Here is a 144,179-nt window from a genome sequence, read left to right as displayed (position 1 = left end):
TTCTCCGATTTTCCAAATAGACTGCTATATCCCCCAGCTGGACATTACTAAAAATTCTCTAGGTAAATCTGATCTATTCCCACTATTGAGAACATCTGTACTGTGCTGTCAAGATGGTTTAGCAGTTAAGAATGCATGATGTTCTTGCAGAGAATCCGAGTGGCTTCCAGAACTCACATCCAACAGCTCCCAAATACCTGTAATTCCAGCTCAAGGGTCACGCGCCAGCAGGGCAAGGCAGAATATGGGTGCTTAAGGAATTGGGGAGGCTGGAATATTTTGTCTGTGGTGTGAAGGAAATCTTTAAAGGCAGAGAGGATATGATTGAAGGGCGTGATATGCAATCGTAAATTATTTAAATATTTTGCTTAACACTCCGAGGGAACGTGAATGGTTTCTGAATGAGAGAACTGTATAAGATCTCACAACAATCCTGGGGTGGGGCATTATGGATGCAGAGAAAGAGCCTCACTGGGAGGTTATTCAAAGGGCTTAGAAGAATGATTAAACTCAGGCAATGGCATAGAAGATGAAAAGGGAGGGGTCAGAGACTTGGAAGTACAGATCACGCTGGCTGAAGAGGGGAGGAGGGGTGGGTATTGAAGGTGTTTCCTAGGAATCTGGCTTCATGGGCCAGGAAGAATGAGACGGATGCTCATAGAGTGAGGATCCCAGGAAAGGACTTGTCTAGACTTCAGCTCATGTGCACCCTTCCCTGAAGACTTACCAGGGAGCTGGCGGACAACCTGGCGAATGGGAGCGTCCTGTGTGGGTCCACACCCGGGCCCATCGGATTTCTTTCCTCTCCTCTGTCACTCCTTCTACTTTGGATTTCCCCACGACACCAACCCTGCTGATGAATGAAGGGCTTGTCCTTGGGCAATGGGAAGTATTTCAAACCTTGAGACAGCTGTAGGATAGCCCTCCCCAAATCTGGAAAGTTCATTTCAGTCACCCAGGGACTGTGTAAAAACTACAGCACCTGCTTCACACTGTCTATTTAAGATCGTAGAAATAGTGTAGTAGCTAGCAGGCTTCCTGTCTCTCTTTCTTGTGTGTGTGTGTGTGTGTGTGTGTGTGTGTGTGTGTGTGTGTGCGCGCGCGCGCGCATGCTCAATATGCTACATTAAAAGAGTAAAGCTACTGTATTACCCTTTTTTTATTTCAATGGGATTGCTTCATATTTTCCTCTATTTAGGGTGGTATTGCTGTAAGTCCTTTTCATATGTAACCTTTACTATGTTGAGTTATATTCTCTTGAGTCCTACTTTCTCTAAGACTTTCATCATGAAGGCATGTTGAATTATTATTATTTTTTTTTTTTTGGCTTTTTTCTGTAGCTATTGAGATGATCATGTGATTTTTGTCTTTGAGTCCTTTTATGTGATTTATCATATTTGTTGACTTACATATGGTGAAGCATTCATGCATCTCTGAGATAAATTCAACTTGGTCATGGTAGGTAATCTTTTTGATATATTTCTGTATTGTATTTGCAAGTCTTTTACTGAGTATTTTTTATATCTGTGTTCATAAGGGATGTTGGCGTGCAGTTTCCTTTCTTCTTTTGATCTTGTTGTGCTTTTCCCTGGTTTTGGCATTACAGGAACACTGACTTTGTAGAAGGAGTTTTGGAGAGCTCTTTCTGTTCCTTTACATTTGAATAATTTAAGAAGGATTTGTTGTATATAGACTTTGAAATTCTTATAGAATTCTACTGTGAATTCATCTTGGCTTGAACATTTTCTAAGCTTTTATCATGGTTTTTACTTTATTAAGGTTTCAGTCTTGTCTTAGTTAGGGTTTTTGTTGCTGTGAAGAGACACCATAACCATGGCAATGCTTATAAAGCAAAACATTTCATTGGGGCTGGCTTACAGTTCCAAGGTTTAGTCCATTCTTACAATGGTGGGAAGCATGGCAGGGTGAAGGCAGACTTGGTGCTGGAGAAGGAGCTGAGAGCTCTACATCTGGATCCACGGGCAGCAGGAAGAGACTGAGACACACTAGGCCTGTCTTGAGCTTCTAAGACATCAAAGGCCCCAAATGACACACTTCCTCCAACAAAGCCACACTTCCTTCAGCCAAGACACTCCTCCTAGAAGTGCCACTCCCAATGGGGGCCATTTCTTTCAAACCACCACAGTTGGTATTCTGGATATGAATTATTTTAGCTTGCTTGGATCATTGACAAGTTTTTCTTTCCCCTATCAGCATGGCAGATAGATTTGCTGAATAAATAATCTAGGTCTTTTAGAACTTGGAGTACTCTGCTCTAGGCTCTTCTGGCTTTCTCGGTTTTCCTTTGTATTTGACGTGTGAGTTTTCTTTTTCAGCTCTCAATACTTTCTTTTTGTTTTGTAGACTTAGTGTTTTAATATAATATAATGTGGGGGAATTTCTTTTCCGGCCTTGTCTATTTGATTTCTTTATGAATCTTATGTCTGTTTGGGTGTGTCTTTCCTTAGGTTGGGGGAAGTCTTCTATGATCATGTTGAAGATCTGGTCTGTGCCATTGACTTAGAATTCTTATCCCTCATCTATGGCTAAAATTCAAAGATTTGGTCTTTCATTTGATCATTTTCCCACAGTTCCTTCATGATCTTTCCTGTGCTTTTAGCTTTCTTTCCACATTCTTTGCTTGTGTGCTCTAATTCTCCTACTTTATCTTTGAGACCTGATAGTTAATCTTCTGTTTGATTCATTCACTTTGTAAGGTTTTTCCCTTGAGTTACTGGGCTTTTCAATTAACCCCCTTTTCTTGCTTGGGTCTTCTTCAGCGTTTCTATGTCTTTGTTGAATTCAATTTTCAAATCTAGACTGTCCTCATCATTTCTATCAACTTTATGCTTGTGTTTTCTTGGGAACCACTGGGGTGTTTGTTGTCTTCAAGTTAATTAAACTGTTTTTGTATCTTTTTAAAACTCCTTCAATACTTTGATTGTTCTTTTAAAGTCTGTGTCCTGGGGTTCATACGGACACAGGGGTTGGACTGGCATGCAAGGCATGCAATCTTTTCAAGACTGGGATTGGGTGTGGTGTGTTCAAGGTTGATAGACTAGGCTGGGGCCCTGGAAGCGGGATCCAGGATCTAAGGATTAGGGAGGATCTGCAGAAGGGAAGGTGATCTTACAGGCTCACCACACTGAGTCTCAGCACAATCTGTGAAGGTCCTGATGTACCTTGAAAGTTGCATGTGGCATGGGGACAGCGCTGTGAGCTGGCAGGCATGGGGTAAGTGCTTGTGCACAGGAGCATTTCCTAGACGGACTTGGAGGTAGTGTGGGCAGGGCTGGCCAAAATTAACTGTGACACTGGATCATGGGCCTTGGGCTAAATCTGGGACTTGAGGATGGTCCATGGAAGGAAGGATCAGGGGACTCACCTGACAGGGCCTGGGTGCAAGATGTCTAGGACCAAGTTAGATGGAATGGTTACTATTGTATTTCAGGCTAGCCTTTAACTCTCTGTAGAGCTGATGCTTTCCCTCCCGAATGTTGGGATTGCTGGTATTTACCAACATGTCTGACTATTTCTTTTTAAATGATTGATATTAGTAGCTGTAAGACTTCATTCTTCCCTGTGAAGGTAGTGGTGGCTTAGAAAAGCTGTGTGATCAAGGAAGACGCTCTGTCATTCCTTTCCTGCCCCTGACTCTTCCTGGTGTTCTCTAGTTACTCATAGTGAAGTGATGACCAATGGGAAGAAGAGAGTTGGGAAACATCCCCCTCCCACTGTGAAGACTTTTTCTCTGGGCAGCATAACATACCAGTGGCTATATCACCGAGGAATATTCTTTTCCCCCACTCCCAGTAACCATCTGCTGTTTTCTATAATGGGAATTTCCTGAGCTAACAGACATCACAATATAAACAACGCCATTCAAGAAGCTTCTAATGCCTTACGTAATTTCATTCTCAATCAATTGTTCTATTAGAATATTACTTTATGGGCAACTTTGGGGGAATTCATGGCAGTTTCCATTTTTTATGTTTGCCAATTCACAAAGCAAGAAGAGATAGTTCGCATCTTTATTGCTTTTATAGAGATGTCTAGAGGTTTGCACGACAAGAGCTTTTTCATGAAAAGACTTGGAGCTAAGCTCATTTGGGATACAGAACACAAATTCACAAGGAATCTTAATGAAATCAGGCTTACGGAGATTTTCAGGCAAGGCAAGGATGCTTGTTAGACATTACTTCAGAGTTAGAGCTAAGAAAGAAGAAATTAGAGAGATTATGTTGAACAAGTGACAGAAGGGGAAGAGGGGACTATAGGGCTTGGTGACTCTATGGGAATAGTGGGTAAGGGTAACAAGATCTAGGTGGTGACTAATTCCATTGAGAAGGAGCAGGGAAAGCACTTGGTCTGTGGCTGGGAAGAAAATCATAACTCAGTCCCACAGATATTGTTAACAGAGAGCTTCTGCGTGTGTGTTCTGTGGTGAAGCGTGTTCAGTGAGTGCCAATACAGCGGCTCATAACAGAATTGTTTGGGGGAAAGCTCATGGGTGAATAAATTGAGACACTTGTGGTTTTCTAGCACCACAGTGGGCAGAGAACTGATTGACGGATGAAAAAGTCTTTATCTAGGCTAAGAAGTAGGAGTATTGCTTAAAAAAAATGGAACCATGATAAAGGATGCTCCAGGCATGTACAGATCGAGATGAGTAGAGAGACCCAGAGGTGTTGCCAGAACTTCTGAAGCTGTGTCTGGTGTGTCTTAGAAGTGTGTGATGGAAGAGGGGGAGTGGCGGTGATAGTGATCGATCCTGCAAAGAAATAAAATGGTTTTTCCACCACTGGCAAATCACTGTAAGTATCTCAAGGACCCTTTGTGGGCGTTCTCACTTGTTAGTTAGTTTGTTTTTGGAAGGGATAGTGCTTATTTCTAAGGTAGGGTCTCATAATCCAGGCTGCCTTGGAACTTGCTATGCAGCTCAGGCTGGCCTTAAATTCACAATCCCCTTTCCACAGTCTCCTTAGTCTGGTATTGCTGGCATGTGCGGCAGGCCAGGCTCATGGCTTGTTTTTTAAACATTTATGCTTTACCTTTATGCTTAGATCAGTGGCTCTTCAAGCTGGCCGGACCTTGGTAGCACTGCCCTTCATTTAACTGTCAGTGAGGGAAATCACAGCAATCGTGGAAGACAGCGAGGGCCCAGAGAATCCTTGCAGGCCAGTTGCTCTGAAGAAATAGTGAAAACAGAGCATTGCAACAACCTTCCCTGCCTTATGGTAATTTAATGAGATCCTGTGGGATTTGGGAAATATGCAAAAGAAGCCATGGTATTTAGAAATGGTCTGATGGTGGTGGCTCGAATGCCTTCAATCCCAATACCTGGGAGGCAGAGGGAGGTGGATTTCTCTGAGTTCAAGGTCAGCCTGGTCTGCAATGTGAGTTACTGAGCAGCCAAGGCTGTTACACAGAGAAACCCTGTCTCAGAAGACGAAAATAAATAAATAAATGAGTGAATAAATGAGCTGATAAGTTTTGTTGGACAGAAGGCCTGAGAAGAGCAGCTTGTGGTGGGAGCCATGGGTTTCAGCAGTGACTGAATAGCGAGGAGACTGATGTACGAAGGAGCAACTCGAGCCTCTGCATGCGAGAGTTTCCTGAACACACCGTCCATTGGCTTCTCCCACTGATCTGGGTCTGCTGTGTGATGCAAATCATAGCACCATATATGTGTCCTTGTGTGAGTCTGTTCTCCAGAAACCACAGCCACTGTCCCACAGAAGGGCACCCATGCACCCTTCTGGTCCCCCATGAGGGATCGCAATAGTGGAGAAGGCTCTTCCTTGGATGGTACTGAGGAGGTGTACCGGGACTAGGAATACTTAACTAGCCAGTGTGTGGAGTCCATATATATTTCAGCTCCCTCCAGCTCATCCAAAGGTCAATGCTGTGACTTTTAAACTCACAGAAAAACAATTTTCATTCAGCAGATCAGCAGTCTTTTGATTACAACAAGAATTTCCGAAGTATTTAATGTTGAAGGAAAGCAGAACTGGGTGTGACTATGCATGCGTGTAATGACAAGTTTCGGGAGGTGGGGACAGAAGGATCAGGAGTTCAAGGACATTTTTGACTACATACTGAATTTGAAGCTAACCTGAGCTACATAAGACCATATTTCAAAATGAAACCACAAACCAACCAAAAAACCCCAAGCAAGCAAGCGAGCAAGCGAGCAAGCGAGCAAGCAAGCAAGCAAGCAAGATGAAGGATTTCTGTTAGTGTGAGGCCAAGTTCAGGCTATATTGTAAATTCCAGAATAGCCTGGATTGAGAGTGAGATGCTATCTCAAAAACAAAACCCCAAACCAACCAACCAAACACAACAAAACAGAGAGAAAGGTTGCATATGATGTGTTACATTCTCAAACTATGTTACTAATGGGATCCAACATTTCCATGTGTGGGATCAAATTTATTATCCTTCTAAGTAGATGCGATTGTTAATCAAAATCCCAGGTAGCACAAGGGAGGTTGTACTTGATTTCTGTTTCTTTTACTAATTTGATTTCTGGCATATCACTTCTTTTTATTTCCATATGTGAAGAAATGGCAAGGGCAACAACTCAATGTCAGAGTTGTAAAAGATATTGCCAAGTAGACCTAGCTGTTGTGACTGGTGTACCTCCTCCTTTCCTGCTACGGTTGAAGAGGAGAGGAGGAGCTACAGATGTTGCTGTGTAGTGAGGGGCTCTCCATTACTGTGGAGGCTTTGTGTTCGAGGGCTTGTTTATTCCTAGCATGCAGACCCTTTGTGGCCATATTTGATATAGTTCTAATGCTTGTAAAGGTTTTTGGTTCCTGAAAGGACAAAGCTACGTTTCTATCAATTTTTCCTGGTACGACACTACAAAGACACACAGAACAGAGACCCTAAGGTGGCTGAAGTAAGTGTTAACTGTTCCTCTGGCTGTGGGAGGGCATGCAAAGGTTGTAGGAAGAAAGCTGGAGGAGCTATGAGTGAAAAGTGGCGTCAGTTTCAGGAAAATGATGGAAGACGTTTGTGGAATTGGGATGGAGACAGAGGTAATGCGTGGTGGTCCTTTGTGTCCTGAAGGATGGCGGTCTGACATATCCGAACAATATGAGCTCAGCAGTGTAGGATTACAGAAGTGTCAACTGCTTTACTGCACATTTAGTGTTGTTACACTAACTCAAATTAGGATGCCTGGGTTGGAGACTAACTCGTAAGGGGCAAGTCTTTGTAGATTCTGATTTATTGGCTAACTTTAAACTTCCTGTGGTGATATCACCATTCAGTTTTGAACAGTCCAAGGCTTTGAAAGCACTGGAGCTGTGCTCAGCCTTGGCTAGGCTGTTCCTCCCTTTTGCCTTTGCATGTAAGGGATACCACAGAATGGAATCAAATTATTAAAATGTTTGTAATGCAAACTGGCAGCTGCTATGGTGAAACCAACATGGTGAGCTGATTTACAGCTGTCCCGAAGAATCAAAGGCGTGGTCAGGTTGACAGTGTTAGCAAATGCAACGCCGAGCTCAGAGCTCCCGAGAAGGCGCATTTCCTATGGCTACATGTGGCCCACAGTTTTACAGCTCTTGAGCAATAGGCAACTCTGAATCTTCTTTTTTGCTGTCAGGGAGGCCATGAAAGTGAAGTTGAAAGCTCCTATTTGTGGATGCACTTGAATTTCCAAAGGACGGAACCTCTTTGTCTTCTGGCACGGTAGAACCATTGAGGAAGTATGATCCTGCAGAATTTGCACTTGGCCTTTCCCATTAGCCTCGAATCAGTCCCCTGTGAGACTCCAGCGCCAATGCATGCTTTCCCATGCATTTCTCAAGTAGATGTGAGAAATGGGCAGGGTTATTGTAAGGATGTACAACACATGCATATGTTGTGTGTATGTATATTGCACACAGGCATAAACATATACATATGTATTTGCCATTGATAGCTCCGAGCACTGGTCCAATGGGACAGTTTTTGTGTTTATCAATTAGTAAGGTGAATTCGTTTAACTTCTTTCAAAACTGACATAACTTAGATAACATAATCCAGGTTGTTTAATTCCGTGAAAAACCAAGCTTTAATAACTTGAGATTGCGAGAGACATCCTGCTATGATTACACAAGAAAAAAAATGAACATTTATCTCTGGCAAAAGTTGAACGAGGCTGTGCATCATCAGTTACGTTTATAAAATGCCTCATATTGAGGAATTGAGAGATGCACCTCATCACTAACCATTTGCCCGCTCATCCATCAGGAATCACCTTCCTGCCCACTTTGTACCAGCGGAATTGAAATGACAGGCTTGGCTGATTGCTTTTTGTGGTATTCCCCATGTCATTTTTCTTTCTCTTTATTATTGTTTTTTAGACTGTCAATGACATCTATTTCTTTTTTTTCCCCCCCCATGGAAAAACATCAAGCTGTATTTATGTGTTCTCATCTCTGTTACAGTTAATAACCAAAGGCCTGTGGCAAACAAGAACTTATTTAGCTGGAATACGCGGCAACCTTTCATAATTACTGTAGTATAGAACATGCACATGCTGGTGACTGATGGAAAGCTACGTGCATAAATCACTTACATTCATAGATCAAATTTCCAGGAAGTTGTGTATTTTTGTTTTTCTGAAAAATTCCACCACTGTTTTGAATTTTAAAAAGCAGGTGGGATTTTTAACTTACTTCCCAAGGAGGTAAACAGGGATAGTTGCCTCCCTTCCCCTTAACTTCACTCTGACCCAGATCAATCTATGCCCACACAGTCTTATTAGCTGGCCAGGATTGCCTCTGTGTACAAAGAGCTCTCCAGTTGTGAAAGAATCAATAAACATGTAATATTGATCTCTTTTATAGTATCCAGCTCGTGAATTGTGTAGCTAGGGATATGAAAGAAGCTGAAGCATGCCTCATCTAAATGCAGCTTAAAATGAATCATGCTGAGGGACGAGATCATGAAATTGCCACTCCAGTGGAACTTTCACACGAGTCAAAAGAGTGATTATGAATGATCCCAAATTGTGGTAGAAAAACTACCACAGTACACGGGGTGTATGCATGTGTAGCGTACAAAGAGGGCCTGAATTCACCAGACAGCACTGCATGGAGGGTTGTGTTAGGAGAGAAGATGTCTGGGACAGGCATTGCGGGCAGGAGAAAGCTGAAAGGGTAGGATGGAAAGGGTGATAGAGATCTCAGAATGCCCTGACTGCTTTTTTAACAGAGTTAGGGTGAGGGCGAGCTGAGTCCGGGGTGGGAGAGAACTAAAGATGGAAAACACTAAAAGGCGTACATTCGCTGGCTGCCGGAATTGAATGAGATCCATGTCTTATGAGTCCCATCTTTTCTGTCCTTTGTACATTTATTTTAATTCAAAGATATGTGTGTCTCTGATATGTCACCTACTGTGGCAGGTGTTGTATAAACAGGACATGGCTCCTGAACTCCGATTTAGCGTTGTTGGTTAACTTGATTTCAGAAATATATGACCTAAGTTTTACTATAACAAGGATCATGATTTTTTTTTGTGATCATTATTTCAAAAATCGTTGGCTAGAGAGCTGCAATTGACATTAAAATAATTTTTTTTTTGCTTAAAGGGATTCAAACAGTTATAGTAAAATATGGTAATTTTTACCACCAAGTTGCATTGAGATTAATTAATAAAAATTTCTGATGTACTAAAGACTTCAAAAGAGAAAGTTGTTTTGAGCTGAAGCTTACGGGATAGACGTGTCTAGGAGCATATGAGTGAAGTGTGTGAAGCTCAGGGGGCCGGAGCAACAGTAGAAGACAGAGGAGACAAAGGGCATGTCTGAACAAGGATTTGGGACAGGAGGCTCTTGTAGACCACATGTGACAGACAGGCCAGGAGCAACGAAGATGGAGAGAAGGGACGCGAGGCACTGGGGATAAAATGGACAGATCTCAGCATTTGAAAGAACAAGGTAGGGGCGTGGAGGTAAGGAGAGGAGAGTGGTCTGTTATCTTGTTCACAATTCTGCTGATCTGGGACCCGCTGGATATTTGTCAGAATGATCAGGAGGGAGAACGCACTTGGCCTTTGGGTACCTGGCTGAAGCACAATGATGACGTGCCAATCAGCGGCAGAAGGGACGCAGGAGTGGGGAATGGTGAACTCACCTGTAGAGCACATACGGTAGTTTCTCCAAGTGCCAAATTATTAGGCATAGAACTCAAGGGACTAGGTAGGGGAGACCGAGATAACGAAGCAAAGGGATGCCAAGGACTTTAGAGACACAGGGAGAGCTCCAGGCCAGGTTAACGCAGCACTTGAGAGACATTGTCCAGTTGCATCCTCGACAGAATGGCTTCCTAGAGCCAGCGAGAAGGAAGCTGGACAAAATCAGCGTCTGGAGAACCCTGGAAAGGGTATCACCGCCGTTGGGGAATAAAGATGAGTACTTTTATTTTGAAATCAGAAAGTGGCAGCTGTTTGTGGTTCATCCAGCTGTGGCTTCGTGCATCTCTGCACATGGAAAAGGTGAATGCAGACTGTGGAATGGTGTTGGTTTTTTTTTTTTTTTTTTTAAAACCAGGAAAGAGTATGCAGGTGAGTGAGCAATAGTCGCCCTGCCCTGCAGGGGGCCCATTGGCATGGACCTCCACATCGCTGTAAGATGTAGGCCCCTACCAGACTCTGATTTGGAATCAGCAGCTGCAAATCGCACTATGAATGTTAATCTCAGTATACATTAAAGAATGCGATTTTCTAATTAGTAGCTTTATGTTGCATAAGCTGAGGAGCTGGTCTCTGCATCAGAGACAATGTGCAGAAATTAAACCCTTCAGTCGGTGAACACGAGAGGTCCCTGGAGGTGTTCAAACGTTCGCTGCATTAAAAAGTACCGGAGGTGCTTGATGCGATTCGATTTTTGATTTAGGAGCCTTCGAGTATTTTATCAAGCTCTGTCACGAAATTCTGAGATAGGTATGTAGCCTGGAGAAAAGGTTACAAAGCTTTTCTGTGCAGGTTTCTCTCTTAGCTGGTGCTCTTGCGCCCTCAGGTGGCACAAAGAGGAACTGTGTGACTCGGAGGTCTCATTTTCTCGGATTTCATAGTGTCTGCCTGTGGTCTAGCCTTTGTCCAACCACATTATAAACCCACAGATACGAGTGCACATCTTGTTTGTTTTGAGATGCTTGGAGTCCTAAACAGTCACTCTGGTGGGAGCCTTTCCAAGGCCAAGCAATTATCTTTTGCCCAGGGTACCCTTCTACAAATCTTCACAAATCTGTATGACCTCTTTTAAAACTAATCAGACCCCAGAGGACGGAATGATATTTGAGTTTTTTATTCGCTGGTTCTTTGGGATATCGAGAAGGAGATAATAGATGAGCACACGAGGAGAGGCGTGCAGAGGAACAGTCAGTGGCGGAGACGCCCCCTTCTTTCCGTCGCTGTCTCTGGTGCCATCTAGGATCCTAAACCGAGACAGCGTTAGCACTGGAGGCTCCACGAATGACCACTCCCCTAAGGCTGGCTCACACACCAAACAAGTATTTGTTCTTTTACTCATCCCTTCAGTATTCATTATGCTGCAGGCACCGTGTAAAAGCGGGTCACCACACTAAGACTGTTGAGAGTTCCGTCTGTATGGGGCTTCCATTCCAGTGGCGAAGACAGAGAGCAGGCAGCAGTATACATTGAGTGAGCAGGAGTATAAATTGAGGTAAGGGCAACGAAGGGAAGAAGCAAGAAGTTGAGATACAGGCTTAAGCTTGAAGGGGTAGGATGAGTAGTGAGGGTGGCTGGTGCAAACATCTCAGAGAAGGGTCAAGCTACCGTGTTTTATGGAGCCCAGAGGTATTTTAAGTCCTCTCCATGCATTAATTCTGTCGACACTCTCAATCCTACTATGCTCATGGGACCCATTCGGTGGGTTAAGCGCGACACCGAGGCACCCGACATGGAGTTTCAATTCCACAGCACTGGCTGCAGCCGCCTTTCTTGAAAATGCTGAAAGTTATTTCCGGTCAAGCCAGAGGAAAGAGAAGAGCACACCAGAAGGGCCTAAGAAAGCACCGAGTCTAGCATGGGTAAAGAGGGTCAACCGCCCACAGTCACAGCTAGAGTTGGTCCAATCCCAACTGTCTTTGGGAATATGGTCAGGAGACTTGGATTTCATTGTAAGAGCAGCGAGACCACAGGTGTATTCCTGACAGGGTCCACGCTTGATCTCAAACTTTTAAAAGAAGGTACCGTGGAGGTCAGCGGGGCTGCGGGGGGTGGGGTGGGGTAGGGAGGAGGGGAGGGATACAGGTTTTGATGGCAAGATGGAGGAGAGATTTGAATACATTTTAGAGGCAGAATGAACAGCACTCAATTGTACACGACAATGTATTTGCCATCCTCACGGAGGTGATGGCAAATCACGCTGGCATGCAGGATTTTCTTTGATGTGTGTTAACTCCAAAAAGAATAGTTCTTCTTAGCAAGTAGTTGCTGTGCGAATTAGAAACAAAAGTGTAGAAACGAAAACCTCAGCGTGAGGTTTCTTCAGCACAACAAAGCGGCTGGTGGGTGGTTGAAAGTTCTTTCTGGCAATATCCATCACCTCACAGGAGAGCACAGAGTTCAGGGAAGGCGAGGGATTAGCTATGATGTAGACGTAGATGCACTTTTCCTTGGCCTGACACACGCAAACCTGATGACTTCTTAGCAAAGACAAAATTTCCCACTGAGCCTGTGGCTCTAGAGTCCTTTGTTATAGGCTGAGTATTTTTAAAATTCCGTGTTCCTTTAATTAGAAATATTTTTTTTCTAAAGATGTTTAAAAAAATTCTTATTTCAAAATATACTTGAAGATGATGTTCTCCTTGAGAATGTCCTTGTAGTTGTCGTTTTCTTTGCACTTCCAACCAGCTCCTAAATAAAGACATGGCGAGTTGTTATTAGTTCTGAATGCTTCATTTTGTTCTCTTTATATGTATCATATGTATATATGAGTGGTATGAGCAGTGTCCCCAGATCTGGGATAATGAGCACATAAAAACAGAAAATGATGCAGCTCATTGTGGATGGGGCCACCTCTGGCCTGATGGTCTTGGGCTCTATGAGAAAGCAGGTTGAGCAAGCCATGGAGAGCAAGCCAGTACGCAGCACCCTCCACGACCTCTGCATCAGCTCCTGCCTCCAGGCTTCTGTCCTGTTTGAGTCCCTGCCCTGACTGCCTTCAGTGATGGACTTGAAGGGCAAGTACAATAAACCGTCTCCTCCTCAGCTCACTTTGGTCATCATGCTGTGTTTCATCAAAGCAACAATGACCCTAACTAGGACACCAGCATAATCCCTAACTACATACTAAATATTTGTCCTTAAACCCCTAGGTGAGTTCTTATACCTCATCAAGGAAAATTCTTTCTGCAACAGATGGAAACCATTACAGAAATTCACAGTCATGGGGCCCAATCCCAACTCATACATCTGCAGTACAATTTTTGCATCAAAGTCACAGGTATTATTGAAAAAGAGGGAGCAGAAAGATTCTGTGAGCCATATAAACAGGGTGTTTGCTGTGAGACGGGTCCTCTAGAAATGCCAGAAGTCTCGCTAATGAGGTTGCTTAAACATGACCCGAACAAGGACAACAACCATAGGCACACTAACACGAAAGAGGGAAAGACCTCAGAGAACTGGACAGAACTGTACAGAGAACAGCAGTCAACTGCAATGCTAAGAGCCAGAGAAACAGTCTTTCCCAGGGATGCTCACACCAACTGGTTATCCAATGCCAAACGTGCAGCCTTAGAAACATACAAGCAACATTATGTGGATGGAACAGGTGTATTTATATATTTAGGGACATATATACACATATATATAATACACATATACTTCATAAAACATGTCATATATTATACATATACATATATACATATACATATATATATTATACATATATATATGGGATACATATTTCTAAATATACAAATATACCTCTACATGTATAATGTATATAACACACATAATATATATTACACACATGTAATGTACCATTATATATAACATATGTATTAATATGTATATAATACTAATATATGTAACAATTTGTATCCTATAATAACAAGAAAAAAGGTATGAACTTGAGAGTAAGTGGGCATGCATGAGAGGGATTTGGAGGGAGGAAAAGGAAGGAGAAATGATGTAATTATACATATTATAACTGCAAAAGTAAGAGTACTATTAAAAAAGACACAGGCCAACTCATAAGCAACTAGATATTTGCTCTATAACCTTTCTTTTTTAGAAGACCATTTGGTTGACGAGGCATAATGCTTATTGACATTAGAGGGAGTGGGGTGGAGAGTCAACCTTTGGTCAAGAATAAAAATAAAGGATTTACTTCTATCAAGAGCTAACAGTGAATTAAGCTTAAAAGAACTATGATGCCAGGAAAATTGTGGGCAACTCATTGAAAGGAAGAAGTGTGCTATTCTCAGTTAACAAGTAGGAATATAGTGACTGTCATCAAGTACAGTTGGAATTAAATCCAGATGTAAGTTTATATCATCAAAAATAAATACACCTTTCCTGGATGTGGCAGCACATGCCTTTAATCCCAGCACTCAGAGGCAGGGGTAAGCGGATTTCTGTGAATTTGAGGCCAGCCTGGTCTCCATAGTGAGTTGCAGGACAGCCAGGTGTGATGATATATTATTTATGATTTATTAAACTTGCCGGAGAATTGGTAAAGCGAAGCCAGCCTCAAGCTATAGAGATCAGGTGGTGGTAGCACACACTAATCCCAGGTCTCAGATCTCTGTTAGTTCAAGGCCACACTGACTACATGAAATTGATCCAGTCCTAAAATAAGCAGCTCACACAAAGATGATCTCCACACTTTGGATCACATGCCTTTAATCCCAGCATTAGGGAGGTATATTAGATAGGAGCAGGGTCTCAGAGCTGGCATTCAGTCTGAGAGTTAGTCTTTGGCCACGTTGAGGAGAGCATAACAGTGTGAGTGAATCTGAGGAGCAGTGAAGTCAGGAGCACTTTGAGGATCACCCCTTTGGTCTGAGCTGAGGTAGAGGTAAGAGCTGGTGTCTGGGTGCTTTGCTTTTCTGATCTTCAGCTTGAAGCTTGAATCCCAACATCTGTCTCTGGGTCTTTTACTTGTCATGCTACAGCCAGAGCTAAGAGAGACCCTCTCTTAAGAAAATCCATCTAAAGTTGGAGAGCTAACTCTTTTTATTTTTTTTATGCATATAGAGTATTTTTTATTTAATTTTATATAACAAAGTCCAATTAAATGAAAACAAACATTTATACACAATATTTGGGAATTTGGGCGTCGTTCTTTCCAAACTACTTCCTGCTGGTAAGGGGCGCTGTCTTGGGGGATTCGAAGAAGATTCAGATATCCTAGCTGTAGTCTGTAGGGCTGTTTTGTCCAGCTGTTTGGAATGTAGGATCAGCTTGTACTCTGTTTCAGGCGGTCTGGTGTGATCAAACCACATTAGTCTGGAAGGAATCCACATCTTTTCATTTTCTGTGGAAACAAAAATAGAAATACTTTTTCCCAGTAACTTGTTCTTCAACTTAAATTTTGGAGTCAAAGCGTTTTTTTTTTTTTTTTTTTTGTTTATTATTTTACATGTCGATCCCAGTTCCCTCTCCCTCCCTCCCTCCCTCCCCCCAAGCCCTCCCTCCCTCCTTCCCTCCCCTTTCGCCCTCTCTACCCTCTCCCATGCACTCTAAACACCCTCCCCTCCCAACCCCCCACCACAATACAATATGTAGGGGAATGCCATCCAGTTGGGGTCATGTAGATCTGACAGGTCCTGTGAAGTAGGGACTAGGGCTTCGGAGAGCTAACTCTTAGCCCACAATGTAACAGGACCTCTGGGGGAACACCAAGAGTCAGTAGGACGGACCAAAGATGCTGAGGCTATCTATCACCAGGAGGTCTGTGTATTGCCCACAGCAATATGGTAATTCAGCCAGGAGTGCACACAGAACCCAGATTAGGAGGAAGGAGCCCTTAGACATCCCAGACCTCCCCATTCCTTAAACCATTTAACGACCCTATTTTTGGTGCACTTAGTTAATCAGGAGAGCAAATATTGTAGGGGCTGTTAAATATACTTTTCTAGTTGCTATATATATGTATGTATGTATGTATGTATGTATGTATGTATGTATGTTTTTTCTTTACTTCATTTAAAGTTATAGCAATGAATTAGGGACAAGAGGAGGAAAGGCGGATCCCATGATCCATGATTTGAAGTGACAATTAATTGGTATGGGGAACAAAGCAGCAAAATCACTGACAATGTTCTGGAAGAAGACCAAATGAAAAGCACCTTGACATCAGCTGAGGCTGTTAAAAAATTGAAAAACGTTGGGTGAGAGAAAATGTCACACTTCATATCTATTACAGGGCTGCATTCCAGCTTCAGTGTATAATCCTTTTGTTTTATGCTTATAGCACACATGTTAGCAAAAGTATCCTAAACAACAACAACAAAACATCTTGTAAAGTTCTGCTTTCTGGTTTTGGTAAGGTGAGTTTTTCTGATTCCTGATAAGTGCAGAGAAATGACGCGCTGTTTTAAAAGTGGAATTTCATTTTTTTTTTCCTCTCTTAAAGTCGAATTAGCAGTCAAGGTGAGTGGGATGTGCGAAGCAGGAGGCAGACAGCTGGGTCCTCAAGACAACTCCCAGCTCTGCAGTTGGGATTCTCCAGAAGCCTGCTGCTTGGAGCAACACAGGATTCCTCACCGCCATGGAAAGGAATGAGCCAGCTCAGGGTTCCTCCTGATTTCTCCACTCCTTATGGAAACCTGACGTATTATTTAGCACACCTGTATCATGAGAAAGAAAGAACCCCCAGATTAGGCTGAGGAGTGAGAAAGGCATTACACATCTCACCTAGCACAGGCCTCGAGTGGGTGAATGTCCCCACCCAGGCTGCAACGTCGACTCAATTTCCCTGTCACATCGCTGAGAGGAATCTCAGACAGCGATTTCATATTCCCCCTTTCATTTCGAAGTCAAATGTTCCTGCTCTCCCTATTAACGATCTGACTTTAAATTTCACCAGGGAAAATGAAACCCTACCAGCAAAGGCCCACCACCACATTCTACCACCCAAGTCTACCACCCTCACGTTCCTTTTGACACACATGTTTTGTCTTCTCTTTGGTTCAAACATGACATTACTTCTTCATTTGCTCAAGGACATCACTTCAGAAATTCTGGCTCACCTTCCAGGGGACAGCAAATCGTTCTCTGTTGGGGCATCCCTCCCCAAACTGAATATCCTGGAATGGAATACTTGCCTCTTAAAGAAATTCTTCCCTAACACAGTACTTCCCCATGAAGTACTGTCACAGGCAATTTTTCTAAAGTACCTGTGTGTGCCACTCAGAATCTTCCTATCCATTTGTCCATTTTATTTAGATGGTCTTTCCTATTGTGCCATTGGATTTGTGTTAAGATTACTAGTGACGACCATTTTCTAAATCCAATGTTAAGTTTGCTTTTATTAAAAGTCTCAGAAGACAACCATGTTAAACAACCAATCCCTTTTACCTCCACAGGTCTCTGGGTGCTGAATAGGCTTTATTTATAATAATTCTTTTTTTTTAATTTTAAGTTTTCTTTTCCTATTAGATTGCCAACCTTACAATGCTTGAAAGTCTGGCTGGCCTTCAGGAAATATAAGATAGGGACTAATGTTTGGGACAGTAGGTGTAGGATACAGTATTTATCAAGTAGTTGGATGAATATATGCAAAGGGTTTAACATAACATTCAGGACACAGTGATTACTGTTTATGCTGTATTTATAACTTTGGAATATCTTCACTCTTCTGTTCTTGTGCGACTTAGTGACACACTTCTTTATCTATGGGTGCTTTTTTGCTGTGTGATTAATAAGGGATAGAGTCTAAATGAGATTTCCGTATCAACACCAGAGCTTCTGTGATTTTTCCAAAAACTATTGTTCTAGTTGTTTGTTTCTAAAGAGCAAGAATATTACTATATTTTTGCTATATCACAACCATCATTTTTCTAATGTAGGAAAGCATCCAAGCATTTGTATAATTTATTACATACCAATGCCAAGCCAAGCACAAGACCATGACCTCAACAAACCAGATACTTTTCAATAATTAAGTCATCCAAATATAACTACGATTTCCTAAAGTTTATTTTATAAGCAATAGTATTTTAGTATTTAACAATATTGTCTCTACATCCGTAACTCTCAGATATTAATTACACCTGTTTGATAGTTTGTGACAGAGATCTTGGCTTTTCCATGACAAACTGTTGTCACGATATTCTCCAATCTTAGGATTTCACAGCGGATTTGAAAAACACTCCTTTGGTTGATAGAAAAATATTAAAAAAGAAACACAAAGTGTTTTCAAGGTGATTTGTTCTACTTAAATGTATTTTTTGGAACAAAGTTTATTGCTGCGTTTGTATATAGATGTAAGAGGGGAAATACAATGGTTGCTGTTTCTTTGGGATTTGTTTTCTATATAGGCTGCTGTATACAATAACCGAAATGGAGTGGACACTGGGGAGTGCTGAGCTGGTGAAAATCCAATTCTGTTCTCCCCCCTTATTATGTATTTTAACGAAGCAAGCAGATGGTAGATAGATTTTCTCCCCCTGGAAGCGACTGGTTTTGAAAGATTTCAGAATGCTACTTTCTCAAGCATGGTTGTTGAGTAGCATATCACGTCTTAAAATATACATTAAACTTTGCCAGGAAAATTAATGTACCCTGTAGCAGATGGGTACATTTGTAAAAATGCATGGCCACTGCTGGTGTCTCCAGCTTTTGTTTTTAGATTCGAGCGTAAACATGTAGAATTTCTCTTTGTTCTTAGCTTCTTCTTAGTAATATAGAAGTAATTTCTTCTCACTATACTCCTGCTCAATTGCAATTAAATGAGAGATCCACACACATAATCATTTTCATTGTTTGTCTTTCAATTGTTGAACATGCTCCTTGGAGTATGACTCCATGCTGTTCAACTTTATCATTTAGAAATAAAAAAAAAAAAACAAAGTAGTAATTTAAAAGTGCAGTTTTCCTTTAAAGCGGATAGCATAAGCATTTCCTGAGAGCTAGCTAACAATTGCAGGTACCGGTGGCTTGCAAAGAAAAAAAAAATATGTGTGTCTTTCCCATCTGAACCAGGATAAAGGCACCTCACGCATGAATAAACCAAACTCTGTCCAAATGGCTATGCGACCTTCAGTTTATAGACCAGTAAAATATGAAAATATATCTGTTGCCAATTCTTGCTCGTATTAAATCATTCAAGCATTCTGCATAGATATTTAATTCTCACTGGGTTTATTTCTCTAACTTGCAGGGGAAAGTTAAGAACAAACAGAATTTTACATTAAGCTAGGAAAATTGATGGCACTGTGGAACCTCATCATTTATGCCAGCAAAGGAGGCAAGACACAGCCAAGCAGCACGGGCTATTTCGGTTGTACAATCCTTAGAAACTACTGCCATCTTCTGGCTTTTCCAGGTAAATGTTTTGACTCTAAATCATGTCAACAAAGACAAAGAACATCCTTGTGGCATTCAGATTCACAAGGAGATATCTGCATTATGTTGAGCTGTGTGACTCAAGCTGTGAGGTTGATAAACCTTGACACTTGTAAATTCATGTTACATGACCTGTGTTGATCTACACAAAACCAAATGTCTGTGGTTTATAGTTTCCTATGGTAAAATCCCTATCTATCTATCTATCTATCTATCTATCTATCTATCTATCTATCTATCTATCTATGTGGAGCTGGTATATTTTGAAGTCTTTTTTCAAAATTACTATTTATTTTTCTTATTTTATATATCGACCTCAGTTCCTTCTCCCTCCTTCCCTTCCTCCCTCTCTCTCTCCCTCTCATGCCCCCCGAACCCCCTCCCATCCCATCGTCCCCCCACTCCACAGGGAGGGTGATGCCTTCCAGGAGGAGTCAACAAAATATGTCAAGTCATATGGAGTAGGGACTAAGCCCTCCCTCCTGCTTCTAGGCCTCCTCCATGGGTAATGTGCTCCCAAAGCTCTTTCGTGCACTAGGGATACATCCTGGTTCCACTGTCAGAGGTCCCTTAGACTGCCCAGGCCTTCTAGCTGAGACCCATGTTCAGAGGATCTGAGTTGGTCCAATGCTGGTTTCCCAGCTATCAGTCTGGGGGGTTCATGAGCTTCCCCATGTTGAAAAGTCCTTTCATCCAGGAGTTTTGCATGACAATGAGTTTTTTACTCATTAAAACTTGGAGGTTAGGGAAATGCTTCTTGTAATGTTTTAAACTATGATTTAAAAGACACTAATTTCGAAATGCAAGTTCACTTCAAAGAAATGAAAATCACAGTTATAATTCTGACTATTGTAGCTGTTCGGTGTTCCATCTAAATTATCTTGTTTCTCACGGAACTCTGCTGAGATGTTCTTATACATGCATTCCCATGGTTTTGAGAAAAGAAAGCGCTCATTGGATTCTTGGTTTCAGAGGGTTGCAGTTACATCATGGTAGAGCTTATGACAGCACAGGTGTGTGGTTCTTGGTATTCCGTGGATCAGGAAGCAGAACAACATATTCCTGTTTTTGATGCTACTTTGGAGCTAGAGAGATGACTCAGTGCATAAAACACCTGCCACCAGCCTGACAGCCTGAGTTCAATCCTTGGGACCTACATGGTGGAAGGATACTAATTTTAGTTGTTATCTGACTTCTACAGGTATTTGATGGTATGTTGGTATGCCTGAACAGGTAAACATGTAAACACACACACACACACACACAATAAAAGCATGCAGAAAATACATGCACACAACACAACACTGTCTTAGAGAGATTAAGACACACATATAGGAAATACCAGGGCTCCTTTTCATATGCTGCCCTGTCTACTGGCTATGCTTTGGACAGGAAGGGCCCCCCACCATCTGTTAAAAGTTTGATCTCTAACAGATAGCACTTTTATGAGGTAATTGGACCAATAAGGTGCTAACTTCATCAATGGAGAGACTAGGGAATGGGACCTGGCCTCTGAAGGATTGCTCTTGTCTCTGACCCTCCCTTTCATGCTCTCTTTTCTCTGATCTCTGCTTCTGGCTGCCATAGACGAGAAGCCTCTACTACATTGTCTGGACTATGACGTTCCACATGAGCCAAGTGACCATGGGTTGATCCTTTTGAGACTGTAAGATACAGAAAGCTTTGCTTTGTAAATGATTTGTGTCAGGCATTTTGTTACAGTAATGACACATTGATAAACAAACTATGTCATTCTAATGGGATATCTATGACAATGGTAAAGTAAATGCCTTTGATAAATGTCCATTATTAATAGATGCACTCTTTACAAAGAATGCCATATAAATATATTCTATTTCCACTCACACCCCCAATTCCCGGCACAATTTCTTTCTTGCTGAGCAGGCTTTAAGTCTAACTACAGAGCTATTGGTAACTGCCAAGATATGTGTGCTACTTCTACACCCTTAGAGTTATTGTGCCATGCTTCTGGTGGTTGTAGTTCATAGGCGTCATAGTTGGGTGGCACTGTTAGTTTCTTCTGTACTTTGGAAACTTGTATGGAATTTTCTGGTACCATGAAAACTAGGGAGAAAGCTTTTAGGTCAATTCTCGCTCAGGTTCTCTGCGTCCTATGTCTGAAATGTTTGGTATCTTCAGCAACAGGAACTTGACTTCCACCCCTGGAAGGAAATAAAGGGCAAGAGCAATAGCTTACAATATTTTGTCGGTCTTTTGGACTCCTCTGACTAACAACTCAAAAGGGGGTAAAATAGTGTATGGCTCTACTTGGAAGGCTAATATATTTAAAACTTCACAAGTATTTGACTTTTAGTGACACATGCACATGTGTTCATCTACATGTGTTCATGTGTATTTCCCACAGTTGACTGTAAGTTTCACTTTTGGCTTGGTATTGTATAAAGGAGTTTAATACATGAAGAAATGTAACAAAGACTTAAGATAACATGACTAATTTAATGAAGAACAGTGTGCACTTTTTCTGTAAGAGAGAAAAGGAAAAACAACCCTAACTAGAAATTCTAGAGTGGGAACTATAATTCTTAGACATTTGTGGTTTTTGTTGAGCTTCTGGGAGAAAGCAATGTTTATTGAAAAGAATTTATATTGAAAAAAATTCTAAGTCATTTCTACATAATAAATATGGCATGAAAGGTCATTCTAGGAAAACTTGCCAATAAAACAAGAAAAATCATTAGCGGTGATTTACAAGTTAGCATATTGGAACTTTTAATAAAACTATTCCTAAAAATTAATCATGGAGTTTTGTATCTGTTGGATAATCATTGCACTACTGCAGACAGGCTGGAGTGTTTTGATGGGAAGAATGCTGTTATATATAATGGCCTCAAGTGTATGTACTAGCCATGGGAAGACATGTTTGCTGGTATCTACCTATATTGGCATATAACAAAACTATGAAACAATCATAAAACATAATGAAAGAACACATTTTATTTGCCGTAGCATGAAAACAAGAATGAAATTGTACTAAGTTTGTTGGGTACATGCTGTGGAACCATCCCATGGCTATCTATCACAGAAATAGAATTCAGAGCTAGGAGGTAGATTGTCTCATGTAATCACTAGGGAGTCTGGGGAACTGGTGGAGAAAATTAACTAAAACATATGGGCAGCTCAAACAGCCAATTTCACCTTAGGTGAGCAGTGTTAGTTATCGGGATTCAGCCTTGTTAACCCCTCTATATCTCCAATTGAAGCCAGCTATGGAATCACTTCCACTACCAAAACAAAACAAACAAACAAACCCAATCCCCCCACAAACCCCACCAAAACAGCATCTTTGCCTAAGGGCCACTAACACCCCATCTATGTTATGATTCTGTTCTAATATGGGACCTCCAGCGAGGATGTGCCTACTCCCTGAGACTGTTCATCTGGATAGGTACCGGGATGCTGGACCTAGCAATAGATGCTGCTGCTGGTGGAAAGGAGGGGAAATCAGGGCCCTTGCCTGTCTCTTTTCTCCCCACTTTCATGTCTCCTGATACCTTTCCTGGGCAAGAAAAGTCCAGTCTGCACAGGCTGAGGAATGGATTTCAGACCAAGCAGGAGAAATCTTGGTACTCTCTCTGATGTATTATCTGAGTTCAGGTTTCTATTGCTGTGAAGAGACACCATGACCACAGCAACTCTCCTACAGTTCAGAGGTTTAGTCCATTATCATCACGGTGGGAAGCAAGGCAGGATGCAGGCAGACATGGAGTGAGAGAAGGAGCTAAGAGTTCTTGTATCTTGACTCACAGGCAACAGGAAGTGTTGTGAGAACTGGGTGTGGCTTTAACATGTATGAGACCTCAAAGCCCACCTCCACAGTGACGTACTTCCTCCAACAAGGTCACACCTGCTCCAACAAAGCCACACCTCCCAATAGTGACTCTATTGGGGGGGGGTGCGTTTTCTTTCAAAACCACCTCATGAGGGAGGTCACGCTGCTGTGGCTCTCATACCCACAGTGTTGAAAAGGTCACTCTGGTATTAGCAACATTCTGCTTTGAAGCCAGCTCCTTTCCTGTAGGAGAAACAAATGTAAATTCTTCCCTTTATGTTCTTTGCTACCTCCACATCTGGGAATCCCACAGCTGTTGTGATGAGGGAAGCCCTTTACTCCTGCGAGACTCATCTATGGTGGGTCTTCCATTTGAGACACATGATTCTGCATCAGCTCTCCCATGCATAAGGTCATTCTCCACGGCAGGCTTCTCATCTCCAGGGCGTGTGTGTGAGTGTGCCTGTGCGTGTGTTCACAGATGTGTATTCCTGTGTATCTGTATGCTGGCCCTTTTCAGCAGCCTCGTGAAAGCACTGGAAAAATATTTTTAAATTCTGAAGTTAAATATGTAAGATTATAAGACGAACCTACTTATTTGAAGCATAATTAAGTATAACACAAAATTTTTGTCATAAAAGAAAATGTATGCTTCTTTAATAATGCATTTAAATACAGTCTAGCAGCAGGTGTGATAATTACAGCAATTTCAAACTGTGAGGAGCCACAAAATATTTTAATGCAGTTTATAGCAATCATAATGAGATCTTACTTTTCTTGCTAACAAATCAGAGCTACTGATAATAATGCTGTGGTATTTTTTTTTCCTTTTCTTTTTTTTGCCGTCATTTGCGATGGAGGTTTAAAGTCTCTGCTGTAGGCTATCGGCAGTCACAGGGCTTTGACCCAGAGGCTCACCTGGCTTGTATCAGACCATTTTCCTCACTTGCCAGCTAATTCTTTTACCTTTAGTGCTTCCCTAGAGCTCTTCCCTGAGACTTGCCCACCCTACCCAGCCCAACCCATCCACTTTGCCCCGCCCACCCTGCTTTGCTCACCCACCCATCCTGCCCCGCCCACTCTGCCCACTTGCAACCTTCCGCACAAGTGCTGTTTCATCAGTTCAGAAGCCCCGCTGAAAGAGCAGCTTCTCTTCTTGTTAGTCAATTACATCCACGTGCCGAACCTGTGCCTTTTAGAATACTCAGATTCTGGTCTACCACACACAGGGGCCAATTGCCTTAAGGTAGGTATAGGCAACCAGGAACATACCCAATGCCCAAGAGCCTTCTAAACTATTCAGACTAATCAACTCACAGAAGGCTTCGACACTGAGAGTACTCCACATGTCTTGCCATAGATAAAAATGTTCTACCTTCATCTTTTTGCGTGGTCCCAAGTGCTGGTCTTCTCTCATCTGAAATTGTGACAGAAATTCTGGTGTGTTTAGCTGAGCACCCTGGTTTCCCACCAAAACAAACAAACAAACAGGTGAACCACAACAACAACAACAAAAGAACAAAACTCCAAACAGCCGTAAGTCATAAACATCTCAGTCCCTCCCTGGCATTTCTTCTCCCTCCCCCCCTCCCTCTTCCCTCTTTCTCCCTTGACAATTCGTGTTTGCTTTTGTTTTCTGGTAGCACCTTCTGTCTTCTCTGTGTTCACTCGTCTGCCTCCTCGCACTCTGAAGTGTAGGATCTGAGAGAATGGACTTTGTCATTTTTGGTCTCTGCATCTCCTTGTCTCTGGCACAGGCTCCTGGCCCCATCTTGCTTTCCCTGTTATGTCTCCCACTGTTTGTCACTCTGGCCAATATTTTACCTCCTTTGTGTCTGCCTGTGTGATGCTATAAAAACATGACACAGGCGTCTGTAGATTACAACCCAGTGGGGCTGTTGCTAGGACTCTGGAGAGATTTTATTATTTATTTATTTATTTATTTATTTGGTGCCAAAAGACTCTAAACTAGTAGAGCTCAGGGGCCTGGAGAGAGAGAAAATGAAGACATCTTTAGGAATTGTCATGACGATGTCTGTCTTTGGTTCCTAAGAGGGCAGTATGGCTGGTGTAGTTTTAGAGTTTGTATGGTATCTTGAAAGACAGCAACACGGCCCTAAAAGGTGGTTCAGACAGTCCTGTCAGAGTAGGTAAGACATTTTTTCTTTGTTATAAACTTCACATTTTCAAAAAGATCTAATTTTATGTGCTAGAATATTTTACTGGCCTGTATGTTTGTTCACTGTGTGATGGGCCGGGATCCACAGAGGTCATAGAGGGCGCCAGATCCTGTGGAATTGGATCTGGGACCTGATGTTGGTACCTGACCCTGGGTTCTTTGGAAGAGCAGTGAGTGCTGCTAACTGCTGAGCCGTCTCTCCAGCCCCTCAACATTCTCTTGATAGCACCAGGGAACAAAACAGCAACTGTTGAGTGATGAATTTCACAGGACAACTATCTGTCCTTGCTGATTTATTGTGCTATGAAGTCGGTCTGTTGGTTAGAAGTAACACCATGCAGGATACAATAACAGTGTACATACATTCTGTCAACTGTGTCCATCACCAAAATTGGCAGGAGAACCACTTTATTAGTAAACACTTATGATTAGCACAAATTTTAGTCACTCCTGCATTGCCATCATCCTGACACTACTGTCTGATTGCTGTCCTTTATCCTAGGGACCACGTCAGAAATTTAGGTTGCTTTTTATTGGGAAATCTGCATTAAAAACAGCACCAGCACCTCTGAGATCACACATATGGAGGAACAGTCTACAAGGAGACCTTGTCTGCCCTGAGGCTCTTCTATCCAAGCCACTTGGACATGCTCCAGACTTAAACCTGTCAAATAGTCTATATTCCTGTCATCAAAAAAATATGCACAGTCGTTTTCTTGGATTCTTTCCAACAACAGGTGTTACTGTTTGTTCTAACTTCCTGGCAGCCCAGTGGAGGTGATTTGTCTGTGTTATTTCAGTTTAATGTCTCTGAGTCTCAGTGATTTTGAGCCTTTCCCTTTCCCATGCTGGCCAACTGTGACCTATCTGTTCATCTTCTTTACTCATATTTCCTTCAAGTTTATCTTATTCTGTCAGTTCTCAAGATCTCTTTGCCTGTTATAGGAATCATTTACCTGTTGTATCACAAGTAGTTTCTTCAAATCCATAGCTTTTCTATTTAGATGCGATACCTTTTCATATGAAATTAGGAAAAATTTTATCCAAACATTTTCTTTTATAGCTCTATAATTTTTCTATAGATTAAATACCTTTTTTTTTCTCACATTTAGATTGCACAGTAGGCTTTGGAGATTTGGTTCTGAAGAATTCATTATATGTGATACTTGCATTTAATAATTCTGGATTTCATTTTAATATGTAAGAGCAGGGTAACCTCATTTTATCAGTTGGGGGATTGACCAACTGCTATTTATTATGTGAAATAGTAATACCAAAATAAAGCACCAAATTTAATATGGATTGGATTCTCAGAGAGAGTGGATCTTTGTTGTGTTCTCTCTTATGTGTTAGAGACCAGTCCCATGCTGATTGTGTGGTAGTGACTTATGCTCTCTGACTTCTGGCAGGCCTGGTTCCCCTTTACATTCCTTCTATTTTTTGAGCCTTTACAAGATATCGTGTACTGCCAGGATGCCTGTTGTTATATATCAGGTTTAAAATAATTGAAGTTTTGTTAGATCAAGTTTTCTGTTTTATATTTGGTAAAATGATACTTTATAGCATTTTTTTTTCATTTAAGAATATAGCATATTTTAAGCCCCCTTTTTTTTTATCACCAAGGTTTTTATAGTTTTCTACATAGATGTCTTGGACTTCTTAATGAAATTTATTCTATATGCTTTTATGATCCCAATTTTAAGTAGAAACATTGCTAATTTTTACTTTGAAGTGAGTTTTGCAAGTGTTGCAAGATGTTAAAGTAGAAGTTGCAGTTAAGGAACAAAGGGAGTATCAAAAGATTCATTGCAGCGAGGTCACTGTGGCTATGATTCACAGAGCAGGAGGGTGGGATTCAGCTGGTGGTTCCTGAATTCCTCTCCCCTCTGAGGTTACAAAGGCTTTGAAGCTCTCACCTTCCCATCTTAGGTGAAGGCAGAGGGATATTTAGGAACACAGATCGGTGATCTTAGTATGTATCTGTGAAATTACCCAAAAGGGGAACCCCTTCCCTAGGAAACAGTAGGGTGAGATGGGTCGACTTCCTTCCCCTATGGGAGTAAACATATAAACCTGTCATCTAGGATTTGTGAGTATTACATCTGCTACTTGGAAATGATGTGAACACATTTGCCTCGGGTCTGGGGTGGGCAATGCAAAGGATAGAGACATTGCACTGCCTTCCTATAAAATAATGACCTTAAGAGGTGAAGAACCCCCATCAATAAGGCCGAAGGTACGCCAAGGTTGCCCGAGGTAGAGGACTTGGCTAACAGTTAGCAGGAGTAGAGATGCCTTTTCTAGCAAAGAGAGTTGCGGGTGAGAGATTGTCAAGCATGGGGTATGAAGAGAACCAATGACAGTGTCTTCGAACATCTGCTGAATCCAGATGGCAGCAGTAGGAGAGACGTCTCTGCTGGCTTTCTTTATTTACGCACAGGCTGAAAGGCCAGAAACAGGAGTCTGCACCCAGCAAAGTGAGAGGGGGGAAGAAGTTCAGTTTTCCCTTTTCATGACTGGAAATTGTCTGACTTGACCCCAAATGAGGACATTAAATGTATAAAGTGTAATGTAGGTAGATTTGCTAATCATAAAAAAAACAGAAAGTCTAATTACTAAGCGGAACGGAGATTGTCTAAATTTTCACTTGAGAAAAATCAGGAACCAACAGCATTGAGCCAATAAGTCCTTATCTGGGGAGGGACTATTTTTATGCGGGCACCTATGTGGCATCTCTCTCTCTGTGGTCCCTGAGAAGTGCAGAGTCTGTCTTTATGTCCCTGGTTTTCCTTCTTGGGCTGGTATTTCCTTCCTGGATTGGTATCTTCTGATGGGATTTTGATGATGCTGATCTCTGAGTTGTTTGTCCTGCTACCAGAGGTTCGCTTTGCAGGCTGGGATTTATATCTCCAAGTCCTAGGTAGGTTTATTGTCAAGGTCTCCACCATTAAGCTTTAGACCTCAGCTCAATGAAGCCCTTGCCATGCTTGTCCCTCTCCCAGGGAGCCGGCAAATTTCCCCCAACTCTACAGGCCAGATTTGATTTTACCACGTGGAGAAGTGTGTGGTTCTGACTCACAGTTTTCCTTTTCTACTTAGAAGTACTCTGGAAGGCGGTACTCAAGAGAATTGTCTGCTGACACCTGTTCGGGGTTCACAGTATAGTCTATGCAGGGAGAGACCGTTGCCACCAGAACATCAGGGATCTCTTTGAAGTGGTTCCTTGTCACTTCCTCAGTTGAATGCCCTGAGGAAAGGATTTTCCTGATATCTCTGGTATGTGGGCTTCATGACTCCTGTTGGCTGGACTGCAAATCTGTCAGGGGTGTCCACTGGAGATTGCCTTTTAGTAACCCCCTGCCTTTGGTTTTACTTTTGGCCTCTACTTCTCCTTCACTCAATGGAGCTGCCTTGTTTCCCCTTTCCTTCCATGCCTCTCCTTCCCTCTCTCCCTCCATCATGGTCACTGAAAATACAGTAAAACATGCCTAAGATTCTTTTTTTCTTAAACCATGATGCCCACCCCTTTGTATTTGGGTCCTTGAAGTAGTAGAGCCCTATACAGCAGTGGTTCCAGGCAGAAGAAAGAGGACTAGGGACTTGGGACACTGCACAACTTTCAAAGACCCAGTCCTTAATTCTTCCAGGAAGGAGCCAGTTTTCCACAGTCTCTGAAAATGCCACAATCAGCTGGGATTCAAGTGTTCAGACCATGAACCTTATTGGGGATGTTTCACATTCAAGCCATTACAGGAGTTTTTAACGTCACTGACAAAAGAATTATTCAATAATTGTTACTGTTAATCACGAGAATGGGAGAGATTGTTAATTGGTTTCATATCCCCAAAGTAAGCTCTAGCTGCATCAAGAAATTAATCTTTTAAGAGAAAAACTGTATTGATTTTAGTTAATAAGAACTCTAGGGGTGAGCATGTAGGCCCAGAGATTAAGAGCGCTTATTGCTCTTATACAGGATTTGTGTTGTTTCCACAGTAGCTCAAATTATCTGTAATTCTAGTTTCAGAGTTTTTGATACCGTCTTCTGACCGCTACAGGAACCACGTATGCACATGGTATATATGCAAAATATATACACGCTAGCAAAATACACATAAAAAGCATAAACAAATAAACCCCAAGAAATCTAATATGTATTCATAGCCTAGAAGTAATAAGTTCAGTACCAAGCAAAAACACTGACTAGAAAGCCCTAATAACAGAACAGATAAAGTGGAAGACAGAAATCAAGTATGAAGGACAAGATGGATGAATTAGAACATTTAAACACTGACAACTTAAGAAAGTATGACAATAATGCATGAGACCTATGGACACCACTGAAAGATGAAAACTAAGAGCTGTGTGGATAGAAGGAAGAGAAATTAAGATTCCCCAGATGTAGGGAAAAATATGACCAACCAGATTTAAGAGGCATTTGGAACACCAAACAGACAAGACCAGAAAAGAAAATATCCAAATCTATATCAATGAGATTAAAGATTGATACAAAAATCTCCCAAATAAAAAAATTCCAGGTCCAGATGGATCCACTACAGAGTTCTATAGATTTAAAAGGAAGAACCAACACTAATCTTTGTCATATATTTTCATAAAATAGAAAATGGAAGGAATGCATCCAAACTCTTATTTTTGTGAAACCAGCATTACTCTGCTATCAAAATAGAAAAACAGAATAAAAAAGAAAATTATAGGCAAATATTTCTGATAAACATAAACATAAAATTTCTCAATAAGATACCTGCAAGTTGAATTCAACAACACATAGAAAACATCATTACTACAATCAAGCTGGCTTTATTTGAGAGATGCAGGGATGCTTGAACATATGCAAATAAAGATATAAAACATCTAATAAATGGGCTGAAGAAGAGAAATCACATGCTCATTTTAGTAGATCAGAAAGGTGTTTTATAGTAATTTGGACTGTCCTCATTTTTGGCTATTATGAATAATGTTTCTAAGGCTATTCCTGTACACATTCTTATATATACAAATATTTTCTTTTCTAATGTTTATATACGTTAGAGTGGAATTAATGGCTCATGTTGTGTATCCTCTCATTTTAAGGACTTGCCAAAGTGCTTTTGCATTGTTTATACCAGTTTATAATTCTACAAGAAATGTATGAAATACTAACAGATGCTAGAAGATGAGCAAATTTCAATAGTGTTGTGTTATGTTTGTGTCATTTAGTAAAAGTCAGTTAACAAATATAACTAGGCTTCTACTAACTGGCCAAAGTAAGGCAAATCCATAGAAAGAGAAAGGTTTAGCTATTGCTTAGAACTAAAATGATAGGATGGTGGGGAGGGAAAGCTAATAGGGACAGATTTGTTTTTAGGGTGATGAGAATATGCTGAAATGAAGCAGGAGCTGGTGACTAAGCTGAACTGCACATTTGAAAAGGATTTGTTTTTGTAGTAAAGGACAAATCAATAAGGCTACAAAATACAAAGGGGAGCAGGAAAAATCCTTTTTGTCACAACATGTGTGAGACCAAACACATTCTTTCCAATTACAAAGAGTTTATGTAGAAATACCAGGCACAGAAAAATCTTGCACGCAGTACCACAGCTTGCATGTTTTAACAAACAGCTGATTGGATGTGGTGAGCTTTGTCAGGGAAACCTCTATTTAAAGCTATGGTTGATTTTCATGTTGCAACTTAGGAGGATGGGCTAATTTGTTAGTAAAAGAAGTTTCAAGCCAGGATAGTGTTGATGTGGCATGTCTTTTACTGTTTCCATCAAGGTTTATAACAAGGGAATAAATCAATGAAAGAACTTTTCTTATAATTAAGATGAAACTTCATTATCTTATAATTTGATAATTTCTAGTACTAAGAAAATCAAATTGGTGTCAAATTTCATAAATTCCTGCACTAATGGCCAAGTGAGAGTTAATAATTAATAGTTCTCTCCCAAAGCACATTTTTATTGATAACATCTCAGACTCGTGATGATAAGAATTGATTGAGAATTCATAATTTTATGTTGTCATTATTTAGGAATTTGTTTCTGTTGAAACTAACTGGCAAGCCTCTCATGACTATATTTTGCTTTGTATGCACTATTACTAACTAGGTCTGTGACTTTGAGACATAGTTAGGGAGTTCATAATGAAAACAAGAGCACATATTCAAGAGTTAGGTTTAAAATTTAATTTTGAAATTGAAAAAATTCATATTTACAGGGTACAGTATATTAATTCAATGTACCCATACAACCTATAATGATCAAATAGTGTCAATTAGTATTTACATCTCTATTATAAAAAGCTTCTCTTTCTTTTTCTTTCCTTTAGTTCTTTGAGATAGGGTTTCTCTGTAGCTTTGGAGTCTGTCCTGGAACTCACTCTATAGACCAGGCTGGCTTCAAACTCACTGAGATTTGCCTCTTGAGTGCTGGGATTAAAGGCATGCACAACCATTGCCTGGCTCAGCTTCTCTTTTAATTCTTCATAAAATATGTAATAGGTTATTACAAATAATAGCCACTCTACTGAGTTTTAGAACTCTTGAGTTTATTCCTTTTGTTTAACTGCATTTTGGTACCAATTATCCAACCTCTCTCTACCCTCTGAGTATCCTTCCCAGCCTCTGCTAACAGTGGCTTGGTTTTAATCTCATCTTTGATATTAATTTACTTAGCTGCCACAATTGAGTGAAGATGTGTAGATTTCATATTTCTTTGCTTGGTTTATTCTACTCATCACACTTTCCTTCAATTATACCAATTCTTCTGAAACAAATAGTTTTCATTTTTCTTTCCGGCACAGTTACAATTGAAGGATTTTCGTTACAGCTCTGCTATTGATTGGCCAAGGCTTGTCCCAATTTCTTCTCTTCTATAATTATTAGTGTTTCCATCTGTAAAATGAGATAATAAGAGCTGCTCTGTATGTTACTTGTGGGATTAAATAAGATCACCTATGTCAAACACTTCTCATGGTGTCTACTTTATAAGATTGGAAATCTGCCAAATGTTGATTGTCATTTCATAGTAGATTACAATTCTTTATTAAGAAGTGAACACAAACCAAGCTGCATTTTTATCAGTAAATACAAGTCATAATTTATTTCTCTACAGTCAACATACATGTCCTGATTATAGAAGAAAACACTGATGAATGAAATCATCTCATCTAGTCCCCCCCCCCCATTTGATGAAGACAACATGAATAGTATAGTTGACACCATTAGCTTCCAGTTTATCAGCTATAAAGTGATGCAAGGTATAGTTAAATAAGACTATATGAGCTTGCAGAAGCAGTGAGGACCATTCATCAAAAGCAGACAGATGTTCAGGGAGTAGAGCTGGCCAAGCTGTAGCATCACATTTCTGTCTGCTCCAGGGAACTGAGAGCAAAAAATGTGAGGTGTTTAGGTGTCACTCTTTTCCTTCCTGTATCCAAGAATACTTTTAGTAACACTTCAGTTTGACCAAGTTGCACTTTGGGGGATATAGTCACTTCTAACTTTGTTCTTACAGAAGCTGCTTCTCTGGGAACAGGCTTTTGCTTGAACTTTTCAAGATCAAGTTATAATTAGACTTTGGTTAACACATCTATGAATTTGCGGGCCTTACTGTGTTACATAGCCATCTTCATATTCACCTGTTCCAAAGGAGCAGCAAGTGTTGAGCAACACAAAGAACCTTTAGATAGCTGCATCGAGACACCTTGGGTCCTTAATTCACAGGATGGGATACGGTGCAGTTATTTTGCTGTCATTACATGGGCGAAGAGACTGCTAAAGATTTCCATTCTGCTTTGCTTCCTGTATGTAAACAAAATCCAGAAGCTTGGAATCCAAAATTCATCACAATAAGACAAAGGAGAAAGATTTAACAGAGGCAAGGAATAGTACTGTGGAGGGGTCTCAAAATCACAGACAAAACCTCCTCTGAAATATATATCTCTTAACCATTTCAACTTAGAAGCCTGCATAGACAATCACATTTAAAATTCAGTGGATACAGCTACTTCAGGAAAAAGCTTCCCCACTGCCCTGACAAGCACTTAGGGAACTCACTCAGCAGGGCAGCTGTGTGATAGTCCTCCTGGGAAGCTGCCTTTGCTGTTTGCTGTCAACAAAGTATGTGTTAAGCCATCTACCTGGAGAGTGACAGGGATACACTCCAGTGAGCAGAGGTATCAGCACCGCTGTCTGATGACAGCTCCTCTTCTGCAGAGCTTAAAGACTTGGGGCAGACAGGGTCCCATTTTAACAATTTCAAGTTGATTTAATACATATGAATGAAAGAAGATGAGATTCAGAAATACCCTTGGCTATTTTGCAGTGGTAAAGAGAATTACGAAGTGTCAGTTTTGAGACTGAATCGTTAGGTGCAGCATTTAGATTTGCCCTCTGGAGAAGATCAGATGTTCCCTGCCAGGTGTTTAGTCATGGATGCGAATCAAAATGGGCAGTAAAATGCTGACTTTCAATGAGCTGGATTGACTTTACAAGCCACTAACACACCAGCCACGTTCTCCAGTGCCTGAATGGCAAAGATGTAGAGAGTTAATTCATCACCAGTAATGAATTAAGGAATGAAGGATCATTCCTTCATTCAGGACTCAGGTGCTATCTCTGCAGGGACGTAGGGATGCATCGGCATTTGTCTATCGATCAACCATGAGAAAATAAGCACGATTGAAAATAAATTAATAAATGAAACCTTATAAATTCTTGTTCATGTTTGAAATACTTTAGAATATGGACTATAAGATGTATTTAAAAAAAATCCCAGAAATGAATGGATGCCTGGATCTTAGTAATCCTTATTCTACTCTGTCTATAGGAAACAGCCCACAGAAATCATTATTCACATGAAACAATTCTTCAGATACGGACAGTATTTTGACCTTGGGGGTCTTCCTTTTTGTAGTTAATGTTCACATTCAAGGTTTATGATATCATCATCCCAATGCATTTTTGTGACCTTAACTTGGTTACTATCTAAGACTGCTCACCTTTGTTTTGGAATGATTCTTTGTCTTTGTAAGACAAGGGAATTTTGAATAGCATAGAGAACACATACTTTTAAAATCAGAGCTCTTCATTGCAATATATTAAATTAATGCAATATATGCAGGGTTTGTTTACAAACTGTAATTTTCAAACAGTCTATTTCTTTCATCTCCTTCTTTTCTCTTTCTCCCTTTTCTCCCCTTCTATTTCCTCCATTTAGTTTTCTCTCTCATTATTCCCCACTTTAGTCTTTGTTTCATAAATGTTCAATGATAAGAACCCCCATACGCAGTTTATTATCAATACTAAGCATTGCCCGTGAATTTAGGACAGTTAAATCTTCTCAGCTACACAATTCTGTAATAGTTGGTGTACTTCTTAAAGCTATTTTTATATCTATTAATATCTTCCTTTAAGACTTTGTTTCATTTTCTGAGTTGATAAAAAAATTAATGGTGTTGTATTTTGAAATTTCATATTAAGTGATGCCACTGAAAATGGTTGTCTTTTTGGGTTCAAATGACCTTATCATCAAGAATCTTATAGGCTCACATGGTAGGTGCTGATTGATGGTGTTGCTTAGTTGCCCAAGATTTAAGCAAAAAACATACTTTCCCCCAGTCATCTCTCTTTACAAATATATAGATCACTTGAAAATGAAAACTGACAGCAAGAAAAGAGATACCATAATAGAGGGAGCCATTATAGGTATAAAGAGAAATGTGGCACCAGGGAAATGTGCAGAGATCCACAAGGATGACCCCAACTAACAGTCTAAGCATAGTGGAGAGGCTGCCTTAAATTCCCTTCCCCAATCTTGAGATTGATGACTACCTTATATGCCATCCTAGACCCTTCATCCAGTAGCTGATAGAAGCAGAAGCAGACACCCACAGCTAAACACTGAGTTGAACTCCTGGAATCCTATTGCAGAGAGGGAGGGGTGATGAGCAAAGGGGTCAAGACCAGGCTGGAGAAACCCACAGAGACAGCTGACCTGAACAAAGGGAGAGCTCATGGACCCCAGTCTGATAGCTGGGAAACCAGCATAGGACCGACCCAGACCCTCTGAATGTGGGTGTTAGTTAGGAGGACTGGGCAGTCTATGGGGCCTCTGGTAATGGATCCCTAGTATACAAGTGGACTTTGGGAGCCTATTCCACATAGAGGGATACACTCTCAGCCTAGACACATGGGGGAGGGCCTAGGCCCTGCTCTAAATGATATGACAGACTTTGAAGACTCCCCATGGAAAGCTTTACCCCTCCAGGGGAGCAGGAAGGGGATGGGATGGAGGTTGGTAGGGGGACAGGGGAGGAGGAGGAAGGAATGGGGATTGTCATGTAAAACAAGCTTGTCGCAAATTTAAATAGAAAATATTATCAAAGAAAGAAAACTGAGTCATCACCGGAAGCTGGGGAATTTGAACAAAAGGCACAAACACCGTGTATTTGGGTGTCATGAAACTCCACTTACCCTTCAGCTGGGGATGATGATACACACCTGTAACCATAGCACCCAGGAAGTGAAACCAGGAAGATGAGGAATTCAGACCTGCTTTGAAGATTCAAGTCATCTTCCGCTGGAACAAGTTGTTCTTGATGGATTTGGCTGCTGTCCAGGACTACTCTGTTTAGGAAACCTCTATAACTTAAGATCTTCCTTTGGTGAGGCTGTTGACGTGGTCAGTAGAACTGTGGCAATAGACTTTAAAGTTTTTTTTATTTTTTTTACATAATACCAAGTGATATCACATTAGATATTAGATAGAACAAAAGATACCCTGGGTGTTGGCATATTTCATGAACCTCAGAGTCGAAGGATTTTTTTTCCCATCTGAATCTCAGTAAATGACAAGCTCAGATTAGAAAAGAGAAACCTAATATGAAATGGAAAACATATTTTTAACCTTGACATTTACCTTCGTATATAAAAGACACCAATTTACTCAATAGCAGTTATTTAACATTATTTTTTTTCCCCCTCTCATTCATTGTGGAACTGTCAACACACTTTTCCAGTTGATTCCTGTCACTCTCTGGCTTTTATTTTACTGGTTATTTTAACTTCTGGTTTTCGTTTTGTGGAGACGTGGTCTCATGCAGCTGAGGTTGGCTTTACACTGAATACACAAGGATGATCTTCGATTCTGACCCTCCTCCTGCCTGCACTTCCCATGTGCTGGGCTGACAGGGATGCCTGCTCCCTCCATGCCAGGCTCTATTTCAGTTCTTTAGAGCCAAATCTTTCCATTTGTGGCATAAGCATACTACTATATAGGTCATATAAAAAGATTAAAGAAAACGCACTTAGTTCAGAGCCTGTCTATTATAGTGTACACTCCGGAGATGGAATTTCATTTCTGAAGAACTTTCAAATTATTTTCAGCACGGGAGCCCCATGAACCTGCTGGACGCTGTTCTGCAGGCACAGCGTTGCCCAAGGCAAGCGTGCTATCTGCCTTCACGGGACTTACAGTTGGAGGGAAGGACTGATGCCATTTGTGAGCAACAATGAAAATGTTTGTTCAAGGTTTTTCTCATAGAGGATGAGGAATGTGGGGATATCTGGTGAGCTGATGCCTGCCTAGGCCAGCTTGCGTACCATTTGAAGTAGCTTTTATCCTAAGAGAAAGAGAAGAACACTTTCAAGTTTGAATGGATGGCGCCTTTTTAGGGTTTCTGTCACTGTGACAAAGGCTGTAACCAAACTTGGGGAGGAAAGGGTTTACTTCGCCTTCCTCTTTCAGGTGATAATCCATCACTGAGAGAATTCAAGGCAGGAGCACAAACTGAGGCCATGGAGGAGTGTTGCTCACTTGCTTGCTTCTCAGAGCTTTCTGGACTGCTTGCTTAGAGAATTCAGGACCATCTGCCCCACCCACAGTGGGCGGGACACTCTCACATCAATCACTAATCAAAAAAAGAAATAATCTTGACACACTTTTCTATAGGCCAATCTTAAGGAGCCGTTTCCTCAGTTGAGAGCCTCCCTTCCCAAGTAACTCTAGCTTGTGTCAAGAAGAAATAAAACTAACCCACACAGATGGAATGACAGGATGTCACGTAAGGCACACCAAAGATAACTTGAGCAGAAGAGTAGCTATCACAGAGTAACGGGGCAAGCAAATCAAACTACGGGCAGTGAGTGTCTCTGGTTCCTTGTTTCCTAACAATCAGTACATTCCATTGTCTCTTTCCGAAACACTAACTTCATGGCTTTTCCAGCAGCGCAGACTTACTACAGCGCTAATCAATTCTCCGCATCTGCGAAGAGTGTTTTTCATGCACAACAAATGTCACAGCTGTGCCCTCTCCAGTGCTTGGTGGCTGTGAGGTGCGTCACATTAATGTTCTTAAACCAGCCGAGCATAACCGAGTAGGTGTGGCGGAGTCTGACAGGATTCATTCGTTACCACAAAATGAGTCTTTGTGGAAGGGTTTGATCTGACAGACCTGCGAAGGAAAAGCCCCCGGTGAGCTTCAGGATAAACTGCAGAGGTTTACATTTCTGCCCACAGCTTCCAAAATTCATTTGCCATATGGGTGTTCCTGCGAGATCATTCCCTATATAGTCTATCCCCGAAGAAGGCGATCTGAATAAGCGAGAGATGAGTGTGTTAGACCTCTGAGGGGTTGCTAAACAGTGACAGAGTGCTGTCACGAACAAAAGTATTCAGACTTCTGAGATGAGTGTTCTTCTCATGGTGTCCCCTGATGGAGGATGACACTGGCAGCCTGAATAGTCTTTATCCTCTGTCTAAAAGCAGACAATAACAGATGCACAGCTCCCTAGGAAATAAGATGTGAAAGTCCACAAAATAATTTGATAATTCATTTAATGTGATCATTAGACACTGCCTCTTGGGGGGGGGGGGGAACTTTAAGGGAAGATCTAAGTTTGCTTTCTAAAAGTGATTCTTCTACTGTGGATAACTATAGCTTTTCGTATCCTGCTTTCTCGGTATACGTGTATTGCCACACTTTCATTGGGTTGCAGATATGTTTCATAAACTTACAATCTTTAGAAGGCCCTGATGCTGAACTAAGGTAAAGATGGTAGCAGGGAGCTTCCTTTTTCTCTGTGTGGGCTTAAGAGCACGGGTAAAACAAACAAAAGGATGAAGGTAATGTTCCAGGGTGTGTGCTTTGGTGAACTCTTGACACTGACCATGATAGCTGGTGTGTGTGTGTGGCTTAGCTGGATGTAACAGACCATACATAAGAACAGAGGTCTGAGCAGAGTAGGTGACACCTCACTTACCAGCAAGTGTACTTCTGGTGCTTTTTATGTATGTATTTATTTATTTTTTCCTTTTTTTAATTTAAATTTTAAACAAGGTTGTTTTACATATCAACCCCAGTTCCAGCACCTTCCCATCCTTTCTTATCACCCCCACCAAACCCCAGCCCATTGCCTTTCTGCTCCCCAGGGAGGGTGAGATCTTCCATGGGGATTCTTCAAAATCTGTCATTACATTTGGAGCAGGGCCTACATACTCCCCCATGTGTCTAGGCTGAGGGAGTATCCCTCTATGTGGGATGGGCTCCCAAAGTCCATTTGTATACTAGGGATAAATACTGATCCATTACCAGAGGCTCCATAGACTGCCCAGTCCTCTGAACTGGCATCCGCATTCAGGGGGTCTGGGTCAGTCCTATGCTGGTTTCCCAGCTATCAGACTGGAGTCCATGAGCTCCCCCTAGTTCAGCTCAGCTGTTTCTATGGGTTTCTCTATCCTGATCTTGACCCCTTTGCTCACCACTCCTCCCTCTCTGTAATTGGATTCCAGGAGTTTGGCTAGTGTTTAGCTGTGGGTGTCTATTTCTGCTCCCATCAGCTACTAGATGAAGGCTCTAGGATAGCTTATAAGGTAGTTATTATTCTCATTATCGTGGAAGGGCATTTAAGGTAGCCTCTCCACTATTGCTTAGGTTGTTAGTTGGGGTTCTCCTTGTAGGTCCCTAGTGCCAGATTTCTCCTTAAATCTATAATGGCTTCTTCTATTATGCTATCTCTCTTCTTGTTCCCCTCTATTCTTTTCCTGTCTCAATATTCCTGCCCCCTTATGCCCTCCTCTTCTCTTTCTCCTAACTCCCACCCCTCCCTCCATGCTCCCAGTTTGCTCGGGAGATCTTATCCCTTTCTCCTTCTCCAGGGGACCATGTCCATCTCCCTTAGAGTCCTTTTTGTTTTCTAGCTTTTCTGGAAGTATGAATTGTAGGCTGGTAATCCTTTGCTCTATGTCTAAAATTTCTGGTGGTTTTATTGTCAAGATAGTTTCTGTTCAAATATATACATATAAATATAAATTTATACAAATTTCTGTCTCTAAATATGTATTTCATCTTAATTTTACCTTGTTTTCAAGGTTGCCTCCTGATACAAGATTACTTCTGATATCTATATCCTTGGGTTTAGGAAGGAAACAGGCAGAACCATACTGCTTTTATGGAGGTCTCTCAGATGTTACCATAATACCCCAGAACTTCTGTGACATTAGATTATCTTGGTTTATGTCAATGATTATACTCTGCTTAAAGGTAGGTAGAGACATTTTTGCTAGATATATAAGTGCACCTAATAAAAGCTGGAGAGTATTAGTGAAAAAGTATAAACTGTTGGCTAGATTCCAAACAGGGTTTGCCACAGTGATATAGTTTTCTACAATAAATTCTTTTCCTAAATTATGGACTATTGTATATATACATGTATGAGAATTTATACATTTTATATCTGTGTATTTGACATACAGTTTATAGAACTGTGTAAAATGAAAAGCCAATATCGATCACTGGTAGGAAACACAGTGTCTTAAGAGAATGACTGTATCATTAAATATAAACATCTCAGCAATTTGTAAGTATAATGAAAGCCTTTGGCCTTAATTATTCCCTCTATATGTATAAACATGCATGAATACACACATATATTTATATTCACAATGTATCTGTATCTGTACACACACCTCCCTCACCCCCCACACACTCATACATACATTGGTTCACATGACTCATTTGTTCCTAAGTACCAGTACTAGTCATCATAATTGGAATGGTAAACATTGCTCTGATGGGAATACTATATGAGATTAACAGAGGTAATAATTTAATATGCCAATAATTTAGATAGAAGTCCATCTAAGTTACTTGTAGTGTATACTGAGGTATGTAGGTGCCAACTTCATCCTTTTACAGATGCTGAAATAAGTGGTATAAGTCAAAGGTAGGAGATGCCTTCTCCTATGGAAGGAGAGATAATTTACTTAGTTCTTAAAGAAGTAAAAATGTAGCCCTCTAAAGGCTGCCTACAACCCAGAGCAAGAGTGCTTGTCCCCCCCTCCCCCCGTACCCCCCAAGCACTTTCTGGTGCAAACACAGTGACCCCTGTCGAGTTACTCCCTCGATCTTTAACATCTCTCTCTACCAGGAGCTAGAAAATAGAGATTTATTGAAGTGGGGAATGAGGCATATTGAGATGTTTTGAACACCAGGGCAATCAAACAACTGTTGGGTTGAAGAGTGGAAGCTGGTTGTATCGGAATGGATGGCATCCAAGTATGAGCTTACATGACAGAAAATTCCATGCACGTGAAATACACCACTATGAAATGCCAGCCTGACATTTACAGGTACTATGTCTTTAAGCAATCTGGTGAGTATCTGTGTCCCTGCAGTGCTACGTTCCTCCTTGGTTTTGTAATACCCCGGTGTGTCTTTGATAACTGTGAAGGGTGTTGCCAATTTAGGAAACATCTTGAAAGGAAATTAATCTTGATTTCCATGGATGTCTGAAGAGTCTCCTCTTTGGCAGGAATGGGGAATCCAGCCTTTCCCAATAGTGGCGACAGTGGTAATTACCTGTGGGGATGAAACACGATTCTGCCTGTGCTAATCCTAAAAACAGGATTCAGTAATATCTTAGGCATTGTACATGCATTACCTCATGAGCCCAATAAGGCATTCTGTACTATCAGATTCAGTGACGATAAAGTACCACAAGACTAAGAATAGCCTAAGGTCTCTGGGCTGGTGAGTCAGAAGTCAGAAGTAGAATGGGAACTTAAACCCCATGCGTACAGTGTGGCACAGCCCTCATCGGGGGGCCATGCTCCACTCAGAGATCGAGGTCAGGAGATGAGGTGAGTTGCCACCTGTGTGCAGGTTCCAGTTGAAGCCAGAAGGTGGCGTCGAACCTTCTGGAGCTGGAGTTAGAGCAAGTTGTGAACCACCTGAGGTGGTTGTTGAAGTAGGATCTCAGATCACCTCGAAGAAGAAGAAATACTCACACCTGCTTCTCTTCAACCCCTTTACTGATTAAACACTAACATCAACTACTTCTTATTGTTTCTGAAGACATCCGCAGATGCTGAGTTCTGTGTACCAAAGTTAATATTACATTATTAGTTCTTTTCTTAAAGTAACCTTATATTATGGCATCCCGTTACCTTTCGCAGTTTAGTCTTTCTGCGTACTCACCCTCACGCATCAATAAAATCACAATTGCCTTGCCAAGGTGCCATTTTTCTTTTCTCTTTTGCGTCCTGTGTCATAACTTCTGAGTGTTTTTAATCTGTGTGCTTTACATGGCAGATTACGGGTGCTGTAAATTGTCTGCAGCCATGGATGCTATTTTTAGATAATCTATTTTTGGTTTTGATTTATCCCGTCTCTTGCTTCACTCTGGGTGCCTTTTCAAGACTTCATTAAATATGTGTGCTGCTGCCCCAATAAAGAGCTTCAAGTGTCTATTAGGAAAAGCCATCTTAGGCTCAAAGCTCAGAGTGGAATTTTAAGCTGCTGATGGCTCCCTATATTGAGGGCAACGTCCTCTAAGAGCTGAACTTGTGGCAATTCTGAAAAAAGGCACAGTGGGGAGCTGTAATGACTATATAACTCTCTGACTTAAAATATGGTTTGGTGGCCCCAGGCTGCGAGAGTCTATGAAAGCAGAGCTCGGAAAAAATTCTCTCACCTGCCAGGGAGGCACTCGGGAAGCAGAATTGCCTTAGAGTCTTATTTCTGCCTTTTCTGCATCTACTTCTCCCCATTTAAAGGAACAGTGGTCTCAGTTTTATGTGTGAACCTGAACTTTGAGGTTCAAAGCCTACTTTGTCTGGGATGAGCCGATGTTGCTTGTGCAGTCAAAGTGCCTACGACGGGACTGATGCATGAGCAGGACGGGATAGGCTGACTGGAGTGGGTGCAGAACCTCTGCCACAACTCTGAGGAGTCTGTTCTCTTCCTCTTGGGACTGATAAAATGGAAAGAGTCAAGGGCATCCCCCCATCAGAGGGCTAAGCCTGGATAAGATAACATACTAGAAACTTGCAAGGAAATAGGAGCAATTGGGATAGAGACAGAACTGAAGAAATTATTTGGTTACCAGGTCTCACTGTCATTCTACAGTTATATGAGCCAATATATATGACTTCCTTCTTTTCTAGTGGTTTCTTCAAACAGGTTCTTGACATGTAGATGAAGCTGGTCTCAAATTTGTGTTCTTCTTCCCCTAGCTTCTCCAGTGCTGAGAATTTGCGCATTTCATTTATACCACAATACTAATATAATATCAATGCTAATTTTTTTTATTATTGCTAGGTGGGTGCTCTATTACTGAGCTATAATGCCACCATTGGAAACAGTTTGAGTTTGACTTTTGCTTCTTGTAGTAATGAATTGCATACAATAGTCAAGATCTTTCCTCTGTCTGCCTTATTTTTGGCCTTACATTACAATTTGGATATGACGTGTCCCTCCTAAAGGTTCAAATGTTGACAGGTTGGCCCCCAGTAGTGATGCCATTGAGGAGTGATTGTGTCAACAGAGTGCTCACTTTATCAACGCTTCATCCATGTATAAAATGGTCTGTGAGGAGGGTGGTCCTGGTTATGGGAAGTAGGTTGTGGACTGTGCCTTGAAGGGTCTACCCCATCCCTGTCTCCTTTCTAGTTATCTCTCTTGCTGGGCTGCTTAAAAGGAACAGCCTCCTCTGTACTCTCATGATCTTCTACCTTGCCTCAGGTCCAAAGCGGTGGCACCACCTGACCAAGGGCCTCTAAAACCTGTAGCCAAAAACATATTCTTTTTCTTTGTTCAAGTTGTTTTTATCCTATGCTTTGTCCCATCATGGAACAGTAACTGGGACAGCTAGTTATATATTTGCATATATGGATGTCTAGGCTATTTTTCTTCCTGTTTATATTTTAATATCTTTGATGCGTTTGGAAACGCTCCAGGATTGGTGTCTGAAACACAAACCAGCTGAGGAGGAAGCCAGAATAGTTTGCTTCAGGCCTTATCCTCCTTATCTGCTGAAACCTAGCCTGTTACTAGAGTTTACCATGAGCTCTTCTCATCTACATTCTCCCATTTCCTATAATCTTATGTCCTTTAATCATATTGCACTACAAATAAATTTGCTTGTAGGAAAGGACCATTTCCTCCCATATAACAGGTAACCAGTTTTGAAACATAAAAGGATTTGCTTTTCAAAAAAAAAAAAACTCAGTATTTAAAATTAGCTTCATATTAGTGGTATGAAGTATGGATAGTAGGTAAAGCTGGTTTTGATGGATTTAAGGCTCTCAGACACTCAAAATTTTCCTACATAAAGGCTAATTCTGTAAGTGCTTGATAATTTACTCATCATAAAATTCATGGAAGCTTCATAACATTTTGTGCCTAGTAGATATGTAACTTCATTAGTTTTAAAAGTGTGGACAAAGTCAATGATAAGTCATCATGGCATGTATTCACATAATGCTTAGGGCTTGTGATAGGTAGCTGCATTATGGAATGGGCACAATAGGTTTTTAAAAGCTACTGCTGATACCAGCATGAATGCCCAAACGGACTGAACACCTCTGGCTCACCAAGGGCACACACACAGCCCTTCAGCGGCAGTTTCGACACAGCATTACTCCCGTTAGAGAGTGAGTCTTCTACACTTGAGATCCTGCCAGATGATCCTACTCCTGTTCCGTGTGTCAAATTGCATTATGCCATTCCAAAATACTAGCTGGAGTGTCATATATCTCACGGATAGTTGTAAAACTATCTTTATTTTAGATTGTGGCACACCTGAATTTGAAGGTTTTTTCCTACGTTCATCTTGACATCCCCATCAAAAAATCCAATTTATTCATAAACTACCAGGCCCGCTGTTTTCTCTGTCACTCGAGACACTTGAGTGTCTTTCCGTGTCTTACAGCAGAATTGGATTTTCCCCAGGAAAAAAGAGCGTTTGAAGTTGGTACACTTTATGACGAGAGTTGACTTTTGGAAACAGTGATTTAAACAATGCCATCCTCTTTTACCCACTGTGACATCGCTATGAATTTATTTGGCACCGTTTTGTACAAATGATTATGTAGATATGTCTTTCCATAAATATTCATTTTTTTTTAATTTGAGAAAGTTTACAAATGTCCTTTACAAGAACTACAGACTACACACAAGTTGCTTTCCAAATCCCTCTTTAAATCACAGGGGTGGCTGACCTGGGAGCTCATGGACTCTGGACCAACAGCTTGGGAGCCTCCCTGGGAGGGGCCTGGTGCTCTGCATGTGTAGCTTGGTCTCTTTGTGAAGCTCCTAGTGGTGGGTTCAGGACCTGTCCCTCCTGCATGAACGGGGGGGGGGGTGTTGTTCCATATGCTGGATTACTTTTACTTTGCCGAGCCTTGATGTAAGGTGAGGTGGGGGGTGGGGCTTGGCCCTGGGCCTTGCTTTGCTCCAGCCCTTGGGAAGCCTGCCCCTTTCTGAGTGGAGAGGAAGGAGAGGGAGTAGATGGAAGGTGGGGGTGTGGGAAGTGGGGGTTAGGGTCTGGGGGGGTGGGGGTGTGTGTGGGGGTTGGGAAGGCATGGCTGGGAGGAGAGGAGGAAGGAGAAATGTCAGTCAGTATGTAAAATACATGAAAATATGTTATTTAAGTTAAAAAAATAAGACAGACAAACCCAAATTCATCTTTAAGTAAGTAATGGATGACAGTTTTGAAATTCCTTTTTTTTTTTTTTTTTTTTTTTTTTTTTGAATTTCATACATGGATCCCTCTAGTCCTTCCCTCTTCCTATCTATCTCCCTGTCCCCTCCCAAATTCATGGTCTTATCTTTAGATATTAATGTTACATATATAGACATACATACACATGCATTTACAACCTACTGAGTCGGTTTAGCCTTCCTCAAATGTGCATGAGTTCGAGACTGACCAAGTGGCATCGGATAGCCTGTGTGCGTGTTCAGCCCTGGGGACAACTGATTCTCTTTCGGCAACCATTTGCTTAAGAGCCATCCATTGACTTCCTGTAGCTCTTCATCTAGGGGTAGAAATGACATGTAAAACAGTCCTTTCTTTTATGTGTATGAGTGCTCTGCCTGCATGTATGTCTGTGCAGCACACATGTGCAGTGCCCACAAAAGCAAGAGGGAGTTTCCAATCCCCTGGAATGGGAGTTATACATGGCTGTGAGCTGCCAAGTGAATGCTGGGAACCAAACCTAGGTCAGGTCCTCTGCAAGAGCAGCATGTGCTCTTAACCACGGAGCCATCTCTCCAAGTCCAGTTACAACATTTATAGTAAAATTTCAATGAATTCCAGCTGAGAGAGCTGACCCTAGGCTCCCAAGAGTGGGAGAGCTGGTCCCGACCCTCCCATTCTGCAGTGCATGAGAAAGAGCAGACCCTGTACCCCATCTGGGCAACTCACTAGAGCTGACCCTGTCGTCCAGGGCGCAGGTGAGCCAGCCCTGAGGGCATGAAAGCAGGAGAGCAGACCCCAGCACACCCTTGTATCTCCCCCCCCCAGCAACCAGGAGAGAGGGGCCTGCACCTTGCCTGGGCAAAGCAGTAGAATTGGTCCTGGTGATGTGAGGGTGGCGGGGGTGGGGGGAGGTTGGTGGTGGGTGGTGGTGGGTGGTGGGGGCTCAGATCTGAGCATCTGAGAGCAGGAAAATTAGCCTTGCTGCTTATGGAGGCTGCATTGGGTGAGCTAGCGGAGGCACTGCTGGAGAGTTCACCCAAGTAGTGCTCATGAGGGAAAGCTAGAAAGCTGATCAACCGAGCTACCACCCAGGTCCAGAACCAGGGCTATGAGCTGGCCCACCCCAGCATACATCTAATCTATGAACCTTCAGATATTAGCTACCCTTATGCTAACGCAGGATGCGAGCATATTTTGATTCTTTTTCACGTGGAGAATATTTTTTTTTTGACATTTTAGCAACATATTATGAAATAAAACCAAACCATCATACGTAGGGCTAGTGAGACAACTCAGCAGGTAAAGACCCTCACCAGGCAAGCTTGGTGACCTGAGTATGATCCCCAGAGACCACATAAGGGTGGAAGGAAAGACTTGACTCTACAAATTTGTATTTTGACTTCTGCATGCCATCCCCGTCATACACGCAAGTAATAAATAAGGCCTAAAAATCATATCTATACACAAAGGTACAAAGGTTAGAGCCTCTTTACTTCCCCAGTGTAAGGCAAGGTGGCGTACATGGAGAGACTTTTTTGAAAAAGTACCATTTGTCCAAGCATATATAGATCTCTGTATATTTGACACTATAATTGCTATAGAGTATTAGATTGCAAGTCTGCAATACGTTTAGGGAATCAAGTTATTAAGTTTCTCTAGGTATTACAATTATCTTTAGAAAAAAATTAGCCAGTTTAAAAAAATGAAGAGGCTAAGCTTAAAAGGTTGCTCACAATTTATGTAACACAGCCAAATGCCTGAAAGGCTATTAGAACTAAAAGCATTTCTGCATGTATTAGCTTAAAAAAATAAATAATTGTTCTTGTACTCTTTGTATCTAGCACATCATTAGCGGGTTTGAAAGTCGGCCACCCACTGTGTCAAGAGAAGGATTCTCAGCAGGAAAGTGTGTAGATGAGTCCTTATGAATACATCTCCAAATATTTCCAAAAAACGAGGTTGCTGTGGGTGGAATCAACTCATCTCTATGTATAGGCTCTTCTATTTATAGCAAGCACCACAGTCAGGGCTCAGAAAGAATGCAGACAAGATCCACAGTTCCTTTGCTTCCAGTGGGACCTCACTCTGTTTTCCTGAGTTTCCCACACCTGCTAATTACAGGGCCTCCCTTCCCTTCCCTTCCCTTGGAATCTTCCTTCTGATTCTTGAACTCCCGTCAAAGGAGATGTCAGCTGCGTGTGAAGAGTCAAGGCAGACAGTTCCTTTTGTTTCCCAAACCCAGCTGCCTAAATGGATACTATGTCTTAGGTAAGGCATACCATCATGGCTGATAGTTTTTAAAAGTTAGCCAGGCATGAAAATACAAGAAAGAAAAGAAAAATACTTTATGGTGGCCTAGAAAGTGAACTTGGAGAAACACTGTCTGTGTTCAGGTACTGGGAGCAGATAGTCATGGACAGTTCTACCGAAGGGACTACAGTTGTCATTTGAAAAGATTCAACTCCAGGGTGCAACAAAGAGGAAACACACTAACAAAAGCAACAATAATAGTTGAGGGACATATGCTATATAATCGTGCAAGAACAAATAATGCATCCAACACAAAATGCACAGACAAAAGAAATTATGCTTCTTTATATTTTGTGATCTGTTCAATTGTGTGGGTAATTTAAGGAGAAAAATTGCCTTTCTGTTGAACCTCTGCCCACCTCGTTTTAAAGCAAAGATTCACGTCATGAAAAAGCTCTCATTGGCGAAAAATATCTGATTGGGATTTTAATCCCAGAAGTACAACTGGTTCGCCTTTCCTGGCCAGCATGACTTTCCTGTTACTTTTGCCTTCTGACTTTATGGAATGGACTCAAAGCATTGCTTTCAAGAAAAGAACATCAAAAAATGTCAAGGTCCAAAGTCAGAGCTAGTTGGGTGGGAAGTCCCGAAGTTAAAGAAGTTTAAATGGGATCTGTATGATTCAAACATGTTGCCCTCATTGCTAGGGAAGGGAATGGATAGGTATGAAACACATAATTGGCTGAGACTGACTCAGTCAGTGGTGGGTCAAGAACAATATGGTGAAATCTGGTACAAAGACTCATGGGAAGAACAACATGGATGGGGTTAATTGAGAGGGGAAAAAACCCAATGCACTGTTTGATGAGTGGTTGTATTATTTCAGTGTATAAATTGGTCTCTCCCCCCGCAATTAAAAGATATCTCGGGGTCTTAAGATTAGATTTTGTGTTCAAACAGCAATTTCATAATGGCTTTTATCATGACGCTAACTGCAAAATTAGCCATCTTGAGCCTCATGCATGGTAAGGGCACTTTGGGCAGGACTTAATATAGCAGAATCAGTAAGTGCTCTGCCGACGGAGCTCCAGAGCTCCCACATAATTTCTTGAAAAGATAATGTGCTATTTGGAGGCTATTTAAGGCTGGAAGAGTCAGTGCAAGAGCTTAAAATGAGATTTTTAACTGCTATTAAAAAGGAACAAGATTCTCTAAAAACATTTACGTTAGCAAAATACCCTTTCACCATTCCCTTGACCTCACCAATGTTCCCAGACATTCGATTTTTTTTTTTACCTGGTTGTTACCCCTGAACATTCGCCTGCTGTCAGGAAAGAGAAACTTAACTCACAGTAGATGGTTCTCTTTCCTGGAGTTAAGGACTATTTATACACTACTGTGGGTAAAATTGTATTCCTCTAAACACAAGGAATATGAAATTGCAACTCTGTAGAAAGGTTCAGATTTATGAACCCACCATATTCTCTGTATGCTGCAGTATTATTTTGAATTTGCGGTGAAATATTTAACTTTTTGTTGCTTCTTAGTTATTTCATATTTTCTCGTCTGTCAAATTTTCATGCTCCACTTTTAGACATGGGGGGAAATGTAGTAACTTCATAGAGCTTCAGTTGGATCCAGCTGTCTCGCTCGGTTGGTACCTGAGCAGGGAAGTGTGGATTGAGACACACAGAATTGAGTTGGGAGGACAACCCAATCAATAGTGATTTTCTAGTTTATTCAACATTCTTACATACCCCAACCAAAAAAGGGAAAATGCCAAAAGACTTCTATGTGAAAATTCTTGCCAAATGTTTGGGTGCCACGTGATTACTATAAACCCACCGAGGCTTATATTACTCATAAATTGTTTGGCCTATGGCTCAGGCTCCTTTCTGGCTAGCTCAGTCTTAATTACTAACCCATTTCTATTATTCCATGTATCGCCACGTGGTCTTGGTCAACCAGTGATGCCGAGTCTCTTGTTTCCTCGGCAGCTCCCTCTCCACTCACTCTCCACGCTCCTTTCCCAGAATTCTTAGTCTGGTAGCCTCACTTAAGCTTCCTGCCTGGATACATCCTGCCTGCCCATTGGCCAAAACAGCTTTATACATCAACCAATAAGAGACATGTATTCACAGCATACAGAAGGACAGCCCCCATCAGGGAAAAAAAAAAAATAGAGTTTTTACCTCTAAACCTACTAATTCATCAGGCTTGCTTTTAAGGACAACTTGAGTCTGCCACTGAAAACACAAAAAATGGCATTTGGAATTATTCCAAATACTCTAATAGAGTCAACAATTAGCTGATTAATTAATGTATGTGTGTGTGTGTTTGTGTGTGTGTGTATGCGTGCGCGCACAAGTGTGCGAGTGCATAGATATCTATGTGTGCTCGCACAGTTGCCATGGCATTCATGTGGAGGTCAAAGGACAACCTGTGGGGGTTGGTTCTCCCACAAATGTGCACCGTTGTTCATTTACCATCCCTTAGGGCGTCAGAGTCACTCATTATTTTTATTGTACCACTGGAGCTGGATGCTGAAAATCTGTCAGCTGGGAATTGCTAAAGTTTTTCAAATAGGAGGGACTTGGGGGCCAGGCAATAAAGAAGGAAGAAAGTCCTTTCCTGGCTCCACAGCTCTTCCCTTTCTTCTTACTCTGATTGAGGCAATGAGGAAGCTCAAAGTGCTCACCTTGGACCATCCCTGTGTGTGTTCAGTCCATACTGTGTCTGTCTTCCCAGTATATTCTCATGTGATCAGTAAGTAGAATCCCTGAGAAGTTCAATTGCTTCATTGTGTATTTCTCCTGTGAGGGCTGCTTCCCAGCGGGTTGTTTGAAGTGTTCCACCCCTATACTGGAGAAGAATACTAGCAAGTTAATGAGTATACCTGTGGGTTAGCCATCACTTTTTATATGAACTTAAAGTCAGATCTCTTTGCTGGCAAGGAAGCCACTTTACCAACTGAACTATCTCTTTTGTTTCCTGGGTATGTATTCTTAATCTTATGTCATTGTCATGCATGAGATGGATATGAACAGTGATTATCCCGAGGACAACTTGGTTAGCATCTTGGGCAGAGATGTGAAGATGAACGCTATGTCCACAAAAGCAGAACTCATTGAATACAAGCCGAGCAACTCATTTTCATGCATCTTCTGACAACCTTGGGGTCACATTTCTCCTTTCTACACTGTTATACTGAATGTGTATTTTAAGCATAAAGAGATCTCATCTTAAATAAAGGGGAAAGTACATTACACTAACTGTTCTATTACCTGGAAATATTTAACTAGCGTTCATATTTATGTGTGTTTAGGGCATGATTTCAGAGTCATATTTATGTTAAGTTGATGAAACTGAGATGCGAAGTTCAGAGAACAACGTTTCTGTAAAATATAGCTACTGATAAATCATTGCGTTGCCACCTTTGACATAATGAACTTTCTTTTGCTTCTTCTTTTTTTTTTTTTAATCCTGAAAGAGCTAATTTGAGTTTTAAACATAAGAGGTTGAAAGTGGCTTCAGGCTTTTTCAATTAAAAGTTCTAGTTTGCAACTCTTTGCACTGGAAAAAAAAATCCCTAAATCTTTTCTTGAAATTGCTTGATAAAACACTAAAATGGACAGTGCCATTTCTTTGAAAACCATGCACAGTGGCTAGTCGCCATCAAGTATTTCTGCTGAAAGTGAATGTCTCAGCTTTAGGGCCTCAGAGGTGGGAGAGGACAGTTTTAAAAGGCATTTTACCTAGTTAACACCTTTTTAGACACTCTATTAGATGTGACCATTTTCCTTCACATTAAATGGATGAAGGAAAAAAGAGTCAGCCTTTCCTGCTGTTTCAGTAGTTTCAATTAGTTTGTTTCCCTTTCTATTTTGCTTCCCCTCAATTGCTCTGTCAGATGGGCTAGATAAGATTTCGTTATTCAGGGGGATCATTGGGAGCTTTCTTTATAGCAGTTTGTTATTCTTAAAGCTCCAGTGATTCGCTATAAAATGCATCTCCATCTGCAGGAAGCAATTCCTAAATTGCTTTACTCAACAAATCCAAAACTGCTAGGCTCACTATAGCACAGAAATAGCAGTGCTTTGGGGAGGGATTACCTTTTGGGCTTGGAAAATCTCTCAGAGACAAGACACAGCACTGAACAATCCAACAGACCTCTGAATGCCAGCGTCAACTTTTATTTTTGTGTTCTCTTGTGTTTTTTTTTTTTTTTTTTGTAAGACTCATTTGAAGTATTGTTTCATGGATTTGAACTATTTCCTGGTTAAAATGTTGTACTTTTTGGTTATCTACATGTGTATATATGTATGTATGTATGCATGTATGTATGTATACATATATAAGTTACAAGTTGCAATCTTTTCAGTTCAACTGAAAACTCTTTAAACATCTTAAAATTGTCTTTTAATGGGCACGTTTAAATGGTTTTCTTAGACCATGTTAAATGGTAAGTAGAATTAACTCTTGAATTCATTTTCCAAAGCTAATCATTCACCCTCAAACACATACATGTAAACTACTCTTCTTCAGCTTGGAGATTATATTTCTGTAAGCTATGTAGAGTTGAATTGTTGGTTTAGTTTTTCTTTCTAAGTCTTCATTAAAGTGTAAGATTTGTAGGAATATTGGGCTACCTTTGTTGTTTTAAAGTACAGTTCAAGGGGAAAATGTGAGCAAGGAACAGGAGTTGTTTGATAGTTTAATCACACATGAGAAGGAACTATTATCCTTGGGACCTAGCAAGGTTACCTCTTCTGCAGGAGTTTAAAAGGGAAGACACAATTATCTTAACCCTGTCAGCATTTTTCTTAACCTGATTTAGCCTCTTGCAGTAGAAAGAAGAAACACACTAGGACTTTTAATTGAAAAGAACCCGCAGGTACTTTCAACTTGTGATGCCTAAAATTGAGCTCTTTCTAAAAAGAAGGAAAAAAAAAAAAAAAAAAAAAAAAAAAAAAAAAAAAAGAAGGAGTCAATGGCCTAGATATGTTCAAGAGTTGTTTATTCTCAGAAATGTTGTAAATGTTGTTAGTGACTGTCCCTGCTCCTTGGGAACATTCAAGCAGGAAGAGCCCAGCCTGTACAACAGACTACCAAAAGGTCACTTGGTATAAACAGTGTTGCATAGGTCTCCAGTAAGCATCTTCACAGGACCAGCAGGAATGGAACAGGGAGCCCGGGGGCCTGTCACCAAGCCTGATGACTTGGGTTTGATCCCTGTGACCCACATGGTAGAAGGGGAGCATTGGCTTCCAAATATTTATCCTAGATGCATCATTTGCAGAATGGAGAGCTGCCTCACTGTGGGGTGCTGTGCTGAAATTCCCATGCGGGGCTCCCTAACACCCCTCAGGGAGCATAGTGGGCCAGCCTTGATCCATGCTGCTGTGCCCAAACCAGACCCAGTCTGCCTCTGTTCCTTCATCCATCCACTCACTAAGCCCCTGAGCCAGCATAAAATGTGCCCCCAAAGAGCACAGCAAATGGCCTGTTCTAAGACGGTGTCAGGAATAAAATTGGGAACCAATAGTTGAGCTGAACTGAAATATAAAAGTGAAGCTAGGTGGAGAACGGGGGGGGGGGGGAGGGCAAACGAGGGTAACAAACATAAAGACCAAAAGAATACAGGAAGCCTGGAATAATCTAGGGCTTAAGACGATATCTGAATTTAATCTCAAGGTTAGAAAGGGTTAGGAGATTCAAAGAGTTGGGTAGGTTGTATAGGGTGCCTCTGATTTTAATAACAAAATACATTTAACTTAAGTATCACTGTGAGATTTCCCTGTGCTTACGGTAACATTTTGTACAAATCCCAAAGGTTTATCATGACATCATTTTTTTTTTAACCTTTGTTCAAGGGACTGATTCAACCAGTGGTGTGTGTGTGTGTGTGTGTGTGTGTGTGTGTGTGTGTGTGTGTTAGTGGAGATTAAACCCAAGTCCTTGCACATACTAGGCAAGCGCTCTGCCACTGAGCTGCAAGTCAACCTCTCCCTAGGTTTTAATGTAATGGCTCCTTATTGCATTTGGAACTACACCCAATGCACCCACGAGGCACAGGCTTGACCATTGGTGCCCTTGGTGGCACCATTTTTACTCTCTGTGGTACTGTTTCACATGCCCTGGGTGTGCCATGTCACATTGCTAGAACCTCACACTTACCACGCTTAGATAGCTTTTCACTATATTGCTTTCCTTGCTGTTGGCAGTTTTCACAGATCCCTTCTAACCTTGTGCAAACTGAAAAAGCAGAGTTAAGGCCTCCCGGGGCAATCTTCAAACAGCAATGACTAGAAGCCAGCTATAAATGCTTCTGCTTTTAATTTTCTGGGGAGTGCGTCTTGCAGACAGCCCACAGGTGTCTCTGAAGACTCCATCAGAATAAATTACCACAGCAGGGACGCTAGGAATTCTCTCTCTCACAGCCTCCGCTCTCCTGTCCCACTGTTCAGGCCAGGGCTGTCTCCTTCACATCACTGTGAACAAGTTGCCAGAGCACAACCCTGTGCTGCGATCTCTGCTTTGGGTTATGGTGTCTGTTCTGTGTCTGCTTCCTGTTTGCACCCTGTGTGCTTTGCCTAGAAGCCTTTTCCTCTTTTGCAGGGCTTTGCAGAGCTCACACCCTTTGCATCACTGTCTCTGGAGAAGAGCATTTCCACTAACCCAGTGAGGTTTCTGAGTGCGCATCCGTCACTACTCCCCTCTTGAGCATGCCTACGGAGCCACTTTTGAACCACTCCTACCTTTTTGGTACTAATTTATCTGAGTACATATCTACTTCTCTCACATCTTCCTAGAACGCCAGCTGCAGAAAAACAGAACCACTGGCGTGCTGGGAAGAGCTGTGTGCTCGGGGTGTGCAAGGGACAAGGGCAGGGATGTGTCACCTGACAGCTATGTAGTATAGGAACAACGGAAAATTGATGGGTTGCAAGAAAGATAATTGCATGAATGATGAGTAATGAAGACGGAATACTCTCATTAACATGTTACAAATATGAAAGAATTAAGGTGAGCTTCCCACCGCTAGAAGAGAGGACATTTGAAGTTACAAATGGAGCTTTTGCACTCAGAGCGTTGTCCCCTTTTATTCTTACCTAACAGCCTGACTAAATAGAGGCTAAATTTGAGAGAGAGCATGTAGCTGTCAAGGAAGGTCAGGAGCCCCCTGGACACTGGAAGTGTTCTGTGTTTCAATGGGTTTATACCTCTGTAAAAACTCACAGAATACTTGGGTTAGGGTACTTGTCTATATTAAAGTTAGCATTAACTATTTTCTTTCTTTCTTTTTCTTTTTAGAAAGCCTTGATATAGTTTGTATTTTAATGATTAAAAAAAAAAAAGCGCCAATCGATTTGTGAGTTTTAGGAATAAAACAGACGTATTCCAAACTTACAGTTTTAGATTGCCCATCAAACCCCATTTTTGAAATAGTAAGGAACATCTTGAATACATGTTTACATGGAAGTTAGAATATATTCCTAATTAACATAATGAAAAATTATCTGGTACTGTGAAAATATTCATGGGCATATATCATTGTTAAATATGACTTTTGTTGGTGGTGATTACATATTAATTTGAAATACTCTATCAGTCAGGGTGGCAATGACTTATTTTAAAGGTATGCACTGGTCCTGCAGAGACACACTACCCTGGCTATATGGAGCATTTCCTGCTTTATTGAATTGTACTTGCTTGTTCTTTCTATTTGGGTATCATGCTAAATTACATGATCAAATTAGCACCCAACTTAAGCAGAGTTTCTAAATGAGAATCTAATATCCTGTAATATCTTAATCATGGATGGTATGTTTTATAAGGAGTAATTAAACCTTTTTCTGTGGTACAGGGTAGTATTCTTATTCCATTAGACACTGAAAGCCTAGGATTAATTCAACAGTGTTAAGAGGAATCTCAGTTCTGGCCAAGCAGCCGGCTGCTTCTGTACCTAATTTGAGAAACTGGATGCTCTCCAGTCTAGAAATGTATGCTGATTGTTTAGAACTTTGCATGTGAATCCATCCTCAGTGCTAGAATGTTCTAAGGAGGAAAATTCGAAATTCTTCTCATACATTTCAGTACTATCCTCCTGTTGTCCTTTTCTATAAGGAATTTGTTTTTTCTCTGACTTGTATGGTTGTCATTTATTTATCCGTCCAGGCATTGACGAAGTAAGGTTTGGGGGAATACAGTGTATCTCAGGAGTAGAGAACCTCCCTAGCATGTGGGAGACTTTAGGCTCCATTCCTAGCATCCTGACATCACTCAGGCTGGCTTTTAGGGTAGGACTGCATGGAGAGCATGTGGCTGCCCTGTCAAGATATTAGTATAAGATGGAAAGTCTTAAAAGTAGTTTTGTATCAGATTGCTTATGGAAAATTCTGGCCAGTGAAAGAAGTTTGGGAACAGGAAGTATGCATGCATGTATTTGACCACATTTTAGATGATGATAATACATCTTTGTGTCTGGGTTTCCACTCACCTATGGTTTTCTTCCCCGGGAGACTGGACTTTTAGGTTGATCCAAGGCTATTTAACATTTTTATTTATTTAATTTTTCTCTATAACTCTAAGATTCCCTTCCCAACTTTGTCTTCTTCTTAAAAACTAACCCACTAAGTGCAGTTGATGCTGCCTATCTGTACATTGATATAGGGCACAAATCCACTGGAACATGGGGCATTGCCACAAAATACCGATTCTCCTTCTGAAGTAGCCATTAGCTTCTTAAGAAGCCAGTACCTCCTCAGTTAGCTGCGAGACCCTTCCCACTCCATGCTGGAGTATTGACTACGTCGATCTAGTTTAGGTTTTGTACCAACAACCACATCTGCTATGAATTCATGAGTGCAATGGCTCTGGCATGCCAAGGAGACACTGCCTTGCAGCCATCATTTATGATACCTGGCTCTTTTTATCTACTCTTGTGCGATATTGCCTGAGCCTTGGAGGTGGTGGGGTGATAATATGTTTATGACTGAGAACTCTGAGGTCACTTATACTCTGTACTTTGACCAGTGTGAGTCTCTGTATTAACTGCAATACACCACATAAAGAAACTTCCTTCCCGGTACTAGTCTATGGGTGCAATGATAATTATCTGGAAGGTAGTTTGATACTACCATTTAGCAAAATAATATTAGTAGAACACGTGACCTCCAATGACATGGGTTCTTGGCCAGTTTTACAGTACCAGGATGGGTTCCTTTGTAGAATGGGACTGAAATCCAATTGGAAAGCCATTGGCTTTGCCCATAACATACAATCTATATATTGCTGGGCTGGTGATTATTGTAGTTCACAGGTGGGTAAGATTGCTGTGGGATTTTTCTCTCCTGGTAACCTACATAACACCTTCTGGGACTAAGCCATCAGGACAGTGCGTTTATTGATTAAAATGTGTGGTGTGTTTAGCAACAGGGTCTCACAATTAAGTTCTAGAGGGTAACCAAGAGCAACGGCAATGGTCCATACTGTATTGATGATCTCTGGAACCCACTCTGGACAACAACTCCTCAGGGCCTTCTTTCCCACACTTGGCACTGGGTTTTTGTTTGATAACCTACCATTTCTAAGAGGAGCATTATCTCTCTCTCTCTCTCTCTCTCTCTCTCTCTCTCTCTCTCTCTCTCTCTCACACACACACACACACACACTATTAGGAAGTGCAGAAAAGCAGGTTTCCTTATGGTTCTTTCAACCATTGTTAATGTTATTTATCCCTCCTCCTTTTTTCCCTTGCCTTTCCTTCCTTTTCCCTCCCAATTCAAACCTTCTTTTATTCTTTACTTTCCACCCTACCATGCTATTTGTGTCCTATAATCTCACCTGCCTCCCTTAGGTTGTGTTTACAGTTCCCATACCCTCTCATTTTGTGGCTTCCACAGGTGTTTCAAGTCAAATGCATAACATGTGTTACAGTGGTCGTATAAAATTTTCCAGTACCTTTCATTCAACTGCAGGTTTTAGTTTTCTTTCCACCTGGATGGAATTCCATTGTGCATATGTATTATGTTTTTATTACCTATTCTTTAGTTTATGGATGTATGGGCTGGCTCCACTCCCCAGCTATTGGGACTAGAACCACAGTGAACAAGGATGAGTAGGTGTTTTGGTAGTAGGCTATGAAGTTCTTTAGGTATTTGCTCTGCAGTGGTTTAGCTGCATCATATGGCAGAACTATTTTCAGCTTCCTGGGGATGCGCCAGTTTTCATTTCCACTGGCAGTAAATAAAGTTCCCGTTTCCCATATCCATTCTGGCAACTACTGCCATTTTTTTAAAAAAATATATTTTAATCTTGACCACTCTGATTAGGTTAAGCTATATAAAAAATCCCCTCAAAGTAGCTCTGATTTGTATTTCCTTGATTGCTAAGGCTATAGGACACTTTAAAAATATTTTGTTGCACTGGACAGTGGTGGCACACGCCTTTAATCCCAGCACTACTTGGGAGGCAGAGGCAGGCAGAGCTCAGTGAGTTCAAGACCAGCCTGGTCCACAAAGTGAGTTTCAGGACAGCCAGAACTGTTATGCAGAGAGACCCTGTCTCAAAAACGAACCAAAAATTCGTTGCCTTATGTGTTTCTTCTTTTAAGAACTTGTTCAGATTTAAAGCTAATTTTTTTTGATTGAACTATTTTTCTTGTGTTACTTGTATGTTCTAGACATTAATCTTTTACTGGATGTATAGGTGATGAATTTCTTCAACTCTGTGGGCTTCCCCTTCTCTTGGTTGACTGTTTCCTTTGCTGCAAAGAAGTTTTTAGTTTTGGGAGGCCCCATTTTTTTTAGTTCTTGCCTCTAATTTCTGGAGTTTCTTGTCCAGCCTGGTCCTGCTGCCCTTCAGCCCCAAATAAACACATGGATGATATATTAGTTATAAAACTATTGGCTGATGGCTAGGGCTTCTTATTGGCTAGCTCTGTCTTAATTATTAACCCATTTCTATTAGTCTAAATATTTACACATGGTCTTTCTTACTGGAGAAGGCTGCGGACCTGTTACTCCTCCTTCAGCTACCTGGCATCTATTTATGGCCTCTCTCTCCCCAGCATTCTCCTCGTCTCCTAGCCCCGCCTATTTTCTTGCCTTTCCTGGCCAATCAGTGCTTAATTCATCAACCAATAAGAGAAATATATATACAGAAGAACATCCCCCATCAAGCCTTGTTTAAAAAATCTTTACCTGTGGCTATACATCTTCAAGTTTTTAGATGTAAGTATTGATCACAACTGTATCCCAGGGAGAATGTTCTTTTACTGTGAGCAGTGGATAGTTTATGTCAAACATATATGTCGAACAATGAATGAATTAATGATGCTCCTTTAACTTTTGAAACTCATTGGTCTCTGTGGCTGAGCGGCTTAAATGGGGCTAAGTTTTGACTTATAAAGCAACTTGGAAGCTGTCATCAGGTAAGTATCCAGGGTAAACAGGGAAATCTTGTCAATGTTTCTTGTCATGCCAAATGAACTGTGATTTCCATATTGAACAACAGGAAAGTGTCTGTTATTTTACTGACTGGGGTAACACCAGGATTGTCTTAAATCTGTTTTGTTCAAAATGGAACACTGACATTCAAAGAGCATTACATTTTCTTCTGAGTACACCTAACAGGATTAAAACTGATATAGTTTATGGTTACATTTGAAGAAACGCCATCTGCAAAACAAATCAAAAGCAATCTTTCTGTGTTGGAGAACATAAAACTCAGGTTGCAATTCAGAATTGCAATTCAGAATACCTTAGTTTTTTTTTTTTTACAGATTATATGAGAAGAGAAAAACTATATATGTATGGTTATACAGTGAGCAGAAAAGATATTATTACTTTAGATCATTTTAAGCATCTAGAAGATTCCAGTAGGAAGCAGTGTTAGGCAAGTTTTTAGCACAGCACATTTGCAAATGGTAAACTCTTCAGGGAATTTGGTAATAAGATTATAACAAGATGATGAGGTACTAAAGGGGGTTAGCTTCTGCTTCATATATATATATATATATATATATATATATATATATATATATATTCCATTATCTTTATTGATGTTTCATAGCACTCTAATCCATATACTGACCTTTTATTCTGACGACTACCTTAACCGTGCCCATCACACATTTTTGGGAGATGGCTATAAATTATGAAAGGTTGAAAGTGTCCCCAAAAGCGTTAGATCACAAGCTATAAAATTGAGTGTTGACATTTTTCAAAAGTGCAAAAAGCACAGTAGCAAGAGTTTCAGAGTGCTGAATATCACCACGGAAAGATTGCCTGGGAGAATTACACGTGAGGACCAGAGAGCGAAGCAACTTTTATGCTTGGCATCAAAGGTTGTTTTCTTACATTTTGCTAATGGGATGTAATTAAGTACTTAATTGCTCTTATTCTCCTTCAGATCAGACATTGTCAGGGCAGGTAGTTCAGGACACTGCTGTCTGGCTCATTTGTTACAGTAAGAAACAAACAGCTGACCTAGAAACAAATTGACAGAACAAGAACCCACCAGAGAGACAACCTCTGCAGATGTAAATACCAGTAAGATAGTAATATAAACTTCAAGTATGCAAGTCTAGTTTCATAATGTTGTGTTAAGCATGGGCGTGAGAGTAGGCCCAGAGAGCCCCTTACTCAAAGGGGGGAGCTGAAGGTGTTTTTGTTAGCTTTTGGAAATAGAGCAATGCTGCTGTCCATAAACATTTAACAACTATTCTTTTTAAAACTCCCACAATTTCAGTTATTTCCTCTTGCGTCAGTTGTTAAGTCAGCCAAAAGCCCACTAAGATGCTACAGTATGAGTTGTATCTCCTTCTCTTTTCTTGTGTGACACAAGGGAATGCAGGGCATAATTATCAAATCAACATTTTCTATTTTAGGAGACTTAAATGTCACTTAACACCTGCTTTAATTCCAAGGTGAAGGAGCCCAGGACTGTTGTGAAAGGTATGCATCTGACTGGATATCCCAGACACATAAGGAAGAACAAAACATGACTGGTCTAATAAAAAAAAAAATAATGTGGTGATTCCTAATGATATTCTCCTACATTTGTAGATGGAGGCCTTGTCCAGTCATCGTCAGAGAGATTTCCTCCAGCAGCAGAAGGCTGACAGACACACAGGCAAATATTATTCAGAGAGAAAGAGAGTCTAAACTGGAGGTCTCCATCTAGACTCTCTCCTCTGGAGCTCAGGGAACCCCAGCACAAGAGGGGGAGGAAAGATCGTAGGAGTCATTGGGGACACAGGATAACAGGAAAGCAGACCCCACACAATCAACTAATCAGTCCAGTCTTGGTTTCAGGGCTTTTTGCCTCCCTCGTCTTATTGTATTTTGTTTTGTCGTGTTTGGTTGTTGTCTCCTGGAGGCCTGCTCCTTTCTGAAGAGGAAACACAGGTAGAGTGGATACTGGGGAGACTTTGACCTTTTCTATCTTGCTTGCAATATCTAGCAAAACCCAGGCTAAAAAAATGACTTTCAGGTTTCCCACACGCCCATGCTTCTGTCTGTACCCAGAACACCCTGTTGCTTCTTCAAAACCTAGACAGTTTCTGTTCATGTAACAGGACTCATTCATTTCGCTCATTTTGGGAGTATTCTCTGACCCCCTTGGTTGGGATTCTACATCCCAGCATTCATTGCAAGAGACTCTCTCATCCCGGCATAGACATTCTGCTGCCTTGCTTACCTGTCAGGCCACTTAGGACAGAGACAGACCCACTCGCTTTATATATCAAGCAGGGTGTTTGCCTTGTGGTAGACATTTGACAAATGCTTGTTGTGCCAACAAATGGACTTCTTAGGGGTAAAATAGGGTATTCAATAGTGAAAGGATAGCAGATGACCCTTTTTGTTCATTTTGGCTGAAACATTTATTTATAAGACAGGGTTATTTTTTTTTCAAGGCAGAGAGCACCAGGCTGTTATTTTTGTTGTTGACATCCGTTTTTCTTTTCCCCTAGCTTTGTAATGAGTGAAGATTCCAACACAGCTACAGAGGTTACTTTGCAATATCCTAGGAGTAAAACCTGATTGAATTTTTGCTTTCTGGCTAATATTCTTGTTTAGTACAGTTATTTAAAAAAAATAATGTTTTTAATGACATTAGACAACTTGCAGGGATTACTTGCTTATTTTTCTTTGGCAGAGAATAAAAAGAAAATGCAATAAAAATGCATTAGTAGATGGACATTTTTTGGTATATTAAATATATATACAGTTTTCTGTGGTGTCCTTCTGTAAAATGTCCTTTCTTTCTAATAAGCAAACACATACAAAGTGGGTCAACGTAAGAAAAAATAAACCTAATTGTTTTTAAGTAGAAAACAGGACAATTCTACTTCTTCTGAAGCTCATAGTTTTCTCATATGCTCAGATCTGAAGCAGACCCCCGTGGTTGAGACGACACACATGAACCACAGAGGTCAGAGGTCCTCAGGGTCTCACTTTCACTGGGTGTCAGAACCTGGGCATAGGTGCAGGGGAGGCATGAAGGATCCTAGTGGAAAGTTAAAATCACGAGAAGAGTTTAAAAATTATGTAAGGTTTTAATGCGTCCCCAGTTCAAGACAGATCCACTCATAGAAAATGGAATATTTGTTGCCTTGTTGAAAAACAAACTCTGTGCAATATTTTGCTGTGAAGATCGAAGCGAAGGAGAGGTGGGGATGATCTGCAGGAGGGTAAGTGTGAGCTTAACACAAGGAGAATAACAATTGGATACCAGTGTCTGCACATCTGGGGAGAGATGGTCTTTATAACCCTAGTCTACGCGCCTTACTAAACAACAAAGCAGCTATCCTGAGGTGGGAAACATAATCAGAGCTGTTGCAGCATATTACCTGAAAAGGCCAGCCTGCATCGACAAACTCACGAGGCATACAAAGAAACAAGAAAGCATAACCTAGTCTGGGAAGAAAAGCAGTGAAGAGAAATTATTTCCAAACATCCTTGGGCATTGGGTTTGGCTTATAAAGAGTTAAAATACTATTGCAAATATGTTCAAATAGCTAAAGCCAGGTAGAATTCAGAGAGAAAAAATATGATAACTATTATTTTGGTGAAGAAACATTCCAATACAGAGGTGAAAGTTATTTTTATGTCAAATGAACATTATTTTTTTTAAATGTGTTTTTAATTGACATAGAATTCTTTCTCACTGGGAAGTGGAGGATTAGCCCCTCCCAGGGATGAGCCTTGTTATTGGTTGACCATTACAGAGTGGTTAACCTTGAAGTCATATATACACCACTAACAAAAATGGACTTACCAGGTTGTTATATATAACTGTGCATACACATACATATGTAAAAGCTATTTTTAAAATAAAGAATCAAGTAAAACTTTAGAATGAATTGGAATATGAGGTCCTGAAAATATGATACCAGAAGGAGAACTAGATACAAAGACCTGATTGAGAGAGTAAGGTATTGACTGTGATTACTTTCTTGCCAGAATGCATTGCTGGGGGGAGTCATCCAATATACCAATGCATAGAGGAAATTGCACTCAGTAAGCAATTAACACACTGTAGTGATGTGGGGAAAAAATCCCCAAGCAGTGAGGGAAAGAGCCCTCCACACAAAAAAGTCTGCAATGTGGACAGCTAACACATTCAGAAGGCAGTATTCCTTATCATTTTATAGATAAGGTTAATGAGATGTGCATCTCTGGTGACAACATTCCTCATCTGCTTGCTAAATGAGGTCTGTCCTCCATCTCTGATGGGTTGACCCCTGAAGTACGCACTGAACTCTCATTGCATAATTCTGTGGTTCATAGCTAACTACCACATGATCCAGATAGATGATTATGGGCATATACCCAAGGAGCTCTAAGATTTACCATAGAGATGCTTGCACATCCATGTCTACTGCTGCTCTAATAAGAATAGCTGAGAAATGGAACCATACTTTATATCCATCACCAGAACAATGGACAAAGAAAATGTGATCCGTCTACCCAAAGGAATTCTATTTAGCAATGTAGAAAACTGAGCTTGTGACATCTGCAAGAAAATGGGTAGACTCCTTTATGTGGGTCTTAATCTTTGCTTGCAGATATGTCCATTCACTATGGACACGATCTGGTTCCCAAATGTTTTCTGTCACTTCAGTGGAAGTAACTTGAACATGAATTATTCACTCTTCACTTCCCAATGAGCTGACCCTTGACAGTCATTAATGTACCTCCCGCTTCTATGGAAACAATGTGGCTACTCCATACAAATGGAAAGCAATGTATAGACTTCATGTCTGAATTTGGCTCTCCTTTTAAAACTCAGTGTCTCTCAATTTCCAGTTCTTTGTGTCTGTGAATGGAGAAAGGTCTTTGAAATAAGAGGTTCCTTTTAGAGAGGATGTAGCCAGTATCATAGGAGAATTCTGAGAGTAAAACATAACCGACTGATTCAAATGCTATGGACAGAACTTTCCAGATGAATGGATACAGAAAAAATAGCATGGGCACATGGTGGATTTTTATTCAGTTCATCTAGCACGGGACAGCACCACGTTAGGCAACACACATGAGACCCTGAAAGACAAGTGTTTCTTCTTTATGATTGTGTGTAGACTCTACATCGAAGAAAGACATGAAAACAAGAAGGTCATTGTTTGTGAAGAGAACCGTCACAGAAGGGCAAAGGTGATAATTTTGGATAAATATGGTCGAAGAGCAAATGGCATAATGAAGCATTTTATCCTGAACAATTATAAAATGTCCGTAAAAAGGACTTATTATGGCACCATATCGGGTTAAGTTGTCCAATCTGGTGGATTAGAATGCTCTATTTTCTTCCGGTATTTATAATAATTTTATAATAATTTATAATAATAATAATTATAATTATAATAATAATAATTTATAATAATGAGTAAATCATCATCTTTCTCAGCCCCGGCCTCCTCTCCAGGATGTTGCTGTTTATCCCAACGCTGGCCCCTTTGTCACATCCTAGCTGCTGCCTTTATCATCTGTGTTAGCGTCCTGACTGCCCACAGATGTGGTGGCGGAGAGAAGTTCTCTTCCCTGATTTCAACGAGGGTATTTAAAATTAACCTGTGCTTTGCTATACATCTGAAGTTCGTTCGGGTGCTTCCATATTTTAAAAGTGACACATCACCTACAAGTGATAATATCTGCCCAGTTCTCTAGGGCTGCCATCACCCTGCCCATCCTCTGGTTTGCTATGAAAGGGCGAGAGAGCCTGAGTCAGCGAGACTGTTTACAAACAGAACCATGCCCACCTTTCCCCACTGCAAAGCACAATTGCCTTTTAAGGCTATAAAGTGGCATAGGGCTTCAGGGATTTGGTTAGTATTTTTCTCTCCACTTTTAGTTCAGCACACTACAAAGATTGGGCGATCTTTTATGTTTTTTGTCCGAGGGGCCATTCACAAATTACTGTGCTGCTGTGCAAATTGCGCCCCTGAAGAAGCCTGCCACCTTCGTGATGGACAGCCAGTCCCCAGCCCTCTGCTTGATCTCCTTTACACTCTGTTTCTTGTTTCTGTGTACAACTGTGTCCATTTCCGTAGAGTGGCTAACCTTCGTGATTTTAAAAATCCAACCAAAGTCCTTAAACACACACCCATTTCACCTTGAACACAAATGGTGGCTTGGCTAGTTTTCTGTGTAGTTAAGGTTTCTGAATTGGGCACAGTGATTTATGCCTGTAATCCCAACACTGGGGAGGGCTGAGGAAGGGTTATTCTGAACAAATTCAAGGCCAACCTCGCTACGCAGTGTCAGCCTATCCAGGGCTGTGTACTAAGACCTTATTTTTTTTTTTTTTTTAAGCAAGAAATTAAGACTTGTATAGATGAACCTTATCAACTGTCTTTGAAAAGCTTTTAGTTCTGATGTTATGTTTTAATATTACTTTAAGGTCATGAATTTTCAACTATATGTAACTTTGAAAATTTTCTGTCTTATGTAGGGAATAGAAATACAAAAATAGAATCAGTTTTCCCCGGGGAGTGATGCTCTTCCAAAGAGGTAAAAATTGGTCTCAAGACTTAAAAAAAAATCCTTTTATTTGAAAACACTGCATAGACATTCATAGACTCCTTTAACAGGTATCTAGTACATGCTGAACTTTGACTGAGCAAAGAGCAAAGAGTAGTCTAGAAAATCCATTACAGAAATGGGGACAATGGCCTGAGGTTTGCTAATCTACCTCCTTAAGGTATGTTTTCACTCTTCTGACAGGAAAGCAGATCATGTACTGTCTGTGTGAGTGGCTCATACATAGACTCTGGCACCCTGTCTCTAGCTCCTTCCTCCTCATGCTGTAATACTTTGAGTTAGACTGGGGCTTGATGGGCTCTTGCAATAGAAAAAAATAACTCCAGAAACTAAGAGGATTTGGCATCTTATTAATTCTATTCTGTTTTCCCTTTTATTGGTTGTATCTAGAGCCTGTATCACGCTCTTGGTTCGGCCCATTGAGTTTCCACAGAATATGCCCACAGACAAGTATAGATAAGTCCAGACGCAGGCTGCCGGGATGGGGAATTGACTCCAGACTTTCAGAGTTTGAGAACTCAAGTCTTGCTTCCTTCTTTCCTACCCGGAACCTCACTGTTCAAGGCCACAGGTACTGGTAGTGCTTTTCTTCATGTTTCCGTTTGTAGTGCTTCGGATCTGTCTTCACTCCTCCCCCTAAAGAAACCCTGCCACTGTGCTAAGGGAACTGAGCACATTAGTATGTTACTTCCAGTGGCGGGCTGGGATTGCTTTGTGTCAATTTACCACAGCAGATTTTTAGATTCCAGAAATTTGCTCATCTACTCGACATGAAGCTGGTATCTTGAAGTTATTAACCTTTAGCTAATACACCAATGCCAACTTTCAAGTGTTAGTGCACAGCAGAATTAACCCAGAGGAGTTGTAAACCATTCTGATGCTTGGGGAAGAATTCCTGTTAAGCCAGTGGAGAGGGAAGTCATTGGGGAATCAGATTTCTTTTTTTTGTGATTATAATGAACACCAACGTTTGAGAACAGCCATACTCTTGGCTGTACAGGCCAAGTGTCAATGAAACATTGTTTCACAAAGAGCTTCTCATAGGAAGCAGGGTGGTAAGGGGACAGAGAGGAGGAGGGAAGGAGAGGAGGGGAGAGAGAAATCGAGCTTGAGGGAGTCGATAAGCAGCAGGTAGATCCCTCACTTTTGTGACCTGGCTGCGCGGGGTGGGGGGGTGGGGGGGTGGGGTGGGGGGGTGGGGGGGTGGGTGGTGGTGGTGTGGGGGGGGTGTAACTTCCTTTACATCTCATCTCACACAGCGCGATAAGCACAGCCAGCGTTCACTTCTCATATTCTTCCAAAACAAATGGTCCTCAGTGATCTGGCCACCTCAAGTCTAACATTTATGAGCAGGCAATGTATGCCCGTGGTAGTGACAAGGCTATAGACGCCACAAAAAGAATAAGGTATGTTGATCTATAAGCCAAGGTCATCAAGTGATTAAAAAATAAGAGTGAATGGCAATCTTCCCAAGAAGGCAGGGAGAAGAGCTGTAAGTCAGAGAGAAAGCAGGGAAGAATCGATTCATTGAGACGCTGAAGAGGGAGACTGAAAATTGGAAAACCAGCCACTACTGCAAAAATTAGTGAGCCAAAGAAATTTCACTTCCGTGAGAGAATAAGGTCTTGACCGGAATGTTCTGCCTTCTCTGCCACTGCGGTTTAGGACGTTCTCAAACTTTTAACGTGAAACCCCGGAAGCTGGATGACTGTACACCAGTGCTCCCCCGATGGAACTAAAAGGAAGTTGGAGCTTGTGTTAAAGATCTTCTCCGCTGGAGGATGCTAAAGTCCAGTTGCGGTCACACAGAGGAGTTTCTGGATGAAGTTATGATGAGAGTGTCTAGGGAAACAAAACAACTGGAAAAGAATGATCAATAATGTAAGAATTTAAGACACTGGCTCTCTAGAGGTCACACGCCTCCTGATGGCTTCTTGCGTCTTTATTGATTCGGCGTAATAGCACTGTTTTTTTATTTTTGTTTTTGTTTTTTTCCCTAGCTCTGTGTCTTATGGATTATTCACTGTAATCTTTTAATTACAGTAAATGTTTCATGCTACTATCAGGACTACAACTCTTTTAAAGCACGCAGATTTTTCAAAAAAGAGTTATTTATTTATTATGTACACAGTGTTCTGCCTTCATGTATGCCTGCAGACCAGAAGAGGGCACCAGATCTCACTATAGATGGCTGTGAGCCACCATGTGGGTGCTGGGAATTGAACTCAGGACCTCTGGAAGGACAGCCAGTGCTCTCAACCTCCGAGTCCTCTCTCTAGTGCAAGCATGTAGATTTAAAAAGAAGGCTTGTCCATTTATTTATTTGTATGTGTGTATGTGTGCACCTACATGAGTTTATGTGTACCACATGCATGAAATGCTTCTGGGGACCCGGAGAGAGCATTGGCTCTCTTGGGACTGGAGTTACAGTCAGTTGTGAGTAGTCTGGGGTGGATGATAAGAAATGAACCTAGGTCTTCTGCAAGAGCATGCATGCACTTAACTGCTGAGCTGTCCCTCTAGCCATACTTTCGGGATGGGTTTGAATAGCAATTCACTACTTTATATGTTTTAGTCGGGGATAATTCTATTTCAAGTGTGTCCCTTTTGAAAACAAGGAAAAAATGAAATAAAATACCTTTATGGTTATGGCATTTAAACATGTTTCCCACTACCGTTTTCAACATTTGCCTTAGTTTTTGGCTCGACATGATGGGAAGACCCATTGTAGGTTTGAAGTTGTTAATTGCTCAGCATGAACGAACTGAGGTGCAGGAGAAATAACAGCGATTTCTCAGTATGATTCCTACTCACGGCAAGTTATTTGACTGTTTCCAGAATCCAACGCTGCGGCAGTGGGAGAGTCATGCAAATGTGTGCGGCTTGAAACTGACTGTTCACATTACGGTATTGCTTAGCAAAGCAAGACATGACCAAACCGAGGTCGAAGCTCTGCGTCCCTAAAAGGCTCTAATGTAAATGCCTCGGTACATATTTCAGTTGCAGCCACTTTGCCACACAGCAGCTTTATCAGCCCCATTAGCAGTGATGCCCACAGAAATCGAGCCAGGGTTCCTGCTGCTCAGCTTCTGAAGTGTCAGAAATAATGTATTCAGTGTCACAAGCATCCTAGAGGCATGTGTGGTGTGTGTGTAGAGCCAGCAATGCTGCAACTTAGTTTCCAGGACAAACATCTGTCCTTATGCTAATTAAAATTGCTTTTAAAAATAGGAAAAACAAGCTGATAAGTGAAGAGCTTGACATAGGCTAGCTGCCAAGAACAAACCCCCTCTTTATTCAGAACTCCCACTGACATCAGGCGTGGCTCAGGTTTGACTCACATTGTACCCCGTTCACCCACTTGTTTGCTATCTTAGAGCATAATAGACCAGCCTTGAGGAATGAGACACATGCCAAGACTTTTAAGTCCCATGACCCACACTGTGTTTGCTTTTTGTCATCTAAACATACCATCCACCATAGCATCAAATGTGTAGGCTAAATATAAATATTCTCTTTCCCCTGTAAAGTTTTAATTATTCATTCTGCTAATTGGTAATATCATGGGGTTTTACAACTCCAGATTTGGGAAACTGTCAAGCATACAGAAAGCAGCGAGAGTTGGCTAACTGTGATCTTTCCCGTGTATCTCAAGTTTAAGGGGGATTTATTGAGTATCTCTACATGCTGAGTATGTACAAAAATAAACAAAGCACTCATTGCCCCAAGGAGCTAATGACTTGTGGATAAGACAGATTTAAACCAATAATGATGGTCAGTGCAATCATACGATATTTACAAAGCTCAAAGTTTATGCATCTTAGTTTTTGCCAGTGTTATTAATGCAGAACCGGGAAGCCTAGCATTAAGATTTGTCTATAGATTTTTGAGCCAGTGAGGAAGGAGGGAGGGAGAGGAGGTAGGGAGGGAGAATCTCCAGTCCCAGATGCCCCATTTCTTGCAGTATTATACACCCATCTCAACAGCTTTATTGGGAAACATTCTTTTCTTGCCCTGATTGTCTCTAGGCTTTTGGGAGTTTACACTGAATAGTCTGATGTTCCCAGTTAGTCCTCGGGTTTTTCGACAAGTACCGTCTAACATACATAATATATGTAATTTATTTAGTCCACATTATAAAAAATAATGAAAGCCACATATAGACTGTTGAATATTCTACAAGTAACTCCACGAAGATAAAAATCAAACCAGGAAAATGAATTTACTAACGTTATTTCTGTGTGACTCAGTCTATCATTTCTGCATATAGTAAATGTTACAACACTTGCTAATGAGACTGAGTACTTTGGGAAAAATATCCAGTGTGCATAGTAAATGTGCAGTGCAGCTCAGTTCCAGCCAGCTACATTTAACATGCTCAGCTGCCATGGAGGCCGGTAGCTATTGTGTAAGACAGCACAGATTTAGCTCACTAAGGCTCCTCTTTATCTATATTTTCTTGTGTGTGTGGACAGGAATTCCGAGTCTGTCAGACAGCAGCTTTTGCAGGCTGAAGTAGGAAGAAAAGTCATTTTTTTTTTCATACTCAGTAAAGGAAATCAGAAAAGCAATTCTGTGGAAGTTATTGAAGGCTCAGTTGTTTCAAGCTTTTAAATTCTTGCAAATACTGGGGCATTTTTATACTTTCCTCACCAGTCCATGTGACTTGACTGTAAGGGAAGGAAAAAAGTGACAAGTAGGATACAATGCACACAAATGCACGTACCGTTATTGAGAAGTAATTTGTACAAGACAAATCTCACAAATTTAAGGGCTAACTCAATTGGATTGATATTCATCAGTTGTTTTAGAGTAGTCATAGTGTTGTGTATGTATCACCACACACCGCACTGTGTGTGCGTGTGTGTGTGTGTGTGTGTGTGTGTGTGTGTGAGAGAGAGAGAGAGAGAGAGAGAGAGAGAGAGAGTTACTGGGGTCAAACATGCATTATAAGCATTCTACTGCTAAGCCATATCTTCGGTCAAACCTTGGAAACTTCAATCTAAAGATATCCTATGCCAATTAACACCCACTACCACTCTTTTGCTATCGTGTACTGCTAGGTATATAGTAATGTTTTATTTCTCTACAGATTTGCCTAATTTGGACAGTTCATACAGATCAAATAATACAACATGTAGTCAATTTTTAATATTAGAGTTTTATTTGTGTGTGTGTACATATATATCCTTGCATGTGTACAACAGTGTACACACAGACATCAGCTTGTGAGTTTTTTTCTCATTCTAACCATGTGGGTTCTGGGGAACGAATTCGGTTTGTCAACTTTGGCAGTGGCCTCTTTTATCTACTAAGCCATCGCACTGGCCCCATGTGATCATGTTGTGACTGACATTTCAAAGATCCATCCATAGAATTATTGTTATTGGTTACTTTTCTCAATGCTATGACAAAATGCCAGCCAAAAGCAACTTAAGGAAGGAAGGAAGGAATAAAGGATGAAGGACAGGCTTATTGTAGTTTTCAGTTCCTCAGGGAATGAATCCATATGGTAGGGAAGGCATGATCTTGGGAACATAATGGTGGGTCACAGTGCACCCAATGTCAGGAGAAGAGAGAAGACTATAAGTGGGGGGGGGGGAGGGGTGGTGGAAAATGGAACTTCAAGGCCCTGCCCCCACCTGCTGTGACCAAGTTCCCCTAGAGAGGTTCTGCCTCTTAAAGATTCTACAACCTTCCAAAATGGTACATCAGGTTTATGGTTGAGTTATAAAGGTACAAGGATATCTACACACACACACACACACACACACACACACACACACACACACGACACAGACCCCCCCCCCCACACACACACAGTGGGGCTACAGAGTCCTCATCAAATGTGTGACTTGCATTTATTTACTTCCCTGTTCTGGATTGTCTCTTCATTTCAAAGCACTGATGTAATGAGATAGTCCTTCTGTGGCACTGACCACGCCCATTGGGGGTGGAGCGATGGGCGGAGGTGACCTGAGTAAGGAGGTCGGAGGGGGCCAGGAAAGGCGCTCTCTTTCTGGCGTGACTCGGACAGGAGAGGATCGGGTTGAATTTCCTGGTGTTCATCTGTCTAGGTTGTAAGTTATTTCTCCCTGAATAAACATCTATTCGGCCTATTTGTTTATCCTGATCCTTATTTACCGCAATACACTGAAGTTTTTAATTTTGGTGGAATAACAATTGTCTACTTTTTTCCTATGATTATATTTGTTGTTGTAGAACAAGCTGTAGTCTTGACACCTTTGTAAATGAAAAATAAACATAGGTATGAGTTTTGTTGATTAGAGAGGAGAAGCAGTTAGAAAAGTAGCAGGAGTAAATCACAAAGCCAGGGTTTGAAACACCCTGGGGTGATAACTCTTGGCTCTTAGAACTAAGAAGCCAGAGGATATTTCAGAAAAGATACTTGTGAAACTGGGAGGTCAGGGCATATTATCTGCAATTTATGAATGCAATTTAAAAATGTTCTTAATTCCTGATGTTGAATGCCATACAGTGTAATGTAATATGGTGTGTGACCTGTGTGTGTGTGTGTGTGTGTGTGTGTGTGTCTGTGATGTGTAGGGGAGGCATGCACACATACATATTTAAATACTCTCTTAAGACACTAGCTGCCTGTCTCAGGATTGTCTTTCTGAAGGTCAGTTATTAGTCTGACTGAGCATAGATTTATTGGTTGGTAGAGGTTGCTGGTTGGCAGAATGGTACACGGAATTGTAAAGAAATAAGGCTACACAATCAGCTTTTACTCGGGTTAAGTTCTTATTTCTTCGACCACAGCCAACTGCAAACAATGTCTATACATTAAGACAATCACACTGTATTCCAGAGGCTGTTGCAGGCTTTGCTGTTTTCTTCTTCCTGTGCCGAGAAAAGTAGCAGCAGGGATAAGGAGCAACAGTCTCAACTCCAGCTTTTGTATTCTGCCAACATTACTTCAGTGGCATTGTAAAAGCCTTCTGAGACAAATGCATGACTCATCATGGACAGCGACGGAAACTGTAGGTAAATGTTTTTAAAATCATCATTTGTTCCAAATAGCAAATGGTAAAAAGTGAAACTGAAATTAAGAAAGACATCAGAGAGGCAATAAAGGTAAAATCAATAAAGTTGATTTCACAAAAGGCTGAGTTGCACCATTTTTATGAGGAGTCCATTTTTAGCGTAGACAGAGCCCCAGGGATGCATTCTCTCATCAGTGTACACGCCTTATTCTTGTTTACTTTAATGACCCTTATCAATGGGGAGCAAGGGAAAGTAGATTCCCCTTTCCTACTTCCAGCTTTGATGGCCTTGCTTTGATGGCCTTAACAGAGCACATGTAGTTTGGGGTATTATTCAGATAAGAGACACTTGGTGAAGAACATATTCAAAATCCAGCACATGCTCATTTTCAGGATATATAGTTAGCACACAGGCAGTTATTTTCTTCACTAGAGCATCTTTCTTCTAGGCTGTGGGGTTTCAGAATCACCTCCAGGCAATCTTCAATGTGGGGGATATTGACAATTAAAAGGCAAATGGGGATAAAATATTGTTGTATAGCTAATGCCGATGATAACAATTACCACACAACATTTACAGCAGTGATTATGCCATTCTTTGCAATCTGGTGCTGTACAATACTTTGATATTTTGTGATTCATTTGAATAAGCAACCTTACTGAAATGTGTAAGTTGCTACTTAATAGGAAAGTGGTATCCTAAAAGCTTGGGTGGTTTTTAAACGTGAAAATACTGTTTGTGATTGCCAACATTATGTAGGCTCCCTATTTAATAGCTTTTGAACCTTGGACAATTAATTCAACAGATGAAAGTTGAGATTCTACTGTTTAATGGAGACACGGTATTGATTGCTAAGGCACAAAACAAACAATATCCCAGAAATATTTTGTTGGACTAAGGAGGAAGGCTCATCTGCAGCTGGCTAGGAATCTAGGGAGGGTGCTTAGCTTAGGTAGGCAGGATCAGTAAAGGCTTTAAAGAGATGACATGGTCATCACGGTTCCGCAATGCCCATAGACACCAGAAGAGGGTGCTAGATCCCCTTGAATTGGCGTTACAGACGGTTGTGGGCTGCCCTGTGTGTGCTGGGAAGTGAGCTGAAACTCTCTGGAAAAGCATCCAGTGTACTTAATCCCTGGGCCACTTACTTCTCCAGCCCCTTAATTTATATCCTATACCGGCAAAGGCCAGTATGAGATGAGTGTTAGTAAAGATCGGGGCGATGGGGCGGCGGGGCGAGGGGAGGAGAAACTAAAGTGGTTAATGAATAGCTATCTACTAAAGTGAAACTGTAGCCTTCAAAGAGGAACAGAGGAGAGAGGAAGGGCATACAAAGGTGATCTTCAGCAGGCCAGAGAAGGGCTCCCAAACTCAATGTATGGGAAGCCTGAGATCAGGCGTTCGGCTTCCCTTAACTGTGGGAGGGTGCATTAGAGCTGTTTAATCACCCAATCCACGGTATTTTGTTTTGGCATGAAAAGCTGCCTAATGCTCAAGGCAGCTTTAATTACTGGTAACATAGATTGCTAACTACTTCTGAAACTTCTTTAAAGCCTGGGGAGAGATGATAATTAGGTATGGATTGTAAGAAAAAAAAAGTTATTTTTAGTGATTTTTGAATAAAAACACACGACTTCTCATCCCTCATTGTTAGGTGTTATTTTACAAGGTGAGCCAATCATGTTCACTGTAGAAAAAAAAAATTGTCAAATGTTGTGATTTAGTATAATTTTGAGCGTGATTTTATGGGGGGGGGGAGGTGCCTTTTCTGTTTATCTACCGTGGGTCACATTACAATACTAACTCTGACACCTAATCAGAAAATATAGATGAGCAAGACGCCCTATATTGGGATCAGACTGACCCACTTTGCGGTTCTGCATTGACAAATAGCTGCTTCTGTGACTTTGAATAAGTCATTTTTCCCCCAGGCCTCAATGTCTTCATCTATAAAAAAAAAAAGATCAAGAATGAACGGTGCCCGGGGATCGTTTGTGTCACAACGTTTTATAAATGTGCATAAACACTACGCTGGCTAACCTTTAGCTTAGCACACGGTAATACGCTGTTGGAATGCGTTTTAGTGTGCTTGTGGTATACAAAAATGTTCACTGAAGTCTTGATGTGTGGATTTCGTTTATCTTTATCAGAGAAAGTAAAGTAGTATGATTTTCAAGTATCGATGCAAAAATAAATAAAGTCATATGCTAGACTAACTAGAATTTCTTTTTGTGCAAGTTTTATGCAGATAGGCCATTTTGCAGCTTGCTGTACTAAAAACTATACACTAGGTGGCAGCAAAGAGTAAGATAATGTTAGAACTTTAAAAAAAAAAAAAAAAAAAAAAAAAAAAAGCATCCTCGGGACCAGGCGCACACTTTCCTCTATGGTAAGGATCACTGGAGTTATATGGAGTTATAGTCACATTCCTCTATTTAAAGACGCTAGAAAATAAAATAACAAATAGCACTTCCAATCAAAGCCAGTGAAATTGTCCTACAATGGATTTTCATTTCCCCCAAGGATTTTAGCTGTTAATGTAACAAAGAAAATATTAAGCCATTTATGGAGATTTCTGGAATATGGTTGGTCAATAAACATAATGTAGTAAAAAACAAGGTAATATTATTTATACTTTTCTTTGTTTCAAAGTTTACATGGATAATATATAGCCAATTCGAAAAGGAGTTCTATTTTGAACTTAGTGGTGGTATGCTTCCTACATCTGGTTTAACATATCAGTTCCTCAAAAGAATATATGTAGATGCTTTCATTTCACGTTAATTCTTATAAAATAAATTCCAAAATGTGAAATGATGTGGCGTTCAAGTTTAGCCTTGTAATAAGTCAAAATTCAGGTCAATAGCCTACATGCAAATGGCTGTCCTTTGAAGTGCTTTGCACGAGGGGGAACACATACTTCGTTCTAGAAGAGAATTCTGAAGTTGCTTGCATAAGTAGCAAGCCACAAGCTCCATGCAATAAGAATCTAATTGGGATTTTAGATTAAAAACTATGACTTAGAGTGTAAGATTAATCCACAGCTAGTACAGCACCTGGCAGCAAATGCAAGGTGCCACGGCCCTTACGTAACAGCAAGCCAACACCTTTGTTTTTCATTTTTGATTATTTAACAGTCTCTGATAATGTTTGAAACAGTGGGAGCAATGCTTTTTACCTTACAGTGGTACAGATTTCTGACACCTAAAATGTGGAGCTATCATCATATGATCGGTAGGTCTTAGTAGGGCTTTTAAGAACGACAGGACTCCTGTCCCACTATAAGACAGTGATAGAATGAACAATGCCAGTCTCTGGGGTTGGCATTTATTTTCTTAGCTATATGCTACTTATCCTCTTTGGCCCATAACAGGGAATTGGAAATAGGAAATAAATGATATTTATGAAGAGGTTTGGGTGGCTTCTGTATGTTTTGGTTAATGTTGCTACTGACTACCTAGGGGACTTAGAAGTGAAATTTTCATCTGGTACCTATTTCTGCCCAGAAACCTTGGCAGAGGACCTTAGGGCATTTGCCAAGATGGTCCAAGTGTGTATTTTGGGTGCTGATAACAGTATCAGATACTCAGAATGTGAAAATTTATGACTATACTCAAGGGAACTTAATCTCCGTGAGCCTCATATCTGCTACCTGTAAAATGAAAATTCCCCTAACTGAAGAAGGCGTTCCTGAAGTTTAACAAAGAACATGAATGCTCACCAGCATCCACTGGCTGTTAAGGGACAATTTCTGAGAAATGCTGTCAGATATATCTAAAAAGTGTGTTTCTGGCCAAAGTGGGAGCCCCACAATTCATTAGCTTAAATATCAGAAGTCCTGTCTTATTCACTAAAAACATCAAAGAGAAGAAGGGGGAAGAGAAGGAGAGTGAGTTTATTACCCTAAACAGGAGGCAGTTTAAAAAATTCTCACCTCAAAATTCAAGTAAGTAGACTGCGCAATAGATAAGACTCCGTACAAAATAGAATTGTAGAACCTTTAGTTTGTTGTCCAGAGATTTCACATATTCCCAGATTCCCTGCCATTGTACTTTGTCCCCATGGATCATCCCAGCAGCGTGACCTTGTCAGTGGATGTATAATCTTCCAAAGCTCCCTTTAATACTCATCCTTAAAGATGTTTAGGTACTTCTGTGGAATTAATCTAGTCAGTGAGATCCTTAAGTTTCAATCACTCCAGAAAAATATCACAGAATAAAATACTCCTTCCCACATGGTGTGACAAGCCACACAAAGGGACAATTGCCTTTTCTTCTTAGACTATAATGGCCTAGCAGGAAAGGCTCTTAACATTTTTATTTTCTGTGCAGTTGCTCATTTCGTAGCACACTGTATGTAAAAGTTAAACAAATGCCACTTGGGACTTTCACTGTGTATTTAATGGCTCAGCATGTCTTGTTTCCAGTCTCTGAGAGCTGCAGGACCTGAACAATGCAGCTAATGGCAGGTTACTCTTTATCTATTATCCCAAAGGCAGAAGGTGAAGGGATGGAGATGGCAAGTGGTTAAAAATGATTATTAGAAGTGGAACTAGACCAAGAACTTGTGTTGCTTTTTGATGCTCAATCTAGAAGCCAAAATGCAGCTTTGGGGGCAGCGTTGATATCTGTGATGGTACTAACTGCATCCTAAGTCATGGAGAATGTTCTGTGTTTAGTGGTACTTCAGATTATAATGCACAGAAACAGGGTACTATAAATGTGTGGAAAGTTACTTATTGCTCTCTCTCTCTCTCTCTCTCTCTCTATATATATATATATATATATATATATATATATACACACATATATCATATATTTTATTAATACAGTACCAAATGGAAATGTTTTTAGTGAGTATTTGTGTCTGCACAGGGCTTTAGAAGTGCATATCAGTTCATTTACTATCATCTCTATGAGAGGCTCTCATGTCAACTTGACTAGTACAATGAATATCATCTTTGGAATTGTAGACACTCAGTTTCCAAGTTTGTCCTGATCTAGTTGTGTGATATTGGGGAAGTTCCTCAAACCATGTAAGCTTGAGTTTTTTTTCAACAGAAATAGGTAGTGGTACCACCAAATTAGCAGTTACTCTCAGGAATAAATACATGAAACTCTTCGGGCGTGCCTTAATCACAACCTTACTACTCTTGCTCTTGATAAAAATACAAATGAAGTCAGCACTCAGCCCCCCTGAGGTCGATGACTTGGCATGAAGTCAGACTTAAGGTGATCATCTGCTAGTCATTATTTCATAACCCGTGGCCAAAACACCTGACAGGCTTTGCAGATTTACCTCGTGGTAGTTTAAAAGTCACGCTCGTAAATCCATTAGCATTTCTGCTGATCTGGAGATGGCTTCACTTGAGATAGGTTTCCCCTTTCTTCCCCCGTGGGCTGATTATGGTTGAACTGTTTTCAGGGCCAGCATTTCTTAGCATTTCTCATGTCAGTCTAAAATTCTGTATGCCTTCTGTAGCCAGGATGCCCAGAACCTTCTCAACATTAATTCTGATGTATTATCAGCCCATCGAAAGATTAATGCTGGTGGCTGAAGTGTCTCTAGCTCAGGACTCTAGAATCTGTAGAACGAAACAGAAGCCAGAAGCAAAGCAAAAAGCTGATTGTCTGTTCTAACTCCCTGTCCTTTCATAGGATGTCATGCTAGCTAGTATGAAAATAGCAGTGGACTAGCTTCTCCCATCATGACCATTGACTTCTCTGTGAAATCAATGGGAAATCTCTGAATTATGGGAGCTACAATGAACTTCTTGAGTTTTTTTTAATTATTATTTTCAATGCTCAGATTGGTTTCTCCACTATAGACTGAAGTTGTAGTTATTTCCTACTAATTTTGTCAAATGAAAAGCCACAAAGCACAGATTTTCGATGAGTTGTGTCATCACAATCCACCTAGCTTCTCTATTTGCTTGTCCCAGTTGTTGAATGAGGATGCTAAAGGTGCACAGACCAACTGTCCAAAGGTCAACTGTCTTGATGTGTGAAATGCTTTGAAAATTTAAAGAGACTCTGGAATGCTGGCTTGTAAAATAGCAGTTAATATCAGAAAGACTTTCCTATAGACATGCGGGCTCTGCACTCTCTCATAAGCCTCATGGGCTACCTGTAGGCTCAGCTTTGTGTTCACCTGCTTCATGCTAAGGAGGACATTCAACCGCATGCCTTAATAGCAGCTATTTCTATTTTCATCATAATGTGTTCACAGCGATTCTAGCAGCGTCAGGCAAATAGTAGGTACTCAATAAACACTTGCTGAATGACTACATGACTTAAAGTAGGAGACATAGGTGTGATGGGAGATGTCATTCTGTAAATATGTTTCTTGTATTGGTTAATGAATAAAGCACTGTTGACCAATAGAAAAGCAAAATAGGTGGGACTAGGAGACAAGGAGGAGAGAGGAAGAAGTAGGGAGGAGTCAAGATGTTCTCTGGAGAAAACAGAGGTCTGGGCTCTCTCTCCGGTAAGATAAGACCACGTGGAAACACTTAGATTAATAGAAATGGGTTAATATTTAAGGCAGAGCTAGCCAATAAGAAATGCTAGTAATAGGCTAACAGCATTTATATCTAATGCAGCGTCTCTGTGTGTTATTTGGGGCTGGCGCAGCTGTGGGACCAGGCTGGCGTAAATACCTACTCTTAACACAGGTGTCACCTTTCGGCAGAAAATTTGGTTGTAAAGTGAGTCTCCTGAGGGACTTTCTTACAAACATTTTATCTCAACATGGCAAATGTTTCACTTTTTGATTTCCTGTCAAGGCTCAGGTAGCATCCTCTAAAAGGACACATGTACTCCTGACTTCCATTCCCGTCACAATCCAGTCCCACAGGTTTGGTGGCTCTTGGATCAACGCATTAGTGCAGTCAGCTTAATGACAGCCCCCCAAGCTCCAGAGAGTGCTACACAGACACAGGATTGCCAAAATGTACCCAGGAGGCTAGCACAGCCAAGGGGGCACTAATGGGATTCCAGGGGGAGTGCTAACTGCACCATCAGTCTTTAATGAAGACTTCCTTATGTTAGAACATAATCCAGTTCCAGAAGTGGGGGGGCAGTTTATGATTTATACAAATCCATGGGGATGCTAATAGTAATTCCACTCTGACTGGAACACTGAACGTCCGATTTCTATTGAGCCCCAGAAAGGCAGTGATTGTATTAATCTAGGTAAGACCATTGGGTCAGATGAGATCCACAGGCATGTCATCCCTTGTTTACTGAGTTGTTATTTAAGGAATTTTAATGAAAACAAAGTCAGGCGAAGTGAACTGTTTCTAATCTGGTCTCATTGCACCAGGCTAAGCTCCTCTCCACAATGCGAAAGCCCAAGGTATCTAACAAAAACAAGTAAGTAATGATCAGCAGACTCATAGAACACTGCAATTCAGTCGTCGAATATGTCCTGGTAAGGCAGAGCCAGAACTGAGAGCCGCTTTTTCAAGACGGCAAGAAGGGAAGAATTTACACGAAGAGATAAGGAATGCTAACATGATTAACCAAACCACATGTGTGGGCCCAGAAACTTGGTGACAGACACCTTGGCAATAAATAGAGAGCAACTGCAATGTGTTTAATAATTCATTGATCTCCCAGTAATTCCACTCTTAGGCATATATCCAAAAGATGCCCATTCATATAACAAGGACATCTGTTCAACTATGTTCATAGCAGCATTATTTGTAATAGACAGAACCTGGAAGCAACCTAGATGCCTCTCAGCTGAAGAATGGATGGAGAAAATGTGGTACATTTACACAATGGAGTACTATTCAACAGAAAAAAATAATGGAATCTTGAAATGCACAGGCAAATGGATGGAACTAGAAGAAACCATCCTGAGTGAGGGGAGAGGGAGTTAGGGGGAAGAGGAGGGGAGAGGTGGGCATGAGGGAGCAGGAAGACTGAGTCAGAAAAAGAATAGAGGAGAGCAAGAAAAAAGATACCATAATAGATGGAGCCATTATAGGGTTTAAGAGAAATTTGGCATTGGGGAAATGTCCAGAGATCCACAAGGATGACCACAACTAGCAATCTAAGCAATAGTGGAGAGGCTACCTTAAATGCCTTTCCCAGATAATGAGATTGATGACTACCTTATATGCCATCCTAGAGCCTTCATCTAGTAGCTGATGGAAGCAAAAGCAGACATTCACAGCAAAACACTGAGCTGAACTCTTGGAATCCAGTTGCAGAGAGGTAGGAGTGATGAGCAAAGGGGTCAAGACCAGGCTGGAGAAACCCATAGATACTGCTGACCTGAACAAGGAGGAGCTAATGGACTCCAGTCTCATAGCTGGGAAACCAGCATAGGACTGACCCAGATTCCCTGGATGTGGTGTTAGTTGGGAGGACTGGGCAGTCTATGGGGCCTCTGGTAGTGGATCAGTATTTATCCTTAGTGTATGAATGGACTTTGGGAACCTATTCCATATAGGGGAGTACTCCTCAGCCTAGACATGTGGGGGAGGGCCTAGTCTCTGCTCCAAATGATATGCCAGACTTTGAATATTCCCCATGGAAGGCCTCATCCTCCATGCGGAGCAGAAAGGAGATGGGATGGGGTTGGTGGGGAGAACAGTGGAGGATGGGAGGGTGAGGGAACTGGGATATATATATATATATATATATATATATATATATATATATATATATATATTTCATTAATCTCAGGATTCCAAACATCTCCATCCTTTCTTAGATGCACAGATGTACCCTCTATCTGATTACACCAACACTGTTTAGATTATTTGCTTGTATTTTCTTATTATTTTCATTTATGACAGTCTATATACTTCTTTGTACTCCAGAAGCCAAGTGTCCCCAAAGTCCCAAGTCTTCTGTGTATTTGTCTATTTATACACATCTTCTTGTCCTACACATGACTGAGGTTAACAGGCAACGTGCTGGCATAGACTGTGAGATATAGTCCTGAGATTGCCAACAATGAAAGCATTTGCTCATTCATTTGTATGTTCATCTATGTAACTAGCAATTTCTTTATGCTCCCTTAACATGGATTCAAAGGCAGACTCCCTTGATACTAACAACATCAACAAGTGTTTTAAGCTATTAACAATCTGTAGGAAATCTTCCCCAAAGTAATCTATTCAAGATACAGTTCGATGACATGTTACCGATGAGATTTACCTGTCTTCCTCTGTGTCACCAGGAAGCCAATCTAAAATGAAATCAATGGAAAATAAGATACAAACTGGGAGACTGGAACATGCCATGAGGATATACATTAAAAGAAAGCAAATGATAGCAAAAGAAGTGGTAACTGGGTTTTGTGAGGATCTGCCAGGAATGCTGGGATGAAGAACTATTAAGGGATGGGCATATAGGTCTTCTTTCAGCCACTGCTCACAAGTGGGAAGCTGTGACAGTGTTGGTGATGGTGATAAGTGAGGAGAATAATATTCAGTCCAACAGACATTTGGGAATGACAACTATGTATTAGATAATTACAGGAGTACAAAAGGAAAACAGATGTGCTTCTTACATTAAAAATGTCCTGCTATGTGTAGGAGCAAGGTTAATGAAACTGTCGTTGTTTGTAATATCAGGGTGTTATCATCTGGAGTGTCATCATATGCTGTCAAGATCCAACCTCCATCATCACCCTCTATTAATAAAAAAAAAAAAAAAAAAGGAAAGCATAGTTCTGTTCTTGGAATTATACCTTGGGGTGATGAACAAGAAGAAAGAAACATTTTGCTGGGTGATACGGGAACTGTGCTGGCTATTTTATATATTATCTTCCAGTCTGTTCAATCTTTCTCTGGACCATTAAAGGTTCACCCATGTGGACCCCATCGACTGGGCTTCCTTGCCCTTTCTGTGGAGAGTTCCACATCAAAGGGAAGTGAAAGGGAAGTCAGGGTGCTGTTCTTTAGCCTCTTCAGGGTTATTCAATTGAAACTTTTCATTTCACCCCTTCACAGCTCTTCCCCTCTAGGTCTGAAGCCGCTTCTTTTCTGCCTCTCTTTGGCGTTAGAATCATTATGGTGCTGCCCTTCCTAGTCCAGGCATTTGCCTTATTTTTCATCTTTCTTCCTCACCCTCATCCTGTCTTTGTAAATAGCCCTTTTGTTAAACCGTCTTTGAATTATGCCAATGTTAGGATAAACTCTTTTCGTTTTGGAAATGTCCACTGGATTCACATCCAACAATTGGGACTAAGGAGGGGCAGGATGCAGGCAGGAGCCTGAAGCGGATGGTTAGGTTGATATAGGAGCAAGAGAAGATAAGAAAGGTTAAGGCTTCTGTGGCTCAAATCCGATGTGGGTCCCTGAGTTTATTCCTGCTACTAGATTGGGAGATCCTTGGGAATAGAAACCTTTGAGATGACTGTTTCAAAGCCTGAGAATGGACAACATTCCTCAGGCTATAACTTAAGGCCCTGCCCCCACTGAATGAGCCCTAGTGGCATTCTGGCTGTATCAAAGGGCATGGAGTAACCTGAACTCTTCAGTGTGGACTCCAAACAGTCAAACAGTGCAAGCTTTAATATATGTCATGTCAAGAATCTTAGGGGGTTGGGTATGTCTGTAATGTGTGTGTATGTGTGAATGTTCATATGTGTGTGAATGCAGATGCACATGTGCCATGGTGTGTGTGTGTGTGTGTGTGTGTGTGTGTAAGCACTCATTTCATTTTCTAAGAAGTCTGTCTCTTGTTCACTACCGTCTTCTCCAGAGTAGCTGCACCAGGGTGTGCAGGGTTCTCTGTCTCTGCCTCTTATCTCTGTGTAATAGCACTGGGGTTACAGATGTTATCACTGCAGCTGCCCGTTACTTGAGTCCTGGGGGATTCAAACACCCCTGCAAAGCAAGCTCTTTACTCACTGAACTTCATCCCTTGCTGTACCAACTTCTAGAAAAAGGTGGAAGCAAGGAGGGCAGGATAAAATTTCAGCTCGGAGAGGTTACTTTTATTTGATTTCCAGTTTGGAGTTTTTATGTTTATCATCTTGTCGCTGTTGTCTTTATGCCCCTCTAAGTCCACACTGAAACTCAATTCCTATAATGGCTTTACTACATGAGCCCCTTGAGGAGACTCTGCTGAGTGTGTGTAGAGCATGGGAGGGACCTACCTTAGACAGACTCTCTTGTTTTTCTTCAGGAAGACGCCTAGGTAGTGCCAGCTCCAGAACTGTTGGAAGTAAAATTTCTGTTGTTTGTAAATCATCCAGAGTGTTTTGTTATAGCCCAGGTTAAAATACCACTCAAGATCTGAAGAACTTCACTATACTCTTATTTGGAGAAATATGCATTGACTGGTTGATAAAATCATTACCATCTAATTGGGATTATGTTTCCTGTTTAAAAAAAAAATGCCAGGATTGGTGGCATATACCTTTAATTCCAGAACTCGTGTGGCATTTATCTATGAGTTTGAGGCTATCCTTGTCTACGTGTAGTGAGTTCCAGACTAACAGGGGCTACACAATAAGACTCTGTCTCAGGCAGCAACAACAAAAATAAGACAAAGCCAACGAACAAGCAAAAATGAGGAGGTAGGGCAGGAGCAACGTCTCAGAGGCTAAGAGTGTGCAATTGCCTTGCAGAGGACCCAAACTAAGTTCTGTCACTCACTTCATCGGATGAGTCACGAACACCTCCAGCTCCAGGAGATCTTCACCTGGCCTCCACGCCCCGCCCTAGCCCTGTGCACACAACTAACAGAATAAAAGTAAATTTATTGGAAAAAAAAAAGGCTGAACTAGCAATCTGATCAATCAATCAGTCAGTCATTTACGCCTATTTAGACTTTAAGCCAGCTGGCTAATTTAGTATGATGAATAGAATTAGGCTCCTGAACTCTGCACAGCTGAATAAGAAACCTTGAGGTGGAAGAGAAACGAGGCATAGGTACCTGGCCAGCCTTTGCTCCCTCCCTTGGGAAGAATGTGTATGTGGAGTTGCTTCTTCGTTGGTGATGATGATAAGCCAGCATCAGTCTAATTGTCACAGTTGAAGCAGAATTGACTGCTGTGTGTGAAATACAGTAAAAATAACAGGTCCCCGAAAGGGGCAGGATTCTGAGTATCGTGCTGAAAGAGTAATACACTGCAGCTCCCAGGAAAACAGAGATGTTGCTACATTATTCATGCCAACCAAGAGTGTTTTAATATGTAAAGACATTTGTCTCAGGCTAACTATCCAGGCAGCCCTTTGGATGGTGAGGGAATGATAAAGATTCCTTTTTTTTCCCTTTTCTTTTCACAATACTGGGGATTGAACCTGGTTCCTCACACATGCCAGGCAACTCTTTGCCAATTGAGCTATAACCCCACTACCCAAAGTTGTTTTATTTTAATTTTATGTGTATGATGTTTTGCTTGCATTTGCACCATGTGTGTGCCCGATGCCCTGGGAGGCCAGGAGAATGTGTTGGATCCCTTGGAACTGGAGTGAAAGATGCTGTCGTACTACCGTATAGATGCTGGGAATTGAACACCGGTCCTCTGGAAGAGCAGCAAGTTCTCTTAACTGCAGAACCATCCCTCTGGCACTCAAAATTGTTTTGTTAAAGAAATTATCCAAGAAAGCTAAATGTGGTAGCAACATTAGAAGGTGATTTATATTTCTTGGTTGAAAGAGGGTATGTGATATATAAGTGACTGCACTTACATTTTTAAAAAATTTCCCCTTTAATTTCTCATCAGGATCAGGTGTGGCTTCCTAATCAAATCTGGATCATCTGTGATTTAATGTACTGGTTATATCCAGAATAGTACCCAGATGAATTGGATATACAGATTCTTTTTTTCAAGTATAACAAGGAAGCTCAATAAGGAAAAGCAAAATCATGGAGTTGCCACGTGGAGACAAGGTTCTGAGTTGGGTGAGCATCATTGTACAAAAAAAGCTGGACAGCTCTGGCCCTTGTTTTATCAAGACCCATAGTACAAGAGTGAACCAAGTACCAGAAATCAAAAGGCAAACACTGACACCGGAAACTCACAAGACTTAGTAAAGAACACATTCTAAAAGTCATTAAACAATTTTGAAAAGGAATTCAAGCTGTGAGGACTGAGCTCTGAGCTCTGAACAATAAGCCTCAAGAATTGGAACAGAAGCTCTCTGAAAGAAATGTCTGCAGTTCTGAGGAATTCTTTTCCCAGACAAGCTTCTTTGTGAAGGGACTTTTTTTTTTTTTAAACAAACATGCCTATTTTTGACTCAGCTTAGAAATGAAATATTTCAAAAGCCCCTTCAAGCCCAACATCTCTAAAACTCCTACAAAGCTGCACTTTAAGGGGGCCTATGGAAGAGAGATTAGGAAGGAAACCGAGTTGGTGAGCCTACCCCCCTATCAATTACTTCAATGCCTTAGATTAAAACAAAACAAAACAAAACAAAAAAATAACAGGAGGAAACATTAGTAGGGATGGCACATGCTTCAAACTTTAGTTCTTTTGTGTTACTATTAAATTTTTGAGAATTTTGTAGAACATATTTTATTATATTTATTTCCACCCCAATTCCTCTCTTTTCCTCCTATACCTCTTTATCCACTCAACATCATATTCTCTCTCTCTCCCTCTCTCTCTTTCTCTTCCTCCACTTTGAATTCATGGAGACTGTGTTTGTCTGGTTCCACATGGACCTGCCTTAGAGTGTGATCAATATACCAAGTAATGTCATGCCACTGAAGGAAACTGACTTTTTCCTTTCTGCCAGCATTGAAATGCTAATGGTTCTTCATCTAGGAATGGGATCTTGTGCCCATCACCCCCATACATGATGGGACTTTGGCTTGAGCTTCTGGAGGATCTATGTGTGCTCCCTTGTTACTGACTTGGAGTTGCTTTATTTGTATGAGTTGGTATGTGAACTTGTATGTGCAAGTATGGAGGAAGCCAGAGGTTGACATCAGGTTTTTTCTTCAGTTGATTCTCTACCTTATTTTTTGAGACAGGGTCCCTTGGGAAACCTAGAGCTCATTGATTCCCAGACTGGCAGGCAAGCCCCTAACTTGGCTTTCCCAATACTGGAATTATAGACACACGCTGATTTGCCTGGTATTTTACATGGGTGCTGGGGAATTGAATTCATACCCTCAGATTTGCATGACAAACACTTTACCCACATATCTGTTTGCTTAGCCCCAGATATGAAGATACCTATGGACTTTAGAATGATATGTATCTGGGAACTTAAACACTATGAGTACTAATCAAGACAAGTTAATTATTACCAACAACTTATTTTACTTTTAAATAAGTAATTCAGTCTGAAAACTGAACTTTAATTAAAATCAAAATTGTGTTTGGAAGAAACGGACTTATCATAGCAGACTGCTCCTCACTGCTCTGTCTTAGGGGGCTGTTCCTATTTCTTTGTGGCTTCTTGCTTTCTCTGTGTAGTCACCCATCAAAATTACTGCTCCATTTACGGACAGGTGGAATGAGTTTTTTTTTTCTTCTTCTTCAGCTTTTCAACTAGTGAGCACCAACCCAGGATGGCCAGTCTGATCTGCTCATCCATAATAAGGTCCAGTGGGCAGCTTCTTATTGGATTTGATAAATGGATGTAGAAGGAGGGAGTTTCTTTGCCCTGGAGCACATGCTATGAAGACTATCTAGTTGGAGTGCTGACAGCCTTTATCTCTTGGCTGTTTAGACAGACGTCTTCAGAGTGAAGCTAGAGAGAAAGCAGAAGACAGACAGAAGGGGACAGAACAGTTTCAGACATGTCTTTACGTGTACACGTACTAATATGAGACTTGTTTTTCTTTTTTGTTTTAAGCTAGTTTGTATGGGGTTCTGTCCCTTACAGCTGACAAAGCCTTTGGAAATTAAAAATAAAAAATAACCCATAAGCCGTAAGGGAAGCAGTTTCCTGCAAACCTTAAGGCAGTGCATCGTCTTAGCTGCTGTGTCTGCAAGAACAGAGAAGGAAAGATGAAGATTCTTGCTTTCCTAAGTCCTGAGCAACTGGCATGGTATATCAATTGTATTGGATGGAATGCTTTAGTTTGATAGCTGATAACGATTTTAATTATGTTTTTAAAATTCCAAATTATGCATCAACTGAAAGATAACAATGTATGTATTTGCCATGTACAACATAATGTTCACAGATTGCCTTTTTTTTTAAAGTGATGATATAGGTACATTTGAGAATACAATAAGGGTTTTAGATTTATGTTTACAGATTAAAAAAAAAAAACATGCTCACCTTAGTTAAAAAAAAAAGTTCCTAACTCTTGTTTGTGTCTATGTGGAAGGAAATCGCCATTTGATGTACCGTTTAATGACAATTGATTTTGCCATGTAGGTAGGTGTTTTTAACTAAAGATCAGAAATTTAGGGAGGTTAATAACGGTAAAAGATTGAGGCAATTCATCTAACTGGACAACATTATACCCACCTCTCACTACCCATGCACAAACACTGCATGCAAATATACTTAGCTGCTGAGCACTGAAAAGAATTATGATGCAGACTTAAGGGCAGATATATGCAAATGAATCAAAAGAGGTGAAATGACATACGCAAGTTTGGAGGTGACTGGAGAGAAGAGTAGGAAATCTCAGTAATATAGGCTCATCACCAGATGGGTTTGACTCTTCAAGAAATTCAGTGTTAGTTCAACCCCATGAAAGTATGGGCCTGCACTTACTTTTGTTACCAACAAGTGGAGGAGGATGCATTACTGAATACCACCTCTGTACCTGGGAATTGTGTATGCAAGAGATTGTTGTCCACAAACATTGCGTTTGCGTCATTGTCCTTGGAATAGAATCCACTCTGCTCCCCACCCACCATCGCTGTTCCCTTCACAGTTCTAACGTCAGCTTTTAGGTACATTCTAGAAGTGAGACTATGATGAAAATTCACACCTTCAGTGGTTTACTTGACCCAGGACATAGATTGCTTAACTCGGGTAATCTGAGCACAGTTTGACCCCTTCCCTTGTATCACATTGGATTCTGCCATCGTTTTACAGCTCTCTATATCACCAATCTGGGCTAGGTAGTCAAATATCAGAATGAGTTCTCACAACAGAAAATTAAAAGCTTATTATTATTGAAAACTAATAATTCTTTATTAAGTTTAATTTTGCTGAGCAATATGAATATTTCATCGGTGTAAATTTATACTAATGACTCTTAGTTTTAAGTATAAAGTCATACAAATTATTCTTCCTGACAATCTCCTTTTCATTTCATTGCCATTTTTACTTTATTTACAATATTTTGGGTTACGTTTTGTCTGTTTTTGAGTTGAAACATCAAGATGAGGAAAACCATTTGAGGACCAGTGAGATAGCTCAGTAGTACAGGTACTTGCTGCCAATCCTAGAAATCGCAACTAGATTTCTGGGACCCTTATAGTAGATGGAGAGAAACGACTCGGACCTCCATCTGTGAGCCATGGCATTTGGTGTCATGCAATTAGAAAAAAAACTTAATGGAAGAAAATCACTTGCACATCATCGCGAACACACATAAGACTCAGATCAGGGGTTTTGTGTAGAATTCTAACACTGGTCTGGTTTTCTTTGTAGGAGATATAGAAGTAAGTCTCTGATTATGAGAGTGAAATGTTTAAGAAATTCTGAAGCATTGGATCTTTAAGAATTCAGAATTAAAATGTCCACAACAGAGTTTCAGCTATCTCTCAAACGTGTCATGAAAATATGAAATACAAATTTATTACTTGATGTACATGTATTTTGTACCATGGGGATGATGATTTTTGAAGAGTATATATTGAGTTTGAATTTCATAATGTAATAATGCTTTCCTGTGGAGTTAAAGAGAATTAAAATCAGTTTTTAAGCTTTATTTTATTTATGTAAACTTGATAAATGTAATTAGGCTTTTTTGTATCTTTGTTTCCTCACCTGAAATTGGAACTAGTGAACAATTCTTTATCTTAATGAATTATTGTGATAGTTAAATGAATACATTAAAAGCATTAAAAGTTGAAATTTCCTTCACAGTATTATTGCCTTTCTTTTCTTTGTTGATACAGAGTTTACATCCAAGGCTGATTCCAAATCTCAAACTCCCTGTGTAACTGAGGATGACCTAGATCTTCTGATCTCCCTGCCTCCAACTCCCATGTGCTGGGAATCTAGGCATGCGCTGTTTTATCTTGTCTTTGCAGCACAAACACTCTACCAACTGAGTTATATAACCTCACACTACTTCTTTAAAATATGCAATTACTATTATTACTCTCTATTCTCTGTATTTTAATGCATAATTTATAGGAGAAGTATTTCTTTTTATGGAATAAATGATTTTTCCAGTTAAGAAAATCTGAAATTTCTCTTCCATATTAGGAGTATGTGATCGGTCTGTGAATCATATCTAATCTGTGAATCTAATATGATCTCGATGTGAATCAAAGTCCTATACTGTTAACTTTTACTATTACTGCAGTTACCTTTCTTGAATACCATGAAAATCAGTGATAAAGATGTTAAGTAGTGGGTGATGGTGGCACACGCTTTTAATCCCAGCACCTGGGAGGCAGGGGCAGGCCCGTCTCTGAGTTCAAGGCTAGCCTGGTTTACAAAAGGAGTTCCAGGACAGGTTCCAAAGCTACACAGAAACCCTGTCTCAAAACAACAGCAAAATAAAACAAAACAAAACCAAGCTAGAATGTTGGCATCAAGAAACCAATAAAAAGCTGGGCCCCGTGGCATAGAGCTATAATCTTAGCTACTTCAGAGGATCATAGGTTCAGTGCTTGACCCGGATACAATGAGTTCAAGGCTAGCCAAGGTAGCTTAGTGAGATTCTGATTTAAAATGGGAAGATGTGAAGATGCCACAATCAAGCCTTTTACTTTGCTTGTTAATGTAAACAACAACAAAATTGCTGAGAATATAACTAGTGGCATAGTGGTTGCTGGTGATGAACTGGTACCTGAGTTCACTCCTTAAAACATCATCACCATCATCTTTATCGTCATTATCAATATCAACAATAATAGCAACAACAATAGGAAGCCTTCTGATGAAAACTCACCTTGATTTCCTGTATGTCAAGAGCTTTCTATTTTATTTTATTTTTTATGAGGTCAATTAAATGAGATCTGTGTTAAATCCCGTCAGAGAAAACAGCGGCTTCATTCTGAGGGTTGGTGACCCATGTTATGCATTATTCAGGCCAATCTCATAGGGTTTTTGGTGACAAGTCTTCTGAGGAAGGTTCACTGAGAGTGCTTTCTTCAAGCACATTAGCATGCTGATGTTTTATTAAGATGGAGTATTAGACCCCGCACTAACGACTCCTGAGTTAAAATGCACTGAACTAAATGGTGCGAAATGTATCAAATTCTTGATTGAACCTGTTAAACACATGTGCACAACCCACAGACTCAAAGAAAATGGAAAAGGTCTGGCTTTGAGATGGGTTTAGAGTTTCCAGGCCCCTTGTCTCACTATTAATCATACTTGGCTTCGTAGAACACTTGTGCTCTGTCATTTTTTTTTTTTTTGTAGAAGCTGCCATTGTGTGAAGATGGATTTGCCCTTTTCTTCCCTGTTCTCCCTGAAGATGAATTCTCCATCTCAATTGCTTCCTTATAGCATGGGCACTTATCTTTGCCTTTTGTGCACTGGAGGAGAACATGCTTCTCCATCTCTTTGTCTCTTGGAAATATGATACACGTGTCATTTCCTCTGTCATGTAGATGCTCTTTACCATGTCAGCCACTCTGACACCTGTTTCCAGTAGCAAGATAGTGACAGGTTCTAAGAGGAAGGAGGTCCCCAAAAAGCAGCAAAAAACTTGAAGGAAAGGAATGCTCTGTTTTTACACTTGAGAAGACAAAGCAAGAGAGTACAGACACTCATTTTTTTTCTATTCTCCTGCCCTCTCTCTTTCTTTTAAGCCACTTGCCACGAAAAAGGCAGATTTTAGCCAAGCTTTTCAATCAAGAACATTCTGTAAACTTAGTTCCAAACCAGAGGTAACAGTGCAAAGAGTTTAAAGAACTAGGTTTAGGTTCCTTCCTAACATAAAGGCAATTCTTCTGTATCTAGACACTTTAGGGTCGTCCTATAATTATACACACATTATATGACTTCTCAGTGGGCACCTGTTAACTTAAGCACAGAGAGACACAGTCACATTAGGAGGAAGGACCAAGGAGAGGAGCATCGTGCTGTATGTACTCATAACTGTTCATCAGCTTTAGCACCGACTTTCAACTCATCATTGTGGTTCTTACTACTATTCACATCATCTTAACTCTTATTCTCTTACAAGTATTCCTGGCTCTAGCACACCGTTTTTCCCTTTGAATTCTCCAAATCTTCTGAACTATTTCTCTCCCATGCTCTCGAACTTTCCCGTCTTTCTTTGGCTGTTCTGGTAAACTTAGACAAACAAACAAACCACAAAACTGTTAGTGCTTGTCTTTGTCTAAAAAGATGTTGTCAACTCCAGTCTGTAAATTAGTTTAGGAACCTTCTATTATCTCACATGCATTTTAAAATTGCTCATTGTAGTCTATTATTAATTCATTCAACAAATGAATATTTCTACACAATGCCATTTCTGGATAACCATCCATGGGCATGCCTGTCACCCAAGAAAGCTGTGTCTTCTTGAAGCAAGAAGCAAGAGACACAGTCTGATTCCTAGTTTTCTTGGAGTATGTTCCATAAAGTTGGTAAAACCACTAAATTAGTCAACATGTCTGTTCCCCATAGGCCACACAGAACTAAATTCTTAAAGCCACAGCATGGCTAGAAAGGAAACATCATATGTATTACTGAGTTAATTTGTCAATGTCCTTATAAAACTGAAGTATTCTCTTTATTATTAGAAACTTGGTTGTAAGGCATACAGTTTTTCCACCCGCCACTCATTCTTGTCCTGCCGCCGCGCCATCCCTAAATAACACACTGAGCCTCTGTATTTGATATAATTCTTTTGGCCAGTTACTTGTTTCTTATTGGCTAGCTCTGTCTTAAGTATTAACCCATTTCTATGTATTTCTACGTGGTCTTACCAGCAAGAGGCGGCTGGTGGTTCTGCCTTCTCCAGACTCTCCATCTTGACTCCTTACTTACTACTTCCTCTTTCCTCCTTGTCTCCTAGTCCCTCCTATCTTCCTTCCTTTGGCCAACAGTGCTTTATTCATTAACCAGTATGAGAAACATATATACATAATGGCATCTCCCATCACTTGGTAATCCACATAACCCTTCCTTGTAACTGTAAAAGTTCTTTTATGTTCTTGAAATTAATAGATAATGAGGCAAATTTGTGGGGTACCATGTGATATTTTGACATTATTAAGTAATTATTATACATATATAATAATATATCGTTGAGTAATTGAATCAAACTAAGTTAACATTATTCCAACTATCTTGTGAAGGGAAAGAATAAGGGTGTCACAGGATAAGACATTTGTGGTCGATTCTAAGTGTATTTAGATACCACCAAAATATATTGCAAAGGAAGGAGACTATTATTAGAAGTACAGTTCTTGATGACCGGGCTTCTGAATGGAGGATATGCAGTAAGGATGAGTAGGGAGTCAGAGAGATCAGCTAGGAGCTTTTGTTATTGAGGCAGAAGAGGGAGAAACACAGACTTGAAGAAGACTGGAGTTTTGTTATGTTATAAAGGATGAATAATATAGCTGTATTACTGTATTGCATCGTGGATGAGAGAGGGCTGGTGGTTTTATTCTCTCAAACTCTGTCTTGGTTAATGGGAAAGATGGTACTGATAAAACAGACTATCTATTTTCTAAGGGAAGTTGGCATTTCGTTTATAAGATAGAAATGGGCATAATTGGGAGATAGGTGGCATCTGAAATCATAGGAATGAATTATGTATTAATTACTTGTCTCTTTGCTATTAAAATACCCTACAAAAGCAATTTAAGAGAGGAAAGGATTACTTTGGTTCAGTTTCATGGGATACTGTCCATCATGACATTGAAGCTATGTTATCAGGAGCCTGATGCAGCTGCTGATATTGTATCTGCAGCCAGGGAGGGTGACCGAGACTAGTGCTTGACTTGCTTTCTCCTTTTGATGAAGCCCTCCCTCCTATACCCCCGACTCCCCCCCCATTACACCCCCACCTCACTCCACAGTCAAATCTGTCAAGTCATTTGGAGCAGGGTCTAGGCCCTCCTTCCTGCCTCCATGGGGAATGTGCTCCCATTTGTGCTCCAGGGATAGATACACCCTGGTTCCACTGTCAGAGGCCCCTTAGTGTGCGCAGGCCTTCTAATTGAGACCCATGTTCAGGGGGTCTGGGTTGGTACAATGCTGGTTTCCCAGATATCAGTATGGGGGTCCATGAGTTCCTCCTTGTTCAGGTCAACTGTCTCTGTGGTCTGGTCTTGACCCTTTTGCTTATTACTCTTCTCTCTCTGCAACTGGATTCCAGGACTTTGGCTCAGTGTGTGTCTGCTTCTGTTTCCATCAGCTACTAAATGAGGACTCTGTGATGGCATTTAAGTTAGTTATCAATCCCATTATCAGAGAAAGGCATTTATGGTAGAATTTCCACTGTTGCTCAGATTGTTAGTTGGGGTCATCCTTGTAGGTCTGGACATTTCTCTAGAGTCAGTTTTCTCTTCAAACCTATAATGGCTCCCTCTATTATGGTATCTCTCTCTCTTTCTCCCTCCTCTCTCTTTCTCCCTCCCTCCCTCTCTCTCTCCCTCCCTCCCTCCCCCCCTCTCTCTATCTCTCTCTCTTCTCTTGTCTATTCTTCCTCCAGCTCAATCTTCCTGGTCCCACATGTTCTCCTCCCCTTCTCTTTCTCCTAAGTCCATCTTTCTGCTTTTTAAAAGTGGTTTCTGTCTTAGGCCTCTCTTGAAGAGATAAGAAAAAGGCTTAGCTGCAATTTGAAATGTCTAGTGTGGTTTTTCTTCATTGTCATAATTTTGTTTCTGAGTTTTTAGCCCAAATAGGTGATGAGAATAATTTATGCCGTTTTGCATAATTATTTTTATGATCCGATCATTCAGCTCTGTCATTGTAATCTTTGCTGTTAGACAAAAGATGATGAAAAGACAATGCCATAAATTCTGTTTAAAATTTCTGAAACTGCAAAACTGAGCTTTGGTGAGGGGAGTGTTCATGGGTGCTGTAATTTGTACAGAACACAGAATTTAATTCTCGCTATAGAATATTTGATACAACAAACTTTAACACATCGTTAAAGGAGAAATTCTATTTTCCTACCACAAAGATCTTAATGTTGAGGATATTTGCTTAGAAATCTGCTGTGACAAAGAAAGAAAGAATGTTAAAACAGCAACACTACAGGCCTAAGTGAATATGATCTTTGGGGATGGCTTTATTGTTATGCCAGAGCTGAAGCTTCAATTTTCTGGGAATCTCACAAACAGGACTACAAACTTTCACTCACAGTAAAAAGCATCTTTCCTTCCTATGCAAACCTTGCGACCTGGAGATTTTCTTTACACAGCTATGCTGTGCCCACAGGGGCTGCCCTACTAAATGCTTCTAAGCAAGGATTTGAGATATAACTTCAGAATGCATGGTTTCGTAAAGATATTTAAGCACAGCTCTTGGTCTAGAAGAGCACACACCCATATGCAAGCATGTCTTCTTGCCCTGGGTGTCTCTATTCCTGTTACCACCCAATTCCCATTCCACCCTTAAATCTCTTGACAATAAAGCTCAGCATTCTAGTTCTGAAATTATTATTATTTTTTGCTGCAAAATCCTTGATATTTATCTCAGTAGAAGTTTCTGATAGCTATTCCTCAGGCTGCCGAGGGGACAGACAGGTTAGGGTGCTATCTCTAGTCCAGGCAGCTCTCCTGCTGGCAATCCATAGGGGTTAATTCCTCATGACCTAATCACCTTCTAAGGATACTGTGTCTTAATAGTACCTTGTTGAGCACTAGGTTCTAATGTGTGAATATCTGGAGTGGCAATCTCACCATTCCGACCACAGCACTATGGTACTCTCTAAGGTCTTCTCAAAAAGATCTGTAGATGATGTTACTTTTTTTCCTAAGTGAACATTAGAAAAAAAAGGGGTGAAAAAGCAAGAAAACTAAGCAGTGTAGACACAATCACATGAATTTTTTTTTTAAATATAAGAATAAGTAAAGGGCTTAAAATCAACGTACTACATATGAAATGAATTGCCAAGTTAATCGCACAGTAAATGATGTGAAAGAGAAATCTGGGGTAATTTGGATATGAGTCCCGGGTATGTAGAATTAAGAAATAAGTCCCTTTTTTGTTGAAGATACCACCCTCTTTGCGTACTCTGGGATTTGGAGGAATCAAGTTGGAACTGATGTGTAAGGCTACTCCTTAAAGGCTAGCCCTCAATGTACCCAAGGGCACCATGCAAGCTATCAAGAGAACAATAAATAGTTCTACCAAGCTGTAAAGTCTATGAACCACAACAATGCGTGGACTGATAAGATATCCCAATGGAACAATGATGACACTTTTTTTCTTGGGGGTAAACAACAGCTGTCTAATTAGACCCAAGGGCCACTCAATGGGAAGTAATTCATGCCATGCACTACAAACCTAGCCAACTACCTGTGGCTCGAGAGACCACAGACCACAAGGCTGGAGAGATCACAGACCACAAAGGAGAATCTATTACTGCCATTTCATAATCCAATATAGTTACTAATTATATCTTAAATGCTATTTTTTACTGACAGATAAGCTTCTTTTATAACAGATGGAAAAGATTACAGAAATCTACAACAGGTCTAATTCATAGAATAAGTGACTATGCAGGACCCAGGCCCGTATAACACATCAACAATGCAGTTCCAACATCTAAGGCTTGGGGGGAGAATCACAAAAAAGAGGCAAGAAAAATTCTAAGACCCATTCAACCCCTGATACTAGATAGTGTCTTCTAGACATGAAAATGGAGCAGTGACCATTAAATCTTAATAATATGTTGCCTTAAACAACTTCTGCATAATGACAACATCAGTTGACATGCCAATATTGTTTGGGGAAATCTTACAAGGTCCTACTACTTCTGGATGAAGAGCTATAGTCGATCGCTGTCTGCTGAGAGGGATAATCAGTGTTCTTCAGGACAAGCTCCCAGATAGACTATCAAATCCTAAGTGGTCAGCCATAAATATGTACATATATTAACAACAATAAATGAACTCAATAGTTTGTTATGCATTTATATATACATGCATATATGTATATACACATAACAATAATAAAGAATTATGAAGTGATAAACATGAAAAGGGGTGGAGGTACATGGGAGGAGTCAGGAGGATAGAAGGAAGATGGGAAATGATGTAAATAGAGTACTCACTTGTGAAATTCTAAAATAAAGATAAATAAGAAAATAAAGCATATGGAAAATCTAGGTACAGATTGTTGTGATACTGTTTTTGAAATTCAACTGTGACTGGGAACAAGATGCTTGATGGTAACATTTAAAGTCATATTATAGGGTATATACACATGTCCATGTAATTTTCACGTATTTATAATGTATTTACTCTTGTGTAATGGTGAGCTTTTTCTCTATATCTAGTAGTACTTATCTCAGAACATTGCTTTTGGAGCTGATGTGGTCACAGCTCTTTTGTATTCTCTGTTTTTATGATATGCTTTGTTCTGTTCCTTTTGTGTTTATTCTTTGCTTTTATTTCTGAGTCATCTCTTACACACTACATATAAACGAGTCTTGCATATTTGTGTAATGTTTGGCAATAGTTGTCTTCTAAATGAGCTTCTGAGAGTTAAATTTTGGCCATCTATTGTATTTCTGCTTTATCATGGATATTATTTCTGCTTTCCTATGAGGCTTTTCCTCAACCTTCTTAGAGCTTACAGTTGAATATGCAGTATATAATTTTGATTTATCTGGTGATATTTTAACCTTACAACTTTTCATTATTGTTTGGTAGCTGCTCAGGGGATTATATATACATTCCCTTTCTATGATGAAAGTGTACATGGAATTAACATGATATTACTTTTTATATTTTTGAAATTATGATATTATCATTTCCCTTTTCTCTCCCCCCCTAAAATCCTCCCATGTAACCCCCTCCCTTGCTCTTTTCAGATTCATAACTCCTTTTTTCCTTTGTTGTTGTTAATTGCTGTTTAGGAGATTATATTTGTGAGACTCTATGGGTATAACTTCTCTGATGTTTTCGGGACACATAATCTCACAGAAACTCTCTGGCCCTCTGGCTCTCACAGTCATTCCACCGCCCTCCACAATGAGCCCAAAGCTTTAGGTTCTGGAACTGTGGTGCTAATGTGTCAGTTGGACTAGGGTCCTAACTATGCATTTTGATTGGTTGGTAGTTTTCTATCATGGTCTCTGTTTATTGCAAAGAGAAGTTTCTTTGATGAGTGGTGAAGACTATACATATCTGTGGATATAGGGACAAATATTTAGAATGTAAATTTAGAATGTAATTGGGGATTTGCTGTTTCTAGTAAGTTGGCAATTGTAGGTTCTTTTCCAAGATCTATGACTTCACCATCCCCAGGGACCTGGCTATCTTAAAGTATAGTATAGTACTTTCTAGTACAAGGTGTTATTTTTGAGAGGGTCTTAAGTTCAATTAGAGAGTTGTTGTTTACCAGGGCATGTGTGCCATGATTACACCCCAGAGTCACTGTGCCATGCTGGTTGCTGTTATGATTCATATATCATAGCTGGGTAGGACTATTGATTTGAAAGCTTTGCATGGTGCCTCCTTAGCCTTTAGGGAGGAGGTTTTCAGGTCAGGTCCATCTCAGGTCCTCTGGGCTGTGTATTCAAAGTTCATGGAGTCTTCAGTAAAATGATTTACCTTCCACTTCCATGAGGCAATCAAGGACAATAGCATAGCCTATAATATTTTGGGAGTCCCTTGGACAACCTTGACCAACAACTCAAAAGAGGGTTTCTCATATTGGGATTTTGTTATATAGTCTATGAATCTTGTAGGAAGCATTGCCAGCTGAAATGTGAAAATTTCACTTAAATGGTATATGATGTATGCATATGTATGTATGTATGTATGTATACGTATACAATTACAGGCAAAACAGGCATTTTTAGATAGTCAGTTAACGGCTCAATTCCTTGCAAGTTTCCCAGACATTCACATTGGTATTTTACTCTCCCCCCTCATTTTTCTGTATTTATCTCCATTCCCCTCCCTAGTTAAAGCACCCAGTTTTTTTGGGAGCCCCCTGTGGACTGGGGACTGCTTGCGGGGGAGCCCATCCCAGCAGACCAGCCCACCCAGAGTCTGCCAGTGTCCTAGTCACACCTCCAATCATGAGAGGAGGTAAGCTTGGCCTGTTTCTGGCCTGCCTTCCAGGACCCTGCTCAAAGCTTCCTGAGGTCTGGGGCCTGTGCATGCATGAGGGAGGCCCACCTAGCAGACTGGCCCCTCCAGAGTCTGCCAGCATCCTGGTCCTCCTTCCACTTATGGGAGGAGCCCTCCTTCTGGTGCCCTGCTTGGAGCCTTCTAAGGACTGGGGACTGGGAGGCAGTAATGGTGGACCAGCCTATCCAGAGTCTGTCAGCACCCCAGTCCCACCATCACAACAGGAAGAGGAGAGCCATAGGAGTATTGGACCCGCTTGTACCCACTGGAAGAGAACCTTGGTCTCTTATCCACCAGGAGAGGAAGAAACCCCACTCGTATGCACTGGAAGAAGGGATGGGTAGACAACAGTATAAGAACACAGTCAACAACAGAGAGATCAATATGAAGCCACTAAAGTCCAGGGACTCCATACCAGCAAAACCTGAATATTCCAATACAGATGAAGCAAAAGAGGATGACCCTAAAAACAACTTCAAGAAGATGATAGAGACCCTAAAAGAGGAAATGAGAAAATCCTTTAAAGAAATGGAAGGAAAGACAGGCCCAAAATTGCAAGAAACAATTCGAACAGTGCAAGGTTTGAAAGCTGAAATAGAGCCAAAAAAAAAAAAAAAAAAAAAAAAAAAGTTTGAGGAAATATGCTGGAAATATAAAAACTGGGTAAATAATCAGGAACTGCAAATGCAAGCATAATCAACAGAATATAAGAGATGGAAAAGACTCTCAGGCATTGAAGATACACTAGGAGAAATAGATTCTTGGACCAAAGAAAATCTTAATTCCAACAAATTCCCTAGCACAAAATATGGGACACCATGAAAAAGACCAAACCTAAGAATAATAGTTATAGAAGAAGGTGAAGAAACCCACATCAAAGGTGCATAAAATATGTTCAACAAAATCATATAAGAAAACTTTCCCAACCTAAAGAAAGACATGCCAAAGAAAGTACAAGAAGCTTACAGAACACCAAATAGAGTGGACCACAAAATAGTCCTCTCACCACATAATAATCAAAATACAGAACATATAGAATAGAGAAAGAACATTAAGAGCAGCAAAGGAAAAAGGCCAAGTAACATATACAGGCAAACCTATCAGAATTACACCTGACTTCACCATGGAAACTCTGAAGGCCAGAAGGTCCTGGATAGATATTCTACCAACACTAAGAGAACACAGATGCCACCCCAGACTACTATACACAGCAAGGCTTTCAATCACTATAGACGGAGAAAACAAGATATTTGATGGCAAAACCAGATTTAAACAATACATACAAACTAATCAAGCCCTACAGAAAGTTCTGGTAGGAAAACTCCAACCCAATAAAGTTAACTACACCCACAAAAACATAGGCAATAGATAATCCCACTTTACCAACAGCCAAAAGAAAAAAGGGTGGGAGAATCCACACACACTACCACCACCAACAAATCCAAAATAAATGATAATTAACAACCAGGGGTCATTAATATCCCTCAATATTAATGGTCTTAACTCGCCTATAAAAAGACACAGGCTAACAGAATGGATACAAAGACAGAATCCATCCTTTTGCTTCTTACAAGAAACACACTTCAATTTCAAAGACAGACATTACCTGAGAGTTATGGGTTGGGAAAAGACTTTCCAATCAAATGGACCCAAGAAACACGTGAGTGTAGAAATCCTAATATCTAACAAATTAGAATTTAAACTAAAACCAATCAAAAGAAATGAAGAAGGTCATTTCATATTCATCACAGAAGAAATCCATCAAGATGAAGTCTCAATTCTGAACATCTATGTCCCGAATACAAAGGCACCACATTTGAAAAAGAGACATTATTAAAGTTCAAATCACACATAAAACCTCACACACTTATAAGTGGGAGATTTCAACATCACACTCACAACACTAGACAGGACCACCAGGCAGAAACTTAACAAAGAAACAAAGAAAATTGGGTTTAACAGACAGATACAGAACATGCCATCCAAACACAAAAGAATATACCTTCTCATCACCACATGGTGCTGGCATAACTGGATGATGGTGTGTAGAAGACTGCAGATAGAGCCATGTCTATTGCCACACACAAAACTTAACTTCAAATGGATCGAAGACCTCAACATAATCCAGCCACACTGAACCTCTTAGAAGAGAAAGGGTGAAGTGTCCTTGAACAAATTGGTATAGGAGACAGTTTCCTTAACAAAACATTAGTAGCACTGAGATCAACAATTAGTAAATGGGACCTCCTGAAACTGAAAAGCTTCTGTAAGGCAAAGGACACAGGTAACAAGACAAAATGGCAGCCCACAGAATTGGAAAAGATACTCACCAACCCCACACCAGACAGAAGGCTGATTTTCAAAACATACAAAGAACTCAAGAAGCTAGTCACCAAAACACCAAATAATCCAATTAAAAACTGGGGTACAGAACTAAATAGGGAATTGTTAATAGAGGCATTCAAAATAGCTGAAAGACACTCAAGAAAGTGCTCACCATCCTTGGCCATTAGGGAAATGCAAATCAACTCTGAGATATCATTTCATTCCTGTCTGAATGGCTAAAATAAAAATACCAAAGAAAGTTTATGCTGGAGAGGATGTGGGGAAAGAGGTACATTCCTTTACTGCTGGTGGGAGTGTAAACTTGTGCTGCCACTTTGGAAATCAGTATGGCAGTTCCTCAGGAAAATGGGAGTCAGTCTACCACAAGATCCAGCAATTCCACTCTTAGGCTTGTACCTAAAAGATGCACATTCATACAAGGGCATCTGTTCAACCTAGGAATGAGGAGAAAGACTACCTTTCTATCCCAAGGCTTGACCTTGAACAAGAACTACAATATTCTATACTACCAAAAACTGAATAAAAACTCGCAGTCCCCAAAGTACATGGTAAATTTTATTCTGCCTTTGTGAGGTTCTTTTAACAAAGCCAGCCACGCTCGTTGCTGCTCTATGCTTGATAGCTAAGATATGCAAACAGCCTAAATGTCCTTCAGCTAATGAATGGATTCTGAAAATTCCATACATGATGGAATACTACTCAGGTAAAAAGAAAAAGAAATCATGAGGTGTTCAGGTAAATGGATAGAACTAGAAAAGGTCACCTGGAGTGAGGTAACCCAGACCCAGGAAGACAAAGGTCACGTTCTTTCTCACCTGAGAGTCCTGCCACCAAGTTTTCATATGTGAAAAACAAATAAAAAACGAGGAAAGTTAAAAAGTACCAAGGCGAGTGATGGGAAGAGCAATGGGCAGAGGAGCACTTGGGAACTGTGATCTGAAAGCAGAAATGAGAAAAATGGGGGCTTTTTAAAAACTGTTTTGATAATTTTTCATTTAAATTTGAAACAAGCTTGTTTTACATGTCACTCACAGTTCCAACATTCTCCCCTTCTTCTCTATCCCCCGCTCTAGCCCCCATGACATCCCTTTCTGCTCCCCAGGGAGGCTGAGGCCTTCCATGGGGGGTCTTCAAAGTCCTGTGGTTAGTCCTTAGTGGGATGTTGTTAAAAATTGGTTCTATTTTTTTTTAGGTTGGTCTGTGAATGCAGAAAAGAACTGAATACATTTGAACCAATAGAGGTTATTTTTATTTCCTTTGATGACAACTCTTTAATGAAAATTTGTTTTCAACTAAAAATAAACATCAGAGACATTAATAAGGAAGTGTTACTTTATGTTCCTGGTGTAGCCTGTTCACAGGCTTGGAAGATGGCATTTCTGCATCTGGGTGAAGTGACACCGCAAATGTCTAGTACAAAACTTGGGCGTGGATTTCTTTCTTCTCTTCTTACTAAGAATATAGTAAGTGCAGACTCACTGTCACTAGGGAAAAGAAGGAGGAGGAGGAGAAAAAGAAATATTTTCTTTTATGAGAAGAAAATAACTTGAATATACTATTGTAAAAACTGCCTTTCCACGAGTTTTAATTTCATTTAAATCTCATAAACTCCAAGCAAAATGAAATTGCTGCTGGTAAGAAAGTATCCATTCTCACACGGAACAGCTGTAAGATTTATGTTTTCTGTGCTCTGGGTCTTTAGTGTGAACTCCAGGTTAGTCTCGATTGCTCGTAGCAGACACGTGCAAAGACGATTCCATCTGTAGGTGGCTGTGAGTTATTATTGTTTTTGTTACTCTGCCCAGTGGAAGGAAGATTAAATCAAATTTGGAGGAAATAGCGTATAAGGAGACTATAATTCTACTTTTAGGCCAATGCAAGGATAATAATTCAGTTCTCCACCCCCAGTGGGAGTTTTGACTCCTCCCCCTATTTTAATTTGAGACGCGACTGAAATTGTTATGTATTCACAGTGGACTTTCTTATAGCTAGGATGAACTTGTGCCTCTATCAGGCTAAATGGACATAGAACATAAGGGCAAAGGGTGTTTTGTCAGTGAGAAGCTGGAGAAACCTACGGTTTCCCAAGCGGTTATATCTGAGCAAGATCAAACTAGGTCTTAGCGCCTGTTGCCGAATCTGCACGAAGCAACGACATTCTGCTCTCAACTATTTGTATACAGAACACATATTCGCCCTTCCAATTCCGTAGTTTTAAAAATACATTTCTTTCTAAATCATTTTCTAATTTCCATCCCTAAGTGTTTACAAGAAATAAAAATGAGCATGCATCAGAAGAGAAGGAATTATTGAACTCCAGTTCCTTCCTGCTAGTTGTCTTTCTGCCCTGTGGTAGTTCACATGTAAAGCGTGCTTCCCTTACAGATGGAAGGCACCAGTCCTTGCCATTAAAGAAACACAGCAGGACCTGGAGAGGATTTGTTGGAGCTGAAAACTGACTATATAATTTAGCTCAGAGACTGGAGTGGCATAAAGTCTCAAATAAATCAGAATGGCAGGTCCGCGAATGGAAGGCAAGAAGAGTAAAATATGAATTTCCCCCTCATATGCCTTCTCTTGTTAGCACAATTAAAACAATAACCAGCTTCTTTATTGCTTGTGATTTAGCAGTTAGCCAAAGAAAGCCACAATTTCAGGCTCTGATAGATGGAGCCACGGAAAAATGAAAACAGTGAGTACGGAGCTACAGTTGTTGTCATGTTTTGCCAACAGATACTGTCAGGTTCTAAGACAAAAAACAATCTTTCCACCGCGGTGAATGTGCTTGCTTAACCTAGTGTCCTGGATTCTTGCTGTTGAGATGAATCAGCTTCTTCCGGTATCTGGTCTTTGCTTTCTCTACTTGTTTACTGAGGTCATATAGAATCTGCTGCCTTTAAAAGACAGCTTGGGTCCAATTAGAGAGCTGTTAGCTACTGCCAAAGGCATGCTGCACTATTGCTTCCTTCCTTTGGAAGCTTGCATGACATCTTCTCTTAACCACGAAAGTCAGTACTTAGGGAGAAACATCCAGGACACACACACACACACACACACACACACACACACACACACACACACACACACGTGTGTGTGTGTGTGTGTAACAACAATTGAAAAAAAAAGAAGCCATGAATTTGATATAGAACAAGGATGGGTATATAAGGGGAAAATGATGTCATTTTAGCATAATCTTCTAATGGCTAGTTTTACAACAACTTGATACTAAAATAATCGGAGTCACCAGAGATGAAGGAGCTTTATTTATTTATTTATTTATTTAATTTTATATGACAAAGTCCAATTAAATGAAAACAAACATTTATACACAATATTTGGGAATTTGGGCGTCGTTTTTTCCAAACTACTTCCTGCTGGTAAGGGGCGCTGTCTTGGGGGATTCAAAGAAGATTCAGATATCCTGGCTGTAGTGTGTAGGGCTGTTTTGTCCAGCTGTTTTGAATGTAGGATTAGCTTGTACTCTGTTTCAGGCGGTCTGGCGTGATCAAGCCACATTAGTCTGGAAGGAATCCATATCTTTTGATTTTCTGTGGAAACAAAAATAGAAATCCTTTTCCCCAGTAACTTGTCCTTCAACTTAAATTTTGGAGTCAAAACAATTTTTTAATTTAATTTATTGTTTTACATGTCAATCCCAGTTCCCTCTCCCTCCCTCCCTCCCTCCCCCCAGCCCTCCCTCCTTCCCTCCCTTTTACCCTCTCTGCCCTTTCACATGCACTCTAAACACCCTCCCCTCCCATCCCCCCACCCCAATTCCATATGTAGGGGAATGCCATCCAGTTGGGGTCATGTAGATCTGACAGGTCCTGTGAAGTAGGGACTAGGGCTTCTCTCCTATCTCTAGAATAAGGCAGTTATCCCTCCATGGGGGATGTGTTCGCAAAGTCCTTTTGTGCACCAGGGATACATCCTGGCTCCACTGTCTGAGGTCCCTTAGACTGCTCAGTCCTTCTGGCTGAGACCCATATTTAGGGGATCCTGAGTCAGTCCCATGCGGCTTCCCAGCTATCAGTCTAGTGGCCGTTAGCTCCTCCTTGTGAGATGAAGGAGCTTTAATTGAATAACTGTCTCCACAAAATATGATATTTCTTAATTAGCGGTTGATTTGATGGCCCAGTCCATGGTGGGTGATGCTATCCCTGGGTCCTGGGTTCTATAAGAAAACAGGCTGAGCAAGTTATGAAGAGCAAGTCTGTGAACAGCAGCCCTCCATGGCCTCTGCATCTACACTTGCCTCCAAGTTCCTTCCCTGTTTGAGTTCCTGTGCTGCTGACTTTCTTCGATGATAACCAGTGATATGGAAGTGCAAACCATTTCCTCCCCGAGTTGCTTTGGTTATAGTGTTTCATTCCAGCAATATTAACCCTAACTGATCCAAGTTTCAAAAGTAAAAGATAAAAAGAATAAACTGTCTTGGGGGAATATACCGATATACCATTTCCCCTTTCTAGAGACTCCTACTTACAAATTCACTATTTATAGGGTAAGATTCTCACTCTATATACAAGGCACACTGTCATGAGTATCGCTTTTCCACAGAACCAGGATGGCAAGGGCTCTGCCCCTCTTAGTCTTTGTTGTAGCCGTGAGCTTCACAGTGTGAAAGCATGCAAATATAAGATTCTGCCTTCCCAACCTGATGGGTAACATTCACATAGGATTTTAAGTCATATTTCTAAGTGTTTCTCTTCAATTTCGACAGAAGATTTCAAGAATGGGAAAAATGCATTTATCTTGATGAGCAAGGTTCTTTAATTAGCACCCTAATAATAATTATCCCAATTTTTCTCACAAGAGACAACTGGTTATGTGTTATATAATAGCATTGTGTGACAATGTGTGAAATTAGTTCACGAGTAAAGACATTTATCCATTCCAGTCCTAACACTTTTGTGTGTGTGTGTGTGTGTGTGTGTGTGTGTGTGTGTGTGTGTGTGTATGAGAGAGAGAGATAGAGATAGAGAGAGAGAGTTTTGTCGAACTGAAAATGATGTCTGTCAGTTGCATTCATTTGGATGACTTCAATGAGTCATTTGAGTAGCACCACAGTTTGATTTCTGGACCTCTGTGGTGTAACTTTGTAAATTTGGAGTTGAGGAAGGGAGTGTCTGAAATCTCATTAGCTAGAGCTACAAAGGAGGGGTAAGTGAGAGTCAGGAAACATGGCTGTTAATGGAGACCATCCTAAAGGCAATATAAAAATGGATTATGCAGATTTAGCACAATGACATGCCACCCTTGAACAGGTGTACCGTATAGGGTTCTAGCTGAGTCACACTAAAGCTCAGCTAAGCTGCTTTTGATACTGAACAAAGGAGTTACCTTTTGGGAACCTTAGTTTCTCTATTTTATAACAGATGAGCTTTAACAAAATGTCCATCTTCACAAATGTCCATCAAAACAGTTACATAACTGAACTGCTCAGCAGCGTTCATGAAAACCGATACCTAGCCGAATAATAGCCACAAGTGATAGCCATTTCATGGACACTAGCCTGTGCATGTCGTACAAGTAGTGTGAGTGGCAAAAGCTGAGAGGGTTTTCCAAGGTTTAAACTCGTCTCAATAACTGATGTGATCTTGGGTTGACTCCTTAGCTTCTCTGTTCCTTAGTTTTGCCACTAATACAGTGGAAATAATAACAACTCAAGCATCACAGCATCGTTGCAAGGATTAATTGATATAATGCATTCAACTAATAATCAATAAGTAATCAATGGTGCTAGCTATTTGCTTTGATTGTTCTTACTGTTACCTTTTCACTGACAGGAAGGTATGTGAGATACAAAGGTGATGCTGTATGCAATATAATATGGTTTTAAACCTCTGATAGAGCTACATACTCTGATGTCTTTGAAAGGGATGATACTGTTTCTCACCAACCACAGGAATTTGTCTCCCTCAACATTTGTATCAAAAACACATTTATGAATTTGACACAAGTGAATCCAAAGAGCGCTTTGATCATTTTTGGGGGGAGGTTGATCAGTTTACTGTGTTTCAGTGCTTTTAAAATCTATCAAAATAAATCGGTGAATATTTTGGAAAGACAGGAAGTCTATAATTAATTCCCATGGGTAGATTGAAGCTGCTTGAACAAATCAAAAAAACCTTTGATATTTTTTCAACATCCTATGCTCATAAAAGAAAGCACCCTTATGTTTGTATGTCTGTATCTTGCAAAACATTTTGACACGTGATGTTATTTTAGGTTCTTATAGCTCAGTGGAGGATGGTATTCAGATGTCATCCATCTTAGAGACAAAAATGATTGTTTGAAAGGTTACTCATTTCAAACCACAGCTTTAAAGCAGAACATTTGAAAAGTTACCAAACAGTGTTTGATTCACTTGGCTTTGCAGTGATGTTTAAGGTTATATGAAATTGTGGTATTCCCTGGACACTGGGACTACATAATGATATTTTCTTCTACTTCAACAAATGTTAATAAAATTGAACCCCCTTTTTAAAACATACCTTCTATGATTGTCTTTTATAGTAATGGCTACTGCTTGGGACTATTTTAATATAACAATCTCTGCTTTTTCTAGAAATATTGTCTGAAGAGTAATGTGTTCCAAAAACTACTATTGATGCAAAGATTTGAAAAGGACTTTAGTTTCCATTAAGGCAGCAATAATTTATATCGTAATATTTCTAAGCCCATACAAATTATTCATTGTTGTGGTCTTGCTTAAGGGCTTGTCTACATCTTCAACATGATGAATCACAGCAGCATATGCAGGGTTCCTCTAGCATAGGAGGCTGAGGTGCAGGGGATATGTAAAAACACTTTTTTTTCTTATCCCAGAAACTGAACTAAAAACAACATCACCTGCGGGATTGAGGCTGTGGTAGGGAGAACAAGTACGGGAGGATGGAAAACCTTTGATATCAAGTTGATTACTCATATTTATGTGATCCAATTTCAGTTTGAATATTAGTTATGAGATCGGCAGTCCTCTTCTACAAAGCTAAATAGGCGATGGCAGAATATTTCAGACCATTCTCAAAACTCCAATAAAATCTCTCCTGCAAGGTGACCCCTGATAAACTTCAGTCTTCCTTTCTGTGCAAACAATCCACAAGACTGGCTCCTCAAGGATGATGTTCACCATGATCAAGTTTCCAGCCAGCAATGTTAGGCAATTCAGACATCTGATTGGAATTTTACCTTACTTGGCAGTTTGATATGTTTTAGTTGGAATCCAACAGTACAAGGACTTGATAGGACTATGTGAACACTAGATTTTTAATGTATCAAATGCACTTTGAGCTGCATAAAGTAATATGTAGCCTTTACCTGATTGTGAAATGCATTCAGAGTGAACTTGCATTAAAGAACACAGTATGATATACACTAATACTTGCACATCTCTGTTGTCATGATGCTAAGGGAATTCCTGGTGACAGGGTTTTCAGTGGAGCATCAATACGCTCTGGCCCTATATGCACTGTATAACATCCTCATCTCCATTAGCTTTTTGAGCACATGGGATTATGATTTCTTATTTGTTCTACCCTTTTCCTTGCAAAATGATAGGCAGACTAGCTCTTAGTCTGTGTGTTTACTGCAATGCCCTGAAGACACAAGTTTTCTCACCTAAAGATAATTTTACTGTATGAAAGTCATGCATTGGTAAACAATATTTAAAACATTTCAATGTTTAAATTTATTTGGAAACAAAAATTGGTAATATTAAAAACATACGCTTAAGGCACACCCCACTCTGACATCTGTAAATTTGTGCTTAAGGAAATTCTATGCAAAGAGTGTCTTGTATCAGCTTCTGTAGATTGACTAAGACTGATCATGTTCTGTGTGGTCACCATAATGATCAGCAACTGTTATAGGATCTTTAAATAGCCTTATACACTAATATTTTGGTGTATTTTTGTTCTAAAAGCAGATATCATTAAGATGAAAACACAGCATTGGTTTGGTGCTTAGCATGTGGGGCATGTGAAACCCACCTTGACTCCTCTTGTGTCCTTGCCCAGGCGCCTGATGCTGGTGGATGTGACAATGGAGGAGAAGCATGAGACAGATATTTTTCTTGCAGAGGTCAGGAGGTAATGAGAACATGGTTTAGTAGAAACCTAGGTTCTAGGCTAAGGGAGTATCCCTCCATGGAGTCCCTACTCCAAATGACTTGACAGATTTTAATGATCCCTCCTGGAAAGCATCACCAACCCTGTGGAGTGTGTGTGTGTGTGGGGGGAGGTGGAATGAGAGGGGGGCTGGAGGACATGGGAGAGAAGGAGGGAGGGAGAGGGAGCTAGGATCGATATGTAGAAGAAGAAGAAGAAGAAGAAGAAGAAGAAGAAGAAGAAGAAGAAGAAGAAGAAGAAGAAGAGAAACCCAGCTTCTAAACCCATAACACATGCTTCGTTATTCTACCTTGCTTCACTTACAAAGACAAATTCAAGTACGTGATATAGGGACGTTAGGGTGTATCTGGAAAGTGAGAGATCCTGTATAAGCATGCTGACTTCATGTCCATGAAGCCAGCCACAGTCTAAGAGAGATGAACTATGGAATGATGGCACATACACTCCTGGCAGAGAAAAGGTATCCTTCTTTCCAGTCCTGAGACAAGAAGGTTGACCATGTAACTTGTCTCTTCATAGTGATGTTCATCATTCTAATGTGCTTTCCTTCATGTAAAAGAGAAAGTAATATGGAAAATGATTCTGTTGAAGTATAATTTCATACTGGTGAATGGCAACTCTGTTGTGTTGTAAGCATTGCATGAATCGGGTCAAGATTTTATTTAACTAGGTTAACTAACAAGGGCACCAGTAGTACTAATTCAAGACTATGTTCATATCAATAGTAGGACAACATTGCTGAGGTAGAGAAAAAAGCTAGTCAATGTCCACCAGGGCCATGAACTATAGCATTTAGTATATTTTTTACTGAAAGACATTATTCTCATTCCTACTGAACAACATTCTACAAGTTAACTTCTACCCTTACAGAGTTACAAAACAGATCAGCAATAAAATCAAGATAATGATCAAACAAAAATAATCAAACCCAGAACCAAAGACCTAACATCCAAGATATTGATACCAACTTGATGATGATTTATTTTCCCAATAAAGCTTTTATTTGCTCTGTCTTGGTAAGGTCTCTTCAATTTGCCCCATATACATGCTAGATTTACTCTGGTGGACCATTATAAAATGAGAAAATATTTCTCAGTACACTGTCCCAACAGCATGTATGTAATTACATACATACTGTATGTAATTACATAATGATAATATTAGAAGGGCCCTTAGATTTCCGGATCTTTAGGCTTAGAATGGGCTTGGTGACTTCCAGTGAAAGGAATATCATGGGAGGTTCATGTGCCCACATCCCACAGTGGTGAGGGTGAGGCTGACCACTGCTCTAGGAAATGGGAGAAGTCTCAGTTGGCTCTTTCTCATTCAGAGTTCTGTTGTCTGAATGTGAATTGTCCCAGAGGGTCATGTGTTTGAACACTTGCTTGCCAGTTGGAGGTGCTGTTTGAGAAATTTGTGGAGCATCTCAGAGCTGGAGCCTTGAGGGAAGAAATAGATCACTGGGGGTGTGCTTGAGGTTTTATAATCTGGTTCCACTTCCTCATCACTCTCTGCTTCCTGACTCTCAGTGTGGCCATGTGACCGACCAGTCAGCCCACCCTCCTGCTTCTGCAGTGATGCCTTCTTTGCTCACCAGGATGACTATGTCTTTCTATGAACCTATAGAAACTATATAACCTTTATATAAACTATAAAATGAATAGTTTTTAAAAATTGTTTCTTGGCAGGTATTTGGTCACAATAAGGAGAAAATTAACGAATACAGAGACCACCTGCATCCTTCATAAACAGTTCCCCGTATGTCCTGTGGAAATGCCTGGATGGAACAATTGGTGGTCCACACTCCGAATGACCTAGGCTTTGAGTCTTCCTTCACTCTTACCCGATCCTGAGTCCATAAGTGATTCTGATCCCCCCACATTTTTTTTTTTTGGTTTGCTAATCTGCCTCCCTCAGTCAAGTTTTATCTCCCTGGGATAAAAGGAAAAATATCATTCAGCAAATATGTCAGAAACACTTTTGGCTCACGTTATAGTCTAGGACAGCTTTTCATTTGCCTTTCTGTGTGGACAGTTGTAGAAAGGAGATTTCCTCCATCTATTTTGGCCTCACTGGACCAGTTTTTCTTCACCCAGTGAGTTCCACAGCCACTTAAGAAATAAGCGCTTTGAGACTTAATATCAGTTACAATTGTTTAGCCAATTGGCTAGCACTCTCCTAATTATCAACCCATTATTATTAATCTGTGTATCTCCACATGGCCCTGTCTTACCAGAGAATGCCCAGGTGTCCTGCTTTTGTGATGGCTACATGACGTCTGCTTTGTCTTTCTTTTCTCTACCTCTCCATTTAGAATTCTCACCTAGTTAAATTCTTCCTTTCCATCGGACAAAACAGCTTTATTCATTAACCAATAAAAGCCACACATATTTGCAGCATACAAAAAGACCACCCACATCCAACAGTACCTTGGATAAAGAAGAAAGAAAAAAACCCAGAGTGTTTTTGAGAGAGGGAAAGCAATACTTGGGTTTGTACCTCATGGGTCTAGCATCCAAACCACTTCCCATGTCAAGATGCCTTTTAGTCCTTCTTATTACATTAAAGCTGCATTTGCCATAATTTTATATTAGGCTAGGAGGGAAAAGAGAGGAAAATATATGTTAAAACCTATTACAGCTGGACTCAAGTATGAAGAAAGAATTTGTGGTATTAAAAGCTCATTGAACTCAGTATTTTCCTGTGTTGTAGTTATGGACGTGTCCAACAAAGAAAGAATGTTACTTGTGCCTTGTGTTTATCATCTGGCAGATTTTCATGCTCTGTTTTTGAGAGTGTGCTCTGTGTTCATAGGCAATCCCAGAAAAAAAAATTCTAATTTGTGTTTTATGGGAAGGAGGTTGAGATACACTTAAACTTCTAAATGAAATTAAACATTGAAATGCATGACTTCTAAAAGATGCTGAAGTGCATTGTGAGGCTTCAAGACAGGAGTGAAGGTGTGTGGGGGTTACTGATTTGTCTTTGGAACATTTCTGCCCCGTAGGCTTTTATTTTCCACTGAAGGAAAATGCTTATTCATGGGTCCTGAAAAGTCATTTGGAAACCTCAGTCTAGCTTAAATCCTTTGACGCCCGTGCTGGAAGTGAGATCTGGAACAGGCTAGAGCTTGTGCAAGAGTGCAGGCAGACTGCAGAAATCTAGAACTGCTAGACTAAGCTGTAACAATGAAGCCATACTCTCTCTCTCTCTCTGTCTCTCTCTCTCTCCCTCCCTCCCCTCTCTGTGTCTGTGTACAATTTTCAAGTCAGAATCACTTAAAACAGTTACCATATCCTTTCATTTACAAGGGTAACTTCTTAATTAGTGATGAAGTATAAATTCGCCGTGCATGTCAGCATTAGAACAAAACAGAGACCCACGCTTTATCTTGTCTGTATTAGTACTTTTGAGTCGATACATTTTAAAGACCGTTTTTGAAAGCTATTTTCAAAAATCATTTTTTTTTCAGACAAGCAGGCATTAGAACCCTGCAACGTACCCTGTGCAAAGCAGATACAGAACCTCATCACTGCTAAGTGGACAGTAATTAGTGATGTTAACATCTGGACAATGCGCCTTTGAAGTTATTACTTTCTTTTAACAAGAATAAATAATACTTGAACTTATTTTCCAGAGTTTGTCCCTGTAGTCCATGCACACTAACCTTTTAGCAAGTTCTAACATTTGGCTTCAAATCACTGGAGGTTAGACAGGCAGGTGGAAGCAATTTTTCCTTCATTTTTGTAGAATAAAAGGTTCAGCAATTTTGCTAAGGTACATGATATACTAGCAAATGGGCCAGGCACAGACCATAAGACTGGAGAACCTTGCCTATTGCTGAATTTTCTTTTTTTAAAAAAGGTCTGCTTCCTTCTTAAATTTCAACTCTTTCTTTGAAACCAAAGCCAAGGGATTGAAAATAGTTCTCACTCTATTCCAGCTTTAACATCCCCCTCCACTCACTTTGTTTGCCAAAGTCTTCATGCAGTTTTAACAGTGGTATGTCGAGTTACATGTAAAAGCAATCATAGTGATCAGTACATTTGTGAAAACATTTTTTCCCCCCTGCACAAATGCAGTTTGCCAATGGTCAGCCATGCATATTCAAAACAGGGACAGGTGCTTCTAGTTAGAAAACAAACAGGCTTTTTAACTCATCTCTCTAAACTAAAAACATTAATAAATAGGTTTGGAAGGGCAGGAAAGTATAGTAGCAGTTCATATCTCATTTGATCTTTGGAGGAGGGAGGGAGAGAGGAGAGAGAAAACAGGATTGGGAGGAGGAAGCAGAGCCATGGTCTGTTAGCATTCTCTAAGAAAAAAGATGTTGTCCAGATGGGACTTAAGCTACAGAGGTCTCCTATGCCCAGAAAGATCAATCAGGGTAAATGAGTTCTCCATGTATTATTACCTAAGGGTAGAGAAAATTGAAGATGAGATTTTTTCCCCCCTGCTTGCTTGACCTTGCTGCATAAAAAACTGTGTGGAATTTGACAGTGATTTCCCCCCACTGTCAAACCTCGCATTTTAACACTTAGAGTATTAAAAACATTGGCATACACGACACTGCTTCTTCTGCTTTCCGTCTTATTAATTCTCATAGAAACATACCTGTACGTGTAACCATGAATTAGTGAAACGGATTTGCAGAGGGCCTAAATGCCTTCCGTCCTGCAAAAACAAATACTCAGCCCTTGTTGCCCCGCTCAAGAAAGGTAGTGATAAAAGTGGTTGGAAAATCAATTTAAACTGCATTTATGCTTTACCAAGAGCTCTGTGACACTTACATTGGTAAGAGTTATGCTTTCCAAGTACGTGATCCACTTTTATAAGAAACTGAAAACCCCGCGACTTCAGTCACTCTCTTCAAGTAAGAACGAATGACCCCGCATCAATCCGCTTTCACAATGCCTGGCACTTACAGATGGAGGACAGAAATGAGATAAAGATGATAAACAGCAGTGGATTGTGGGACCTGAGTTGTTTTAACCTGAGACTGCATTTTGTATACATGCATAAGTTAAAAAACAAAAAACAAAAAACAAAAAACAATAAAAACACATTTGGTTCTTCTTTCTTCAGCGTTTTACAAACCCGAGATGATTGTATGCAAAAGAGTGTATGTACAAACTTCTACCTGCTGATGTTTCTACCATGCTTAACACAGCAGAGTTTCTGTGAGTGCCGTGGCTGAAAGATGGGGAAGATGAGTGGTCTTAAGAACATGTGCTACTTTAACCCAACAGACCTACATAAGAATCATTTCCAGACAGGGATATTATGGAAAACAAATAAGCAAAAAAGCCTCAAACCACTGTACTATCTTACTGCATTTTGTCTGAGTAATAAAGCTCTCCTCTTTCTTTTCATAAGCAGAATTTATAGTCTTGCTTCACATTATGGCTTGGAGACTGAGAACACACAAAGCTGTTGAGCTGAAGACACTTAAGAAATAGATGCAGGAAGCTCTTTGTTTCCTGAAGAACATGGGTTTATTATCAAGACAAGTGTGTCCAGCTACACTTCCTACTGAAAGACGGCATCCATGTGAAGATAGCTTCAGACCCCACAGGTCTGAGCAGACACCAGGGGAGTGTCCACAGCAGCAACTTTCCTAACCGATCCTCACCTGCCGGTTGTTTGCTTCCTCAACAGACTCGGCGTCCATCCTTGTCATTTTTCTCTTTGTTGAAGATTCCATAAAATCGAGAATGCTGGGTAGCTCACTTACAGGCAAAGTACAGATGTTCATAAACTCTATTTTGTTTTTGTTAATTTTCTTTGGAAGGAGGGTGTGTTCTAATTACAAACGTGACAATATTACTTTTTCCCCCTACATGTGCATGGATTTTTAAAATATTCCATCCACAAGTACATTCTTTTTTTCTTTTGGAAGGGATAGATAAGTTGCAGAGTTCTGTAGCCACAGGCATTTCTCAGAGAGGTTTCCCTGATCTTCAAAAGTTTATTTTTTAACATCACCACCAGAGCAATAGCATTTCCACACTTTGCTCTGGTTGATCCTCTGTGTACCTCTTCTCTCTTTCCTGCTAATATCCTTCTGCTTACTATTCTGCTTTCTACTTTAATGTCACGTGTCTTGTTGCTTTCCCTATACCAGGGATGAGGACCTCATGGAAGCAATCCCATGGAGTTCTCATTGTGGTTTATATTGTCATTTTCCTGATGGTTAATAATGCTGAACTTTGTAAATATACATTCCTTATACATTTTTAATTTTTATTTCCGTTTTTCAGACACAGTCTTAATATGTAGCTTGGGTAGCCTGGAATCTCCTATGTAGACAAGGCTGGCCTCAAACTTGCGATCCTTCTGCCTCTGCCTCTGGAACATTGGGTTTATAGAAATGCTATACTTCATATGCTGCTTGTATAACTTCTCTTTCAGAGATGTCTAATCAGGTTTTATTTTATTTTTTTTGGCTCTTTTAAAAAAAATCAGATTAATCTCTTTGCTTTGAATTTTGAGAGTTTTACAATAAAATGTTATGAAGTGGATTTGTTTGTTTTCGATCTAATTGGAACTCTTTGATCTACACGAACCTGAAAATTTGTATCTTTATTTGGCGTTAGAACGCTTCTGTCATTATGCTGTCTTTTAACAGTCTTTTAAGTCTTTGTTTTCTACTTGCATGCGAATGCCAGGGACTCCCACATTTACTCCTTTGGTATGAACCGTGAATTTCATCCGTGTTCTTCACCCTCTTTTATTACCTTTCCTGCTTTGACCGTTTTCAAATACCCTGTCTTTGATTTCAGTTTTGTTTGAGTAGCTATGCTGTTAATGTTCTCCATTGTGATTTCCATTTAGTTCATTGTGTATTTTCACTTCAGGACTTTAGATGACTATTTTTTTTAAATTATTGAAAAGAGATACTTGTTTTCATACAATATATCCTGATGATAGTTTCTCCTCCCTAACTTCTCCCAGGTCTTTCCCACCTCTTCTCCCATACATACCCTCGCTTCCTGCCCCCTGTTAGAAGACCATCAGGCATCTAAAAGATATTAATAAAATGAAAACAAACAGCATGGTTTAGGACAAGACAAACAATCAGAAGAAAAAGAGTGAAGGAAGAAGAATGAGAAACACATATGGACACAGAGACACGCTCATACACACAGGAAGCCCACAAAAACACAAAACTGGAAACAATATAAAGACAACGGTCCTGTAAGGTTAGAAAAAAAATAGAGTACTTTGACTTGTAGTGCGCTAACTCTTATGTCTATCTCTTCAGACCAGTGCTAGTGATTTGTTTGAAGAACTGGGTATTTGGTTTGTATTATTCATATTTTGGGGTTATCTTAGAATAAGTAGGAAGCACAGGCAGGGCTCTAGTGGTAGCTACTCTAGTTGGTGAAACATGAGGGGATGCTCTAAACTCAATGTGTTTGTGGCTGAGCCTGCCATAGTCTAGGGTCCTTTAGCCATTAAGGCTAGCCTTAGGATGGGCTATAATCCACGTGGCCACTGAAGTCTTCCTGTTGTGAGCCAGAATATGAGTTGGTCTCTCTCTAACTTTGAGATATCACTGGGTAGCAGTACAGGTCCAGAGACTCAGTGGGTAATGACCTGGATAATGGCAGCAATGTGTGAGTCTGGCCTCTGCTGCTTGTCTGAGATACTCTCAAATTTAGGCTCCTGTTTCTTCCATCTTTTCCCCACACAGACATTACCTCTTTGCTGTGCTGTCTGGAGGTGGATGGAGGCATAGTGCAGGGAAACCGAAATTGCCCCTCCTGTTCTCTTCAATGTGCCATTGTTACTACTATGCTAAAATCAGGTTCTTTGATGTGTTATCGGCATTCTTTGTTCAAAAGTAGGTGTTTTTCATGTGTGGATTTATTTCTTCAAGTTGATGTTTATTAGGATATGTATGGATGTGAGAGTCCTTTTCTACCATGTTTCTCTGTCTTTTCACAAAATTACGAATCATTTCTTTTCAGTGTCAATCCATCCTTTCTCAGATTCTCTTAGATCTAGCATTCCTATCATGCTGGTCCTTCACTGATAATTTAAAAAGGAATTTTGATGCATGGCGATTATATTTGTATGAGTAAAATCATGACTTTTAAAAGGTAACTTAGACACCGACACTGGGTTATCTTGCTATAATTCTGTTTCATGGGATTGTCTCTAAGGGAAAATCTAGATTAGATTTGAAGGGGCTTGAAGCTTATATGATTTAAGGGTCCTTTATTACAAAAGAATAGACATACAAACATATATATATATATATATACATATATATATATATATATATATATATATATATATATATTCTCCTTACTAGCTTTTTTTTTAAAAACAAGGAATGATGGGAGGAGTTGCTTATATGAAGCTACTCCATGGTTTCAATCTGCTTTTCTCTAGGGTGATTCAGCTTGGAGGTTACAAAAGCGCCATATGCAAAGGTGAAGTCACCTTAAGTTATATATAAGAGCAGAATACATCAGCTCTGATGCCAAAAGAAGGAATGCCAACAAGTAAGGACACTAGACCGAGAGAAGTAAACTAAAGAATATTTTAGCTGGGCAACCAGATCACAGTGTGGCCTCTCAGATCAGGACTGAGTAGATCAGAGATTCTGCTTCAGAGAGAGCAAAGCCTGGGGGAGGGGTCTAGATCTTTGAAGCTAGGTATGGCGGCAGTGCATGCTTGTTCCCCCGCACTAGATTTAGGGGAGATGGAAGCAGAAGAATCCGGAGTTTGAGACCAGCTGGACTATGTAGAGCACTGTGTAAAACATGAAATATTTGGATGGGCCCAAGAAAATCCCTGTCTTGGTTTAGCTCCAGCTAGAAGTAGAAGAGGGATAGAAAGGAGGCAGGAATGACCACATGTGGGCTCTTCCTCACTGTCATCTGGGACTTGAGGTTGTGTCAGATCTGACCGGAGACTAGTGACTGCTAAACGAGATGTGAAATAGAAGGCTTTAAGTGGAGAATATATTTTCCTGTGTGAGCCTTAATGGAAGTCACTGGAACATGCATGGCGTTGTATGAATGGGAAGTAAAGAGGAAGCCTACAGAGACAGAAGAAAATAAAATCTTTTTATATATTTGAATTTAATAAAGTTCACACTGATTTTAATGAGGACTTTGCAGAGAAGTATCTATGGCCTGAATTAGTTAACATAAGGCGATCGATAGGGTGTGCTAGAAAGGTACAAGTGCTTTAATGTTTTGCTAGAAGTAAGGTTGGATAGTCCTGGCTCCCTTAAAACAGGGTCGTGTACAACTGAGGTGTATCTTGGGGCCCATTTTATCTCCTGTAGTTTTATGTCATATTCTATTTCTTGATTTTTTTCATAATGACTATTATATATCTTCTTTACAGACTTTCCAGAAATGGTATGTTTGGGGGTAAGCTGAGGCTATGTCATACCAAGGGGCTTGTGTGTCTCTTAAACCCTAATGACTTCAGAATTTCTACTAAAGACCTGGCTTCATTAGGTTGGCCCGTGGTGTCATTTTTCCTGAAAGTTAATTAATGTAAAAGGGTCCAGCCTACTGTGGGCAGTAGCATTCCTAGACAGGCGGGCCTGGACTGTGTAAGACAGGTAGTTGAATGTTGAGTCTGGGACAAAGCCCGTGAGCAGTGTTCTCCCAAGGCCTCTGCTTCAATTCTTGCCTTGAGTTCCAATCAGAGGCCCCTCAATTGCAATTATAATCTGTGAGGTGAAATAATCCCTTTCCTCTCTGATTTTCGTATGGTCATGGTGTTTACCACAATGACAGAAACCAAATTAAATCAGAAAATGGTGTGGGTTAGTGATGAATCAAACCCATCAGAGCAGTCAGTGGCCCAGCAGGCATATCCACTTACACGCAGGAATTCCTGACCTCGGTGCATGGCAAAACACACTCGTAAATGCATAGCTTCTGGTAAGATTAAGATTAAAGCTTAAAGTTAGTGTCGCTAATTCTTTAGCCTACACCAGTGATAAAGGTCTGCAGGCAGTGGTTATGGAGCACATACTCCCAAACCTGATGCTCCTTTTAAATTATTGTTTAACCTATTTTAGAACACCTGGTGCAGAAAAGAGAAAGTGATTTAAACATTATCTGTTTAATTTGCTAACCTTCCCGTGCCCTTTTAGAAACAGCTTGTTCAAGGTCCACGGAGACTCGGATGCTCAGAATAACTCTTCTGTATCGCTTTCTAAACTGAATTTCACTACATGCAATTTGGACTTCTCTAAAATGAGCAACCGCAGGGGTTTGGAAATTCTAGCTCAGACTTACAGTGAAATGAAAGAGACTGGACACTGTCCAGAAGCATGAGATGGTGCTCAAAGCAGAACGACTTTTCCTGGGGAATGCTGCTGAGGCTGAGACACCCTTAGCACTGCTCAACCTGAAATGTGTCTTCTTGCAAGTGGATTGCCTTTACAGATAGTACATGGATATCACTTTATGTTATTGAGCTAATTTAACCATGCTACAAAACCCTTTGACAATTTCTCTTAGTTTCCATTGCAACTTTTGCATGTACCCCAGTGTCTGACACTAATTTCCTTCCTACTCCTGTTTATGACATACTTCTATAAGAGTATCTTTTGTTATGTCACCTTGGGTTTTAGGTTGGCGGAGGGTGAGCCCTTGAAGGGAACTAAGGGCTTATTTTCTCTTCTCTCCTCTCTCTCTCTCTCTCTCTCTCTCTCTCTCTCTCTCTCTCTCTCTCTCTCTGTAGTTCTGAGATGCCAGGAAGCAAGCAGTTGGTGGCATGTGACTTGCCATTATTTGCTGACTTTCCATAGGCTTCCAAGTAAGAAGTTCAAGTGGGAATGGAAGGAACCTCCAAAACCATGGGTATAAACAACTTTTTCTCTGTGTAAGTTGTTTGTCGCAGATACTTGCTACTGTAATAGAGGTAAACACAGTGAGGAAAGAAAGGCCTGGCTTTAGCCTGTGATGTAGATGGGAAGTTGAGATCCAACTTGGCAAAGTTAGAACGGAGCCAGTATTGGTCTCCAGCATTGTTCGTGAGAAGACCTTGTGAGTCTCAGGATTTTCCTGGAGTGGGTGTGTATCTGCTAGGGGGAGGTGGTAGTCATGGAGGTGACTCTTTGATTTCTATTTTGGTCCATGTTTTTCTTGATGGACCAAAGTTGTTCATAGTTTCATTGGCAGTCTGTGTTTTTGTATTTGATTTTTATTATATATATATATATATATATATATATATATATATATATATATATATATATAATTGTGTGTGTGGTGGATGGTATATTGGGTATATACTTATATGTATATACTTGTTAGTATTGGTGCATATGTGTACATACAGACCCATGTAGAACAAAGGTTAGCATCACCCTTGATCATTTGTTTTTTTGAGACAAAGTCTCTTACTGAACCTTAAGGTCATTGATTTATCTAGGATGTCTAGTTAATGAACTTTATGGATCCACCCATGTCCTCTTGACCTGACTCCAAGCATTACCATTACAGCAGCACAGTGTCATCTCTAGTTTGTTATATGGGTGCTAGAGATCTTGGCTGAGGTCCTCATGATTGAGCTACAGACACTTAACTGACTAAGGCATTTCCCTGGCTGATTCCTGGCTCATTCTTTACAACTTGTTCAGCCCAGTTTCTTACAGAACCCAGGACCACCAACTCAGGAATGGCAGTATCCACAATGGTCTGCGCCCTCCCCCATTAATCACTAGTTAAGGAAATGCCTTATAGGCCCGTCTATAGCCTGATTTTATGGAGATATTTTCTTAATTGGGTCCCCTCCTCTCAGATGACTTTAGCTTGTGTCAATAAAATTACCCAGCACAGATATAAAGTAGACACACTAGTTTGGCAAGTACCTCCTTTTCTACTTTACAGCTTTAAGTACTTTTCTTGACTCAAGTCTTAGTTCATTGAGATTCTATTTATATTCTTCCAAGACCCAATTTTAAAGCAAATCTCTGACACCTTGTCATTTGGTCTTTCAAATTTGACAATATTATAATAAATGCCAGCACCATTTTATAAAACTGGTCACAATAAAATTTATCAGGCTCCCTTATTCTTTGTATTTCTTACAAATTATGTTGATATTTAGAAATTTCTGGCGTGTGAATGGTGATGTATATTCATTAGCACAACTGATGATAATCCTGCTCTAAACCAATTCTAAGCAATCAATACATTGTCATATTGCAGGCAGAAAAGAGAAATGAGTTGAGTTGCTCTTTAATTAGAGAAAGGCAAATAGGAAAGTTGTTGCAAGTGCCTATAGAGTGTTCTTTGATTACTTTTTCATTTTTTTGCACAATGTATACAGATGCTTACTTTTATGATGTCACTATTAACTGCTTGGTAGCTTGTTCTGTGGAAACAGAGAGGTGAATAAAGATACTTCTCTATGTATTTTGTTCATTTTTCCTTTCCTTGAATTAGTACCATTTATGGTGATTGTACTCTGTTCTGATTTTAACCTTAACACCATAATTTCTCAGAGGACTGGAGAAGCTTGAGAATGTGATCAACATTGTCCAATTTAAACTTTCTCAGAGTTGACTCACATAAGGCATAGTACCAAAGCTGAAAATGATTTTAATATAGATATAATTAAGTTTAGAAAAAGCTGATTTTTTTCCTTCAAGAAGGGGAAGTCTATAGAATTGCAAAGGAAAAAAAAAGAGATGTATGTAACATTTTCTTCATTTTTAATCTTAGAGATCTAAATAGAGCTTTATAGGAAATGATTAAAAACAAAGTAAAAAGTAACCAACGCATCAACAGAATTTTCAACGAATACTCACATTTCCGGATACTTACAAAAGGCAGATGTAGACACATAGTTAATCTTCATCAGGAAATCTCTTGTTCTGTGCTTCTTGTTATGTTCACATCTCAAGCAAATCAGTGTTTTCCAGTGTGCACATTACCTAAGTGATTAATGGGAACATGTGACGGTTCTAGGATTTTTTTTTTCCTTTTACTTAGAAGACTATGCTGCTGGCCTCTGTTGTTTTTAGAATTTGGTGTCATGCCATCTGAGTGCTAATGCAGATGTCATTGTTGTGGCACTGGCTATGATCACACCAATGGGCATTGTGGTCTCAATGTTCTTCACAAGCCGTACTTTATCAGTGGTGAGGACAGGACTGTCATTTAGTTGGACATCTTGAATGCAGCTCATAAGCCCATTAGTATGGCTCAATGTTGTGGACTCTAATATTTTCAGAGAAAGGATTAAGGAAGAATCATTTAAAATATGACAGTAAGAAAAAAATCACAATGAAACTCTTATTATATGATATTATCAGATTATGTGGATGGATCTAGGATTTTTGATTCTGTAATTGGTTGGTGTTTTTCTGTGTAAAGCATACTGTGGTTGTTTGTATAGATACATGAATTTACTAGGTGAAAAAACAAATTTACTTAAAGAAAAGTAGTCTTTTACATGTTCCTCTTATGTCTTACAACAACTAACAAAATTTAATGCAAAAAAGTTAACATTTGACAAAACTTGGTCACGACTTTAAAATATACTTTTGAATTTAAGTATATGCACTTTAATGTGAGCATTAACAAATGGTAACCAATAGAAAATAGTCATGTTAAATAATTATCATCAGGGTTTGAGTTATGTCCCCTTTAAAATTACATATTAACATTTTAATCATGGGTGCTTTGAAATGTAACCTCTGAAAATTGTCATTATAAATATAATTAGTGAAGATGAAGTCAATATTGGAGTTTCATAGAACTCTAATTTAATATGACTGATGTCCTTGTGAAAAGGAGAAAGTTGAGACTCAGACTGCACAGGAAGGCAGAGCTCTGGGTGCCGTGTCTATAAAGGAGGCAATGTGAAAGATTGCTCATCAATCCAGAGAAAATAGACAAGAAACACTGAATAGATTCCTCCTTACAGCCACCAGAAGTAAATCACCTGACACACTAAAGCTCTGGACTTTTAGCTTTCTGACTAGTCAAAGTTAAAAGATATTTTATAGTTCAAGCCATCCTTTTCACAATATTCTTTCTGTTACAGAAACTCCTGCAAATTGGTGACCGGTATTGCATTTAAAGTACCCTAAGATACAAGTAAAACAAATGGTCCTTGGATACGGTGCTTAAAAAGATTGGATATCGCCTTTCTCCCTCCTAAAATATCAAAGCAAATGCTAACACAGAGAGACTGTTGAGTTTACTCTTGGTGTTTTCATTCAGATTAGAAAGGATCTTGTTCCGAGAAGACGAAAAAGAGCTCACGTGTTCCAATATTAGCCAACTTCTTCAACAATTTGTAGAATAAAAGAATTGGGCAAAGTAGAGCCCTTACTTTATTTTCACCAGACAGCAACACCGAACTTGATCTCACCTTAGTCCCCCTCATGTCTGCATGTGAGATGGGCAGAACATGGGGTTCATATTGCCCTCGGAAATCCCTCAGGCATCACGCTGGAGACTAACATGCTTTCGCTGAACTCCAGCATTGCTGCATTTCTTCCACAGCTTGCTATTTTGTCAGCTAAGCATCAGGTGCTGCTGATATTAAGTGGCCCACTCTGTATAAAAATCGCAGGGTTCCCCTATGTGTAGCGAAACACACATCTGTGATGGACAAGCCTAAAAGGAGCAGAGGGCAAAAGAAGAGCACTTCTCATGTCCAGCACTCATTGGCTAGCTCACATGCAATGGCTAGAACGAGAGATTCAGTTTCAGCATTGAAACTGCTTCTTGAGGGGCTTCTTCCCACCTTTAGAAATGCATGGAATGGAATTGTCACCGTTGTATCGGTACAACTGAACTGCTTTAGCAAAAATTGGAGTCTTATAATTGGTGTTTTACTGAACTGCGGAAAGACCAGCTAGATGTATAGCAGTAGATGCAACTATGGGTGTTGCCTCTGATTCCCAAATATACCACAGCTCTGGGAGTTGATGTTTGAAAAGTATTTACATTGTGATTACAGACACAAGCGAGTAGAAAACCTTCGTGGCAAATGTAAAGGATGCCATTACCAAATGTCCCCACTGAAGTCTTGGTTTTCACTACAGCAGTGTACAGAATGGCGCTTTTGTTAAGTGATTATTTCACGAGAGTAGGAGGCGGGGCCTCTTGGGAGGACAGAAAAAGCTATGAAAGATTCTTTGCTAAGGACTTGATCTGTTTCTCTCCATTCCTGGTCCTTTACAACGTCTTCCAGCCCCAACATTCGATCTCATCGTGGACCAGAACAAACGAAGCCAGCTAACCATCACCTCTGAAACCTCAAACCAAATTAAATCTTTCCTCCTTTACAATAATTTCTCTCTGGTATTTTGCAGTGGTGAACAACTGGCTAGCATAACAAGAATTCACACATTGGAGCCAAACCAATGGTTTGGAGTCTCAGGGGAGGTGAGCATCTCTACTGCTCCATCTCATTTAACCCGGGCATTAACTGCAGAGTGGGTTGTCAGAATTCTGGGGACATCAGTGTATCACCATTAATTCTAGAAGGGCAAGGTCACCTGTACTTGATTTTTTAAAATTTTGTTTAAATCTCAATTTCTGTTCCTACAGACAGCTTTTCAATTATTTTCCCCAGGAAGATACCTCTTAAGTCCCAGAGGATAGCAATCTTTGGGTACATAAGGGTAAAGAGCAGAAACAGACTTCAAGACATATCAACAGATCCCTCACCTCTCATCTGTTTTTCTATTCTTTCTTTCTCATATCTCAACTCATATTAGTGACTCCGTCAAACTATTTGAAATCCACCTGTAATAGACAAGTCACTCAAACTTCTTTCCTAAGTGCAACATCAATATAGAATATAGGATCTGTCACGAGCTTTCAAACTCAGCATATCAAAGCCATAGCTCCCCTCTTACCAAAGACCTCTGCCACCTTAGTTTTGATCACTTGCCTGTAAAAGGGAGCTTTTTACAGCTTTGGCAACTCCGCTGCTTTTGCACAAAATTGACAGAGGATGGAGTAACGTCCACTTCTTTTGTCATGAGTAGGCAGATACGAAGGAAAGGCTATAGGTCTACCCATGATTTATTAGACCATAAACATCCAAACGATGGAAGGAGATGAGTTTTGTACTTCTTCAAATACAAGGCCTGAGCTTGGCTGGAGCCCTGAAATGTCTGGAAAAAAAAATTAGCTGCCGTTGACCGCACATAGATAACCATTAGAATGGTTGACTTTTCTCCCCAGACTCTCAATTATCCAAGAGCTGCCTTTTGTGTGTATAATCATGCCCAAGGAGACAGATCCTTCAAGTAGGTCTTTTCTAATAACTCCTTGTGAATCAGACTATGGAGGATAGAGTCTGACATCAATATGTGATCTTCCAAGATGAGAGCAGAGAACAGGTGTACACAATCAAGGTGGAATCTCCAAGATAATCAAAGCTACAGACTCCCATGTCAGACAACAATGAGCATGCCTTTACTCTTAGAATTTCTCTTTAAAGTGGAGAACTTATTGGGTCCTTAACAAGCCAAGGAAATAGATAGATATGCTCAGAGGAAGTGAATGTCTTCAATAATAGGGAATACTGGCTTCAGGGTAGGAAGTTCTTTAATTGTTGTTTCCTTTTGGCTTAAATGTAAAATCAGAGTATTGAATACTTTTGCTTATTTTATTTTATTTTTTTTAAATGACTACAGGAGCTTTTGTTTCTGTTGCTGTGAAATGTTTTATTGCTGGTTAGCTGGTCCGTGATGTTCTGGGAAATTCTGCACCTTCTGTATTGATGTAGGAGTGCTAGGTTTTGGATGCACGGCACTGCATCTGTTTATTTATAATGTGGGTCTCAATTAGGTCAGGAACCCCTCCCCTTTGAAACAAGCTTTAATATAGCCAAGGTTAGTCCTAAACTTACTAAGTAGCTCAGCCTGACATTGAATTTAGGGAAATGCCCATCCTTTAGCAGTATTTCAGGGATCTGGGATTAAAAGATAATGATAACTTGATTCGATATTTAGTTTTGGTTTATATTCTCAATTTTGGCTTAAGGGAAATGACCTTTGTGTTAATAAAACAGAAAAGACTGTAACATATGGGCATCCAGAAACCAGAAGATCAGACAAAAAGGAACCTAACACTTGTGACCTCCCTTCTCTATTTAGGCCCTGTATTCTTAAGTTTCCAGTACTTTCTGTAAAGGCGCCATTTACTGGGGACCAAGCCCTTATGACATGAGCCTTGGGGGTGCGAGAACTGTTATTCAAACCACAAACAGGGGATCATCATCTGACCTAATTTACTAGAAATGCTAAAGGCAGTCTTTTAAGTGAAAGGGAAGAACTCTAGGTAACCTCATGGAAATACATAAAAGCATGAAGGTAGACATATGGGCAAATACAGAGGATCAGTGAGTGAAGGCATGCTAGAATCTTCTTTTTATCGTTTGTGTCAAAGTCCATGACTCTTAAAGCTAAATGGCATCGATTCACAAGATTCCGTGTTTTTATATACTCATTCCACACACTTCCACATGGCATAATAAAAGACAGGACTCATATTGGGAAGCCATATTGAAATAAGGAGCTGTCTGAATGTAGGAAGAGGGTATGTTTTACAGACTACTGTGGGAAGCTTTCGTCAGCACCCCTTGACTTAGAAGGGGTTATGTCCCGATAGGACTACTGCAAATTGGAAATACTTTTTAATCAAAATGCATATAATACACTTAACCTAGCTTTAGCTGGTTTACTGCTTTAGCAACACAGTACACTACAGAGTATTGGCTGTACACCTTTGCTATTATATGGCTGACTGGGAAGTACAAATTGATGAGAGCTTTCTATTAAATGCCTATGCTTTGAGACATTGTGATGTTGAAAAGTAGTAAGTAGAATTATCTTATATTCAGGCTGGTTTGCACATCCCACATCCCTGGGGCCAGAGTCTAATCTTCAAAACTCCCCCTACACACCAACTCTGTAAGGGGGACTGTACTGAGATTTGAGGTTAAGGCAAGTGAGAAACAGCAGTGACTTGCTGACTTTGGGGAACTCAGGTTGCACTCAACATAAAAAGCAAAGAGTTCTAGAAGGATGTGATTGCTCCCACAGCAGCAACAGTGAATTGCTACTGGGGCTCTACAGGGCATGCAAGCATTCATTGTTTACAACACTGAAATCATCCAAATTATTTTCCTTTTGGTCCTAACTTCTACTCCCACATGTTGGTCTCCGTGTGTGCATATTTCTTGGGCTGTTGTGATCAAGATTTTATTCATCCAGAAGAGGACAAGGTTATTGGTATCAAGGAGACTTCAGGTAATTTTAATCATTTTCAACAAGAAAAATATGCATTGGACAGTTCAATTCTATGTATCAAACGTATGATTCATTACTATTTAAGTTTACATGAGGGTAACATATTAATTAATAAGAAATCCCATCACTTTCAACATAAAAATGGGTAAGGATAAAACTAATAAAGACTTAATCATAATCAAATGCTTTACACTGGATTTTTCACCAAACAGTGGGCATTTTATTTATCTATCTTTTGTCCCCAGAATATTCCATGTCTTAGGTGTAATAGTTGGCTCGCAGCATGATTTTCTAAAACAAAAAAACATAGTTTTTTCATACCTGATAATCCACTATAATAGCTTCAAATCTGCTGAAATGGTGAAGGAAGAATAGTCCCTTGTCTGAAAAAGAGACAAAGAGCCCCGAGACTCAGAAAGCCTGGGGTCAAGGTCTTTCCCTAACCACTGAAAAGCTTTGGAATAGTCTGATACTCAGTCTCTCAGCCACATGAAAGGGATAATGATTGTCATTTTGCTAGATTCTCTCATCTATCAAATGAGACAATGTGTAAGGCCATACTTTAGAAGATGTAAGATGCTTACAGGAATGCTTAATATTCTCATGTGCCTTGTTCTGAAGCCTATAAATACGGATGAGACTATCTCTACAGAACAAATGAAGTAAAGAGGAATTTCTAATTCATTAGAGTAGTGCATTCTGCCAGCTTCAGTGTGAATCAAAATTAGCATGTTGGAGTTCTAATTACACAAATTAAGGCTCTGTGATGATCAAATATACCAGAAATTCTTTTATCTTAAATCTTTCACAATAAAGTCATATTAAGAAGGAAGCAACCAACCACATCATTAAAACAAAAAGATTTCATCAGATTTCCTGGTCTCAGAACCTGTCATCTTTTAACTTAGCTTCATTCCATTTATCTATCAAAACTTCCTGGCTGGTTGGCACCTGCAAAACTAAGCATGGACTTTTGTAAGGGCTGTCCCCAAGAATAGCTATGTCCTCTGAAATCATCAGGGTTGTAAATGTTCCTGTTCATCAGCTATCTTTAAAAAAAATCACACACAATATATTGAAGGTCAAAAAATCATACACATGTCAAATTTAGTAAAACATTTTAGTGGCAGGCAAAATTCTATTTGTTTAATTGATTAACCTTTATTTCTTTCAATTGCTAAGGGCACAGCTTGTGTTTGGAAATGGACATTTGTATACATACTTTAGAGGTACTGAGGGTTGTGGGGTCTCTGTATCATCTGCATTGAAGTTTTCTATCTGCAGATATTTCAGCCATACAGGGAACCTTAGCAGTACCAGTCAGCACTGGTGTAGATAGAATTAAAATAGAAGAGACCTTTACTGTACACGTTTATGGCAAGAACAGAGTAACTTCCCACATGGATAGTAAGTACTTCAGTGAGAGGTGTACTTTATGGATCACAATAGCCTGAAATATAACCTCAACCAAGTGTGGACATTTCCAGATAAAAGATGTATTTCTTTCTTAATACCACATTTCATTTTCTTTTTCTCCCCTGGACTTTTCATCAGAATGTGAAATACTTTTAAAAAGTTGAAAACCCCTCACAAATCAAAAAAGAGCTTCATGTGAATAAATAGGTATTGATAAATGTTAAGTGCTAAATATGGCTGACATATGATCTTACAAATGTCTAGGAGACTGTTGGACCAGTAGCATCAGTGTTAAATGATGCTAAACTTCTCCTCCTGGCCTAGAGGGAAAAGAGAAGTGGGATAAGAAATGAAAGGCTACATCCCCACGGGCAGTGAGATTACACTGTGATATCGTTATCAGAGCTCACAAAGCAGGCTGCTAATGTACCAGTGGTTGCTGTGTTTTGGAGATAAAGTGAAAGGGTTAGGGATTTCATACAATGGCAGGAATTGTTGATACACAATTGAAAATTCACCAGGCATTTCTAGAAAGGATGAGATGAGAAGAGGACACACCCTAAATTTCTTGGTATTAAAAAAACATATTTAGAATTTGAATGCTGGCTATATATTGTTTCAAAATTCATTCCGTGGAGGCATTCAAAGTTTATTGGCTGTATTGATAGTGGCTATTTGTGGACTGAGAGAATGGATGGTTTTAATTTTCGTTTGTTCTTTTATTTTTTAATTTTTATTTTCTAAGTGTTGTACATAAGCATATTTGAGTTTTAGTTTTAATTTTGATCAACCTTCCCTGGATGTGAGAATTTTAGTGCTAAGAGTATGGCTTCTGGAGACAGGATGCTATGGTTGGTTTTAATGTCTCCTTGCTACTAATTTGATTCATCTGAGTTGGGAGCTGAACCTGAAACTCCCTTTCAACTTGTTGGTTGGAGTTCAAAAGACTCCCAAAACAATAAAAGCTATTACTGTTGTGCTCGGTTGACTTCTGGACACCGAAGGTAAATTCCTATTGCTGAAGATAGCTAATACATGGGGAACAGCAACTGGAGGAATAGAGCTGGACCTAATCTGGAAGCCTTCTCCCTGAGGACTAGTTTTCATGTTAACAAAAGGCATTGTACAAACTGCCAAGGGAGATATAATGTCTGTAAACAACAACATTGACCATATGTCTTCAGAGGGGGAATAGTGTGACTTATATTGTGGAGGTAACAAACAACTGTCTAATTAGACTTAAGGCCCTGTCAATAAGAGAATGAATGCCTGGTACTGTAAGCGTAGCAAACCTGTGACTGGTGAAGTCATGGAAAATAGAGGGAAAATACTGCTGCTATGGCCTTAAACTTCATCTAACTATTCACCCTTACAGTCACAAAAAAATGCAGCTCTCACTTCTGATCAAGCAAGCTTCTTTTTTTGTAGAAGGTCAATACAGAAATTCAGAGGCCAATCTAGTAATGCACAAGCAGTCAAAATGTAGAGAACAACTATCCACAGCAGCACTTTGACACCGAAGGATCATGGAACCTTGTGGGAGAAGGAACAGCAGGCTTGTTAAGTGCTAGAGGAAAATGTCTGCTATGAGATGATGTCATCTACATATGACAAGGGAACTGTACCTATAAAGTCTCAACAGCATGCTTTCCCAAATAAGACTTGAAGAATGACAGTATCACTTAACTTCTTTTTATTAGCTTTCACTCTAGCTTACTGGGGCCATTTGTAATTCTGATTTGCCCATATTGGAAATTCTTGAATTCTAAGTTTCTCATTTGTGTGGACTCTCTGCTATGAAGGCACATGTATTTTTGCTACAGCCATGGTGAGGTGTAGGTACGAGTTACACTATAGTTGGAAAGGAGACTTATCAGGGAATAGGGAATACTCATTAGCAAATAGCATATCTTAGTTTCATTTAGAGCTTGTTGAAATCTGAGGTTTTACAAAAGGATATTTCTTTTATTCTTCTTTTTCTCCATCTACTTTTCAATAGATGATTCATCCGTAGTCTGTTAATTCATCTACTACTTTTGAAATTTATGTTTGAGTTCTACTAGTTTTTTTCCACAGAGGGGATCTTACATTTATTATTATTATATTATATTAATTATATTTGTAGATGAAATTGTATTGTTTGGAGCAAAACATGCTCTAGAAACAAATTAGACATCATTTCTTGTAAATCATCTAGGGAATTTTCTAAATGCATGACCTTTCTGCCTTCCAAGTATTGGTTGAGGTCAACTGAGTCTTATGACTTAAAGACTCAAGGATCATATTTTGAAATATCCATTGACAATCTGATTAATCTTAGGCAAAGTGCTTAACCTTTCTTCCCTGAAGTACAATTACTCACAGAAGGTAGATAACCATTCTCAGTTCATAAATGGTTAGTGAGAATCACACTATTTTAATACATATAAATCATTCAGTGCTAATATTAAAATCCAAGTTAAAGTAATTATTTGCGGACTGGACAGGGATCTCTAAAGAGATTTTTATGAAAATAAATTACACAGTTATGTTGAAGTGTTCATCTGCTTCTACTAATAGTGCTTGTAATGAAATTCAAATCAAACACTAGAGTTGTAGTAGGTTTAAAACCCACACTTGGTAAAATTGACATGTTTTCAGTAGTATGGACATTTTTCGGTCTTTGTGATCTTAAGGTATGATAACAATATAGGCTGAGGTTCTGTGGTCTGGAAAAGACAGTTTGTGGAGATGTTGTTCAAGATGGATGTTCAGGGTCCACTAAAAAATAAAATGTAAAATGTCAAGTACAGATTAATAATGAAGACAAATTGCTTATGTGATTTAATAATGACATCCATATTTTAAGCAAGAGTTGCAAAATAAACATAACATCAGAAAGTTACTTGTGTTAAGTAGAAAGTGAAGACAGTTTGGATCATATTGTATCATTTTTATAACAATACAGGGAATTGTTATACAGGGAATTGTTAATACAGGGAATCTTTTTTTTAACTAATATTGTCAATGATTATTTGTATATGCTGGAAATGATCTTAAGAGAAAAATCTGTTGCCTGGGAAAATGACTCAGTGTTTAAAATCATTTGCTGCTCTTGGAGAGGACCTGGGTACTTACTGTTCCAGCCCCCATATCAGGGGGGTTCATTACCACCTCTTACTATAGTTTCAGGAGAGCTGATACCCCCTCTCATCTCCATGGCCACTTGTAAGCATATGATATATATATATATATATATATATATATATATATATATATACATATATATATATATATATGTGTGTGTGTGTGTGTGTGTGTGTGTGTGTGTGTACACATATAAATAAATAAAAATATTAAAGAAGATAAACCCGAATTTAGAACAATCAAATAACTGAATAATTTATCAAAAATTTTGTGCTGTTTTTTGAACTTTATGTGTTCTTTCAGACAGACTGGTCCATTTTCTCATTAACTATATTCATGATATGACTTGTATCTCTACATAGTCAACTCTTAGCCATACCATGCTTCGTCTCTCCTCAGTATGTTGATGGTATAACCATGCCTAGAATTTTAGAGTGCTTTTAGAATTTAAATATAGTATCAGATTTTTTTTATCATCTACTTCTTACTTGAAGCCACTTACTATTCTTTCTGGAAACTTTAAGATCTAGCATTTTCTGTGACAATGAGAATAGGTATAGATTAATTATCATATTCTTCTCAGTCTCCAAGTATGCATTTGATCTCAGCAGTCGTATCTTCCTTCAGTTCTGGGAATTTCTGAACTGAACCACTTCACATAATGCCTTTGGATGTCTCTAATCTACAACTTATATTAGAGATCTCGGAAGCCTGTAGCTTCTCCTTCAAATTTCTTATTCACAAACAAAACAAAACAACTTAATTTTTCTGTGCTGAATTTTTCTCAGGTAGCATTAGCTTCTTCAGTTGTCTCCAGATTAGAGTTTATGTTAGCCATCAACTGATGGGGGTTGTCCTTCTGTGTATATGTTTTTCTTATTGGTGGATGAATAAAACACTGCACCAATAAAGGCAGGGAGATAGGTGGGGCTAGGAGGAGAAGAGAATTGTGGGAAAGTTAGACTATAAACAGTCACCATGTAGCCGCTGGGAAGACAGGATGCACCAGGCATAAGACCACATGGAAATAGGTTAATAGACAGGGGTTAATAATTAAGACAGAGCTAGCCAATAAGAAGCCCTAGCCACTGGCCAACAGTTTCATAATTAATATATGTCTCTGTACGTTCATTTGGGGCAAGGCGGCTGGGAACTGGGCTGGAAATCCTGCAACAATCAACTTCTGTCTGTCTCTATCTCTCTGTACACATGTGCCACTGTGTAGAAAATAACCTTATGTCCATTGTGTCCATCTTCACTTTCCACCTTGTTTGAGACAGGATGTTTTTATTGTTTAAAAATATTCCTGAGTAGCTGGCTCATGAAATTCTTAGTCTCCTATCTCTGTATTTCATCTTCACGTAGGGGTAAGGGGGTTACAGATGCACACTATTATATCGGTCTTTAAAAACAGATTTATTTAATTTTATTTTATGTTTGAGTGTTTTTGCCTGCATGTATGTCTGTGCACTATATGGTGAGGCCAGACTATAAGGGCATCAGATCCCCTGGCACCAGTGTTACAGATTCGTTAGACTCCCTGTGGGTGTTGGGCATCAAATGTGGAAGAACCTTGGAAGAACAACCAGCACTCTGAATGGTTGAGCCATCTCTCCAGCTCCTATATCTGACTTTTGTAGGCTTTGGGGGGGATTAAAACACAGGTCCTCACTCTTTTTGGTAAGTTGTTCATAATTTTAATGCTTATATTTCCTTTCTAAAAACAATTTAGTTTTTCATTTTTTTCTAGCTCAGCTCCTCCTCAGTTGATATTGCACTAGGAAGCTTTAATTTGAATAGAGGGCGGTTTTTGTTTCTTTTCCTCATCTCATTTTCCTCCCATGTTCTTCCGCCATGCTAAATCCTGACTCCATAATAAGAATCTGGCCCAATCAAAATCTTGGATCATGGTATGGTGGTAGCTCTGTTCCATGGTGTTACTTAAGTTATCTATTGGCCCACTCACAGAGGTGGGAGCTTATTTTGGTACATTGTGGGTTCTGATACTTTGAATGCATCCTGCTGTCTTCCTGGTTTTTTTTTTTTTAACAGCTGACTCACCATCTCTACCAGCAATACCTATCTATTGTCTGTCTGTCTGTCTATCTATCTATCTATCTATCTATCTATCTATCTATCTATCTTTCTATCTATCTGCCTGCCTAACGCCTACCATTTCTCTGTAAATCTATTATATGTCTAATTATCATGTGTCTACTAATATATTATCTTTCTTATTTTAGATATACCTATCAACTATCATCTGTCAGTCTTCCACTCAGGAAATATATATAATATATAAATTACATATTTATATATGCATATGCCTCGAAGAGCTTAGATTCCCTATTTCTAGATATGTATCTTGGCAAGCTTGTAGACTGAGCTCATTCTTTATTTGCATATTTATTCATCTGGAGAGATATTTATCCTACTTTGAGCTGGCTTTTATGTTTTGAGATGTTATTTTTAACACATATATGTGTTTGACACTGAATAGGCATGCCAAAGTGCAATTTCATGGACTCATCTAGATGAATATCCATATTTTTTCAATAAGAAAATGCAACCATAAAAGAAAAGACTTAGTTCTCGCCTCTGAAGGGCCACATAAATTGAAAGCTGTCTTAAATTTGTGTGAAGCAGAGTGAAGAAAAATAATCAAATCACTTGGAAGTGTCTTTTACATTACGAGTTTACTTCTTTGTATTTTTTTTTTTTCACATCAGGCTTTTGTGCTAAAGGTACCTCATGTTTTCTGGTGGTATATTTCAAAAGCCCACAAGTAAAGTGGCTCTCAGATATATGGATTTTTTTTTTTTACTCTCAGGTATCTATGTTGAGTCTGTAAGTCATTGAATTAAATCATAATGAAATCAAACACTTCAAAGGACAACTTCAGTACTATACTGATAGCACACAGAGAACAAAATTCACAGGTAACTGCAGCATGCGCTCACATTAAAACAGTACCAATTGTTTGTAGAGAATATGGGAAAATTGATGCTGGTACTGAATGTGTCCACGGGTGCAAAGTGCTCTGCTTAGGCTAGGCTCTTTCCTAGCTACACTGTTAGCTTGTTCATGTTGCCTTAAGCTGTGGCTGAGTTTAAATTGTTTGCTAGGAACCTTCTTTCCCTTTCCTTTCTTTTCCCACCTTGTTTACATTACACCTGTGCCCCTTCCCCAGCCCCTCTCTTCACCTCCCTCCCTTCCATCTTTAGTCCCCTCCTCTTTTCCCCCTCCCCCTGTTCTTCCTCTCTGGGCTCTCTCTATTTCAGACCTGGGCTTTTAGATTAAATGAAAGAAAAACAAAACAAAACAAAACAAAAAAACCAGTTCTCTATGATGTTCATTTGCATTATAGACATCAGTTAAGTGAATCCAGATTAATAACTCCTGGATTTCTAGCCAATAATAAATAGCTTTAATGTTTACCGAAATGCAGTTCCATCAGCTGCTCTGAAGATAATAAATAGCATCCTCAGTAAGTGCTGGCTTGGAGATTTACATTTAAAAGAATCTTGGGCTGTGTTAGAATTGTGACAGGATGTGCTCCTTTGTTAGAAGCCCTAGTCTCCATCCATGGTTAGTCAAATTGGGCTGAGTAGAGACAAGAATGGCCGGGCTGGAGATTCAGTCAGAGATTCACGATCAGCAGATGGCAGTAAAGGAGCATGACAGAAGCAGAAGCGATGACCGGCACGTGGTCCCTACCAAGACCATCTTAGGATTTAATTGATAGTATGATAGTTTTTGCTCCTCGTGTGTAACAAGAAAACACTGGGAAATATATTCCAAAGATTATACACTGGAACTCTTTAGAGACATACAGCTTTCCTGAACGGCTCACATATCTAATGGGATTGTCCTTGCTGTGTGTACAAATTGAAGGAACTCTTAAGTGTACGATCAATTCTGGTTCATTTTCTGGGGTTGTCAGTGAAACTTAGTATGACCTAATTGCTGAAAGGATGTAAAGCCGTATCCAAGCACAAAGGGCCCAGGCCAGGCACTTTGTCAAGTAAAAGCCACATCACCATGTGACTGGTGTCCTGAGGAACACCTAGGAGTTGGTCAGCCTGACAATGCAAATAGCATGTTCTAGAGCATTCCATGACCTTTAGTGAGTGGCATGAATTCTTTCTGTCTCTGGACTACAGTCATGATGTGGCTGTTGATTTTAGATTCTTTGAACTAGTCTTAACTGAGGGAAAACAGCGACAACAACAACAAACAAACAAACAAACAAACAAAAAAAAACAAATAAAACAAAAAACAAAAACCGCCCAAGCACATTTGCAGGAAAACCAAGACGTTTTCCTGTGAAGCCTGCTGTAAAGAAAAAGGCTACGGTGAGTCCGAAGCTCTGCTGAAGATGAAGCTCGCTTATGCTCTTGATTAACTGGAACAGTCGTCCAGGGAACATCCAACCAGCCAGCATCGGTAGCGCTTTCTTTCTGAATTCGTGTGTGCAGATTCCATCCTCATGTGACAGTCTCACAGTGAAACAGCACAGATTTCCCTGCTTTTTGCTCATTCCCTTTTTAACTTGAAATAACCTTCGCAACAGTATAAACTGAAATGAGCATGGAGATAACCCCTTGTCTCCATTCCATCCTCTGCCTCCCCAGGGAACGTTCGCTTACCTAAGCATAAGAAGGAGTCGTTTCTGTGGTCGCTAGCTGAGGCTAGCACAGCTCAGGCTCAGGAGAGCTGATTTTACCTAACTCTTCCTAAATGCTCATCCATACGCCCCATGTTGCAGCTTGCAGATGACCATGGTGGGTAAATCGACCAGAGGTACAAATTACACATCTGCCTTTTTTTTCTCTCCTTGAGAGCTGATACTTAAAAACCAGACGTTTCTTTTCACTTTACCTCTTTTTTTTTTTTTTTTTGAGCAATTCTCAGTAGAACAAAGGTATCAAGGAAGTAACGGTTCTCTGACATCTGACATTCTTAACATTTTATTGGGATTTCAGCAGAGAACCTTTTGTAATTATAATATATTGCCACACATTCTGTGTTGAATCAATACATGGTGATGGGGAATGTGGGTTCCAGTAATTTTATCTTTTAGGACTTACGCATGTTCAGTTCACAAATATCAAATCATAGTTGATTTTAGCCTTTACTCTTCCAAAACTTAACTTGCTTAGTTAGACAGCAGAGTCATGGGGCACATATGTCTACAATACACTGAGTAATCCATCATAATAAAGGAGTTGAAAACATTGGTTCTTGGGGGGTGGAGGGAAAATTTAACTTGTTCCTTTTGCAGAGGACCTGTGTTTAGCTCCCAGCATCCACATTGCGGCTCACAAACATCCTAAACTCTAGTTCCCGAGGATTAGGCACCCTCTTCTGACCTCTGAGGGCATCAGGTATGTAAGTGGTACACATACATAAATGCACAGAAAACACTCTCACACATAAAATAAAATCTAAAAAAAAAATTGACAATTATATTGATTCCTTGGTCTTAGTTGTCCTACACTGAACTGTGTCGTTGCACACACGCTTTGAAAGGATGAAACTTTTAGTCTGCTAACAAACAGATTAAACACTAACCAACTGGATGGTTTAGACGTAGGGATTCATGCCCACTGAGTTGTATGTGAAGATGATGACATAGTCCTCGGAAAAAGGACACGTGTGCTCCTGTCAATTTTGAGCTATGTGGCAGAGAAATACTTTTTTCCTTTTTGTAATTTTGCTGACTCTAACAGAAAGTGTACAGTTTCCTTGCTATGTGTTTACCATGACTTCTATGTGATGAGAACTGCTTGTACCGTGTGGCTTACCTGGTGGGTTTTAAATAAGATTCCTGCAAAAAGCAGAAAATATTCAAGTATTAAAGTATTTACCCCAGTGGATGAAGCAGCAATTCTAGGCTTATATTTTTAATTGGGAAGAGTGAATAAAGATTGCAAGAGTTTTAAATCTCAGAAGCATCCTCTGTGCCCAGGTTGTAAATATTCTCCTGACTCTACATCACTGCCTGTGTAAAATGACTGAGTATGGTTCAGCGAGCTGAGCCTCAGATCGATACCTCTCTGGATTCATGTTTTCTTGCCAGCTACCACACTGTTTAAGTGCGCCATGAGTCACCTTAATTCATTTTATGTGATCAAGAGCATCTATTTCTCATTTTGAGATGTGATGCTTTTGTTATGGTTTCTCTTACTCTAACTTTATACAGTTTTGCCAAACATGGCTTCATCATCTTTAATGTATCTTAAAAGAAATGATGGGAGGTCAAGTTCAATTCTTACCTCAAGTAAACTTTCAATTTTGAGGAAATTCAGACAAGAAAACATGTAGAAACTCAACTAATAGTAACAAAAAAAGATATTGGCCAATACCTACAGTCTAGGCTTATTAACTGAGACAATTAATAGATAATCTTTAATTTAGGGTCCATTTTCTTAGTAAGGATTCTATGAGATCATTTCAAATTTAAACACTGAAAGAAATTTAATTGAATAAGTAATTGTGATGTTGACAAAAATGCTTTGTTTTATACTCTTGAAATAGAAGAACAAAACAAAAAACCCAAAAAACAATGTTTGAGTAGTTTCTGGAAAAAAATTCCATTCCACTAAAGGGTTTGAATTTTTTTTTTTGATGAAGCATGAAATACTGCAAATGAAACAAGAAAGCTATATCACTTAATGAAGAGAAACAAAATTCACTGTCAGAAGTGATCAGAATGTTTCATCATACCTGATGCAAGCAACATACTGCAAATGTATCTATTAACTCTAAAATCTGTGTTAATGTTCTTAAGTAGTCTTAGTACATAACTAGATTGCTGTACCATTTACCATGATCTCAAATAGAAAAGGATAGGAGAAAATACAGCATAAAATAAATTCACTCTTAGGGACACAAAGGAAAGTGAGCTTTTGATTAAGAAGAGAAGGTTCCCACACCTGCTATGTGAGAACCTGTTACAGGTAATGAGGAGCTGGTGTGACTACAGCAGTAAGAACATCTCTACAGCAGGACTGGAAGGAAGGTGTAGCTACTCTTCCAGAGGTCAAATTTCATTAAAGCACAGGGATTTATGGCCACTGCATGTTGCCAGAACTAAGGACAATGCTAACATGTTGACATCTGTGCAGTGAAAGCTGCGCTCGGAGACCGCAAGTTGGGATGGGCTGACATTGCCCATCGACCACAGTTTGGGCTGACTGCCAGGCTCATGGAGTGAGAATGAAAGCGAGGGATTGTAGAATTGCCTCGTTGTGTTCGTCTTCAGATTGACCAGGGAAAGTCCAATTCCACCATTTTGAGCCAAATTTTAAGGAAGCTTTATTAAAATATTAAGTACTGACCAAAATGGCCTTTGGTCAGGACCACTGCTTGCGACTTTCCTATAACCATGTTATAGGTACTTATAAAGACATAATTTATAGGCTACTAAATTTTCCCATGAGGCTTTGTTATTATTATTATTATTTTTATTTTTTTTGAAGAACTACAACTTTCAAAATCCCAGGAAGTTATCTGGTGCTTGGGCAGGTAGGGCTTGCAGGTTAATTTAGGGTATTACATTTACAACTAGGAAACAAACTGATACAAGATCTTTAGTCTTTTTCTTCTGGAGTGAACCCTGATTCCCTGTCTGATATTTTGAGCTCTTTGTTCCACCAGTCAGAACAATAAACATTTATAAAACTAGGCTTAACCCCAAGTACTTTATAATATTAAATAATGTCTATAAGGCGAGGTAAACAGGAAAAAGAAATTCAACTAAAAGATGAGATTGAGGCAGGGTATTACATGCTATGTTCAAGATCATGCCACCCATGAACCCCAGAACATGTACTCATGGCTGTGGTCCTACCAAGACTTTCAAACTTGAAATGAAAGCGCTGTTAATGTCCCTCTCATCGGCTAATTCTAAACAGCCATGCTGCCCAATCAGCAAGCAATTTCTTGACTCAACAAAGACAGAAAAGCTTTTCATTTTCTTTCAGTCACAGAAGCATCTCTGTCTCAGCCACTGAGCTCATTTTCCCCAAGGTCAAGAATCTCCTCTATGCTATCTCCTGAGTTGTAAACTTTCTATCTACTTTTTCCTTTTGTGTCCTCTATCTTTACTTTCTCAGATGCTAAGTTTTCCTAATTGCTCAATTCTGCTTGCATTTTCCTGGATAGCACAGCACCTATTGGTAGAACAAAATTGGGGCAAGCAAGGGCGAAGAAAGCAAAAATCTATTGACTCTCCCTGAAATCACCCCTTTGAGACTATGTTGGTATCGCATAAATAAGAGGGAGGTATAATGTTGGTGCTACAGGAAGGAAGCTACAACAGAATTATGGATCTAGCAGAGCTTTGGGAGTAAATGTGGTAATACATGTGCTCTGTAGTTGTAGGAGTCTATGTCTCAGAGGTAGAGAATGTGAAGTTGGCTGGGAGTGTTCAGAACACTTCATTAGTGTAACATGGGATCCCATTTAGATCCAGTCTCCCCAGGCTGGGTAAACATCAGGCACAGTGGTTAGTTCCCACCACCTACTTGATAGCATCTAGAGAATCATCATGGAAATAAGGCTTTGGAAATGCGCATGTGTAACGAGTATGGGTTTTCCACCCGCTGCCCGGTCTTGTTCTGCCACCGAGCCAGCCCCAAATAACACAGAGTCTCTGTATTTGATATTATGTTGTTGGCCAGGTGTTAGTTTTTTATTGGCTAGCTCTGTCTTAATTATTATGTATTTCTATGTATTTCCACGTGGTCTTACTGAGAGTGGAGGAATGGCAGTTTTGTTCTCTCCAGGCCCTCCATCAATCTATGTATTTCCACGTGGTCTTCTTACCCGGAGCTGGCTGCCGCATACTGCTCTCTCCAGACTCTCCATCTTGGCTCCTCCTTCCTACTTCCTATTTCCTCCTTGTCTCCTAGTTCCTCCTATCTTCCTTTCCTATTGGCCAACAGTGCTTTATTATTAACCAGTATGAGAAACATATATACATAATGGCATCTCCCATCACGCATGTGAGGTAGTTTCTAGATTAGGTTAAGTAAAGTTGGAAGCCCCACCTTAAATATTAACAGCATGGTTCATGGGCTGAACAAAAAGGGAGAAAGGGAACTGAGCAACAGCATCCATCCCTCAGTGCTCCCTGTATGGATGCAAGGTGAGGAGGTGCCCCAAGCTACTCTCACTATGACAACCCCTGCATGATAGAGCCTAGCCTAGAAATTTGAGGCAAAATAAACCCTTCCTTTCTTAAATTGTTTCTGTCTGGGATTTTGTTGCAACAATCAGAAAAGTAATGGATACGTCAGGTCCTATTACATTACTTCATGTGTCTAACTCTACCTCTCCCTAGTACCCTGCTCCTCAGTGTCCCATGCCCGGGATTCTCTGCAGTAAAAACCATGGCTGATGGATGAAGTAGATGAAATCTGTGTTTTCCAAACTGAAGTCAGTGAGGAAGGTTCTTCTGTGAGCCACTCATGCGGGCTGGACCATTCTCTCTCCCTGTACTTGTTACCTGTCATTTCCATAGCCAAGGGCAAGCCTATCTTTTCTCTCTGTGTGAAATAATGTTTCTCTAGCACACCGGGTCGTTACTAAGGTGTAGTGAACAGTCAAGTGTTCTTGATGGCAGACTCAACTCTCATCTACGTAGTTAATAATGTGTGGTTTTAGCCAAGTCCTTACACCTCTCAATGTTTGCTATTATACAAGTTTCCCCCCCCCCATCCAATCCACTTCTAAACCCTTTTAGTCTCTGCATATGGCCTAGAGCACAATCATTTTGCATGGGTTATAATCTGAGAACTCAGGGATCTGTGACACAGCCAACTACCCTACTTGATTTCTAACCATGCTGTGTATATAAACATTGGCACCAATTATTTTGGAACTTAGTTCTTTCTGAGAAAACATCGTGATTAGTTGTGTGTATGTGTGTGTTTCTGTGTGTATAATATCTGAAAACATTAATTACATGCAATGATTTTCAGAAGGTAAATAAACATATAGATGTAATATTTATATAATTTACAAACCAGACTGGGTTCATGGGAACACGTTCCGGGAAAACGATGTTGCTTTATATATTTAGTGCTTTGCTTTATGTATTTCTTTTTGTCTATATCCCTATTTTACTTAAACCTTATTTTGTGAACGGACCAAGGTTTTAAGAGCCATATGAAGTACCGCAAATTTGTGAGCATCTTAAAGTGATCTCTCAAATGTAACTGGATCTTTTTTTTTTTTCTTTAAAAGATTCTGGTTTCCATGGGCTGATAGGCAGACATGTTAGACAAATGAGCTACCGGGATAGTCCAGCATTATAATCCTTAGGATGTGTAAATGTGGCCTTATTTTACAAAGCATGTCTTTGTAAATGTGGTTAAGAAGTTTGAGGTGAGGATATCATGCTGTGTCCTAGATGTCACCACAAGTGTCCTTCTAAGAGAGGGTCAGAGTCAAGGAGAGATTCAAGATTCACATAGAGAAGCAGGAGTCATGCACTAGGAGAGAGAGAATATTAAAGAATGCTGTACGAAGCAGACACCCACAGCTAAACACTGAGCTGAACTCCTGAAATCCAGTTTCAGAGAGGGAGGAGTGATGAGCAAAGGGGTGAAGACCAGGCTGGAGAAACCCATAGACATGGCTGAACTGAACAAGGGGGAGTTCATGGACTCCAGAATGATATCTGGGAAACCAGCATTGGACCGACCCAGATCCCTGAACATGGGTCTCAATTAGAAGGCCTGGGCAGTCTATGGGACCTCTGACAGTGGAACCAGGATGTATCCCTGGTGCACAAAAGGACTTTGGGAACACATTCCCATGGAGGGATACTCCCTTAACCTAGAGACAGGAGGGAGGGCCTAGACCCTACTCCAAATGACTTGACAGATTGTGATGATACCTGCTGGAAGGCCTCACCCTGCCTGTGGAGTGGGTGGGGAATGGGATAGGAGGGGGTCAGGGTGTATGGGAGGATGGGAAGGACAGGGAACTGGGATCAGTAGGTAAAATAGAAAAATAATAATAAAAAAAAGAGAATGCTGTAGGTAATTACTTCACAGCTGCTGGAAGGGGTGTGGCTTACCAACACACATACAGATGCATATGAGTGCAGGCTTCTGGCTTCTAGAAAAATAAGTAAATGTGTTTCTATTGCTGTAAGCTATCAAAGTTTTAGCTTTGATACAGAAAAAAAATTATCCTTCAAAAAAAAAAAAATGAAACGAGGTTAAAAATAAGAGGCAAACATTTGAATACCAGTAATGTTCATCAGTAAAAGTTGAACACAGCCATGCTGGAGAACATTGAATGTTGTGTATGGAGACATGAAGATAATCTAAATGATATGGGCTCAACAGGAATCTCAGTTGTGGAGAGGGCACAGAACTGGCAGATCAGAAAGCGGTAATGTAGCTCCCTTTTAAAGAATTTCACAGGCGAGTCTAATTTAATAAGGGATACCGATATGACCAACAAAACCCATTATAAACATCTAAAAGCCAGTATTTGCATTTATTGCCATTCAGATAGCATAATAAAAAGCTTCTAGCAGCTTTATGTGCAAGGGGGATGATGTTTATAATTTCCTGATGCTGGGACTTTGGTGGTGACTGGAAAACTAATGGGAAAAAATATTTGACAGTTCGCGTTTTCTTCTTTAAGGCATTTTGGAGTCAAGTGTATGTTCTTTCTTTGAATTTGTATTTGTGTTTTCTTAAGGAGTGTACT

This window comes from Phodopus roborovskii, unplaced genomic scaffold (genome assembly GCF_943737965.1).
Source record: "Phodopus roborovskii unplaced genomic scaffold, PHOROB, whole genome shotgun sequence".
NCBI classification, from domain to species: Eukaryota; Metazoa; Chordata; class Mammalia; order Rodentia; family Cricetidae; genus Phodopus; species Phodopus roborovskii.
Note: the sequence above shows the minus strand (reverse complement) of the source record.